General features: G+C 36.3%; 1 protein-coding gene across 1 annotated transcript; it reads left to right on the plus strand.

Annotated features, from left to right (window-relative positions):
* The first annotated feature begins 52219 nt into the window (after nt 1-52219).
* Nucleotides 52220-53643, plus strand: LOC149223433 (gamma-glutamyl peptidase 3-like). Its single transcript, XM_089383295.1, has 4 exons — nt 52220-52622; nt 52724-52879; nt 53008-53175; nt 53287-53643. Exons 1-4 carry the CDS (start codon nt 52317-52319, stop codon nt 53422-53424), a joined length of 768 nt encoding a protein of 255 aa, XP_089239421.1. The 5' UTR covers nt 52220-52316; the 3' UTR covers nt 53425-53643.
* The last annotated feature ends 90536 nt before the right edge of the window (nt 53644-144179 follow it).

A 144179-nucleotide genomic window follows, 5' to 3' on the forward strand; every position in this document is an offset into this window, starting at 1 on the left:
CCATTAGATCGAAAGAGTACATCAGGTGGACTTTTCAGTGTTGGGTCCGCAACAGTTTCCTGGTACAACATGAAAAAATATGTGTGGCTCTCAGCTTGGCAAAAACATAATACATGGATGTCATTTAAGAAACATGTGAGGCGATTTGGATGAGTAAGATACAATTTTTTGGTGAGATGATGGATCCAACTGTGTTCTATTGTGATAATCAGAGTTGCATCAAGCTCTCTTAGAATCTTGTTTTTCATGATCGATCCAAGCATATAGATATCTGGTATCACCATTTATGGGATTGTGTGCAGAGGCAGATAATGTTGTTCCAGTACATTCCGACAAAGGAACAAGATGTTAACAAAGGCCTTATCAAGAGGGAAGTTCGATTTCCACAGGTGCAGTATAGGTGTGGTTGATAATCCCGTTCTTGCTAAGAGGGAGTGTTGAAAAATGCAGCAATGAATTCTCATCTTGCTTTTGCCTTGATTAAATTGAGAAAATTTGAATTTCCACATCAACGGACAACTTGGATGATGTTCACTTATGTGACGTGGCTTGTGTCACCCAGTTTACTTAATAAATTTGAGTTGGAGGAGTTAGAGTTCAATTCTGCATGTGTGATTGCTAATTTATAGCAATCAAGGTTAGTTATCCCACGTTTTTTTCAATTAAACTAGTTCCAACTTTTAGAGGAACTAGTGGAAGGTCAATTAAGCAGTGGGACTTCAGTCAAACTGATTGATCATCTAGTTAAATGATCAATCAACCCAAAATAGCTAGTGCATGCAGAGAATTCGAGTTACCCAGTTGAGGTGGAGATTCTAAGGCAATGTAACATCAATTGTAGACTAGTCTTGAGTGTATAGGTGTTGAATGAAGTCCGATGATAAACCTCAGGAATTACACAATTCAATTAGAGGAATTTCCTAAATAATAGGGGCCTAATTCCTCAAGGAACAATCCAAGGAAATAGGAGCTCAAGTCGAGGAAATTTTTTACTAAGTCTAGGTCAGAGGCCTTCAGTGAGCAAAGAGATAGGTTATGCACTTGCATGGTGTGCTCAATTGAGCAAAGCAATTGTAATACATCTCTATTCATTTGATTAATGCAAGTAGGCATTGGGGTTTTTAGCAGATTTCTTTCCCTAGATAAAAATACTTATTGCATGTGTGTTATTTCTTCTTACATGCCTGATAATTTTTTTCCAAAGTGTGAATTAATGTCCACAATGAAGTAGAGTAGGTTTGTGTCTTTTGATTAAAACTTCATGAGTAGTTGCAAATCTGCAACCTAATTTATACAATAGTTTGGGACAAATAGTGATTTAATGGGAAAACACAAGTAATTTTCATGTGTTGATCTTATTAGTCTAACATAGGAGGAAAAACGACATTATTATTCACATAAACAAAATTTGGTGAAGTCTGGCCCTATTGTAAAGCAAACTCAAAATATTTTTGATAAGAAGGGATATTGGTCGACATCTATGTCCTTTCATATTCTACATGGGAATAAACCTTATCGAGGTAACAAGTCGAAGGTTGTCAAATTCTCTCCACATATTGAAGAATTGATTTTTTGCAAGGATGTTATGTTGAACAAAGTCTCTGGGCTTTTCAAATGTGCTCTAGTTGGTTGTTGGGAGTTTTGTGTTGGGAATCTGCATCAAATGGAGGAGTGTGTATCTAAGAATTGGGTTACAATATTGGAATATCAGCAACAGGTAAGTTTGTTACTTAATGTTTGGTTTTGTATCCAATTTTGGTATCTAGAGGATGTCAACCATATCCTTTCGTGTGTTTGGGTTCATGGTAGAGGTGCGCTGCCGCGACTTCAAATTTATCTAGATAAATCTATCCTAAATCTAACTACGACCCCCTTTCTGAGATCAACTCAATTTGATTAAGAAATTGTTGGGCCATAGAAGGGATTCAGGCATGTGCAATTCACCCAACTTAGAAATAGGATTTCATCCAGTTGCATAAGTTTCACAGCTCCAGACTCTCGCACTTCCGCAACAATGAATGGTCCAAACCAATGCATTTTTATCTTTCTAGGATGTTTCAAAAACTTACTATCATATAAGAGAACCTTGTCCCCAACTACAAATGACTTCCTTTTTATGTGTCGTCCATGTCATGCCTTCTATTGCTCCTTCTCAACAGTCTGGTGAATGTCTGCCAGGAACATGGCTTCATCCAACTCCTAGAGCTCGTCTCGGTTCGCATAACATATCTTGGTGAGGCCCTTCTCTAGGATTTTGTTAAAAACTTCATCAGTGTCATTTGCTTGAGGTTGGTAGCAGCTACTTTTATGGTGCTAGATCATGAAGTTCTGCAATAGCATGGTGACTGCCTCATTAATGAAGTGGGTCCCCTAGTCATTGGTGAGGCTTCGGGGCACCCAAATCAAGTGATAATATTTTTGAAGGTGAACAGGGAAGTGGTGTCTATAGTGCAAATTTAACAGGTACAACTTCAACCCATTTGGTGAGATAACTTTTGGAAATGGTAATGTACTTGCCATGTGAATGACCCGTCGGTGTATTAATAGGCCCCACAAATTCCACAACCCACGTTTCGAATGCTTGTAGAGTCCTTACAGGTTGTAAAGGAAGTTCATCCTAGTGCGATGGTTGGCCCACCTGTTGGCAAACATCATATTTCTGGACATACTTCTTCACATCTGAGAAAAGTGTGGGCCACCAGAGTCCTGCTTGTAGTACTCTTCTCATGATGACTTTCCTATCTATGTTTCCTCCCACAACTCCTGAATGGAATTCCCATAGCACATCTTACTTCTCATGGTTGAGGATGCATCGTCAGAATATTTGATCAAGGGCTATCTTGTATAATTAACTAGCAATCAACTGGAAATCTATAGCTCAAAGCACCATGTGCCTTCGCTGGGTTGTTGTGTACTTTTCTAGAAAATGTTTCTATGTGGTTATAAATAATGCAATGGCTTCTAAATAGGTGTGTATGGCCTCAACTTGAAAGAGATCAACATCTGGAAATTGATCATCTATTGACCCCCCATCTTTGCCTTAATCCAGTTGCGAGATATGATCAGGCCCCACATTCATCCTCCCTGGATTTACAATAACTTTGAATGTAAACTCTGAGAACAGTAGGAGCCATCTACAAATCCTCCCTTCCAGTACATACTTATTTACCATGTACTTCAGCGCAGAATGGTCAGTAAGAACTTGAATGGACCACCTAGAAGGTAGTGTCAAAAATTTTGCAATGTGTACACCATCATGAGGGCTTCCCCTTCAGTTGTGGTGTAAATCTTTTCCACAGCGGAAATTTTTCTACTGGTGAAGTAGATCAGGTGGTCAAGCCTTACTGTCTCCAAGCTAGCCCAAGACAGCTCCCAGAGTGATTCCTAATGCATCAATATGGACATTGAATTCTTTATTCCAATCTAGGTAAACTAGGATTGGTAAACTTTCTAGCTTCTCTTTTAGCACATTGAAGGCGGTGTCACATTCATCGGACCAAGAAAACCACTTAGATTTCTTTAACAACTTCTCTAGTTGTGCAGTAATCTAGGCATAGTTGCGAATGAACCTGCGGTAGTATCCTGTGTGGCCGAGAGTTGATCTTAGCTACTTGATGCTAGCCAGTGGAGGCATATTTAGAATTACAACATTCTTGAAGGATCGATGCAAGCTCCTTATTTACAAACTATATGCCCCAAGAGTGTTCCCATATCTATATGAAAATATCAAATAGTTTAGTCTCGGGAACATCAAAAAACACAAAAAAATCGTAAACTTTAAAAAATTTAATGGTCGAAGTATGTTACCTAAAGCATCCCATTACTCACCCTTAGGGAGCTCGAGCTCAGGATCATTTTGGAAATCCATCCCTGCATAGGGATAATCATCAATAATGATGAACTGTCTATGCAACCACCTAAAAAAGGTTGGTGAAAAGTTGATCATTGATGGGCCTGCATGTCGACTCATGTGGTCTATCCTCCTCCTCATTTGTGGGGTCCTCGGATCGATGGGATCAAGTAAAATTTGATAAGGCTGCAGTAACGGAACCCGCTCTAGAGAAAAAGAGACTAAGATCATCCCATAGCCAAAGTTATTTAACTTCCCCTCCTTTGCTTTAGTAAGTTGTTCCTTCAAATTGACCAAGACACCCTCACTCCAGTTGAATATTATCGACTCTAGACACTTTATCCCATACTGCATGTATGATTTCCTTGCTACATGTAGTGTTGAGCTACCTACCAATCTTGTAATAATGAACAAGATTGTTCTCAAATGTAATTGGGTCACATCTTTTGTGTTGATCTTTCCATCCCTAGTAGGAAGGGCTTGAGGTCTGTAATAGGTAGCGATATAGTCTTTTATCATCTGACTGCCACTTCTTCCACCGAGAAGAGAGATGGGGGCACCTTGCTTTGACATTCCCGTCAGAAAGTAAATATTCTCTACTTGTATCTTGAGTAGACTCTCCCCTAACTTGAACGCTTGTTCCTGAATATCCCATGACAGACAAGGTATTTCAACAATTCCATCGATTGCCTCATACCAGGAAGCTAGAAGAATTTCAATAACCCATAATTTTTTATCACCTGGATGATAGCAAGGTAATTTTCTGCATTCAAGTCTTGTTCCTAATGATCTCTTTCTCTCTAGATGAATGCCATTTTGTGCTGATTGGTACCTGAAACATCAACAAGGAATCCATTAAGCTCTTTCCCATGCAAAAAACTTGACAAAATTTGAGGCAAAACTGAAAGAAAACTTAGATAAATGCACCCAACGCACCCCAATAGTGTTTACCAAAGTGTTGCACCTCTTCCTAAGGTATTCCTATGCCTAGGTGCAATGCAGTTTTAGACACAGGGGGGGTGTGTTGATCCCTGAGAGTTTTTTATGAACCCTAGTGGCCTCAAAACCTTAAAAATTTTGCATGAAAACAGAAAAATGAATAGTGGAAAGATAGAGAAAGGTTTTAGTTCCTGCCTGGAAGTGATGACACTCGAAATGGTTCCTTGGATTGACCACAATCAGCTGCAGAAGATCGAGGGAAAAAGGGATCCAAATACCCACTATTGAAGGTAAAATGTGAAATGGTAAAAATGAGAAGTCATTTTGAATATCTATGGTCATTTTCTCATTATTTTGACCTAGATACGCTTCATTTTTCCTATGAAACATGTATGTTTAATCCTTCTTGTGGTGTTTTGAGCAGGTCGACAGTTGTTAGCAGGTTTTCATTATGTTTGAACAAGTTACTTTAACCACAGAGTATACTTTTGTCTCTTTTTCAGGCTCTTTAAAACTATGAAAAAGGAACCCCCTGGAGTCCTCTTTCAACCCTTTTCAGACTCCCAAAATATGAAAATATTGTCGAGCAGTTGTCTTTTCAAACTCGTAAAAGTAAATGAAAATACATCTACTCAGTATAAGTTTAACCCTTTTATGAATTGAGATAGACTAACTACGAAAAATGAATACCTTAGTCGAACATGGCTAAGAGTTTCTCTTGGGTATTGTTTTCTACCTTTTCAGACGTAAGGGATTGCCTACGAAAAGGGACATTTGGAGTTTTCTTTTTTGCCTCTTTTTCAAACTCTCTAAACATGAAAAAGATGTCAAGTTTAACCTTTGTTGGACTCGTAAAAACATCAAACAGCGATGGACTCGTCTATCATGACGAGGCCGAACCACTCCTTCTAAGGGTTAGTTAAATATACTCACAGGGATTCATCCAAAGGATGAACTTACATATCAAGCATATGTTATCCTCCTCAAGCTTGTTAAAAAATAAAGAGGTATTGACTAGTATGGTTGGGGAAATTGGGAAAACAAGGGATTCCATTTTGCTAATGGCAGTGATTCACTCTTGAACACGACACTCTTCCACTTCATCTTCGTGGTTGTTGGGTTAGGCAATCTACTTGTATTTTGGTTATCATACCATTTTCAGAGCCTTCATTTCGGTTTTGGGTCAATGCTCGCAACTTCATTCATTGTCGTCAGTGTGTTCAAGAGACGTCACTTAGTTGATCTATTCTATAATACTCTTAAGCCTTCATTTCATGTATTCCTTTCCTGATCTAGTTCCATGTTAGCATCATTATGATCATTCTATCTCAATCATGATACCCGTTTCGTGTCGTTGATGGGGGATACATCAAGGCCCTCCTATGATGGGTTGCTTCCTGTCGACATCAACAAGTCATCCAGGAAGTTGACTTAGAAACACACCTTTGTTACCTTGCTACTTGCATACATCAATGGTAAGTTTCCTTGTTCTTGATGACAGGTTTCCATCAATGGCCTTTGACCGAAATATTTTATGAAGTGTTCGACATCAACTCATTCATTCACACCATACATATTGTATTGTAGTACCTTGAGAGCCATTAACATCATCAATGGTTTCTCTCGTGTCTATTAATAGCTTACATCATTGGACGGTAATCAGATGGTGTCTACTATGTTTGACTCCAGCTCATTGATTCAAATGGTTAGACTTGTACATTGGTTGGTATTGTGAACGAGATAGAAGACCTCAGATCTAGTTTCATCCATCTGGGCGATGAATTCAGGTCTCATACAAAGATCACAATGTATGATGGTCATGATCATATAGACAATCATCCAAACATGGGTCCACCAGTTGCATCTGTCGGTGTGTATTTTGATCATTGTACATGTTATGTTAGCTTACGAGCTTAGTATGGGTATGCATCCCTTAAAAAACAAATATGTCATGTTTTAAATGTATTGTAACATGTGAATCTCATTGGTTATCCTTGATCCTGACTTGTCACAAGGTAAAGCACTTCAGTCATCGGTCATCATCTCTCACTTTGCACTTTTGGGGCATTATGTTATAGGCCATTTTTTCACATCCAATCATTGAGCCTCCTAATGGGATCAATCAACATCTTATTCCCCCTTCTCACCATCTTGCACAAATCCCTAAGTATGTTCCCTTCATCCCCCAGAGTTTCATCCCTAAACTACTTCATTTGAGCCAGTTTGAGGACCAACGCTCCCTATAAGCCTACTGGGATGCGTTCACCAGCAGGTTGCTCCATTATGGCCTACATTGGTCACCAATAGGTTGCTCCACTATGGCCTGCATTGGTCACCAGAAGTTTGCTCCCCTTTGCACCCGCATTGGTTCTATAAATCCAAGAGAATGATCGGGATTCCGGAAGCTTCCCCTTCTTGGAGTTTCCAGAAGTTGTTTCAACTACTTACCTTGGATAAAACATTCGGATCTTATCCTTCCCTACTTTGGAGATTTCACCACTTATCCTTTGATCCTATCCCTACATTAAAGGTGGATCTCTTACCCTATATTGGTAATTGGATCAGAACTTCCAACTTACCCTACTTCTCTATATATTCCCAACCTTTTATGTGGTTGGGGGTTGGCTTTTGGAGAGTGATTCCACCCTTATGCTGCTGCAATGAGTGGTTATCATCTCATGCATTTAGGGTGATTAGAGGTGAATATTGTGACAAGGAAAGTACAAGTCAACAACATGGAGGATCTCTTCTACAGGATCAACTTCTACTTATGGTTGTAATCTCCTTCCATTTATATTAATGCAAGAAATTCATTGTTTTCCTATATGTGATGTTGTTATTTCATTTATTTCAATACCATGTTAATCTATTGAATGAAGTACTTAGATTATATTACATAGATCTCGTAGTTTCTTGGCTTGTTTTATTTAACTATGCAGGTTCTAATTTTGGCATTCAGAGCTGGAATTGGAGCTTCCAAGCTAAAGGAACAAAGTGTGTGGAGGATTTCAAGTATTCCTCACTCCATCATTTATTTACTCCAAGGAAAAGCATTTTTTTCTTTGTCTCTCTATTGTTCTAGGTTAGCCACTAACCTAGGGGACATACTTTTGCTCTCAATCGTAAATCTTGTATAACAAAAAGTATTCATGTGGCTCCTCTTTCGAAATAAAGCAGAAAAATGAGACATACTACAAAATTGATCATGCAATGGACCAAGTAGATGCCCCTTATGCTAATCAGATGCAAAAATCATTGCTCATCATTTTATAACTTTGTCCCTTTGCACAAATTGTACAACATGAAATACAAGATTGTTAGGATATTCCGACACATAGGAAATAGTTAAGTATAACTTGGTCTAGTGTAGAGTTAGGTAAAGTGTGTTTCTTTACTATGTTTTTTTGTAACGTACAATCTGACAGTCACAATATGTAGTGCTTCGACGGTTCATTCTCTCCTCGATATTATTGACACTTGATCCGTGGCTTAACACCCGATTGGTCCATGATCTCTATTTAAAGAGCATGGAGGGTCATTTGTAGTGTAACCATTCATGAGATAAGCTTATGTAAATTTTCATTCTTTTATTAATAAATTGCCTGAAGTGGCCGCGTTGGCTCAGGCCGTGGACTGTTTCCCTCTTTGAGGGTTTTAACCATGTCAAGAATACTGGTGTATTGATCTGTGATCTATTTGTGAGCAGTGTCCTTTGGTGTTCTGTCAGAGGAACTTACCCTGTAAATTCCTACATGGTATTAGAGCCAGGTTGAGTGTCGTATTCGTTGGTGATCCAAATCTGAAGCCGGTAGAACTGCATCTGACTGCCGTTTCCTAGATCTATTGTTTCTGACTACTTTTGGGCCGGGAGGATTGCTCTATTGTGTTAGGAGCATCTTTTCTAGTGAGGAACCCCTTTCGTTTCATGCAAAAAGGTTTTCAGTAGCCCTAGCTATGTCATTTTTAAGATCTAGAGGTATACAATGTTTATTTGCAGTTTCTAGTTATTTTCTCTCTGTTTATTTCGGTTTATTTATCTCTTTGTTTTTTATCACCGAATCTACACCTTTCATTTCTGTGTATGCTCTTTGCCCCGTGACTCTGTGTAATCTGGGAAAATCAGAAACAGAAAGGAAGTTTTTTTTCTCATGCATATGCTCTTTTTTGCCGCGCCTTAGTGTGATCTCGGAAAATCAGAAACATTAAGGAAAATTGTTAGTTTCCGGGTAAAACTAACCTCAAACCATAAAGTTTTTTTTTTTTTTTTTTTGGTATGTTCATTTTGGGTTTTGTGGTTTTTGTTTTATAGGCAAAAAGAGCTTTCTCAAGTAAGCACGCACCCCAAAGCTTTGGTGACTAAAAAAAAAAACCCCCTTCCTCTTTTCCAAAAGTTATTAACCTTTTGAACTACCTCACTTGGTTCAAAGATACTTTATGAGAATAGAGGTCTTGAGTTCAAGTCTTTCTTTTTGTTGAGTTACTTTTTCAAAAAGCACAAAACTTATCTTTTAAAGTTACTTTATATAATAACGTTCTCACACATTATAAAAAGTGAGTCACTTATAATTCTAAAGTCTATTTATCTTTTATTTAAGTTACAATTTAGTGGGTAACTCATAGAGTACCATTGTAAAAGTGACTTTCACTTATTTATAAAAGTGAGTCATACATTTTTTTTTAAAGTGAGCTAATTAGATTAAGTTTGTAAAGGGGGTGGTTTTTTTTTTAAATATAACGTTATCATTCATTTCCGCACATTCACACACTTCGTCGGCATCTTCAACAACCTTTCTTCAAAAAGCTATAACTTCTTCATCCAGACGCCGTTTTCAGAGCCGTTTTTTTTTAATCAGCCTAATTTTTCGAGATCTTTCCATTGGAACACTTAGTTTCAGCATCTATAGCTTTAATTTCTGTTAAAATGGAAAGTCCATGCCAAGTTATTCTTGACAGCACCAACTACTTCCAATGGTGGTCCTACATTGTGGATTTACATAGAAATAAAGGTCTTTAAAGAATAACCTTAGGCCAAGAAACAAAATTGAAAGATGAAGATAAGGTAGGCAAATGGAAAAGTAGGTAAGATCAAGCACGTGGGTTGATAGGGATGTCTATATCTCCAGACCTTAGATTCCATATCGCGGAACTTGATACTCCTAATGAAGCAATGAAACAGATCACTAAAGTTTTTGGAATTAAAAATGAACTTAGAGCCCATCAACTCGAAAATTAGTTGCTTACATTGGACCCCAATAATTTTTCTTCCATTGAAGATTTTTTGTCCAAGTTCAATACCCTTAGACTTCCCTTGGAAGGTGTTAAGGTTAAGAAAGAAGATGGTAACCTTATCTATTCCATTCTTACTAAGTTGGGACCAGCCTACTATGTGTTTGTTTCCGCCTTCCATTCTACAAGAGAAGCCTTCATTTCTCAAGGACAAGACTACAAGTCCCCTTCCTTTGATGCCTTTTGTGATTCTTTAATAAGAGAACAAGAAAAAATCTTACAGTTTGGTCTTCTTAATCTTGGAAAATCTTTTAAGAAAGCCTTAGCCGCCCAACAACGACCAAATTTAAAGAATCCTAAGAAGTCGTATCCTAAAAAGAATGGTCGTAAACCAAACAAGGGTCCTAAGCAATTTCAATCTCAAAATGAAAAGTAATTTCAACAAAATGAAAAGGCAAATAAAATAAAAGGGAAGAAGATTGATAGACATTTCCACTTTTGTAATCGAGATGACCTCTTAGAATCCAAATGGTTTAAGAAGATGGAAGCCTTGGAAGCAGCAATGAAGAAGCATAACATCCATTTGGATCACTCTTCAACTTCAAATTCATCTTCAGGAATAGCACTTTCTGCATGTGGTTGTCAAACATCTCAGTGTGGATATGCACTAAATGTATCTTCTTCTTCTAATTTTCATGAGTGGCTCATTGATTCTAGAGCTTCTTATCACATGGCCAGAAACAAAGCCATGTTTTCTTCTTTAAATGATTGTAACACCAAAAATATATATGTTGGTGATGATAGATCTCTTAGTGTTGTAGGGACTAGAACTATTCATATAGACAATGGTCAATTTAATGATGTATTATGTGTTCCAACCTTATCCAGCAACCTTCTATCTATATATCAGATAACTCATTCAGGTGAAGGTAAAATCATTGAATTTTCACCTCACGATGTTGTAATTAAGGACCTAAGAGATCCTAGACAGATTTTAGCTACTGGGATTGCTGATGATTCTACAAGGTTGTATAAGTTTAACAACTTTGGGTCATCAAATCTTCCCTCAGTATTTGTTGCTCATAATGATGAAGTGAACAAACTTTGGCATGAGTGATTTGGTCACTTAAACTATCGCTCCCTTCAAAATCTATGTAAATAAAATATGGTGACAGGTCTTCCAATGGTATCTTGTAGAAATGGTGTTTGTTCTGGATGTGTACTCGGAAAACATCATCGGGATAATTTTGATAATGTGCCTCTTGGCACGCCTCAACCACTTTACAACTTGTGCATAGTGATTTATGTGGTCCAATTCCAATTGTTTCATTCTCTAGCTACAAGTATTTCTTAACTTTCATTGATGATTTCTCCAGACACACTTGGGTATACTTATTAAAACTCAAGAGTAAAGTATTTAACATGTTCTTGGCCTTTAAGGCCTTTGTCGAAAAATAATCTGGACATCAAATTCTTAATGGCGGAGAATATGTTAACAACAAATTCATTAACTTTTGCATTGAGAATGGAATTCAAATGCAACATATTATTCCATATACTCCACAACAAAATGGTGTAGCTGAAAGGAAGAATCACACCTTAAAGGAAATGGCTAATTGTATGATTCAATCTAAAGGACTTAGTCTTAATTTTTGGGTAGTAGCAATCAACTGTGAAAATTACATAATAAATCGCACTCCTACTAAGGTTTTAAAGAATATCACTCCAGAAGAAGCATGGAGCTCAATTAAACTAGATGTAAGTCACTTTCGTGTTTTTGGAAGTGAAGCATGGGCCCATATTCTAGATGAGAAACATAAAGCTTTAGAACCTAAGAGTGAAAAATGTATTTCTATTGGATATTCTAAAGATGTGAAAGGATACAGACTTATTCCACTTAAGTCCAAAAATTTTATCATTAGAAGAGATGTAAAGTTTGCTGAAAATATCTAGGCCTACGAGCCTAGTTCGGTAGATGTGCCACCTCTCTCTATCCCTTCTACTTCTGAAAATATTTCTTCTTCAAATGATGACAGCGAGGATGACAATCCTCCCCCACCTTCTCAGGATCCTCCTTCAGCTCCTTAGCTTCCAAAATGGGTCTATGCTACTTGGGATGCAGTAGGTGCTCTTACCGGTGATCCTATAGATCAGCGATGTACACGTTCTCAGTTCGATAGAACCTCTTCTTTACTAGCTCAAGCTTCAGCTAATTATGATCCTGGCACCTTTGCAGAAGCTTCAGGCCATCCAGATTGGGACGCAGCTATGAATGAAGAATATCGTTCATTATTGGCAAATGATACATGGGATCTTGTTCCCCTTCCAAAGGGACAAAAACTTGTTAGATGCAAATGGGTTTACAGAACCAAGTATGGACCAGATGGAAAAGTTGATAAACATAAAGCTCGTCTTGTTGCTAAGGGTTTTTCACAAGTTGAAGGCATTGACTATAATGAAACCTTCTCCCCTATTGCCAAAATGAACTCTATCCACCTTTTTCTTTCCCTTGCTGCCTCTTTCAAATGGGAAGTCCATTAGATGGATGTTAAATCTGCCTTCATGCTTGGGGACTTGCATGAAGAAATCTATATGGAACAACCTACTGGCTTTATACAAACAGACTCCAGCCTTGTATGTCGGCTTAAGAAATCCCTTTATGGTCTCAAGCAAGCCCCTCGGGCTTGGTATGCCAAAATGGATAGCTTTCTTTTAGAAACTATATTTTCTAGGTGTCATTCTAACAATACTATCTACAACAAGAAAGTGGGCAAGTCTCTTATCATTCTTGTTCTTTATGTTGATGATCTTATCCTTACTGGTAGTGATCCCAACCTTATAAACCATGTGAAGTCCAACCTTAAAAAGAAGTTTGAAATGATAGACTTAGGACACTTGCATTATTTTCTTGGTCTTCAAGTCTTGCAATCCAAGGAAGGTATTTCCCTTTCCTAGTCCTAGTATGCATGTGATATTCTATAACATTTTCACATGGAAGACTGTAAGCCAACCCCTTCTCCCTTTCAGTCTAGAGCCAAACTTTCAGTCACTTGTACTTCCCCTGAGGTTGATGCTATCTTATACCATCAACTTGTAGGAAAACTTTTGTATCTGACCCATACTTGTCCTCACCTTTCCTTTGTTGTTGGCCTCATTGCTCGGTTTATGCAAAACCCACATGAAAGTCATTGGAAAGCAACTAAAAGAATACTTCGTTATGTTCGAGGTACAGTTCAGTTTGGGATTCATTACAGTGCAGAAGCATCTCCTCTATTGGTTGGTTTCACTGATTCTGATTGGGCTGGTGACCCTGATGATCAGAAGTCTACTGCAGGTTATGTATTCACTCTTGGTTCAAGACCTATTACATGGGCTTGCAAGAAACAAAGTGCCATTTCTCTTTATTTAGCAAAAGCAAAGTATCAAGGTGTCGTAGAAGCTAGTAAGGAAATCCTGTGGCTTCGTCCGATCCTGTCAGAGTTTGGCTTTCAACAGCAGCATCCGACTACACTTTGGTGTGATAATCAAAGTGCCATTTAGCTATGCAAAGATCCAGACCAACATCAGTGTAGCAAACACATTGAACTACACATGCAGTTCATTAGAAAGCTCATTCATGACCGTTTTCTTGAAGTGCAATATTGTTCAACATATGATCAAGTTGCAGACATCTTTACAAAGGCTCTCACAGAGGCAAAGTTTACTAAACTTTGATTTATGGTTGGAGTTCAGGAAGTTGTCACTAAGGGGGGATAGTCTCTAATGCCTCCTTCCTTCTCCTATTGTGTCATATTTGTACATCCTTCAATCCTATCCCTAGTTGTTCTTAAGGGGGGATGTTAAGATATTCCGACACATAGGAAATAGTTAAGTATAACTTGGTCTAGTGTAGAGTTAGGTAAAGTGTGTTTCTTTACTATGTACTTTTGTAACTTACAATCCGACGGTCACGATATGTAGTGATTCGGTGGTTCATTCTCTCCTCGGTATTACTGACACTTGATCCGTGGCTTAACACCCGATTGGTCCATGATCTCTATTTAAAGAGCATGGAGGGTCATTTGTAGTGTAACCATTCATGAGAGAAGCTTATGTAAATTTTCATTCTTTTATTAATAAATTGCCTAAAGTGGCCGCGTTGGCTTAGGCCGTGAACTGTTTCCTTGTTTGAGGGTTTTAACCACGTCAAGAATACTGGTGTATTGATCTGTGATCTGTTTGTGATCAGTGTCCTTTGGTGTTTTGTCTGAAGAAGTTACCTTGTAAATTCCTATAAAGATCACTAAATACCATCATACACTTGGAAATGAGACACTAAAGAGGAATTTCTAAAATCCCAACAAGCTGCAAAGCACAAGTCACAACATGGATGTCTTCCCTTGGATGTAGCCTAGAGGATTTTTTTTGAAAGGAGCCAAACCACCCGCATTAAGGTCATTCCTTCTTAAAATTAGCACTAAAAAGTTTGGCTCTAGAAAATATCATGCCTTCTCCCCATTAGGCAGTAAATCTTGTTCGTACTTTAGACTATTTAATTCAAAGGGTTTCCCTTGGGTTTTTTTTTATGGCATAGAAAACCTCTCAACGTCCATGGGAGGGGTGGGAGGAGTCATGTACTTGTAGGAAAACTTCTTCACAAAATTTTGTTGCAACATAGGGCTAGTAACCAACAATTTTGCAAAACTCTTTAGTCTCAAGCTCCTCCTTAAAATTGTCACCCTTCAGAATATAAGCAAAATCCATATCAAAGGACACTCATAAGGGGTCATAAATTGGATGAAAGGGAAATATATGTTGGGGAACTACAGCCTTTTGTTTATCTTTCAACAAATCTTGCATTGGCTAACAATTTTCTCTTCTATTACATTCTACCATTTTTATAGGTCAAGAAACATTGATGCAGACACCATCTAAAAGGTCGGATTGGAAATGGACAAGGCATGTGGAAAATTGCAGAATACAAAGAATGTCAGTTCTTAGAATATTTTCTTGACCCTTGGGAATATCTAAATCCTATAAACTCTTTCTTTGCAGATTAAAGTAATATGCATAATTTTTTTTGCTATTTTTGTTATGTATATCTATGTTAGCACTTATAGGTGCCTAGTGGGTTATGTCATACAATTTTTTATTATTATTGGAGCACACAACTTAGGTTCTCATGAACAACACTATAAGTAAACTGACACTAAGAAGAATATGGTATTGTTGGTCCATGTTTCTAAAACAACCACAAACATGCTAAAACATCTGTAAGTGTAGTTTTTTCAATCAATTAATTAAATTGCAACTTTTTTTCCCTTGAAAAATATAAAAACATAAAAATGTATTATTATAATAATATAATATATAAAAATATATTAATTATGAGAAAATAATAAAGTATGTACAAAGATGATAAAATTGAATTGTTTACAACTAGCATAACCACATTAATAAATGTGGGTGATATATGTTGTAGGTATATAGGTAAATCTTTCACCAAGAGATATAAATTCAAATCTTAAAAATGTTATGCAATCAAAACCTTAACCCTAATAGGTAAGAGCTAAACCCTAATCTTTCAAATTTTCAAGTCACTATTATAACCAAGTATTATGGTAGGTATTGGAAGAATTTGAAAAGAATGAGTAAGATGTACCAAAACTTTCTTCCCATAGAATAGACTCCAATATTGTTTATATAAATATAAATATAAGTAACAAGGCGACTCCAAGCTTTTTTGCATAAATATTTTGACAGTACACACTCTTGGTTGATCGATAACATCAATCAGATATTCCATAACAACTTAATTGAGCTATTTGTTTAAAAATAACCTTTTCCAAATATTAAAAATAAAAGGAATACCACAAGTCAACGGGGATAGAGAGGGGGTAATTGAACCAATTGAACCAGTTGAAACCATTAAATCAAACGGAAAAATGCTTAGTTGGGGCCCTGACCAAGTGGTCTCCCTAACATGTTGATGAGGTCATTTTTATGCATCAACACCATCTTAGGCTTATGCTGATCATAAATCTATCTTATAAGTTTTCAAGTTCTTGTGAATGCGCTTAAAATTTAATAGATCTAATAAAGATGAAGTTATGTGAGGGGTACTTACTGTACCTAGTTGGTTGTACCAAATATTCCATATAACTATTTTTACTTCAAGGTCTCAAGTAAGAAGTGAACTTCTATTAAGAGTATCTATTGTACCAAGTGTGTCATTTATCTCCACTTGACGGTCTCAAGTAAAAGTGAGAAGTGAACCTCTATTAGGAGTACTCACTGTACCTAATTGGTTGTACCAACTCTGCCATATATCTTTACTTCAAGGTCTTGAGTGAGAAGTGAATTTGATCAAATACCATGTAAACTAGAGGTCCAAATAGAAGTTTGAGATGCTTGTCAAGGGTTAGCTCATTTTCATATTCATATAAGTTTTAGTCTATTCGAATCTCCTTTCTTGTTGTAATCAAGGAGGACATGGCATAACTGATGGCTTCTATTTTATTATTGCCATGACTGACTTTGGAACCATTATTGAAGAAGATCGGATATGATTGAATTTGTTTAAAAATAACCTTTTCCAAATATTAAAAATAAACTTTTTCCCATTTGGATCTAGAACCATCTTGAGTGAGCAAAAATCATGAATGATATTTTTAATAACTTGTACAAGGGAGAAGAAGAAAATCTTATTTAATTACTTAAATATTCTTGTAATTTTAGAAGACCCCATCGGTACATAATTTTCCTTCTACATTTAAATTGAAATCAAGATATATAAACTATAACACTTTTTTTCTTATATATTCATTTACATGGATGGGCATATTTACAGTGTTAGTATACTGAGGCTTCACCTATCATATTTACGGATCTATTCCAAGAGTACTCTCTTTCTTATATCCAATGGAACTCCATCTCCTATTGCTCTAAGGGTCTCTACTTCATTGTGGTATCTCCATGTTGTGCTTAGGTTTTTGTACCATTGCTCTAAGAGTATCACATACTTGGGTATTTGCCTAGGCAACCACGAAACTTTAGCACTTGCTATGAGGAGTTAAATACGAATGCCTGCACGAGAAAGTCCAAGTAATTTGTTAATAAATAGAAAAACAAATAATAAATTAATTTAATTTATTATTTTTATATTTTTAAAACAAATAATAAATTAATTTAATTTATTATTTTTATATTTTGAAATTGAAAATTTTATTTCTTAAACTCTCAATTTGATACATCTAATAGTGATTTAAAAGAAAAATATTTCAAGATTATTAAATCTGAATCATCCAGATAATTTTTCCCTTATAAAAAATTTAAAATTCCTCCAAACCAATTCCATTATAAACTATGCTTTAAAAATAATAAAATAATAAAATATATACACAGTTGTATGATTTAAATAGCATGAAAAACATTGAAGGCGGTAAATCGTTGGGCACGTACTCTAGGAGAAAGCCATTATGAATGATTAATTAATTAAATGTGTACTGCAATTTGATATAACAACAAAAAAAATTCGTTTCGTGTCATTACTTGTTCTTCTTGTGTGAGCTTTTTATATCGCAATTTTATTGCATTTTTTTTAATCTCATATATATAATCTAAGTGCAATAGTTGTGTTTGTGTGTTGAGAAAGTTATGGAAATTTCGGTCATATTTTGAAAAAATTCAGCAAGGATTTTTTAAAATCCAAGTAAAAACTATCAAAATTCATAATTTTAGGTGCTCTAGAAGTTTTAGATGGCGCTGAATCCATTTTCACCATCAAAAACATGATTGAAAATCCAAGTAAAAGCAGTGAAAATTCATAATTTTAGGTGCTCTAGAAGTTTTTGATAGTGCTGAATCCATTTACACCATCAAAAACATGATTCAAACACTGCCTCTATAAGATTTTTTGAATTTTTTTTTGCCTCGATTCCGACCACTTTTGGCACTTAGAGCAATTCCTCCGCCTCCATAGACCACTCCTATATACATCCATATCTTTTTCACTTAAGTCACGTGTGGAATCAAAAAGAGTGTGGAATCTCTTTATTAGAATGAAAACTAATTTAGAGAATATATGCTTCAAGTTGATTATTATTGTAATTCTTTTTATATTCAATATGGAATTGATACATATTATTGTAATTTTTTTTTTATATTTAATATGGAATTGATACATATCATTTAAACTAGTATAACAATATAAATTAAATGTCTGGTAAATATTCACAGGTATCAATTTATTATAAGCATTAAAACATCTTTTGTTTTCTTTGAAAAAACCCATTATATTTCAAAAGGAAATATACGTCATGAGGACTTGCAAGACTTTCTTGGGCTATAATAACTTCATATATCTATAAAAAAATAGATTAATAAAATGATTATCTAGATTTATCTTTGAACCCATGTAAAAGACTACCAGTGAATGTTGATGGCCTCTACGTCCTCACCTACCTTGAACTAATGTATCTCAAGTCTTCCCACTGCACCTTGGATAACATCTTTTGAAAGGCTATCTGCCAAGCTATTTACTCCCCTATAGATTTGTTTGGATGTGTACCATTCCAACTTTTGGATCTTCATTTTGAAAGCTTTGAGGAGATGGTACAAGTGGGTCACAAAGATGCCTATTTTTCACTAATCTAATCAACCATCTTTGAGTCACCCAAGATTTGCAATTTCTTTAAGTTGTAGTAGTTTGTTGTGTAAACCAAAACACATATGGATGAAAATTCAACCCTAGAGTTGGATCCCCTTCCTAGAGAATATCAGATATGCATGTAATGGAGTTAGCTGAAAAATAAAACCACACTGGCACTATAGACTGAAGGTTGTGCCTAGCTTGCTCCATCAAGAAATCCCTAAGGGATGTCAACCTCTAGAATAGGCATGATTGAGACTCTTACTTTCTTCCACTTTGTCACACATTTGAAAACTTTGCATGTTGAATCGATGACACCCATCACAATCTCTTCAAGAATGTATTTTTCGTGAAATAAAAATGATTTCTTGCCCATCAAATGGTGTGTACAAAAGCAGAAGGGAAGACAAGTAATTCATGAACTAGTGGGTCTGATACCCACTCCTTGACATAATCTTCCAATATGGTTTTATCCCAACTAGCCTACCTGAGATTAAAATAGGATTTTGCATATTACCAAACCTTCTATGAGTAGGGACATTCAACAAATAAATGAAAATTTGTTTCTACAATTTTGCAACATAGTGAGCATCAGCTTGGGCCCTACCATCCTCATCTCAATCCATTATCCGAAGTTAATAAACAGTTGTGCAGAGCTAGCCATAGTGCGATCTTGCTATTCAATGAACTATGGTGTTTTTAGATGAAGCACCACCACCAAATTGGATTGTCAGTGGTTTCCTCTTCCATTTGTGTCATGTATTCTAACTTTGTTATGAAATTACCAGAGTTGGTGTTTTTTGAATAGGAAATATTGTCTTTGTCCTCCTTACACATCTTGGTCACAGTGTTAACTAAAATATCAATAAAATATTTCCATTCATTGGACTCGACACCTAATATTTCAAGGAATACCGCTGATCGCCATCCTTGACCTCCCTAATTCAAGACCCGCTGCGAGAAAACATCTACTAGGTGGAATATGCCTTTTTAGTGTAAAGATATCAGTTTGTCTAATGATTTGTATCCATCACTTACATCGGACCAAGGGTCTTGGGCGATCTTGATGCTCCTATTGTCCCAAACCTTTAGACAATCTAATTACCGATCAATTAGAAAGCTAAGGATAGTGCTTTCCACACTATGGAGCAATTTGGAGCCTACTTCCTTGGATCCAAGATCCATTCTATGATTGTGTTTCCAGTGAAGTATTTATTTCTCATTGTGTGTCCCATATAGATGTGGAATTTAACATATGCAAGCATCAAAACACTTCATTATGCATCTAAATTTGCTAAAATTAAAAAAATCATAGGAATCAACTAAATTATCGGTATAGATTCATCTTAACCATGGATCTAACAAGCGCTGAGATAGGTCAAATCCCTTAAGGTGCAAACCTCTTTTAGAGTGAAAATTTTGACAAAACAATTCGCACACGACAAATTTGATTTCTGTGGAAGCCATATATATATATATATATATATATATATATATATATATATAAGGCTTCCACATAAATCAAATTTGTCGTGTGCGCACACACACACACACATTGGATGTAATTTTACATTGTTTAAATTACATTTTTAAATGTATAAAAGTGGTATAAAATGGATTCGATGTCTTCAAAATTTACTTGGCAAAAAATATACTAAAAATTTGACTAAAAAATATACTTAAAACAGGGCCACAATGAGACTAAAAATGTTTTAGCCATAAAAAATGATTTATTTCAATTACTTTATATAATGTATATATAGTTTTTTTAAATCGTATATAATATATAGACATTTAAATATTTTCCTAGAAATATTTTATTTATGAGTCACATTGATTTTATTATTAATAATAATATTTTTTGAATGCTATGTATTAATTTGATATTAAGAATTAAATGAATTACATATATATTTGATTTTTTTTACTTTTAATTACTTTTCTTTAAGCATTGAAATATTTTATTATGATCAACACTAAAATAATTTTTCGTTTACTTTCTCTCCATATACATATGCATGAAGGTGAGATTGAAATAAATTAGTCAACATGGCTATTTAAAATTTCAGCTATGTACTAAAATATTTTTAAAAAGTTTATTTAAGTCACGCATTGAAATATAAGTGTTTTTTTATTATTATAGCCGACATTTTTTATTTGAGGAATATATACATTTTTTTAAAGGACACTTGTCAACTCAAGGTTGAGTATATAGTAGAATGAGTCTCTCTCCTCACTAATTTTATTGAAAAAGGAATTAATGTATAAGTTAAACATATAACTCATTTCTTATGACACGTGTTCATATGACATTTTCTTTTAATTAAAAGGGTAAAAATGTCATAACTAATTTGGAAATAAATCTCGAGCTTTAACTTGTATATATTATTAATAATATTCTAGAATATCCTATGAAGGTTAAATCTCTTCTATCCACCTAACAATTATTAATGATTAAATTAAAATTGTGGAAGTCATATTCCAAAATACATATGCCTAAGAATATAATTAATAAAAAATATTTCAATCCCAACTATAAATACAATGTTTTAATTTTCATTTAAGTTAAATTATATAGACAAAGAAAATAATTGAAAGTACTTTTTTTTTTCAATGACGTGAACTTTCATCAATGCTTGATATGGGAGTTGATATGACAAGTTGACAAATGATAATTTAAAAAAATATTAATAAATAAATAAATAAAATATTTCAATATTAATCATAAAAAAATATTTGAATATCAACTTTATATATTTTTATACATATTAAAAGTAAATAAATTCATGAAGAGTAGATAGGTTGATTTGAGTGGAGTTTAGGTCCCACTAGCTCTTAGATTCTAATTTTATGGAAGGGATTGAGGATGGGACCAGTTGTGGGGGTTACACTATCCCAGGGTGTCCAAGATCAATTGAGTGATCAATTTCATCTTAACTTTGGATGGGCATATCATCACAATCGATCCATATTAATGTTAGATTTGGAGATCAATGTTAGATTTGGAGATCATCGTACTGGATTCATCTTCACCTTAGATATATCAATCATTGATCGAGATAAAATCTTATGACATGAAAACTTTTTTTAGAGTGTAAAACTTGAGAAAATGATTTAAGATGGATCTTAAATTTTAAAGTGATACATCCTGCGTTAGAATGGAAGATCATCATAATAAATGCATCTATAGGAATCATATTCTTTGACCTGAAAACCTTTTAAGAGTGTGAAACTTCAGGAAAAAATTTAAGATGGATCTTAAATGCTAAAATAAAAATGTAAAGTTAAAAATTTACATTTAAATATATTTTATGAATTGAACTTAAAACTAATCTACATATTTAGGTAAATATAATAATACATTGTGTTTTCATACGTAAATCTACATTTAAATATATTTTTTGAATTGAACGTAAAACTAATCTACATATTTAAGTACATATAATAATACATTGTGTTTTCATAAGTAAATATAATATCATTAGTTAGATTTATCTCGAGTTCTTGCCATGAATGATTTTTATCCTCCCCATCCACGTTCATTTCTTGTAAGTGATATGTTGACCTTATAAATGTAAAAATAAACATGGTGAAAAAAGTGAAATTTAAGTCCTAGAACTATTAAACTTGAAGAAGTATGGAGTGACAAGTGTGAGAAACTAATAAACTTGAAGAATTATGGATTAGCAAGTGTAAGAGGGGTTATCATGAGCCTCTAAGTAATGATTGAAATATTATATGCCTAGGGTCTTGGTATTTCTTCAAACAACCATGTAAATGTTTTAATTGCAAAAGAGAATATGATGAGATCCCAATGAACAATTGATATATTCTATGCCTACAGTCTTGGCATTTATTTAAACAATTATCGAGATGTTTAGACTTTCAAGGTATAAATATAGCCAACAACTCCCACATTTAAACATTGGTTGTGGTAGGGGATTCAAAGACAATAATTATAAGGTTGTAATGAATTATACCTTAAATGATTACCTTCTAATATCAATGACAATTTGGGTAAGGAAAGAAAAAAAAATCACTTCTGTTGGAATTTTGGCTAATTTGTTGTCCTTAATGTCAACCTCATGGTTTTGTCACACCCTCTTGTCACATTACATCACATTATGATTGGGTGCAGAACTGATGTGCCTAGCTAGATCTTGGATGGATAATGTGCTTCATGATTGTATAAGTGTTACAAGGTTCATGATTCTTACAAAGGAGCTACAGTGGCTTGTTGAAGTGTTGCATGTAATATGAATGTCTATATAGGTGATGTAGAATATGAGGAAGTGTATTGAAAGCTTAGTCATATGTTTCATTTGAGATTAGATTAAAGAATTTGTAGTTTGCAAAACCATACGCTACTCCTGTGAGAGAAATTCTTGTACACACGTAAGAATCAAGAACAAGAGTTGCGTACATAAGCCTATGTATGGAAAATAAATAAATAAATGAGTGTTTCCAATGGTAATATCCCAACGTTTTGATTCTTCAACGTCTATTTGATCTCGTCAACAATTACGAAAACAAATCCAAGGGATTTGTTTTGGCATTGGCAAGTCAAAGGATTTATAAAAGGAGAAGGAGATTGAGAAATTAGGTGTGCATTGGTAGTGTTGCTTGTGATTTATCTCATATAGGTATGCACCAGGGAGCAAGGAGGAGGCCTAGATCTCAAAGATCTTATGGAGATCTGATAGACATAATCATTACTTAGTCTGACCTCTAATGTGTGAAGTCATTTTCTTACAGGAGTCGATCTAATGGCCTGATTCTATAAAAGTATGGTTCAGTACACATCTGATTATGAGAATGCAGGGATTAGAGAGTTGATTATGTGTTGCAGATCAAGGAGGTTTTACATAAACTAACATTTGGTTGATTCATTGCATGTGTAATGTTGTCATTGATGTTTTTGTTGCAAAAATTAGTGTGTTGATTTGATAGTATATGCAAATACTTGTGAAACAAAGTAGAGTGAAGAATGTTGTGGTTGACATGGTTGTTTTACTAAGGTAGAGATTGTGTTTGCAGAGGGTTTAATAACTAATTTTTTAGATTTGTACGCTACTTGTATATGAAAATATGCTTCTTAATGGTCACATATATTATCTGAGTAATGAACCTTGATTTATATTGTTTCTTGTTATTGAATATATGGTCATTGTTGTTATTTGTTGATGAATGTTAGAGCTTTATGATGTCAATGTGATGTATGGTTTTCTACCAACATTTGAGAATAATGAATTGAGATTTGCACATTATTATTTTTCATAGTAAGCGTGTACATACATAAGTTTCTTTAATGATAGTCACATATATTTTCTTATGGACAAAGGTTGTTGTAGAGGATGTATGCAAGGCAGAGGATAGAATAATGTTTTTGTTTGTCTCTTATTGAAGCTAATGATATTGTGTTCATGGTTTCCTATTGATGATGTTACTTGGGTTTGTTGTTAATAGTGGTGGTTGCATAGATGAGTCTGAGGTTAGAATCTGGCAATGTTGATTAGCTAGAGTTTGGCTTGGAAATGATTGAGTAAGAGGGTATTTATTCATGAGCATTGTATGGAAAAGTCTTATATGGTTACTGATGTTATGGATCTATGAACGCATAATATCATGATGGTTGCATCGAGTTAATTGGTGAGATCTGGAGAGTTGAATGGCTTTATGATGATAGATTGGTTTGGCAAAGAATTTGACTTGGTACTAGAAAATGCTTGGCATAGTTGAGGAGAAAAGAGTTTGACTTAGTTAGTGTTTTGGCTTGGTATATTAGTGATTTGGTTGCATAGGGGTGATTGGTTTCTTAGTATTGAGTTATACAGTTTGAGCATATTTGTTTGATCAATATTTGGTTTTAGAGAGTTTTATTGGTATTCAGTGAGTGAGCATAATGGTTGATGTAGGTCCAGTTTGAAAATTGGATGAAATGTGGCATGAAGGTTTTGATGTGTGTTTGAGGATCCAATGTGAAATATTTTGAAATGTAGTCCATAATGCTACTGGGGATCGGAGCCTTTAGTGAGGGAGTAGGAGCTTCCTTTCGGTAAGAGCTGGTAAACTTGATCAGGGAGTAGAAGCTTCCTTCCAGTCAGAGATGGAGAATTTGTGGAGTTTGTAGCATCCTTTACGTAGGAGCTTGCGTACTGGTAAGAGTATGTGCCCATACAAGATTTAAAATGTTTTCTTTAAGAAAGAATACAAATATGAAAATAACGGTGGTTTTCTCCCAAATTGGATTTCCAACTGAAAATCTGGTGTCCTTATGTGTTGATGATGTGTTGTAATCTTATGATTTAAATGCTCTTATATTTAAGGATGTTGAACATGATTAAATCTACTGCATAATATTCAGTTAATAATTAATGGAATCTATGAAAAATAGTAACCTGCATATACATTTTTTGTGTTCTTTAAAAGTGCATATACACATGTGTTGCTTAAAGGAAAGTCACGTATAAATTTTTGAATGTGTAATTGAAGATAAATTGAAATGAAATATTGATTCACCCCCGACCCCCCCCCCTCAGTATTTCCAACACCTTCCATTAAGTTTTTTCACATTGTGCTAAGGGAAAATAATAATTTAGCATATGGCTTTGCTAATTAAAACATAAACATAAAAATTGGGGATATTGTCATCAATCGTAATGTGTATAAATATCCCATCCCTTGATTAGTAATGAAGAGAATAATGGGTTTCAATCATTTATGGAGTACCATGGCTCATCATAAGGAACTGTTTATGAAAAATAATGCGAGTAATGAAACTTGACTCCAACCACCATTTCACATGGCTTATGTGTAGGCTTGCACATTTTTGAACCAAAGGAATATTATTTACCTTAGCCTGGTGGGATAATGGCACATAGAGACATACATATGCAATCATGATGATAGTAGGATTTAGGATTATGCAACCATGGGGTTTTATTTCTTTTTTAGATATGCCTAACTCAATTAATTTTATCTCTTTCATGGATTCTTGGTAAGTATCTTCCTTAGATTTCTTTTAGATTGGAAAAGAAAATAATGGATGATTTAATGCTCAATATTTTTTTCTATGTTTATGATGTTGTTCTTGGGGGATTTATGCTCTCTTTGTTGGAAGAGAACTGCAAATATAATAGGTCTATATTTTTAAAGGTTATTATTCTCAATTCTATGGCTACTTTGGATTCTCGCTAGGTTAATTGGGAGTTGGAGACCACACCCTATCTATCTAGTCTAGGCTGCTTGTGCTTCTTCTTTTTCGAATTATTTTTCTTTCAAGTCTAAAATGTTTCTCCCCCATAATTTTTATTCTCTTCTAATCCTCTTGGTGAATCCTTCCATGGTATATGGGGATTTGGAGATTAATATAAAAAATAACAAGGATCATCCCTGGGCCTTGACGGGATAGTTAATAAATTTTAAACTCGGGTTTGAGGCAAACCATTAATGCTTATTATTGGAAGTCAGATTGGACTACCTTAACTTTTTAATGGATTATCATAAGTCACAAGAGATAAGAAACACATTAAGGGCTCACAAGGAGCCTATCCATGGAAACAAAACATAATTTTTCATTGCTACAACTAAAACACATGAACTGATCAACAAGTCGCCATTCATAATCCAAAAACAATGGGGACATTGGTTTAACTCAAGAGGAAAATATTTGTTTTGTAGGTTGATTGTAATATTCTCAAGAGCGTGGTTTTCAATTTTACCAAGGGAGAGAATTCTAGGGAAACCAATTAAGTACAATAAACTCCAATTATGAATGTTAGAAGGAAGAGGAAATAGTGCACCAACTATTAGAAGTGAAAGAAAGCATAATGCTAGACAAAAATGTTGAAAATGCAACAATAGAAAAAGAAACCAACCATCACACCTTTTTCTAGCTAAATATAATGTAAATGTATTAGGATACTAAGTCTTTTTTATACAATCTACACCACTAAGTACTAGGTTTTCTTACTTACGGTTTTAGATACGTATATGAAAGAAATTAGTATTTAATTTTAGGTTTTTGTTGGAGAATATTGAAGTAAACTATATCTTGACTATTGATGTACCTTCACTATGAGTTATGCTACAACTTTTAATAATACCAATTTCCCAATTATGGTTTTAAAAGAAAAATCCTGAAGAAGATTAAATTTCCCAAACTTAAAATTTATTTTATGATTTTATAGAAGAAAAAAATGTAAAATATAATATCAAACAAATTCAAATTAAAGAACATGGCATAAATTAAACTAATTCTTTCTTCTGGTAACAATTATGATAGGAAAACTTAAAACTAAATTGATTAAAAATTACTAAAAACTCTAGAATGTTTAAGAAAAAAATAGAAATACGTGAGGCTTAACTGTTGCACATGAGAATATTTGCAAACCGGAAAGGTAGTGGAAAAATAAGGGACTAGAGCCACCACTTAGTTTGTGAAGGCAATGAGGAGTTAAAGGGGTATGATGAAGGGAAGAAGGGAATCCACTAGAATAATTATTATTGGTATATTGTTCTACTAGGGTTGAAAAGTTCTAAAGAGTGCATTTCTTATGCTTATAAGCTTCCTAGCAATATAAGTTTTCAATGTACAAAAGGAAAACTAACTATGGGAACTAAAAAGAAAGAAAATACAAATAAAGGAGTGGGAGAAGAGTAATGAAGACATGTGAAATGAAAAGAATTTGTAACCTTTGATGAAGCCAACAAACATGATGAAACTCCCACGAAGCTCCAATTCACCATTGATATCCCTTCTTTGTAACTAAATTAGTCTCTAATGCAATGTAGTATCTGTACAAGATAACTCTAAGATTACTAGACAATAAAGGAATAATATGACCTATTATTATATAAATTTATATCTCAAGTGTGAAGTGCTCTTTTTTCAATGTGTTATTGGTAATTTCCCTTTTAAAGGCGATTGAGAGGATCTAGGAGAAACCTATAAGGACAAACCCTAGATCAGATCCCCACTAGGAGTACAAAGAAAATAATCCAAGATAAGGGTTAAGCACAATAGTAACGGAAAGTTCTTTTTTGATTTGAATAAATAAGAGGTTGTAAGATTGAGTACCTACAAGTGTAATTCAATGATTAATGTGTTTTAGCAGCAATGTAAAAGGCAATTCAAAGTAATGTAAAATAGGAATAAGGAGAAGAAAACATGAACTAATTAAAATAAAAGAACAGGAGAGAAAATACTGAAGAGTGGGAAATGAAAGGTCGTGTTTGTTAGACTTCTCATTATCCTAACCCTCCCCATTTTTTATTGAATTTTCACTCTCAAGGGGCCATTTTTCAAGGAGGAGGATGAAAACAGATTCATTAGCTACATTGTAACAAAATATTGCCTAAATAAGAGTATTAATTGTCATAAAATAACATGGAATATATTCCACTAGAAAGTTTATCATAATAAATATAATGAAATTATACTTCAAATTTGAAATCTAGACTATGAGCAGTAGTTTTACCTTAAATTTATAGATTTGTTAATTATTTTGTTATGGTTATGCATACAATAGATAAAATATGCACAAAATAGAGAGCAATGAATCACAAACCACAATTGACACAAGATATATCCTCAGAAACCCATTTGCGAGAAAACTCATCTATGAGGTGAGGTTGCTCTGCTCTCTTTCTCTGAATGGAAAATCGATGTGAGTACAAAGAGGTGAGATCTATGGTCCATGGACTTCTATAGTGCAAAAACCCTATATGTTCTCTTTCTCAATATCCACTCTTGGCTGCTTTATTCATCTATGGAACAAAATGCACTTGAATAAAATGGAACCCCTTTTACTCCTAGTGGCCTGATTATAACACAACTTGATAGCCTACTAGTGGTTAAGTTTGACACCTTCAACTCTTAACTAAAGTTACATTTTTTACTCTTCTAGAGTATTCTTTATAATTATCATATGGTTATCTCGGTTTTCATGAATAATGGGCGCTTATGTGGCGTTCTCTCAAATCATGGTGGTCAAAATAGGAAGGTCAATTTTCGGGTGGTATAACTTTTACATATAGACTTCTATTGAGATAATTCTTGCCCCATTGGGAAGGAATTTATTTATCTAATAGTGCTAAGGGGTGCTACACTTAAGCAACAAAGTTAAGACAGATCTAGGCTAGTATAGTATATATGTAGTTGATATTTAAGTATTTTATTTATAATTCAAGTTCTCCACCTTTAAATGTTAAAATATGTCCCCTCATATTTTTTTTCCTTTATGAATACATTTAATTTTTTTATTATTAATATTTTCTAAAATATTACATATCAAATCCATATTAAGCATTGAAATACTTACAAATATCCCTCAATCTAGAAAGCAAAATATTTTTTTCTTATTAATATATTTTTGTCTTGAGATGAACCAAATCCTAATAATGTGATTAATCCGAAAGACATTTATCTATAATATATTTTTGTTTTAAATATCACATGTAAACTAAACGTAGAATGAAGTACACATGATATAATTTCAATAATGTTATTTCCTGTCATCTCCATATTAAATAGTGAAGAAATTACATTTCTTGCTCGTAGTAAAATGTAAATTACTTTTTTTACTCATTTCCATATTAAGTAGTGATACTAAAAGGTAAATTAAATTTTATTACTTTTAGTTGGTTAGTTTATATCTCTATATAAAGTTATGTAAAATTAAGGTGAAAATTGAAGTATTTTAATTATGGCACGCATTAGTTTCTTTTCTTAAATTACTATTTTTAATTATCTAATTTAAATAATTATTTTACTATTTTTAAATGTAACGTTACGTTCCAACATCTCTCCAATACTGGTAAAAAAATTTGCACCTCAAGAAAAAATTGTATCCCTCTCACCACTTAGTAAATGTAGAGTTAATATAAATCTATGTTAATTCATAATAATGTTATTTAAATTTATATAAAATTTTACATCTCTATATATAAATGTATTCTTATTTTAAATTTTATTAAAACTCCACACACAAAATATTTTCTTTAACATGTTTCATAATTTTTATAATTTAACTTTTTAATATGATATAAAATTATAAAACATTTGGCTTGTAATATTTTTAACTATTAATTTCAGAGGGGAGAGGAGGGGAGAAACTAGGGTTGGAGTTGAAGACAAGGTTTTGGATTCAGGGTACCATGGCGGGGAGTGCAGGGGGGAGTGCTGCTCCCTCCTACAGCCAAGCAGTCACAGGAGGAAGTCAGAACGCGGGAAAGAAACATTTCAAAAAACCACTGGACAAGATCTTAGAAACCAGAAGTCAGGGGGCATCTAGAAGAAGCGAATATCGGGATCAGGAAGGGAATCAATAGGAAACGAGAAAAGAAAAGGAGATTGGAGGTAGTAGTGAAAAATCAGCTTCCAGAAAGACCACAGGAGTCTGCAAGCCCAAGTCAGGCATTATTCCTCGGGTCGTATTAAGCGACCGAGCGATACAAGCTCATAGATATCATATGACGGAGCATGCAATTATATGTAATTTCATGGGGCTATGGCCAACAGAAAGGGCTTTACATGTCTGGATAAGGAGCCATTGGAAGCCAAAGGGGGAAATACATTTACATCTGGTTTCTAAGGGTTTTTTGATAGTATTGTTCGCAAGCCTAGAAGACAAAGACAGAGTGTTTGAAGGGGGGCCCTATTTCTATGCTGCGGCAGGACTCTACATACGACCATGGATGATGAAATTTGTCCTGAAACATGAAAAATTCACTTCAGTATCGGTTTGGATTAGACTATATTCCCTTCCTTTGGATTATTGGTTGCCAGAATCTTTGAAAACCATAGGCAACAAGTTGGGACATTTTCTAAAAATCTCAGAGGCAACTCTGAAAGGGAGATATACCTCCTTTGCCCGAATATGTGTGGAAATGGATCTATCTGGAGCCCTACTGGAAGCGATCATTTTAGAAGTATATGATGAAGAATGGGTGCAGATAGTGGACTATGAGCACATACCATTCAGATGCCGCAAATGCCATGAACATGGGCATCTATATAGAGATTACCCTACAATCAGCAGGGAAGATAATAAAAGAACCATTGTCGAAAGAGACCACGAGGGTTTCACCAAAGTTGGGAGTAAAGGAAAAGGAGGAAAGTGTCCACACAAGAAGGCAAATGAGGACAAACACACAAGACAAAACAACTTCAAGATCCTGGAGGAAGAAGAGGGGAACAAGGAGACAGTCCAGGACATGGAGAATGTAACAAAAGAACAGGATAGGGTAGTTGACATGGAGGATATAACAGTAGACAACCAGCAAAAGGATGATCTACCAAGCCTGATGGAGATCAGTAGGGACCAGGAGATGACTCCAAGTGAAGCAGGAACAGAGGACCATGACTTACAGGAGATTCTGGATAGGGAAAATCTAGATCTAGAGAAATTTCTAGAACAAGGTAAAAAAATAGGGGTGGACTCCTTGCCAAAAGAGGACTATGATAGAGTACAACAGCTCTTTCTCTGGAGGTCACAAGCGAAGGGAGCGGGAGTCAAAAGAAATCATGAAAGCCAGGAGCCAAGTGGGGTCAAGATGATGGAGAATCCTCAGGCACAATCTCCAAAGAACTCAGGTAGGAAAAGAGGAAGAAAGAGGCAGAATGAACTGCTGAACGAATGTGGAAAACTGTTGATCAACTCAGGTAAGATGAAAGATCTTACCAGTTATTCCTTTACTAATCTTTCTTAATGAAGTTCACAACCTGGAACATTAGAGGAATAGGTAATAGAAGGAAACAAAGAAATCTTAGTAACAGAATGAAAGAAGAAAAACCAAACATGGTTTTCATACAGGAAACAAAATGTTCGATGGAAAAGATAAGGGATATTCATAATAAGTGGTTATTCAATTATGAGCATTTAGAGGTCAAGGTAGATCATTCTACGGGGGGGGATTCTCACTTTATGGAACCCACAAAAATTGGGAATTATGGATGCTGAAGCATCCAGGAACTACCTTTCCCTGATATGTCAACCTGTAGGGGACAAGGAGATATACATGATTACGAATGTTTATGGACCTCAAAAGCTAGTAGATAAGCTCAAGCTTCTCACTTCCCTAGAGGAACTTAGAGAGAGACATCCCACTCTGCCTTGGATCATTGCAGGAGATTTCAATATGATAAGATCTCTTTTGGAAAAAAAAGGAGGCACTAGACAGCTAGGCAGAGACTCCATGGCCTTCCAGAACTTCATTAGGAACATGAGGCTGGTGGACACTGAAACATTAAATGGAACCTTCATTTGGAACAACAAAAGGGGAGGGGCCCATCAAGTTGCTTCCAAACTTGATAGATTCATGATTTCAGAGGACCTCTTTCTCTCAGGACCTACCATGACAGCCTCCATTCTGCTCTTTGGAGGATCAGATCATTGGCTTGTACAGCTGAAAGCCACCTTTATGGGCACTTCGAGAAATAGACCTTTCAAGTTTGAAAATGCTTGGCTCTCACATCCTAATTTCACTAATAATGTTGAGACATGGTGGAGAGAGGAGTTGAATATTCAAGGTTAAAAAATGTATATACTCCAGCAGAAACTTAAACATACAAAATCCCGTCTTAAAGTTTGGAACAAAAATGAATTTGGATATATCTTCAAAGCCAAAAGAGAAACTGAACTAAAGCTCTAGGAGATCAATCAGATCATCATCACAGATAGCTTCACTGAAAAGAGGCAAAAATTAACTGACTCTTTGTAGGAAGAATCGGAGAATCGATGCTTACAAAAAGAAATTTTCTGGAGGCAAAAATCAAGAATACAATGTATTAAAGAGGGAGAAAGAAACACAAAATTCTTCCACAAAACCACCATAGCTCACAGGGCACACAACAGAATCACAAAGATCAAAGATTCTCAAGGCATTGATCTAGTTTCTCACAGTGATATGGAATCGGTCCTTGTTCAGCACTTCTACAACATTGCAAAGGAGCCTCTGGAGGAGAGATCTAGGTTCATTGAACATTTCACTCAATATATCCCTCAGCTGGTTACTAGAGAGGACAACCACAATCTCAACAGGCTAGTTTCGGAAGAGGAGGTCAGTGAAGTGATTAATGAAATGTAGAGTGTAAAAGCATTAGGCCTAGATGGATTCAATGTAGATTTCTTCAAGGCTTGTTGGGAAACTGTCAGACCTGATATCCTCGAGGTGGTGGAAGACTCAAGAAGATCCAAAAAGGTACTAAAGGCTCTGAATACATCCTTCATAGTTGTTATCCCAAAGCAGGAAAATGCCATGACTCTGGATGGTTTTCGGCCCATAGCCTTATGTAATGTGGTGTATAAAACTATCTCCAAAGTAATAGCCAATCGACTCAAACCACTTCTAACCTCTCTCATTTCGGAGGAAAAAACGGGATATGTGGAAGGAAGACAAATCCTCAACAATATCATCCAAGCTCATGAGGTGGTACACTCTCTCAAAAACAACAAACAAGCTGGCATGATCATTCAGTTGGATCGTGCGAAAGCCTATGACAAATTGAGCTTGGCTTACATAAGAGCAATTCTAAAAGCCTATGGTTTTGATCAGAACTGGGTAAGATGGGTCATGGCATTAGTTACCTTAGCCAATTTTTCCATACTGCTTAATGGAGCTCCTTCATGGACCTTCACTTCCTCCAGAGGGCTCAAACAAGGAGATCCACTCTCACCGTTCCTTTTCGTCCTCATGATGGAAGGGATAGGTAGAGCGATTAAGATGGAAAATGTTGAAGGAAGAATTCAAGGTATCAAACTTACCGCAGATGGGGAGGCAAACACTCATCAACAATTTGTAGATGATACTATGTTGCAGGGCATACCTATAGTCAGGGAGGCCAAAGCAATCAAAAATATCTTAAATGACTTTGCTATTGCAGCAGGCACTGAGGTAAGCCTTAACAAGTCCAAAGTTTTTTTCTTTAACACTAATATTGCTATATAGAGAAATATTACCAGAATTCTTGGATTTCAAAGAGAACAGCTACCTTCCAAATATCTTGGCATTCCTCTTACTGAAAACCCGCTAAGCAAGAAAGCGTGGGAACCCATTTTAAATAAACTTTAGGACAATATCAAAAAATGGACATGTAGATCACCAAATCTGGCAGGATGCCTTGTGCTCACACAGGCGGACCTGCAGGCCATTCCCATTTTTATGTTTTCAGCTCTTCTTGCTCCTCAAGGTATCAAACAGCTAATAAGAAGCATTCAAAGGGACTTTCTGTGGGGCAGAGGGGAAGAGAAAAAGAAGTGGGCTTTAGTAGCCTGGGACAAGCTTTGTAAGCCCAAGAGCCATGGTGGTTTGGGGCTTCATGATCCTGAGACCCTCAGCAAAGTCTCAAGAGCCAAGCTTTGGTGGAGATGGATTAAGGAACCGAATGCCCCCTGGGCTAAGCTTTGGAAACAAAAATATGCCAAGCACTGGCAGGAAAAGGATCATATTAGAATGTCAGGGAAAATCAGGGGCTCCCATATTTTGAACCTTGCTTGGGATAATAAAAACATTATTCAGCACCATTGTTTTTGGGAAATTCAGGCAGGCCATCTTGCTCAATTTTGGGAGGATAACTTGCAACAGGAACCCAACCTTTATAGGGATGAATTTGCAGATCTCAAAAATGACACAGACAGCAAAGGTATGGTTCTGGTAAAAGACTTTTGGGATCAGGAAAGGAACAATGGAAAATGGAGGGAGTGGAAGGATCTAGGATATAGTGATGAAAACTAGATGAAAACCAAGGCAGAAGCCCTCACCCAGGAGCTTGAACATAGAAGGATTCTTGTCTCTTCCTCAATGGATCAATTAAGATGGGGAAAGAACACTGAAGGCAACTTTAACCTCAAAGAGGCCAAACGGGAAGTCACAGGATTTAACTTTGTGAATCCTGATCAGATCTGGAAGAAACTCTGGCAAAGTCTGCATTGGATGAAAATAAAGCTTTTCATCTGGCTAGTGCATCAAAGGAAGATCTTAACTTGGGACAATCTCCTCAAGAAAGGCTTCATTGGTCCTTCCAGGTGTTACCTTTGTGGTGCGCATGAGGAGACAATTGAACATCTTCTCAACCTCTGTCCTTTCACTTCAAAGGTGTGGGACTAGGTGGTTGCTATCTTTAGACAAACTGATAGGGACAGTCTCAGCATATCCAACACTCTAAAGAACTAGAGGAAGAACTTCTCAGGGAATGAGATAGTTAATAAAGCCTGGATTCTGGTTCCAGGTTTTGTCATCTGGCATGTGTGGAAAGAACGCAACAGTCGAATCTTCAAAAACAAAACTCACAGGCCCCAACACATAATTGAGCAAATTCTAAGGCAACTCAAAGACACAGTTAGAAGCTTGCTGAGGACCCTTCCTAAAGATCCTCCCCTGCCCCATGAGGAGAGAATTTTACTTCACTTGGGGCTCCAGTCTATTAATCCTTTGGGAATAATGAAGACAGTGAACCTTCTAAACACATGTGCTACCATCTGGAAGCCTCCTCCTTATGGTTTCTTAAAAATCAATATTGATGGAGTAGTTAAGGGCAACCCAGGATTAGTGGGCTTTGGGGGTGCCATAAGAGACGATTAGGGACAAATACAGATGATCTTCCATGGCCACTTGGGGAAGGCTACAAACAACATGGTTGAGCTCATGGCATTAGAGCAATGCTTGGAAATCCTGGTGAATTCAGGTTCACACAATGTTATAATTGAAGTGGATTCAGAATTAATTATTAGAGCGGCTAAGAAGATTAGTAATGGCACCTCTCCAGATAAAGTGTCGAAGCACTGGAAGCTCTTGCAGGTTTTTTACTACATCTATTCTCACCTGTGAACCCTCAAAACTGTCAGATTTGCTCATGTGAAAAGGAAGGCTAATATGTTAGCGGATCGGTTGGCGAATGAAGGAGTCACAAATAGGGATAGGGATTCTAGGTATGCTTGGGATTCGCTTCCCCCAGGTAAATTGCAAGAGGATTGTCTATGTAACGCTACCCAGGATATGGAACTATGGACTAACAGGGAGGATTAGAGGAACCCTGAAGACCAGCGGGAGGTTGGAGGACTCCATACAGTCCAACCCGTCATGGTTTGGTGATTTTCCAAGGTCAGGTTTCCCTTTGATTGAATGAAGAATGGTTTGACTCAGACTATTCCACAGGGCGGGGTAGCCCTCGTCATTTGGCTTATGTGGTGGTTGACAGAGAATCCAGGTGAACAGGATTGGCTCAAGTACTGCCCGCTAGAAGGAATTAAGGGACAACACGTGGCGAAAGGTCGGGTGGGTTTTTACGCGAGTCAACCGGTCCAATACCACAAGCAGTATATCGGGCAGGGTCTGAACGGTTTTCGGTTTTTCTGTGTTTGGCTCCGATTCCACTCTTTGAGTGACACATTGCGGAACGAGGAGAGAGAAAACTGCCCTCATCGGGCGGTTAACTCTCGCGTTTCTTGGCCTTCCGATATCCATGATGACCATTGGATCTTAATCAGTGGATCAACGGTGGCGATTGTGTATGCGCGTTGGTCGGACCCGAAAAATATTTAGAGTGTTATGCTTTAACTTCCTTCGGGTTCATTTGTTTGTTTGTCAATTTGTCAATTTGTCAGTTTTCAGTGTGACTTGTGGTGGGACCTCTTGTGGTTCCATGGCGGGTTTTGGACTTGCCCTCCAAGGTTTACTATGCTCCTTGTGCTTTGTTTGGCAGTTCTCCTAGTTTTCCGGTTTAGGTTCTCTTAGTTTTGGGAGATTGGATTGGTTTGGCCTGCCTGGTTGACTGTTGAACTCTCGTAGAGCGGGTGTGGCTCCTTGTAAATTATGTATATTTGACTAAGTTTAATAGAAGGTCCTACTCTTACTTGATAAAAAAAATTATAAAACACCTCTCAATATAAAAAATAAAAAATAAAAAATAAAAATATATTTTAACTTTTTATAAAAAATAAAAGATGTAGTAATTATAAAAATGACAAAATTGAATTATTTATATAACATATATGTAATTGTGGATGGAAAAAACCATTTTTTTCCTAGTATATATATATATATATATATATATATATATATATATATATATATATATATATATATATATATATATATATATATATATATATATAACTTTTTTACATGTTTTATAAGTTATTTTTTTATATGAGATAAAAGTATTAACACTGAAATATAAACCATTTTTATATATTTTGTCATCGAGAATAATCATAATAATATTATTTGAAATATATATACATACATATATATATATATATATATAGAGAGAGAGAGAGAGAGAGAGAGAGTAATGAGAAAGTTCTTCTTCTTTTTTGTCTTGTAGCTTAGTCAAAGAGATCATAAACATTTTTTTTTAGTATTCACAAGTTTGTATAAGTTAGGAACCAATTCCTCTAAGGTAAGAGTTAATTCCTAAAAATTAAGATGAATTTCTAAAAGCACTTTGACTTATGAGTGGAAATATAAGGCTTAGTTTGTTGTCTTTGACTTATGAGTAGAAATATAAGGCTTAGTTTGTTGTCTTCTAGTGCAAGTTACTTTTTGGAAAAGACAAATGAGTGAGTCTCAACTTTTCGAGGCAAGACGAGTTGCATGAATTAGTCAACTCATCAATCACTAGTTTGAGTTCAAAAAATAAAAATTTACAAAATTAGCTAATTCGAAGTGTTGGTGAGACAAAGCAAAGAGAGCACAAGTTTGTGTGTGTGAGCTTGTAAGAGGAAAAATGTGCAAGAGAAGCTTGTGCAAATATTGGTAGAGACTATTTAGGAAGTAGAAGCAGATCAGGTCTTGCAAAGGTGTTTCATCTTATTGGTTTCAAGTGAAACAATATTGTATTTGTATTGTAAGAGATTCATTGCTCATTCTTGTATCAGTAAAATTCCCGATCAAGCAAAGAGGTTCCCTATAAAAATTGTGTATTGTATTGTAAGAGATTCATTGCTAATTCTTCTATCAATATAATTCTCAGTCAAACAAAGAAGTTCCCTACAAAAATTATGTGTTGTATTGTAAAAGGTTCTTTGTTCATTCTTCTTCTATCAATAAAATTTGCAATCAAGCAAAGAGGTTCCCTACAAAAATTTTGTTATTGAATTGTATATTTATTTATATTCATATTCCATTGCAAATTAAGTAAAGAAATTTTGTGTCTCTATGAAAAAATTAGATTTCAGTTTGTTCGTATTAAGAATTACAAAAAATTTTAACATATTTTTTTCATATATTTATAAGATATTGAATATAAAACACCTCTCCATGTAATAAAATTGTATAAAATTATTCTAAACTTTAATAAAAAATAAAACATATAATAATTATAAACCTCAAAAATTGAATTATTTATAACACAAAATATATATATATATATGAAGTGAATGGTGCGTGAAAAAAACCATTTTGACCTACCAGCAAAAGATGGAAGTGAAAATGCCATGAAAGTGTATAACAGATCGTCTACGGTCCGACAAAGATTACGCACCATTTTTAGTCCACACGTGACTTATGAATGTATACAATATACATAGTTGCACTATAAATAGTTGCGTGAAAAATAAATATATATATATATATATATATATATATATATATATATATATATATATATATATATCCGTCTTCAGGAAAAATGCCATATATAGTTAATATAGACCTCTCACACTTAACCAATTTTGGTTTCTGTATCAAATTGCAATACATGTAGCTGTTGAGATATTAGAAAATGAGTTATTTTTTGGAAGTTTTTTTAGTGGGTTTGTTCAGTCTAATTTTTTGAAAATCAGACCGGAATTTATTGAAATCATAAATTTGATGGGTAACCAGATATGCAAACTTATTACACTTTGAAATATGCTGTCTTAACTATTGTCTTCCACATTCCCCCATTCCTATAGGAACCAAGGTTGGAATTTCAAAAAAGACTAACTTGTCAAATTTGACGTCTTTCAGGGTTTCCAACCTGTTTTCATAGTTTCCATACATATTTTTGACAGTTTTGTAATTTTTTAACCTATATTTGAAGGGCAAATCACCCCATGACGGGCGGGCAATTTGCCCATCAAATTCCAACCCTGATAGGCACGATAGGAAGATTGGGGGAATGTGGAAAACAATAGTGTGTGTGTATCTATATCTATATATATATATATATATATATATATATATATATATATATATATATATATATATATTTCATAACATAATTATATAACTATTTATCATAATATAAAGTTATTTGACATAATACACACATATAAATATCGTGTAACATAACATAACATAGTTTAACATGTACATTGTGCATAACTATAATATCATACAACTATAACTATAACATTTAACTTAGCATAATTATTACACACACACACACATATATATTAGTTCATGTTTCAACCATGCATCATTGATAGACAAATTAAATCCATCATGAAAGTGCATTTGTTTTAGCGAATAAAAGCATTTAGACTATTTTCTAATTTGTACAATATTGTTTTATTATGTAGTGTGTTGTACAAGAAACATTGTCTTCATGTGCTTGTACCTAGTACATGTCATGTGTTGATGTCAAACATTAAGAACCTAAAGTCTACCGTAGTCTAACTAGCCTTCGAATTTGCCCTTAAAATCATAGAAATTCCAGCAAGATTTTGATAAAATCCAGCAGAATTTTTTGTAAATCCAAGTTACAACTATCAAAATTCAAGATTTTTGGTGCCCCAGAGATTTTTGATCCCACTGACTCCATTTCCACCATAAAAAACATGATTCAAACATTGCTATTACAAGATATTTTGAATTTTTTTTGGTCGGATTCCAACCACTTTTGACTGTCCGGGCAATTCCTCCGCCTTGGTAGACGATGACCTATTGTAGTACTTGGTTGGCATAATTTTTTTTTTTGTTTTTTAAATAAGTTTATTTTAATTTTTTACATATATGTTTACATATTTATGCGTTATGAATAAAATTCATTATTTAGAAATCTGAAAAAGTGTGAGGGTAGATTTAATCGCTTCTTTCCGTTGTGTTTACATGGAAATCAATGTACTTTGGTTGATAAATTATCAAAATATGGACTCTAAAATTTAGGACTTCGGGCTAGATTATTCTACTTGAGTTTAGAAATGGTTTTTTTGTCAACATTTTTTTCTCGAATTAGTTTATATGTATTGTATTTAATATGCCGAGGCATGTCATATAAGTGCCCCAACTGTAGGCCATCATAGTGCGAGAGGGTTTGTTATACGTGTTCGGGATCATGATAGATAACGTAGCCCACAAAGATTTTGTGTTCCCCTAGTAAATCTCGTCTCCGACACCAGTCAGAGTGTCAGAGGTAATGTTTATGTCTTTATTGATGACCATGCTTATACATCCAGTGGACCTTCTTCGCCAATTTCAGGTACACCTCCTACATTTTTAAAATCCTCTTTAAATTTTATGTGTTTATGTCTTAAAATTGTCTTTAATTTTAAAATTTTCTTCAATTGATGTGTTTGAATTTAATGTATATGTTATTATGCTTCTAGTTTGTTAATTATATTTATGTTAAATTATATTTATGATTTACAGGTCCTTAGCAAGTTGAAGTTGAGGATCAGAGAGCAACATCAATCCCTCTGTGGGATGATGCTACAACTTAGATCACATTAGAGGATGTTACGACTCGTCATGGATGAATCACAATAGAGATAAAGAAGATCTCTTCCAATTCACCGACCCATTTTGCATTGTCTTTGATGTTGGATAGCATGACTAGGTTGATCGATACACACCGAAGGTGGGTCCCACATAGTCACATATTATAGTTCATACATAGGGTCAGAAGGCATGAGGTTAGACGCCCAAATTCTTGGGAAGTGGTGAAAGAGTCCACCAAGGACATTAATGTTCATGGGGAGTTGTTTGACATCCCTTTGGATCTCCTTGCTAGACATAAAGGTTTGATCCCACTGAAATATTTTAGTAATTTTTATGCAGCCCCCTTTGTGTATGATAGATTTATTGCAGCTTGGGGAAAGTTCCTCAACCATGACCAAGTGGTCATTTATTTAGCTAAGAATTTATATGCATAGTTTGTGTTACATATGAGGTTAGATTACACTGATACCAGATCTCATTTTTATGATACCGGTAGGGGATGTGCCTATAAATGTGAGGGAGCTCATAGGGAAGCTGGAAATGTACCACCGCCTCTAAGATTCTTGCCACTACCATCTCGGAGCTGGTATTACTGACAGAGCAAGAGGAGTTGTTGCAACTTGGTGGTGAGACGTGGGAGACTATTGCAAACAAGATGTGGGTGTCATTGGCTAGTGCATGTGTTGCATTCAGTAGGGAGATTACGAACCACCACCACTGCCTCGTGACCCACTAGTGCCCTTATATGATGACGTGTTTCTCATGATTTTACCCTTTGATTAGATTTTGACACATACATGTATGTATTGTGATGCCATTCATGAAACTTGGAGGATGCATGGCCTGCATGACCCAAACCAAGTACATATATATATAAGAAACTTTTTACTCTTATTGTCAAATCATGCATAGTTATTTATATTAAAATGTCTAGTTCATATTATATTGCATTTATATTAATAATTTCATGATAACATGTAGACACATCCCAGCTACATGGATGACCTTATGAGGTCATCCGAGGGGGCAGTTGATCAACCAGGGCATCCTCGACCAGAGCATGTTTCTATCGATTCTCTTCCACCTCTAGTTCCACCTTATATGTTCATTAATGTGGAGGAGAGTCTGTATGTACAACCACATGGACCAATAGTTGAGGTAAACTTTTTTATTCCTAAGATTTCAACATTTTATTTTTTTAAGTTACATAAATATGATAATTAATTTGTAAACGAATTATAATTTTTCCTTGTCATTGTGTACACATGCTCATATGAAGAATGTTGTTTATGCCACTTTTGTGTGGAGACATGATTGGGTTGTTGATTTTAGAGGCACTGATGATGCAGGTCCATCAATGCAAGCCTCAATCATCAAGCCACGGGTAGGGGAGCACCAAACATAGATTCATGATCATACCCCCATCCTATCTGACTTGCATTTGGACTTGACTAAGATCAGTAGGTTCATGTATATGTAATTAAAAATGTGGTTCAAGATCATTTATTTCCATATTGTATATTTTATACAAATAATGATCTAATTAGTTTGAATTTGAATGTGGTATATTGCATTACTAGCTTATAGATGCTTATTTTGTGTGACATAACTCACATAGGAGTTCTGGACGTACTTAAAGTGTCATAGTTTGTACATTTTTCAGGCTCATTTCATCTTTGGCATATTCACATGTGTGATACAAACTTTGTATATTTTCATCCATTGATAGTTTTTGGATGTACAACATGGACATTATTTTAGTTTATGTGTGCTTATTATTTCAGTTTATGGATGTTCATATGATATTTGTAATTTGTATATACTTTAATGTGGATAGTTTATTGATACATGTATTCACTATTGCATTTTATGGATAGTTTATTTATACATGTATTAATCTTGTTTATGGATGTGTTTAAATTTTTTCACTAATTTAATAATTTTTCTATATACTATAACTTTTATTAGTAAAATATATGTTCAATTTTGATTTCCAGTTTCATAGACTAAGAAAATAAGTACAATCTTAAGTTATGATGCAAGTCACTTTGATACTTAAAATGAACTAAAATATATCATGTATCAATTTAATATTGAACATGGAAAGAATTCCAATCATGCTTCATATTGGCTTGTAGAAAGTGTCTTTTAGTGCAATCAACATGTATGTTATTACAATTCAATTTTAAAAATAAATTATTTGAATTATAAAGTCATCCATATATATATATGAAAATAAATTGACCCACACATATACCATTGCATGGACAACTTTTTTAAGTATTTCAATCAATTTCTTATCTCAAGGTTCAATTAAAAAACACAAATATGATTGAAATAAGTTTTATTCAATTTTAATATTAAAATATGTCATGTAAACAACAAATAAGTTTTATTCAACATTATTTATTTTGATATTATCTACAAGAGCTTAGTCATAACATGATATAAGTCAATCGTATTGAAATTTAATATATAGGTCAAACAACAATATATGGCAACATTTCTATAATTTTATATAATGTTATCAACTTTCCTAAATTTACAAGTAGTTATCCAAGTATTTCAATCAATTCCTTATGATGGAAATTTAAGTTTTATTCAATTTTTAAAAACTCAAATATGATTGAAATAAGTTATATATTCAATTTTAAAAGATGTGGAGATGTAAAAGTTACAAATACAAGTTTTATTCGATTTTATTTTGTTTGAGGTTATCTACAAAAGCTTAGTCATAATGCACGCCATCAATAAATTTTTTTATGCTTACACTAAAATCAGTGCACAGTGTTAAAACAATTACCTTGAAATTAATGTACACCATATATCTAGTTACATCATTTATCAGAAATCAACATCTTCGCTGAAATCAATGCATTTAACGGAAGCAATCAAATGGGATGAGAAATCAGCATCTACACTAAAATCAATGTATCTAATGCAAACAATCAAATAGGATTAGAATCCAACATCTACACTGAAATCAATGCATATAATGCTGCAACAAATAAAATAGGACTAGAAATCAACATCTACACTGAAATTAATGCATCTAGTGCTAGTAATCAAATAGGATTAGAAATCAACATCTACACTGAAATCACTGCATCTAATGCAAGTTCAATCAAACAAGATTATAAATTAACATCTTTCATGATTTGAATGCATCTAATGCAAACAATTAAATAGAATTAGAACTCAACATCTACATAGAAATAAATGCATTTAATTTGCAAGAAATCAAATAGGATTAGAAATCAACATTTGTACACTAAAATCAATGTATCTAGTGAAAGCAATTTTCTTCCCTTTCTCTCCCCCCTCCATCTATATTGATCTCTCTCCCGTCTCTCCTTTTTTGTCTCTCTATCTCACCCTCTAGAAACACACACTCTCTCTCTCCCTCCCTCCCTCTATCTCTCCCTTCTCCCCTCTCTCCCCTTCCATTGATATTTCTATCTCCCGTTGTCTTTCCTTCTTCATATCTCTATATCACCCTGCAAACATACACATTGTTTCTCCATATCTATCTATATCTCCCTCCCTCTCCCTCTCTCTCTCTCTCTCTTCCCCTTTTGTTCCTTTGTCTCCCCTTCTATCTCTCTTCCCTTCTACTCTCCTCTCTCCCTCTCTATCCATCTCCCTTGCCACTCTCTCTCTCTCTCTCCATCTCCCTTGCCACTCACTCTCTCTCTCCACCTTTCTCTCTATATATGTATTTATTCTTACCTCCCTCTCTCTCCCACTCCAACTCCATCCCTCTCAAGTCCCTTCTCTCTTCCTTTCTCTCTGACCTTCCTCTATCTCTCCCCCACGTCACTCTCTCTCTCTCTCTCTCTCTCTCTCTCTCTCTCGAGCTTCGTCCTACAACTCTGTTGACTATATCCCTCCCTATGTCATGTTCCCTCCCACTTATCTCCATCTCTCTTTATTTGTCTTTCTATCTCACCCCAAAACATACACACTCTCTCTCCATCCCTCCCTTGTCACTCTCTCTCTCTCGACCTTTCTCTCTCTATATGTCTTGAACTTCTTCCTTACTTATCATTTCCTCCAACTCCATCTCTTGAGCTCCCTCTCTTTCTCGGAGACTCTCTCCTCATCTCCCTCTCTCCATCTTTGTGTCCCCCTCTCTCTTTTACCCTTCTCTCCCACTCTCTCACACTCTATATTTCAAAATTTTCAAAATATTTTAACAATTAAAATATTATGTTTAAATAACCTTTTTAGTTTTATTTTGATGTCGTACAACAATTTAATTTTTTTATATAATACATATTTAAAATGTAATATTTCAAATGTGTGTTGTACATTCACTTGGAAGGAAAATTATTATTTTCCATGAAAATATTATCTAAAATTTTCCAAAATATTAATGTTCCAGCTACCTCCATCAAAGATGCATAGAGCGCTTCATATCTTCCAATTCAAACTGTTTAGGTTTTTTTTTTCTTTAAAGGTAGCTTTAGGTTATCATTACTTCATATCTTAAAAATATTATATATTTTATTATGTTAGATTTATAAAAATATTAGGTTAAATAAAATTAACATATATATTGAGTCAGCGTGTATGACTCTTTTTGTGTTAATGGTCAACTCTTTTGTTAACGTCTATGGTGTATAACAACCACATTTATTAATGTGGTTGTGCTAGTATATATTATAATATAAGAAATTTTGTATCATATTAAAGTTAATAATATTATATTAATACAAAAGTAATAAATTTAATTACAACATTAAAATATATAAATATTATTTTTTATATTAATATCATTTCATCCTTTAATTTAATAATAATAATAATAATAATGTTTTAATATTAATATTAATATTAATAAGGTTTTTACATCACATTATGAGAAACATTCTAGTAAGATTTGGAATTTTAAAATGAGGTAAAAGTTTAATTTTAGATCATTCAAAAAATTTCTATAAAGGCTCAATCGAGCCCATGTTAACCATGTATATGGCTCGATCGAGGGTTTACAAAACCCTCGATTGAGTTATTTAAATTTGAAATTTAGGCGCTTGATTGAGCCTCTGAAGTTCTAAAATCAACAATTTCAACATCTCTTCTACAAAATTTCCTGCAACTCCATTTTGTACCCTAGTGGATTTAGGGCTAATTTGTCCTTAGGTGGTGGAGTTGATCACGTTGGATTCATGAAGGAATCCTCTATCTAATGGCATATGAGTTTGACATTTTTGAATTCATATGATATTTTTCATCTAATTTCTTTTAAACATAATGCTTGAATTTTTTTTGAACTATTTTAAAGAGGTTGAATAAAAAATTAATATCATAAAATATACACAACCCAAAATTTCAAAAAATACCACTATATTTGTTTACAAGTTCTCTTCAAAAGGGTACTTTTGGTTTTTCAATTTATTTAAATAGTTGGAAAAAAACTTATGTGAACACGTGTTTGCAAAATGTAATTGAAATATTACTTCGCCAACTTTGAAAAATAATAAAATATATATTTTGTATAAAAAAATAAATTTTAATATGAAAAACTTAGCTCTCTCCTTGTAGATCATGCTCATATATATATATATATATATATATATATATATATATATATATATATATATATATATATATATATATATACAAACACACACACACATTTTAGACTAAGTTATTCTATGTGAAAACACACATAGCTCTTAAGATGCGTGAAAATTTGCAAGGACAAACATTTCATTTAATGGAAAATTGACATATTATACGACACTAAATATTTTTGCAAAAAATATCATCAGGACAGTGACATAATTCTCCACAATTTGTCTTTTTGCTCTCAATCAAAATTCATAGTGCTTATATGAATTTTGAGATTTTCAATTTGATAAAAGAGGAAAAACTTGAAATTTCATCACCACATTTGGCCCAAAAGTGTAACCCATATTCATGCTTTCACCCACGGAAATATTTTAATGGAATTGAATGATGTCCAATTTTTTTACTTAAAAACCCTAGGAATTCTCCATGAGATTCCTAGATTGTCAAATTCATGTCCTTATACTTGTATATTTTTCATGGTATCTGTCTAGTAAATGTTGCAGGTACCTAAAGAAAATACTGATACTTCAAGGTAATAAGTTTCCCTTCAAGAGGAAGTTATACAATCTTTGTTAAAGAAGTAACTCAAGGTATGTATAAATACTTATAGGAGGTCTTCATCATATATGAAGATTTAATTTTTTTATCTTTAAATACTCTATATTACTAACTCTCTCATGTTTAGGGTTTGCAATGGAATCATTAAAGATTCTATATTGTTAGGGTGATTAATCTCTAGATTGAATCTACCCTTGTCATACTATATTTTTCTATTTGTTTATTTTGATAAAACCCTATCCGATTAGGGTTTGTTAATATCTAGAACATATGACAAAGCCCTAGCTCTTTAGGGATGGATGAATTAGGGTTTATGGAAAAACCCTTATAATAATTAAATCCTAGAAATGAAACCCTAGGAGTATATGATTTCGTTTGATTGAAACCCTAGCTTGGTCAAGCTGTTGTATATCTAATATTAAAGTTTTGATGTTTGTAATGTTTACGACAAAACCCTAGTGGAGATTGATATACATTTCTAAGGCATGATAATGAAACCCTGGATATAATAATTCTTTCAATGTGAATTAATTTAATTATTGATATCTAAGGCTTTAGTCTTGATGATGGAGTCTAGGGTTTGTGTCAAAAACCCTAGCAAAAAATGATTGTGAAAGTCTAGGGCATGCAAGGTGTAACCCTTGTTGATTGTGAACCTAACTAGGTTTAGGTTTTGGATATCTAAAAGTTTGATTTCTTAATTAAAGCTTTGATAACCCTAGATGCTCCCATTGTGATGACATCCTAACCCCATATTAATAAATTTAACTTCATGCTCTTGTATATTTGTGATTGGTTGTACTTGTCATCAAAATATTTGCAGGTACATAGTCTTCAAGTTGTTGAAGATGCTTACCTTCCTCATACTTGATGATGATTTGATGATTAGGTTGAGCATGATGGAAAGAGGGAGTTGTAAGAATCTTGATGACATTGAATTATACATCACCGATTAATAGATGATCTTGTTGTCATGTAAAGAAAGAAGGAATGATGTTCCGGAAGGTTGAAGTTCTTTGATGATACGATAGAAAAATTATGTGTGGTTGAGTTGTTGATGGATTTTTCCCCTAGTAAAGAAGAAGCTTGAATAAAGAAAATGTATATCTCCCCAATTGAGAGGGAGGGCATATTGTGACAACTATAATGAAGACATTGAAGAAAGAATGAGATTAGAGAATGGCTAAAGCACTACAGATGGTTATTCATGCTTAATGAATTTGCAAATAATACTTGGATGTGTTGAGAAGTGCTAAGGCTAAGTTTGATGTTGCTGAAGAAATTAAAGAAGGAAACTTCCGTCAAAATGTGTTTGGATATTGTGATGACTTAAGCAACGTCAGAATAGTTGAAGACCTTGGAGTTTCGTGCTAGCATACAAGAGCATATACTTTGGAATTTTGATACTGGTTGGGGTTGTGAAGCTAATAGATGTTCTAATGGTTAAATAGCTAGCTGATGTGTGGATCTCTCCCTAAATTTTTTTTAATATTTGACAAACATGCTTGGAATGATGATTGAGAGGGAGAGATGAAGTACCATAAATTACCTTGTATGATCGTACTTGGGAGGACATCTTGGTCAGCCATTGATGATGTCTAGATCTCGGTAAGGGAGGGTGTCATTAGTCTTATGGAGATACAACCTTAGAGATGATACCTATATCCTTGAGGGTTGGTGTTGGGGTTGAAGCCTTCTGATACCTACAGTGGTAGATTCTTAGATAACACCTTAGTCCCTGTTAATATCTTAGATACTTGCATGAATGTATGACAATAATGTCGTGGCACTTGGATCTTTGATGTGTTGGATACCTTGGCAGTTAGGGTATCCCTAACATTACATATGTTGATACTCTTTTTATGAGAAATTTTCAAAGAATGTATTATCCATGTATCAGTTAGTCAATTATGAATACCTCCCTAGTTAAGCGTGAGTGTTGAAAGTTTTAACTAGTGTTGGTCTTCATAATTGTATTTGGCTCGTGACATGATTTAATCATTATTGTACTTGTTAAAATAAGAAAAGAAAATGTTTTCTTAAAATAAAATTATTATTTGAAAAATGGGTTTCTTGCCCATGGTCATTGGTCCTAGGTCCAACACCCATTGTGTGCTCTAGGGTTTTATCTTGAGTCAAAGTCAAAGTCAAGATTTAAAAGACCCATTGGGGATCATGTAACAAGAAATTTTTTTTTATGTAAATAAACCACCAATATCAGGTCGGCCAACTCTTCTTGTCAACCTACTGGAGGCCCATCCAACATTCAAATAAGCCTATATAAAGGGATGAAATCAACCCCCATTTGACATACACTTGGCATATAATCTCTTAGATCTATTCTATGACTAGAAAAGAAAAAGGAGAAGTGTGAAATATTTGGGAGAAGGGATAAAGACCAGTGAAGAAGTGGAGGACGTCATACATCTTGTTTTTACTCTCTTATGTGAATTTTCTGTGGAAAATAGGGTTTCCACAGGTCTGAATCTTGTAGAAACTAGCAACAAACTTTGTTGAAGGAGAAAATATCTTCGTTGGGTGGTTGACCTGGTCTTGGTGTGTTGGTGTTGGGTGTATGGTATTGTAAGTCTTCCTTGAATTGATTCTATAAGAAGTATTTCTCTGGGTTTTCCCATATTGAGGAGTTTTTCCCTAGCTTGGAGCCTATCTCTAGTGCCCTATTGTTGCATTTGTGATCTTCTTGTTTGGAATTTGTCTTGATGATGAATAGACATAATAATAATGATGAAAAAATAGTATAATAATCACAAGAACTTGTCAAAGTATAAGAGAAATCAAGTTAAGAAACCTAAACTATATGTTTCCCTAGATTTCTCAACATGGGTCACTATCTCCTTTCTTTAATCCTAAAAGGTGATTAAGGTAAGTTTTCCTCATTTCTCCTCGTCTCTTCCTTCTAGTCACTTAAGGCCTTAGTCACCTCATTTCTCATGCAAAAGAACACTTCATGCGGAGAGGTATAACACTCTCACCTTATTGCACACTTTCCCACCTTCTTTATGTTGATGGTGTCCTAATTTTCTTGGAGGGGGACCTAACTCAAATTTCACCCTCAAAGAGATATTGGATATTTTCTCCTTGGCCACTAGTATGACCATAAACTTAAACAAGTGCTCTCATTACAAAAATGGTCTTTTGGAAGAAGACAAAGAGCATATTTCAAGAAATGTACCCATCCAACCAGAAGACCTTGGAGGGGATCTAAATTATTTAGGTTTCCTCTGGAGACTAAACAATTACAACAAAGCTTATTAGAATTGGATGCTAGAAAAAATAGAAAAAAATTCAAATCTTGTAGAAAGAAATGGCTATCTATATCAAGGAGATTGACACTCTGCAAATTAGTAATAGAAGTGATCCCAGTATACTAAGTCTCCCTCTCTTGTATCTCGATTGGCATCCATCTTCCTTTGTTTTTTATGGGCAAGGAGTTGTGAAAAAATTGCATTGACAACTTGTACATCCATCATCTTCGCCAAATCACTTGTGGGGTCTAAAAAACCTTCAATGGTTCTCAAAATTTGTAGTGGTCAAAAGTGTCTAGAAACATATTCATGGATAAGGTCTTTGGTCTTAGGTCATGCACCTCAAATATATTTTCCTCTATTGATCCAATATTGGATGTGATCACTGATAAAAACAACAAAGAATGGATCAATAATTTGGAAAGAAAGTGTTCATGCTTTCCCTCTCATTGCTATAGGACTTAGATGGAAGGTTGGAAATGGAACTAATATTCTCATTGGGAATGACCTCTAGATAGGGAGTCAAAATTCCAATCTACTGCCATCTACTTTAATTCAAAAACTCAATGCTAAAGGATATTTATGTTTAAATCAAGTATCAAATGAAATTTCTATTAGAGGGCCCTAAATGTGGCTCTCCCTAGATGAACTATCATTGGAGGAGCCTCTTTCCTCAGAATGGATTGCATTTACCTCATTATTAAAGACATCAATGTTGAATATCACTATGGAAGAAAATATTCTAATTTGGGCCCAAATCCCTCATTAAGATTACACCCCTAAATTCAAATTTATCTTTGAAGCACAAAATCCTATCCCCCATTGAATCTTTTTTGTGGGGGAAGGCATTATGGAAGCTCATCAACCCTCGAAAACAAAATTATTCATGTGGCATCTCCTTCGAAACAAAGTGCCAACACAAGACATACTACAAAAGTGGTCACATAATGGACAAAGTGGATGCCCCTTATGTGCATAAGAAGCAAAAAACATTGCTCATCTTTTTATAACTTTTCCCTTTGCACAAATTGTATATTAAAGACAAGATCACTACGGACCATCATACAATTGGAAAGAAGACACTATAGAGGAATGCTTAAAATCCTAACTAGTTGCAAAACACAAGTCACAACATAGAGGTCTTCCCCTGGCTGTAGCCTAGGGTATTTGGATTGAAAGGAACCAAGCCATGTTCAATAACCAAGGTCATTCCTTCTTAATATTTAGCACTAAATAGTTTGGATCTACAAAATATCATGCCTTCTACCCCTCAAACAGTCAATCTTATTCGTACTTCATACTATTTCATTCAAAAGGATATCTTCTAGGCTTTTTTGATGGCGTAGAAAATCTCTCACTTGCAGGAAAACTTCCTCATAAAATTCTCTTGCAACATAGAGCTAGTAACCAACAATTTCACTAAACTCTTTGCTCTCAAGCTCCTCCTTAAAATTGTATCCCTTCAAAGTATAAGCCAAATCCTTATCCGGAGACACTCATAGAGGGTCATAAACTGGATTAAAGGGAAATCTATGTTGGGGAACTATACTCTTTTGTTTATCATTCAACAAATCTTGCACCGGTTAAAAACTCTATGTTCTATTACATTTTACCATATTTACAGATCTAGAAAGTTTGAAGTTGACACCCTCTCAAAGGCTAGATTGAAAATCGACTGAGGCATTTGGAAAATTGTACAAAGAAAATAAGTTCTCAGAATATTTTCTTGACTCTTAGGAATAACTAAATCTTATAAACTCTTTCTTTGTAGATTGAATCAATAAACATAATGACATCAAGGTTTTTTTTAGCTATTTCTATATATATATATATATATATACCTCATGAGTTATATCATACAATACTTTTTGTTGGAACACACAATTTAAGTTTTTATGAATAACACTAAAATTAAGTTGACATTGAGAAAAATATAGTATTGCTCATCTATATTTAGATGATAATTTTGCAATTTTAAAACAATCTTTTGACTTGAAAGCAACCACAAATATGCTAAAACATTGTTTTTTTCAATCAATTAATAAAATTATTTTTTTCCAAAAAATATAAAACATAAAAAAATATGCGAAAATAATGACGTATGTACAAAGATGATAAAATCTAATTGTTTATAATAACTATAAAGGATTATAAAAATATTAAAAATAAATAAATATATAAATAGTTGTATGATTTAAATATATTTAAATAAAGTCCCTCCAGGCCATCCTGGCTAAACTGAAAATGAGCATGAAAAACATTGAGGATGGCCAGATTGTTGGGCACATAATGGAGGTTGATCTACCAGAAACGATGAAGGTGAAAAAGCCATCATTAATGATTATCCCCACAGTCATCTAACCGCGTGTACTGCATTTGTTATTATCCCCACAGTCATCTAACCGCGTGTACTGCATTTGATCTAACAGCCAAAATTCGTGACGTGTGAGGTGTGTATATTGCAACTACCTTTATATATGTACAATCATCTTTTCCATGGTGGTGTCCACACAGACAGGTAGACGCCTATATCTTGCGCCGCCCCGCCCCATCATCCATCGCTACTCAATGCTCATCTCCGCGCTTACTCCTCCGTTCCCCCGGAACAAATCGAGTACATTCGGAACTGAGAATGGCCAAGAGATTCGGCGTTCTGTTGTGTGCGCCTGATGAGGGCTATTTGAAGAATAAATACGGTGGATATTTCAGTCTCTTTGCCAACATGTTGAGCGAACCAGAGGAAATTTGGGATTTATTTAGGGTTGTTGATGACCAATTTCCTGCAACAGAAGATCTGTGCAACTATCATGGCTTTGTGGTCACCGGGAGTCGTTATGATGCCCACGGAAACGATGCATGGATCTTGAAACTCTGCAATTTGTTGCAGACACTGTATACAATGGGCATTAAACTCCTCGTTATCTGCTTCGGCCACCAGGTAGTATTCTTATCCCCTTCGCCCTTTCTTGATTTCTTTATATATAATGCCTTCAACGCCATATTTAATTACTTACAGGTTTCTTGTTCTCTGTCAAGCAGGTTCTGTGTCGAGCTTTGGGAGGAAAAATTGGAAGAAATTTAGGTGGATGGGATATTGGAGTGAGGAAAATTAGAGTCTCTGATAAACTCTCAGCAAAGTATCCTGCTTTAAAGATCCCTTCTGTGATTACTATAATTGAGTGCCATCAAGATGAGGTATTCTTCCTTCACACAGATTTCTTTTTGCATTTGCAATAATATGTGATCTTTGGCCTTCTAAAGTCTAAAGTTTATAGTTGATTTAGTTGCTGTCACACTCTGACAGAAACAAAATTGTTGAACAGGTGTATAAAGTTCCGGTAGGCGCAGAGGTAGTGGGTTCCTCGGTGAAAACAAACATTGAAATGTTTTGTTTGGGTGACAACATAATGGGCATCCAAGGCCATCCAGAGTATACCACTGACATCTTGTTTCATCTCGTCGATAGCATTTTGGATAAGAATCTTACGGAAGTAAGTATAGAGCAAGTCCTTCATCTTTCAGTTTTTGTTTAATTTCTCGTGAACAGGTACGCCTTTGAAAATGAAACATGGAAGCTAAATTAGCTGTCAATTCATGAACAGGTATGCCTTTTTCTGAATTTTGAGGAGAAGATGAAGGATGATGCCTTACAAAAGAAGCAACCTGACAGAGACATCTGGCAAAACATATGCAAATCATTCTTGAAGTCTGACTCTACAGTAATGAAGTGCAATGTTTAGCAACATGTAAGAGTTGGGACTTGCCCCACCTGTGGGAGTGTTTAATTTAGTGAAACCTTGGAATTTGAATCCTCAATTCAAAGCCCACAAGCAACCCAAATTACCAAGGATTCAAACCATAAATTTTGTTGTACTTGACAAGGTTATTTCCATACATTAAGTACTTGGTGGGAACTTCAACAAACATTGTTGGCACTAATTAATGGTATTATTTAATTTAAATGGATTTAATCATTGTATTAATAAATTTAAGCATGGTTTTTTTTTTTTAATGTGTTATTGGGTTGAGAAATGTTTAAGGCACTGCAGTTTTCTTTTATGTTCAATAGGGAATTGATACATATCATATAAACTAGTATAATCATGTAAATTAAATGGTTAATAAATGTCAATAAGTATCAAAACACTTTTTTTTCTTGGAAAAAATCATTTATTTCAAAAGGGAATATACATCCTAATGATCTATAGGTTTGCCTTGAGTTGTAACAATTTAGTATATTGACAAAAAAAAATTAAAAAATAAAGAGGGATTACCAAAATGGTTATCTAGATTTATCTTCTCACATGTACCCTCTCATTTTCTTTTATCCCATGCAAAAGACTACAAGTTAATCATGATGGCCGAGGCGTTGGTCTTCCTTAAACTCATGTATCTCAAGTCTGGTCTACCCACGGGACCTTGGATAGCATATTTTGTAAGGTTATCTGCGAATTTATTTTGTTCCCTTTAGATGTGTTTGCATGTGTATCATTCTAACTTTTGGATCTCCCTTTTGACAACTTGGAGATGGTACACGTTGGGCATGAAGATGCCTATTTTTTCACCAATCCAATCAACCACCATCTTTGAGACACCTAAGATTTGAAATTTCTTTAAGTTGTGGTAGTTTGTTGTGTAAACCAACGCCCATATGGATGAAAATTCAATCTTGGAGTTAGATCCCCTTCCCGAAGAATATTAGATGTGCATGTAATGGAGTTCACTGAAAAATAAAATTGCATTGACACCTCAGATGGAATGTTGTCCCTAGCTTGCTCCGTTGAAAAATCCCTAGGGGATCTTGACCTCTAGAATAGGCATAATTAAAGACTCTTGTTTTCTTCTGCTTTGTCTCACATTTGAAAGCTTTTCATGTTGAATCGATGGAACCCATCAAAATCTCTTTAGGAATGTATTTTTCTTAGAATAACGCAAGATTTCCAATTGGTGTGGAAAAAGAAGTAAAGAAGACAAGCATTTCATGCACTCATGGGTTTGATACCCACTCCAGAATATTGTCCTCCAATATCGTTTTATCCTAACTAGTATGCACAAGATTAAAAGAGGCTTTGGCAAGAGACTAATCCTTCTATTCAAGTAGGGACATTCAACAAATAAATAAAAATTGTTTCTACATTTTTGCAACACAACAAGCATTGAATCGAGCCTTGCCATCCCCGTCTCAATCCTTTATACCATGTTAATAAATATGTGTGCAGACTTAGCCATAATGCAATATTGCACTTCAATGCGCTATGGTGTTTCCCGACAAAGCACCACCACCAAATTGGATTGTGAGTGAGTTCCTCTTCCATATGTGTTGTATATCCTAACTTTGCTGTGAAAATACCAAAGTTGGTGTTTTTTGGAAAGGACATGCAACCTTTGCCCTCCTCGGATAGCCTAATCATTGTAACAACCCATCTCTAAATACATATACTATATGCTCCATAATTAAAAAATAAAAAATAACAAAAAATTATATTAATAAAATAGAATAAAGATTAAGTATTGTATCAATAATTAATTAATCTAAAGTTCTAAAGTTTATATTAAAAACAAACATAAATAAAGTTTGTATTAAAAACAAACATAAATAAAGTTTATATTTATATTATAAACAAAGATAAATAAAATAAAAGTATACATGAATATCATAAAGTCAAAAGACAAACAAATATGATAAAGTACATATAAATGTTATAAAGTTATAAAGGATACGTTATATGGTTATATGGAGGCGTGATAGTGTTATAATAACAATAACACATATATAAAGTTTAAACATTATAATACCTTAACGCTACATATGAACACCATCATATTTAAAATTACACTGAACCCTAAGTAAGGCAGAAACACCTGTAGTGGGAGGGTGACTCACAGTGATGGGCAAGCTATCACCGCAGGAGAAAGCGGTGGAGTCGCTGGTGTACAGGGCGGCCACTGCTAAGCCCAAGCTATAAACCGCAGATAATGGGCTGAGAAGGGGGAGAGGAGAAAGGAGGAGAAAACCAAGGGGACAAATGAGAGGAAGAAAATTGACCATTGGAAGAGCTTTAATCAGTCTGAGGTTCTGGGCATGGGGGACAGTGAGCTTCTGTTGAGAATCTTACTGGATTGAGCAGCCAGGCTCTGCTCAGGCTGGCTGGGTGGAATTGGTTTCCCGGTAATTGGATTAGAGTAGCCGCAGCATCATCAATTACACCAAAACAGGCCACAGTTCAGGTAGGTATTCAAAATCCTTTACGGTTTTTGTATTTCAATTTATTGGTCCTTACACATGGTATCAGAGCTGTCGTTCAAACCCTTCGGGACCTCACAGGCCCTACGCTCATGTAAATTTTGTGGTTAAATTCTGTTGCGTAAAAACTTTTAAGAAATTCTCGGTTACATTTCTGCGGTTTGAATCTAAGACCCCATGTTTACAAGCGCTGTGTGTTACCACTAAACCCTAGACGCGTGAGTTCTCTATGGCGTTTTACAGTGGTAATGAGAAAAGGGCAGTTGAAATGGATGCTAATGGGTTTATGAAGAGCAGATGGGTACATGAAATCGATAATTCTGATTTCTTAACTGTTGTGTTGTCCCTGTACATTGAATATCCGTACCGAATTTCAAATTGGCGTATTAATACATATTTTCGATTTACATATTTTCGTTAGAGAGTTGAAATGCCCCATGTGGTCCATGGCCTTGAGGTTTTGTTAGAACATCTCCAAATTTACATCTGGCCGTCTTGAATTACGCTTGGCATGGTTTACAGCATATTAGGTTTTCTTCGAATTCACTCTACTTTTCCTCTCAATAGGGTAACTTTGTTCCTTTGCTTAGGGGGTTGAGTTGGGCTTCAATCTTCTTCAAAAAATGACATCGCTTCTTGAAAGGCTTTGCTTTGCGAGCTCCTCGTGGTATTTAGTTAACATTTCGCAGTAAGCCCCATAAATTGATCTAGTTTGGGTCGGATCCGGATTTGAACACATAACCTATGCGTTCCATCAACCACGCCTTACCAATCTCGTTCTGGGTCCATTCCGATGCTCAGACTCGACTGATGTTGTTGGTTTTCGTATTCATGGCTAAGCGCATCTAGACGCAACGCAACTCGGGAGGAGTCCCACCCTTTTGACAGTCGATGTAAGCTCCCATCAAGTTCGGATACGGTGGATGGGCTAATATTTTGGATTTTATTGCATCCGCCTCACTGAAATGGGGACTATCCACCCCAAAGACGTTATTATCCGCGCTGCACGTGGTCATTCTATTTTGGGCATGGCACGGGATAGATTTGACCATGTGTCTCCGCTGGAAGCAAATCCTAACTCCAACGATGGTTCTTACATATGGTTACCTTTAGACAGCGCCGAGGTTGCTGCTGTTCCTGAGATTTTCTTACAGATTAATTTTACTGGATTAAATTTACATTTTAATGAATATAGCAGAGTTTTTAAATTTAATTAAATTCATATCGGAGCTTTTACTCTTGCACATGGTCATTCTATTTTGGACATTCATGGTATCTATTTGATCTAAAACAGGTTAAATTTACATATACGGTTGTGGTTCATAACCATTTTCAACCATTCTATCCAAAAACTCCAGAGAATAGATATAGTTTCCCTGTTTAAAGCACCCATTAATAAGAGTTGCATAAATTGCTTCATTGGGACAGAGCTCTCTCGCTAGCATATTTTTATCAGCTAGTCTGCCTCAAGGAGTCTGCCTGCCTTGCATAATCCTGCAATTAAGGCACTATAAGTATCTATAGTAGGCTGTCAATGCTTCTCCATCATTTTTTCAAGAAGCTTAAATGTGAGATCACTGCTTATTTCAAGTGGCATTCCATCCAGGTCATGAATTCCATCTAAGTTATCAGGATCTGAACTACCTACTGCATCCTCATCAGTAATCAAGTGTTCCTTCTGTATCTTGTTTTCTTGAACTATACCATGCATAAGCACTCAATAAGTTCGATAATTAGGTTGGCGTCCTAAATTTATCATCCTACTTAAATAGATTAAAAGCATGATCCATCCTGCCTGATTTGACGTTGCCATCCATCAATGATGTGCATGTTACTTGCTTGGGTTGTAAACCTTTCTCCTTCATTTCACCAATGAACATTTCAATCTCTTCCAGTTTGCCTTCCCTGCAAAGTCCATAGATCAGTGCACTATAAGTATAGACATTGGACCTCACACACTCTACAAGACTATGACTCGCACTATAGTATCCTTATGACTATATCACACTTGCACAAATGCAGGACCTTGGTTTAGCATTGACATTCAGCTCTCTTATATTGATCACATCACTATGCCAGGTATGAAATCAGTATTCACATGTCTCGGCATTATTATAACAACAATATGGCATGATTGCTCACAATTATGATTGTACTGATTGTCATCTTAGCATGTGTGACATCAAGTTTCTTTAGCCATGTACTGACATAATCATCGCATAGTAAGGAACAAAAGCCTTATGGCAATGTATGTCTTTGAGCATTTCTGAATCATATACATTCACTCAGAATCAGTTGGGTACAGTTCTGCCCAAAATCTCGAGTCCTGTTGGAACCAAATAAGTTGAGATGGAGCCAAGTCTTCTTATAGTTGTAAATTTATCCATATGACTGAAGGGCCATCATAAACCTATGTCGTGTCTTAAGGAATGAAAGGATGTCTCTGTCTTCAACAGGCCTGCATCAATTATAGTAGAGTTTCGTCTCTTACCGCTCCATTTACACCTTAACACGAGATGGCAGGATAAATCAAAACTATCTTTATATGTGCACAAATGTGACGGACACCTTTTTCTAGACTCTGTTTATGAAAGAAAATCTACAGAACTCTTCGAGAGTAATTTTATGCGATTAACACATTAAAACAGAAATACCCACCCTCAGTCAGATATATGTCAAAATTTTCCATAGGATTCGACTTCAAGCCATCTCCTCCACAAAGAGCGTGCCTTAACCAATGTGTTGAGTATTTTTATATTCGTATTTCGATTTGATATCTACTCTATACCGAGGATGTATAGGCTTTGGAATTATAGTGCATGTGTTGCATTTTGGATGTAAGGTTGAAGCATTTTTTAGAATCATAATGTTTATATTTGCCTAGGTCTCTGTTGTCGAGTTCTTCCTGTATGTGCTTACAGGTGCTTCCTGGCAAGATCTCTCTCTCTTTACATACACATGCGATTAACTTCTTTAGTCATACTATCATGATTCCTTTATGCAAAAGCCTTTGGTTGGAGGAAGCTTCGCATTGGTCGTTAATTAGCTGAGAAGTATCTCACTCATAGGTCTAAGTTTTTATCACTTTGATTTAGTTAAGAGTAAGATTAGATTCTATTGTCAGATGGACTCCTGTATCCTATGATGTCGTCTAAAGTTAAACTCTTTTGACCCTTTTTGTCATTAATTCTGCATCCATCCTAATTGCTTCCAGTTGTTTCTCATCCTTGTTATGGTTTATTCCTAGTAGCTGGTTGATTTGAATATGTTTTTTTCATGAATCTGTTTTCAGACTGTACCTTGTAGTGTTGGGATTATCCAACTTAAAAAAAAAAAAAAAAAAATTGTTGTGAACTTGATTTCTATTTTTGTAAAAAATCTATTCCTTAAAATTAGTTAATGGATTTTAACTTAAGTATCCATGTATTTTCATATCATAAATGGCATTGTATCAAATAATGTTCTAGATTTTGTATAAACCCATGATCAGATTGCTCATCAGACTGTAAACAGTTAAAGGGACACCACTTTACTACCAACACCTTGTCTGGTGCAGTTGACTCAATCATGGATTCTTCGCAATCCTCATTTTCGTTTTTGTCAAAGGTGCTTTAGCACTCTCTGTTTCTTGCTCACAGCCACTTGATTGTGCAATAAAACATCAACAGTTTGCTTGCTTTCATTAGATTGTTTCTTAGACTTAGTAGAGTTTTTCCCAAAAACCGGTAGTTTGTCCGCAGTATCTGCTACCTATAATATTTATTTAAGCTTTGAATTACAACTTGGTTTGCCTTCAGATTCATTGCCTTGAATATATAGTCGGTCTGAAGACTGCTCTTCACACCTTCCATTGATGTTGCCTGCAAGAAGCACGCAACTAAGAGGCTATTTTGGCCTGTTTCTATAAATATAAAAACAATAGTAATTTATTGCAATGGGCACTTTTGTAACCATAAGGAAATCATCAAGACCTTGCTATTGCATCAATTCCTTTAATTAGGAATCGAGAAAAGGCAGCGTTATCAGTTTAAAATAGTGCAAAGATTTGGAAAGAGGTCAACCATTTTCTTGGATTAATTGCTCCATCATCATGAATTTTGCAACATCTGTGCAATCTTTAGAAGTGACAAGTAAAAAGTTTAATCCATACTAGTTATCATCAATATTGCTTCAATAATTGTTCAAAACTAAGTTCCATGCTAAAATTTATGAAGGTTCTACAATAATGATTAAACTCAACAAGCTAGTATTTTCCAAGACCTTTAACATCAAAACTAGATATTTCTTCAACCACCAAATGGAATGGTCCAAATTTCTCATAGATTATTCTTGTTTATGCTCTCTTATAAAAATCTTTTAATCACCTTATATGGATACCAGTCGAATTTTATGCCAGATTTAAGTTCACTTATGTTTTCTTATCCTTCTTTGGGCCCAGTCTACACACTAAACTTTCTCAGATAATATCTATGCAAGTTTTCTGCCAAATATTGTGAAATTTGAACGTATGATAGCACAAAATTTTCTATAAATCCAATTGCAGCTAATTTTCATCAACCATTAAAGTGTTATGTGCAATTTATAAAAACTACTTCTCAAAGCATCCTTCAGAGAACAAAATTGTACTAATTGCATTCTTTGACAAAGTCATTCTTAAACAAAATTGGTTCTAAACAATCATAATCACATTTTATCCTAATTTATTTCCTCCGTTTAAATCTACCTTTATGATATACTGCTGAACTGTATCTCTTCTAGATTTTAATCATGACATGTCTATGGTAAATTTCCCGGCTAAAAGTCAAACTGATTTGGAACCAGAACAATCCTTCATATATATATATATATATATATATATATATATATATATATATATAAGTTTTATCCATGTCTAAGTAATTTATTCAAAAATATAAATATGTATGTCTTTCTTTAAAAATAATAACTAGATTGAGGTGTGACGGGTATGTTGTCGATATTCATTAAAACAAGGCATTTAACATCTTCATTTCGTGAATGTTATTTAGTAATAAATTTTCGATGATCTACCTTAGGAGCTAATGACCATACACTACTGCATTATTCATATTAGGATAGAATACCCTGCATTAGGACAAGGAGGTCGCGAGACCACCCTCCTTGACCTCAATACCAGTAAGATTCGCCTAGCGGATAAAAATAGCAAAACTATACCCATTTATGAATGTGAAGTTGCAAAAGAAATTATATGTTAAAATTCAATTGTCTACCTCAAAATTTTTATAAAATTTTATGATATGTTCAGGAACCATTACAATGGTAAGGACTTATGAGCGACGACGACGTGATTGGGCAGCATCACCACCATTAATGCCGCCATCGTCGCCATCATCGTCCCCATCGCCACCACCATCACCATCGTCACCACCAAGACCATTGTCAACATCAACAGCCCCAGCGCCGGAGTTGACTGTGATAATGAACTCTTTGGAAGCCTTACTGGAGACATTAAAAGAATCAACTAAGGCCAAAACCAAAGAGGAATTTCAACATTTAGCCACCAGTTCAGCGGAACCAAATAATTTTGAGCCCAGAAGAACGAAAGAAGACATTTCTAGGAAGGTTCAGAAAATTAGACTCCCAGAATTCTCAGGAGGTCGAGCTGGTGAACACGTTGAAGCATGGTTGGAAGGAATGAATGGATGCTTTAGGTTAAGAGAATATTCTTCTTCGGCAAAAACAAAAATTGTCGTGTTTCAATTAAAGGAAAGTGCCTTGATTTGGTGGGGAAATCTGGAAAAACAGTTGCACCTTACATCGGATAATGTCCCTTGGGAACTATTTGAGGAAAGGTTCCGCGCAAAGTATTTACCTCCATACTTTCAACAACAGCAAGCCAGAGCCTTTCATACATTAATTCAAGGAAACAAAACAATGGAAGAGTACAAGATAAGGTTTATGGAGCTTGTAAAATACATTCACTACTTAGATTCTGATGAACGTCAAGCTGAACGCTTCATATTTGGGTTAAATCCTCGCATTAGAGCCTTGGTAAGCATGTGGAAACCATCATCTGTAGCCGAGGCAGTTGAATGTGGTCGTTATGCAGAAGAGCACCTAGGAATCAAAAAAGATATGGCGACAGCCGAACCTTTACAATCAGGATTTCCAGGAAAGACTCCTTGAAATTAATTTAGCAGAGGTAGCTTGAGGCCACCTTACGGTGACAGGTTTACCCCGAGAAATATAGGGACAAGAGCTCCCATGACAGTAAACACTATAGCCACGGAATCATCAAACACCAGTCCATGGTCATCTCGAGAGACTGCCAGTAGAGGAGGAAATTCGAGAGGAAACTGCCAGTAGAGGAGGAAATTCGAGAGGAATCAACATGAGAGGACGAAGCTCCTTCTCTAGAAATTCATGTCCTGCTTCAAGAGGATCAATGCAGCTTAATCGTTGGGGATGTGGGGGACCTCATTTTCAATGTGATTGCCCAGAAGCTTCGTCGAATATGTTGCATAGGACTGAAGAGGGACCAATATCAAACAATCAAGGTAATCATAGAATTCATGCAGTACTCAGCAACGATCAAGCAGCGCATCAACCCACTATAGCAGGATCTTCAGGTATGGGACAAGGGAATCGTAACGGTCGAACCATTACGTATACTGGAGCGTAGGGTTCGACAGCTGAGGAACCACCTGGTGGAACAAGTTAAGGTCCAATGGGACAAGTATAGTCCTGGATCAGCAACTTGGGAAAATACAGAGGACATATGTCAAAGATACCCTAATCTATGTCAATTTTGAAGAACTTTAAACTATGTTTAGTATATATTTACTTCACTGCAATCAGAGACTCAGAAACATTTTGAATGATTATAGGTAAACGTGAAATTTTGTGACATAATATATGTTTAACTTCTGCTAGTACATGGATACCAAAACAATATATGTGGTTCATTTTATTAAATTATAGTTGTCAAAGGAAAGTTAAGACAGTTAAAGGATTTTACTTCTAATAGAAATTAAGCTATTGTAAATCTATTTTATTTATACATGTCAATATGATCAATGGAATAGAAATCAGGAAGTGAATACATTTTAGATGGAAGTCAAAAGGCATGCATAGAATATGGTAAAATATGTTATACTGTAGTATCATATGTGAATAATACATGAGTTATTTTGAAGATGCTGATGCACATTTTACGAATGCATGGGTAAGTGTATGATTGCAGATAATAAACAGTTACCGGGATGACCACACGATGACAGAACTTCAAAACAATTAAAGCTCCAAGTGATTCTATGATAGGGTGTTAGCCCTAAGTTCTACTGGGAGGGGTGGAGGTGTTGCCCACCGTTTACCCTCCGAACCCTGGAGTCATAGGAGGACTGTGCGAATCACGCTCCCCTAGACGTGTGATGATGACTACTGGATGCCTACTGGGAATCAGGTCGGTATAACTGACGCTGTCACCTTAGAGTTTATGAATGGTTAGGTCAGTAAAACTAACGCCATAGCATACTCCAGTAGAGGACGGATAGGATGGGAGCAGAAGAGATTAGGAAGGATAGGATGATTTTAGAATAGCTTGGGAACTTGGATAGGGAAAGACATGTCCATTAAAACCTTAAACCTAAAACTCTAACTTCGAGACGAAGTTTTCTGAAAGGGGAGTGTATGTAACGACCTATTTCTAAATACATATATTATATGCTCCAGAATTAAAAAAAATAAAAAATAAAAAATAAAAAATAAAATAAAATAAAAAATAAAAATAAAAAATGATATTAATAAAATAGAATAAAGATTAAGTATTGTATCAATAATTAATTAATCTAAAGTTCTAAAGTTTATATTAAAAATAAACATAAATAAAGTTTGTATTAAAAACAAACATAAATAAAGTTTATATTTATATTATAAACACAGATAAATAAAATAAAAGTATACATGAATATCATAAAGTCAAAAGACAAACAAATATGATAAAGTACATATAAATGTTATAAAGTTATAAAGGATACGTTATATGGTTATATGGAGGCGTGATAGTGTTATAATAACAATAACACATATATAAAGTTTAAACCTTATAATACCTTAACGCTACATATGAACACCATCATATTTAAAATTAAACTGAACCCTAAGTAAGGCAGAAACACCTGTAGCGGGAGGGTGACTCACACTGATGGGCAAGTTGTCATCGCGGGAGAAAGCGGTGGAGTCGTTGGTGTACAGGGCGGCCACCGCTAAGCCCAGGCTATTAACCGCAGATAATGGGTTGAGAAGGGGGAGAGGAGAAAGGAGGAGAAAACCAGGAGGACAAACGAGAGGAAGAAAATTGACCATTGGAAGAGCTTTAATCAGTCTGAGGTTCTGGGCACGGGGGACAGTGAGATTCTGTTGAGAAGCTTACTGGATTGAGCAACCAGGCTCTGCTCAGGCTGGCTGGGTGGAATTGGTTTCCCGGTAATTGGATTAGAGTAGCCGCAACATCATCAACTACACCAGAGCAGGCAGCAGTTCAAGTAGGTATTCAAAATCCTTTACGGTTCCTGTATTTTAGTTTATTGGTCCTTACAATCATAGTGTTAACTAAAAGATGAATAAACTATTTATGTTCATTGGAATCGACACCTTATAGTTCAAGGGATTCCATAAACTGCCATCCTTGACTTCCCCAAACTGATGCGAGATGCAAGTGAATGTCTTCTAGGTGGAAGATGTCTTCCGGGTGTAAAGATATTATCAAGTTTTCTAATAACTTGTATCATCCACTTCCATGGGTCTAAGGATCTTGGCCAATCCTGATGCTCCTACTACCCCTAACCTTCAAGACAATCCAATTACGGATCAACAAGAAAGTTCAGGATAATGTTTTCCACACTATGGAGGAATTTAGAACCTACTTCCGTGGATTTGTGATCCATTCTATTATTGTTTTTCCATTGAAGTATTTATTTATCATGGTGTGTCCCGAGGTAGATATGGAATTTAACATATGAAAGCATCAAAACAATTACTTCATCACAAATCTCAATTTACTAAAATTAAAAAAACAAAGGAATTAACTAAATTGTAATTTTATTTAAAAAATAATTAGAATACCAACACAGATCCATCTTAACTCTCGATCTATCAGAGGTATCAAATTTCTCGAGGTGCAAACCTTTCCTCAAGTTTTTTACTCAAAAAGGAGGTTTCCACCTTGAGAGATTTGATCCCTCTGGGTGCTCCACAAATTTGGAGTTAAGATATATCTACCTTGGCTCCCCACCACAGACACACAGTTAGGCTTTGGTTGAATCTCAATTTATTGGCATTCTCTAAGGTTATTTACATTAGCTAGTGGTACATTTTGTCATTTATAACTTGATAAGACCAAAAAAAACATTATTAATCAAAGATGTCAAACTATTAAAACTAAAGTATTATTAAAATATATGACTTTTATATTTTACTTCTTTATAATTAGTATATATATAATATTTAATAATAATAATAATACAGTTACATATTCATCTCATTAAACCATTTTTTTTAATTTTCTAAGATGCTTATAAAATTTTAGTCTTGGTACTAAACATTGTTAAAAGAGTGATCATGCTCATCTAAGTATTTTTCTCAATAATCCAAAAAGGAAAGGTACCCCAGAGAAAATAACTCTTCTTTCTATTTTAAATTGAAAGGTATTGGAGAGGTCTATGGGGTAGCTCAATTGGTGATTGAAGTAATATGAATATGTGAAAACTAAGTGATCCAATATTCAAATCCGTTGTTTGTAACCTGGTTTACATAGAGGAGGTTTACTATTAGCTAGTGTCAGGCGGGTTTATCATGGTCTTCCCTTCAAAATTTTATTGATCAAAAGAGTTTTTATCAATTGGCTATGTTATTTCTAGGATTAGAAACAATCAAACATATTTTATGGGAATGTTCCTTTTCAAAATCTTCTTGAACTCTGGTTAAATCTCAATTCAATAGAATTCTCTAAGGCTATTTACATTGACTAGTGATACTTGATGAAAAAAAAAAAAATTATTAAATTATTAAAACTAAATTCTTACTAAAAACATATATTTTTCATCTCTACTTTATTATATTTATTATATATACAATATTAAAAACAAAAAACATTTATTTCATATACTACATAAAAATAAATATGATACTCCAAAAACCATTAAATTCTTATTAAAATATATATTTTTTATCTTTTATTTTATTATAATTATTATATATGCAATATTACAATTATTTGAAAAGACTAAATAGCCATATTCTTAAACCACTATTTATATATATTTTTATCTTTTACTTTAATCTAATTACTATATATACAATATTATAATCATTTGAAAAGACTAAATAGGCATATTCTTCAACCACTATTTATTGATGTTCTTATTGTTGATTGGTTTGAAGGGGCAATATGTTTGCCTTATGGCTAGTTTTTTATCAATGCCTTTAATGTTGTCTGTGTTGGAATTTGTTGAGAAGGGGTACGACAAATTGAAGTATTTTAGCCGAGAAGGGTCTCTAGGGTTATATCTAGTGGAAAAGAAACCCGGAGCACGCACTTTAACCAAATTTTTAAACAACATTGACCTTAAAATGTTTGAAAAAAAACATATTTCATGAAAAAGGAAAAAAAAGCCCCCATTAATTATTTTAAAGTTAATAGAAATATTTTCAGTTTTCATATCTCATTTGAGGTATTGAATGAAACGAGAAAAATACAATACATAATAGTCTTTTTATTTTTTTTGGTGTTAACTTGCTATAAAAGAAATGTACATGAAATGAAAATAAAAGATTTAAGTATTTTTTGTTTATTTAATATCGACATTTATAATCTTTAAATCAATTACAAATGATGTATACATCATCGGTCAAGTGATTAAAATACAAATATAAGTTATAAACCTGATACACTTGTAATTAATATTTATTATGGCCATTCATAACTATTTAGAGCAAACACGATTAACATGGAATCACACCATGTATAACTTGTGTTTTTGTTGTTGTGTAGATAAGACTTACTTTTACCAATATCTATAAGTGAAAGTTCTAATCCCTATAACAGAGTTGCTCTGTGAATCTTCTATATTGCTATATAGCTCTCACATAAAAGAATCAAATCTCAACTTTGGCACAACAAATTTGGTTATTTTTATCTATGAAAAATTCATTTGAATTTTATTACATTAAATAGGTTATATTAGACTAATACCATGGGAAAACCATGGGTTTTCAACTAAAGTCAAAATATTTATCTATCACAAAATGTTAAATTGATTCTTTTACCACCAAAGGTAAATTGACTAATTTACCATTACCTCAATTTTATTTTAATTAATATTATTATTTTTAATTCTTTTCAATGACGTGGGTTTTGATAAACCTAAAGCTCAAAAATCACTTAACTTGAGCAAATCATATTTACCTTAACTACCCAAGAAAATAATAATAATAATAGAAATAGATTATTTTAATTTTAAATTTTACAATGGGTGAATGCATCAAGATGAGTTACACTTTTGGGCCAAATGTGGTGATAAAATTTTAAAATTTTCCTCCTTTATTGAATTGAAGCCCTCAAAATTCATATAAGCATTATGAATTTTGATTCGGAGTAAAAAGACAATATGTTGTTGTCCTAATGATATTTTTTCCAAAATAAATTAGTGTTGTATAATCTCTTAAATTTCCATTAAATGCCATACTAGTCCATTAAATGAAATACTTGTCCTTGCAAATTTTCACACATCTTAACTCTAAACTGCGTAATTTTTAATATATATATATATATATATATATATATATGTAAAATTATATTTTTATTTCGCCAAGTAATATTTCAATTCTATTTTTCAGACACTAGTTATTGAAAAACAAGAGTACCCTTTTGAAGAGGACAGGTAAAGGAAGATATTAGTATATTTTGAAAAAAAAGAAGTTGTGTATATTTTATGATATTGATTTTTTATTCAGCCCCTTTGAAAATGTCCAAAAAAATTTCAAGTACTATGTTTAAAAGAAATTATGAAAAAAATCATATGGATTCCAAAGTGTCAAACTCATATGTCATTAGATACATGATTCTTTCACAAATTCAACATGATTAACTCCGTGAAATTCTGCCCTAAGTCCGCTAGGATACAAAATGAGGTTTCAGAGATATATCTATCTCTGGAGAAGGGGTGCTAAAATTGTAGTTTTAGGATCTCAGTGAAATATGCAGAAGGAGTGCTAAAATTGAAAGCTAGATTGAACACTTAATTTTTAAATTCAAATAGCTCAATGGAGGGTTTCCTAAACCATCGTTTGAGCCATTTGCGTGGTTAACAATCAGCCTCTGTAAAAAAATTCAAATCCCATAATCCCATAATTTAGATTTTATAATCAATAAAGATCTAAAATTTAATCCATTAATAATTTAACCAAACTAATATGATATTATTTTACTAAAAATGAAAATTCAACCGGGTCTAGGTTATGAACAACATTAGAAATTTGTTATGTTATGTTATTGCTCTAAGAGGCACATTTCACACCCCAGTCTAAGGGCACTCCACACCCCAGTCTGAGGGCACTGTGTAAGTTGCTCAAAATATACCTTGAATTTGAATGGAGCATAAATTTACCTTTTACAAAAAAAAAATGACCACATTAAAATTAAAATTTTTACAAGATTAAAATTTCAAAATTTGTTATAATTTTTGTTATCATGTCATGTTGATGCCTCGAAAATCGCTGCAACAACATTGGGGGATAACCCCCTGGTCCGGACCTTAAAGAAGCTCCTTTTCCGTTTGGTGTGGTGGTTCCGACTGTTCAACTAGGTCCAGTTACTTTCTCCCTATTGCTATTGGTTTATAATGTATCTTTAACTACCAATAGACAGGGACATCAGATCACTTCTTCTTGCTGATCAGGCAAGAGAATGACCCTTAAGCTGATTTGGGTTCAGCCAAGCCACAACTAAAGTTTTGCCTCTTTGAGGAGAGGACTTAAAAGGATGTAGAATTTACTCTAAATGCAAGCTTATTCTATGATGCAAGCAAAAGAAACTAATCTAAATCCTATCTTAATTAGGCAGATATAGATCTAACCCAACTAAGAACAAGATAATTAAAGTATTGGGATTTAGATATGTCTTGTTTATAATGAATATCAAGTTAATGAAGTAGTTCAATTAACTCATATTATGGATATCAAAACACATCCTATTGAGACCTTTTAACTGAAATAATAAACCAACAACACTCAGGAAGTAGTTCACATAAATGATATTGATTATCAAATCAGCAAATCCAATAACTAAACAATAATATGTGGAAATAGTTCACAACATATTACCACTCAATAAATCAGTTTTAATAAGGCAGATTTATGAATAAATAGTTACTCAGAAATGAGAAATTGATTCATAAGAACAGAGATACATGATAACAACATTGAGACAAACTACCCATATTGACAATAATGCACAAACATGAATAAAATGACACATTCCTATTACCATAAAAATGAAACTAATATTTAAAACAGTAGTATTAAAAATACCAATTTATTGCATCCATTTCTCTGATCTTGGTCTCCAACAGTCCTTTACATTACTTGAACTTCTGCCTTCAAAGCTAAAGCCACAATAGTGAAAACTCTGCCCCTCATACATAATTCAAGATACAAAGGAAAAATCCTCAATAATCCCCAGATCTGAGATTTTTTCTCCTCTCTCCTACAACTCAAAATTTCTATTACAGTAGTGCTTTTAGAAGTCTAGCATTGCAGAGGAGAGCAGCCCCTTATTCCATTTTGCAATCTATTACTTATACTATCTGTGAAGGAATTCTTGAGAAGAAAGTTTGGTGAAGAGAAATCTGCTAAATCCAATTGCTGGAGCATTCTCATTTATTGAGATCATTTTCTCCATATTTCTTCCACTGTTTTCCTGCAAAAAGAAATCAAAATAAATTAAAATGCAACAATAAAATCAACATGGTATTGCTGTCATTTAAATCAAATCCAATCAAATTCTATAAAATATAAATTATCTATTGATGCCTGGGATGATTTAATTGGCCAAGAATATCATTGACGAGTGAATCTGCAATTAGAAGAGGCCTGGACCAATGAAAATAAAACTCAGAAAAATGATTTTGTTTTCAAAATTCAGAGCTTGATCTTCTGCCTGATTTTTGACCCAATAAATGACCAAATCTGTCAATGAAATCTCCTCAGAAATATTCTCCTTGATTTTCTCTTTCCAATGAGTCATCCTGGGCCTCATTTGGCCAAGTAAAACTCATTCTATGAGCTTCCAAAGTTGATGAGTCAAATCTGGCATGAATCTGGAAATTATGTTGCTGGGCTAAAAAAATGTAATTAAAAACTAATCCTAAAATAGTCTCTAATTTAATTGCTAATTATAAACTAAACTAATTATTAGTAAACTATTTATTAATTTAACTAACTAATATTTAATTAACTATTTATAAACGAATTTAATAAAAAAAACTAATTAATATTAATCTAAATGATATTTAAATTTAAATTAATCAAATTAATTAACTGTTATAAATTAATTAATATGATTAATTTAAAATTTATTAATTAAATAATACATATTAATTAATTTTAAAATATTAAATATTTACTTTAATATATTATACTAATATAACAACCTAACTCATTTTAATACACTTCACTCATACGTGAGTGATTTCAAAAACAAATATCAAAACGTATGATAAAAAAACAAATATCAAACCTTTTAATGAGACTTAGGGTTAAACCATCATGTCCTATCGCATCGGCAAATCCAGAGTTTGGTGTCGGGCTTTTAATACAATGCGAAATCCCGATGCGATATCGCATCGGGGGGTGGCTTATGAGATTTTAAAATATGCCGCCAACCAAACTTGCGACCCGATATTGCATCGGGGGTTTTGAAAATGTGTTGCGAATAAGACTTGCGATGCGATAAAAAGTCCGCGATCAAACAATTTTATTATATGTTTTTTTTGTTTTAAATTTTAATTTAATTAAATTAATTATAATTAATATATTAATTAATTTAATTAATTTAAAATTTAATTTTAAACATAAATTTTATTTTGGTTTTATTTCTATGAATTTAAGTTTCTAAACTACCGCCATTTTTAATAAAAGTAAAAATATAAACTACAGCCACTCTAATAAAACTACAACCACTCTTACGTTTGGGTTTTCGAGATTAGGATTTGATTAAGAAATTAGAGTGAATTTCTTAAAATCCCGATAATTACTGATTTGGCTGCATAATGAAAAATGTTAGTAAAACTCTCTACGAGTTAATATTTAAACTGAATGCATTATTGAACTAATTTATTTACAAAATGCGATATTGTACATTTTATGCATTTTTAACCCAGGCGAGATAAATGATGGGACTTCAAAGGAGTGCCATTTTCAAACTAGTTGACCAAATGAGGCGAAACAAGCGTCAATGGGAAGCTTGTAAAAAATTGATTCTAACAAAGCAATCAAAACAAGAATCCAAAGAAAATGTAAAATTAACAAAAGCGTAGGGCAATCAACTAAATAAAAATCCGAAAAGGTGTTTAGCAAAAATTTTTATAGAAAGGGTCCCCATTATTTGAGTTGAGCAAGTCAAAAATGGGGGGGTATTGTTTTTACCACAACAATAGCAACACACGGGAGAAGAACCAGTTATCTCTCTTTGATATGAATAAGATTTTCCTAAAATTAAAGTAAAAATAATTAAAGAAGAGAAAATTATGCTTGAAATGATTGACTAAGTTCATTAGTTTGAATAAAAGCAAGAATCATCTCATTATAATTTTTCTTAAAATTCCTCATTCATTAAAATATTTCAAAACTCTTCATCAGTCCTTAATTAGTTGTAGAAATAAAGCAGGGGTCACTTTACAGCTTAGCTTTTAAAATATACTCCTTTGTCATAGGTAGAGCCACTGCTGCCAGCAAACATCTATAGTTTCGACAGGGTTACCTTTTAATCATAAATGATTCAGAATCCCATCTATTTAAGAATTATTGATCTAGAGATAAATCCATTTATATATGTTTATTTTTTTTGAATTTTATTTTTTATTTTTCTTAAAAGCCATTGTCCTGGTTTGGTGGCCAGATAGTTGACAATGCCATTCACTGGTTAAAATTGGACTGAACAAGCTGGCTCGTGATGAGACCCCTTGTCTTATAATTGTTTGCAATCATAAGCCATTACCCTGGTTTGTTCAGCAGTGTTGGTAATGTCAGCCTATTTTTCCCCTATGATTATGGTAAGCAGGCTCATGATGAGACCTCTTATCTTTTAAGTTTAGATATACTTCTGGATTATACTCTAGAAAAACAAGACTCTTTGGGATAGGGAGAATCATTGACTCCTTAAGAGTTAAGAATGACAATTTTAGAGTTAAAGGTGCTTTGCTGTAAAGTGTCTTTATTTGGTTAAAAATCATTTTTCTTGACTGATAATAGAACTCTGAAAGATCCTAATGAAATTTTGAAATCTCAAAATGATTATAATTTGATGAAGAAGAAATTTTCAGATTTTATGATACTTTGCCAACTTCTCTTGATTGGTAATCTCTTCCTTAAATATGTTTACCTTTATAATAAGAAAATCAAACTCTGCTAAGAGATTTAAGAAAAAGCTAATAGATGACTATTAACAATTTTTCTCCATGTATCCTGACCATTTTTAGGTAACAAATAGGCCTTCCATATAAATAATGACAAAGTCACCAAAATCAAAACTGAAAACCAAAAGAAAAGAAGTCTTATGCTAAAGTGAGAAAAGAAATCAGCAATAAAAATAAAAACAAAGAAATCTCTAAAAATGGGAAGGAAAATCCAAGTCTCGCATGATAAACTCAAACAAGAATGTTTATACCAATGTCTCCAACAATATGAAGAAAAAGAAAATAAGCATGTAATCGTTCCTTCTTATGTTGAGATCTAGAAACATACCTTGCAGAGTTGTAAGTGTTTTAGGCTTTTTTGGATAGCAGTGACGATAAAATTCAGCCATCATGAAAACTTTCTGTCTGATATTAATTTTCTTGTTTCAAAGCATCATCTTAATTGTTTTCCAATGAAAGGAATGCTAAAGAAACAAACTAAAGGTTCAGAAACTTCCTGGTGTAGCTGGAAGATCATCGCTGCTTCATGAAATTAAGCCAAGAAAAGAGTATGGACTTCGAAAATATGATTTGGCAAAGGATTGAAAGCTTTAAATGGAGAGCTGCAAAACAGAGTTTTATATCAGCATAATTTAAAAACAAAAATGAAACGAGAATGATGAAATGGAAATTAATGAAAATGGACACATGAATTTTACCGTTGGATAATTTCTTTTGATCTTACCTGAAAGGTATCAATTTCCCCAAACTAACTGACTTCTTATTTTAATTATCATTAAAAACATGAAGAAATCCCACTAACCAAAATTCTATAACTCAAAATCATTATTTATTTTATTTAAACTAAAGCAAGCAGTAAAATGTAAAAATAGAATGCTTAGTGCTCAGGGGAATTGAAATAAAAGAAATGCATCAGAGATGAGAATGAGAATTTGCAGTAATGACTATTCCTCAAAATATTATAAGTTTAATATAAACTCCATGATTTGATAAATTGTCCAAAATCAAGACCAAATCGAAGATAATAGAATTCAAATAAGAAGATAGAGAGGTCTTGAATTCCATTTTTAATTATGGATTTATATATTTAAAACTAAAATGTATGAGAAATTGAAATGATTTTTTGTATCCTGCAAATTTGTCATCAATTGCCTTTTTTCCAATAGTGGTCACCCAAGCTCGCTTTAACACATCGCCTCATCGGATGATCCACACAACATGTTTCTTCACCATGCTTGAATTTGCAAAACTTCACTTTTATTGCTATGCCATATATTGATTAAATGTTAACGGCTTAGAGGCATGTATTGGAAGTTCTTGCATCAAAGGTTGCAATGGCGAATCGCCGATATGAAAATATGCGAAGAGAAGTTGTGCTATGAGATGGAGCGATCGCATCATTAAAGAAATATTATATCGGGGGTCGGGGCATATTTACACTGTGCTTCCCACATCGCGCATCGCACATCGCAGAATCAGAGATTTGATGTAAGCATAAATAACAATGCGACGAAGCGATTGCGATATCGGCGATTGGAAAACTTTTGGTACCCGATACAACACGATATGATTCTTGCGATGCCGATATGCGATAAATGACGTGGCTAATCGACGATCGGCAATTTTAAGCACATGGTGTAACAATATTTGATATGCCGATATGCGATGAAGAGCGGACCCGATAAATTTTTTTATGATGGGATTTTAATAACATATCGGATTCGAGACATAGGCCCCTTTTTAAAGTTATGCTCCTACCATTATTGCGATTAAGCGGACGCGATATTTTATGAATTTGATTTGAATTTTATAGCGGGTCCGGGATTATGTGTTCATCGCAATATCGGTAAAGTTGATTATCGGAGATCGGCGATTCATGTTCATGGAAGTATACTTCACTTGGAAAGCTCCGATATGCGAAATGCAATATGGCATATGAGTAAGATAATACATCAGAGGTCTTTGATGAACAATTTGTTATCAAAAGAAATATTAAGAACTTCTTCCGATGAAATCTTGTGATGCGAATGGTCTTATGATATTTCTTGAAATTTCAATTGGGTTTTCTAATGAATGAAAGCAAAGCTAAAAAATGCTTAAATTCTAATGCATCACAAATAAAATTTCCCTGAGCCTGTTGCAAATTTGAAATGGGTTTACTGCTTATTTTATGTTTTGAAGATAAATAAAAACCTGCAAATAAAACAGAACATGAATAAAAAATAAACTAAGGAGAAGAGAAACTAATAAGAGATGAGAACGAACTTGCAAATGCGTACCTGGAAGGAAATTGTTTGCGAATTTTACCTTACAAATCTTCAAATTCTTCCTTTGATTTATCAAAATTTTGACTTTGTTAAAAATCATCTCATTATTTATTCTAAATCTAAGTGTGCAATCAGCCTAAATGAAATCAATCATTCATGTTCATGGAATATAAAATTTACCAGAAATGAATATGAAACTATGCTCCCCTTTCGAAGTGAAACAACAATTTATTACCTTTGCTCATTCCGAATTAATCTTGAGAAAAATCTGTATTGTTATAGTGTCTGTTCAATAATGCCTTTAGTAAATAAACATGATGTGTTTTATAGCATCAGATGATAAACTAAAGATTAGAATGAGATTAAGCCACTAATTGTAAAAAAATATCAAAACAGATTTGAATGTGTGCACTTGGCAAAATGGACATCCTTAAAATCAGCTTTTGGCAAATTCCGAGGAAGATAATATGAACTTCATATGATTACCGTGAAAGGTTAGACTGACTAATAATGATTGAATTAGAATTAAGCTTATCATAGTCAATCATACATTTCAAGGGATAATGGGATCATGAAGCTTTCATATCCTCAACCTTTATCATATAAATTCCAAAAGAAAATCTTAGAAGGAAATCTAGAAATGAAGAAAAGTGGCTTTGAGGCAATTGATACCAAGTGCAACTATAATTGAATTTAATTAAGAGATTACTCAGAATAGGTAGAGTAGAGGTATTGTTGTAAGAAATTAGAAAAATGAAAGCAAGAATTAAAATTTTCTGATAGAGAAAAATGTTTTCATTGAACATGTGTGAGAATGGCTGATTGCTTTGTTTTATTTTTAATTTACAGAACCGTTGAAAATAAATTAACTACATAAAACAAACTAACTAAATTAATTCTACTCCTATTCTAACCATATACATGAAAATGACTAGGTATAGTCATATTTCCAGTGTAGCCATTTTCTCATTTTTATTCCTGCATATATGTACAGTTCAAATGTTAGTAATAAAAATACAGATTTGACTAAACTAAGGGAAATAAATATGAAATGAGAATGTACAGTTATTGTTAGGAACTTAATTAAAATCTCTCTCTCCTGAAATTTCCTTTCCAATTGACTACTAATTGGATCATAAAAATTTGGATGGATTTCTATTAAGGATTGAGAAATGTTCAAAGGAAGAGATAACAAGCCAGATTGTGAAGATGAGCTTTTGGATTCTTTGACCTGAAAAAATTTGTTAGTGTTATGTACAAATGTTAAATCATTGACAATTTTCCTTGAAGGAAAAATTTCCAAACAATTTTCAAATGAGTTAATGAAAAATGGATGGAAGCCTTTCAAATAAAATGGCAATTTATTAATTGAATTGAATTGCTAGCCAGATTGCAAAAATACCTTCTCTTGTTGACATTGCCTTTGAAAAGATAGAAGCTTTTGATGAAACATTAGTATTGATTGAAATTGAAATATTGATATCTTATGATGCTCATGATTATAATATGAAACTTGAATTTCCCAATTGGGCAATGCATCAATTGAGTGTTTGATAGTAAGGTGTTCAATATGCCAGCGAAAAGTGTGAAAATTTTGCAAAATAAAATCAGAAAATAAATCTAAGTTTAAACAAAATAGCTGTAAAAGAAAAACTAAAATGAAATCACTATTTGTACAACTAATGTTACAGCACATTTGGGATCGTTTTGAAATGATTTCATTTTCACAAGGAATGACCAGAATTATGGAATTTGAATAATTTTGAATTCCAACTTGTGAAATAGAAAACGAATTATGATTATGAATATGAATGGGAGTTTGATCCTCATATGAATCATAAATTGGAATGTTTTCTTGAATGGTGAAATTATGAAGATAATTTGCTGCTCTAAAATGAGGATTAGATGGGATAATTTCTAAATTGAAGCGTTCCTCATCCTCAGATGTTATTTGAATTTTATCATGAGGATTCTCTTGAGAATAATAGAAATCAACATCCTCAATGTCAGAGTAATCATCATAAATGACCTCACAAGATTGTCTGGAATTCCCTTCGATTTCATCCAATATACCAAAACAAGGAGGAACAAAAATCTCATGTTCATTAGTGGCAAAAGAATGATCAATTATTGTTTCTTTATCTTGATAAAAATTTAATGGTAATTCATTTAAACCATCCTCTTTAATTTCTGAAATATCATTGATACTAAGAGAAGAAAAATTACTATCATTAAAAATATCAGGATAAAGGGAAAAATGTGAACCTGAAACAATGCATTTAAAACTGTCTCTGTTTGAGAGCTCTTGTGCATTATGCTCATTGTAAATTTCAGATTGCAGATCATTCCTTTGCATGCATATGCTTTCTTGAAGAACGCTGCTTTGCTTCTCTGATTTTGGCATTTGCTCATCATGGAGAAATTCAGAAATTTGTACAGCAGTTTGCATTTTGTATACTTTGATTGCTGCTTGTACTTGCTGATTTGCGATTTGATTTTCTGAATTGTTCGCAGAGTAATTTTCAGATTCCAAGGCAGCTCTTTCTCCAAAATTGTTGTTGTTGTCTTCTTGCATTTGAATAGAAATATTTTTCAAGCTTTGTGAAACCACTTCATCACCATTTCTTTGCACATCCATGTTGGGATTTTCATTTATATTGTAATGGGATGGAACAAAGCTTGAATTAATTTCATATGGATTGGGAATGGTTGGAAGAGAACAAATATATTCAAACCAATCTAATGATTCTTCTTCCGTAGGTTTATCTTCGTCTTTAAATCTTAAGCAATTCAAGTGAAATCGCATATTAAAATCATTAACAGACTCATTTTCAAACCTACGTAGATATTCAATTTCTTCACATACCTGTTCATAATCGTAGCCGTCAAATTTACAAATGAAAATTGTAACAAATTGATCCCAGCTATGGATTGAGGCAACTGGAAGAGTTTTGCACCAGTTTTTGGCTTTTGCCGCAAATGTGAGAGTAAAAATTCTGCATAAAATGCCTTCATCAATTCCTTGAAAATCATAATTTGAAATGTTTTGAATAAATTGAAAGACATGGTTAAAAGCAGAAGAATTTCTCTTACCATTGAATTTTACCTGAGACAATAGTCTTACCACTTCGGGTGGAGTATTGGAAGATGCACGTCCATGGATACAACTCCAAATTGGAAGGTTAAGAGGATCCATCAAAATAAAATATTAAAATTGAAAAGACTCCAATAGACAAATTTCTCAGGCCCTCCTTCTAGCGCTAAAAATGTTGATGCCTCGAAAATCACTGCAACAACATTGGGGGATAACCACCCGATCCGGACCTTAAAGCAGCTCCTTTTCCGTTTGGTGTGGTGGTTCCGACTGTTCAACTAGGTCCAGTTACCTTCTCCCTATTGCTATTGGTTTATAATGGATCTTTAACTACCAATAGACAGGGACATCAGATCACTTCTTCTTGCTGATCAGGCAAGAGAATGACCCTTAAGCTGATTTGGGTTCAGCCAAGCCACAACTAAAGTTTTGCCTCTTTGAGGAGAGGACTTAAAAGGATGTAGAATTTACTCTAAATGCAAGCTTATTCTATGATGCAAGCAAAAGAAACTAATCTAAATCCTATCTTAATTAGGCAGATATAGATCTAACCCAACTAAGAGCAAAATAATTAAAGTATTGGGATTTAGATATGTCTTGTTTATAATGAATATCAAGTTAATGAAGTAGTTCAATTAACTGATATTATGGATATCAAAACACATCCTATTGAGACCTTTTAACTAAAATAATAAACCAACAACACTCAGGAAGTAGTTCACATAAATGATATTGATTATCAAATCAACAAATCCAATAACTAAACAATAATATGTGGAAATAGTTCACAACATATTACCACTCAATAAATCAGTTTTAATAAGGCAGATTTCTGAATAAATAGTTACTCAGAAATGAGAAATTGATTCATAAGAACAGAGATACATGATAACAACATTGAGACAAACTACCCATATTGACAATAATGCACAAACATGAATAAAATGACACATTCCTATTACCATAAAAATGAAACTGATATTTAAAACAGTAGTATTAAAAATACCAATTTATTGCATCCATTTCTCTGATCTTGGTCTCCAACATTCCTTTACATTGCTTGAACTTCTGCCTTCAAAGCTAAAGCCACAATAGTGAAAACTCTGCCCCTCATACATAATTCAAGATACAAAGGAAAAATCCTCAATAATCCCCAGATCTGAGATTTTTTCTCCTCTCTCCTACAACTCTAAATTTCTATTACAGTAGTGCTTTTAGAAGTCTAGCATTGCAGAGGAGAGCAGCCCCTTATTCCATTTTGCAATCTATTACTTATACTATCTGTGAAGGAATTCTTGAGAGGAAAGTTTGGTGAAGAGAAATCTGCTAAATCCAATTGCTGGAGCATTCTCATTGATTGAGATCATTTTCTCCATATTTCTTCCACTGTTTTCCTGCAAAAAGAAATCAAAATAAATTAAAATGCAACAATAAAATCAACATGGTATTGCTGTCATTTAAATCAAATCCAATCAAATTCTATAAAATATAAATTATCTATTGATGCCTGGGATGATTTAATTGGCCAAGAATATCATTGACGAGTGAATCTGCAATTAGAAGAGGCCTGGACCAATGAAAATAAAACTCAGAAAAATGATTTTGTTTTCAAAATTCGGAGCTTGATCTTCTGCCTGATTTTTGACCCAATAAATGACCAAATCTGTCAATGAAATCTCCTCAGAAATATTCTCCTTGATTTTCTCTTTCCAATGAGCCGTCCTGGGCCTCATTTGGCCAAGTAAAACTCATTCTATGAGCTTCCAAAGTTGATGAGTCAAATCTGACATGAATCTGGAAATTCAGTTGCTGGGCTAAAAAAATGTAATTAAAAACTAATCCTAAATTAGTCTCTAATTTAATTGCTAATTATAAACTAAACTAATTGTTAGTAAACTATTTATTAATTTAACTAACTAATATTTAATTAACTATTTATAAACGAATTTAATTAAAAAAAACTAATTAATATTAATCTAAATGATATTTAAATTTAAATTAATCAAATTAATTAACTGTTATAAATTAATTAATATGATTAATTTAAAATTTATTAATTAAATAATACATATTAATTAATTTTAAAATATTAAATATTTACTTTAATATATTATACTAATATAACAACCTAACTCATCTTACATTTCACTCATACGTGAGTGATTTCAAAAACAAATATCGAACCTTTTGATGAGACTTAGGGTTAAATCATCATGCTCCATCGCATCGAGGAATCGGAGTTTGGTGTCGGGCCCTTTAATACAATGCGAAATATCGCATCGGGGGGTGGCTTATGAGATTTTAAAACATGCTGCCAACCAAACTTGCGTCCCGATATCGCATCGGGGGTTTTGAAAATGTGTTGCGAATAAGACTTGCGATGCGATAAAAAGTCCGCGATCAAACAATTTTATTATATGTTTTTTTTGTTTTAAATTTTAATTTAATTAAATTAATTATATTTAATATATTAATTAATTTAAAATTTAATTTTAAACATAAATTTTATTTTGGTTTTATTTCTATGAATTTAAGTTTCTAAACTACCGCCATTTTTAATAAAAGTAAAAATATAAACTACAGCCACTCTAATAAAACTACAGCCACTCTTACGTTTGGGTTTTCGAGATTAGGATTTGATTAAGAAATTAGAGTGAATTTCTTAAAATCCCGATAATTACTAATTTGGCTGCATAATGAAAAATCTTAGTAAAACTCTCTACGAGTTAATATTTAAACTGAATGCATTATTGAACTAATTTATTTACAAAATGCGATATTGTACATTTTATGCATTTTTAACCCAGCCTAGACAAATGATGGGACTTCAAAGGAGTGCCATTTTCAAACCAGTTGACCAAATGAGGTGAAACAAGCGTCAATGGGAAGCTTATAAAAAATTGATTCTATCAAAGCAATCAAAACAAGAATCCAAAGAAAATGTAAAATTAACAAAAGCGTAGGGCAATCAACTAAATAAAAATCCGAAAAGGTGTTAGCAAAATTTTTTATAGAAAGGGTCCCCATTATTTGAGTTGAGCAAGTCAAAAATGGGGGGGTTGTGTTTTTACCACAACATGTCATGTAGAAAATTCATTAAATCTAATATTAATATTAAAAAATTATTATTATTATTACTACTATTATTACGAAATTTATATTAATATTAAAAATTAATATTAATATTAATATTATTAAATTGATTAATTTTGGATGAATATAATATTAATCTAATGCAAATCTCCAGTGCCATACTCCATGCTTTAATCGATTACATTAAATAGGCATTTCTATTATAAATCATTATTTATTTTTATTTTGTTTTATTTTAATTGAATGGAATTAAAAATTTTACATTATACATCTCTGGAGCACCTCTCGGTTAATAGAAGATTTCAAGAAAAAGGAAATAAGTAACACTGGATCATCCTAGAAGATACTCCATGCTTTAATCGAAGATACTCCATGCTTTAATCGATTACATTAAATAGGCATCTCTATTATAAATCATTATTTTTTTTTTTTTTTTTTTTTTTATCTTAATGGAATTAAAAATTTTACATTATACATCTCTGAAGAGCACCTCTCGGTTAATAGAAGATTTCAAGAAAAAGGAAATAAGTAACGATGGATCATCCTGAGTCTAATAGAAGTCTTTGGAGATGTCATTCAAGGCATTGAATGAAGCAAGGAAAATAGAATGTATATATGCCAACTTGCAATAAAAGAACTATACTTAGGAATGAAAATAAAAGATTTAAGTATTGTGACTCTGTTTAATATTTTCACTTACATCGCTTATATTAAAACATATGATGAAAACATATACATCATCACACTTGAAATGGTTTCAGGTGATTAAAACACAAATAAGTTATAAACCTCACACATTGTTGCAACTCATATCTATTATTTCCATCTAGAACTATTTATAGTAAAAAAATATTAGATTTGAAATGTATTTAGAAAAATAAGATTAACATGAAATTGTGCAATGTATAACCCGTGTTTTTGGTGTTGTGTAGGGAAAGCTTACCTTTACCAATATTCACAAGTGAAAGTCCTAATCCTTTTGACATAGTCGCTCTATCAATTTTTTATGTCAATATATAGCTCCCATAATAAAATATTCAAATTATTTTTATGTGAAGAAAATTCATTGGAATTTTATTACTCTAAATAGGCTACATTAGAGAACAATATCATCGGAAACATGGGCTTTCACCTAGAGTCTGAATGTTTACCTATCACAAAATGATAAATTGATTAATTTACCACCAAGGATAAATTGACTAATTTACCATTACCTTAATATTATTTTAATTAATAATATATTTTAGTTTTTCAATACCTTGGGTTCTCATAGACAATTGATGAGAAGATTTATGGAGAAAACTCTAAATAGGATATAATCGTCCAACCTTTTGAGTGGACACTCCACCCATCATCTCATGAAGTATAAATATTATTCACAATTTTCTCCATAATTCTTCTCACACAATAAACAACTCTTGAAATCTTCAATCTCTCAAAAATAATTTATTATTTTAATTTTATTTTTTACATTACATTACACATCTATCTCTACCATAAATAATTAATTATTTTTATTTTATTTTGACAGAGTCCAAATGTTTACATTATGTTACATTAGTTTCACATCTCTACCATACTGGGCTAGAGAGTGCCTCTAGTCACAATAAATTAAATATATATACATTTTAAAAAACATGCATCCAGATTATTAATCATGGAGATTCACCCCACTTTTTCATAAAGATGGTTAATTTGTAAATAGACTTTGTTACGATACCATGGGTCAATACCATGGTTCATCAATAACACATGCTCAAAAAACCATAACTCATTTCATATGACACAAGTTCATGTGACATTTTTTAATTAATGAATTTAATTAAAAGGACAAAAAGGTCATAACTATTTGGAAATAAATCTCAACTTTTGAGTTTTATATATTACTAAGAATATTATAGAGCATTCTATGAAGGTTAAATCCCTACCATACACCTAAAAATCATTGATAATTAAATTAAAATTGTAGAATCCCTATTACAAAATAGCTATGCTTATCGATATAATTAATAACAAAAAAATATTTCAATACCAACTATAAAGACAATGTTTTAATTTCCATTTAAGTTAAATTATATAGATAAAAGAAAATAATGGAAAGTAAACAATAACTTAATTTGTAAATAAGTGCTTTTGAAATCGGGGATGTGTAATTTCATCATTGTTTGATATGGAGTTGATATGACAAGTTCACAAATGATAATTTAAAAAGTTATATATATATATATATATATAAAGAAAGTAAATATATTCATGAGGTGTAGACAAGTTGGTTTAAGTGGAGTTTAACTTCCACTAGGTCTTAGGTTCTAATTTTATGGGAGGGCTTCACGATGAGAACTAGTTAGTTGTGGGGGTTACTCTGTCCTACGGTCTCCAAGACCAAAATTTACATGGGCATATCATCATAATTGATTCATCATACTGGATCCATCTTAACTTTGGATCTATCAATCATTTATTGAGATAAAATCTTTTGACATGAAAACATTTTTTTAGAGTGCAAAACTTGAGGAAATGATTTAACATGGATCATAAATACTAAAGTGATCCATCTTAAGTTTAAATGGAAAATCATCACAATAGATGCATCTATAGGGATCAAATTCTTTGACATGAAAACCTCATTTATTGAGATAAAATCTTTTGACATGAAAACCTTTTAACAGTACACAACTTGATTAAAAGATTTAAGATGGATCTTAAATGTGAAAATGCTTCATCTTAAGTTCGAATGGGTAGATCGTTGCAGTAAATCCATCTTCATTGATAGGGATCAAATCCTTTGACATTATTTTTTTTTAAAGTGCAAAACTTGAGGAAATAATTTAAGATGGATCTTAAATACTAAAATAAAAATGTAAAGTTAAAACTCTACATTTAAATATACCTTATGAATTGTAAGTAAAACTAATTTTAATATTTAAGCAATTATAATAATCTCCCATCATCTTTCATAGTTATTGGCTTCTTTGTTATTTCACTTAATGTTAGAAAATTATTTTCCTCGATATAGATAATATTCCATTTGCATATTCCATAGCCGATAGTTTTGGCCATTAAACTTCTTTCATCATTGCTCCCACTCAAACCCGAAATATTCCTATAATATACCCTTAGATAATTCAATACATTCACGGCAGCAAATATAACATACATATGAAAATGATCTAAATATTATAAGGCGTCACTAGAATGTTTGTTTTGATTTATGTATTTATTATGTGTAACCATTACAAATTTAAAACTATGTGCATATTGTATGGGGTATTTATTACATTGATCATCATCGATGATTTGACTACACATGGGAGTTCATACATTATTTTAGAGATTCATAAGGTGGTGGAAACCTCTAGAAGTATAGCTGGCTCTGTCCACTTGGAACCTACTGCTTGGGATCTGCATCCCAATCTACGAATCTCGATTGCAGGTTTGATCCAATGGCTAGGAGCCAACTAGGCAGTTGACCGAGGAACTAACTTTCCCCCACTCCTCGCGCTTCAACATCATTTGGTCATTTCTCTTTTATTGTCGAAGCCTCCAGAGACAGTAGGATTTGAGGCCTTAGGGTTTTGAAACTCAGCAACCCCCATGGTGTTTCTTGAAGCCTTCAGAGATCACCTGGGTCAAACACACCCACTACTTGCTTCAAAATCTAACTGGTAAGCTGGGTCGTTTTTCCTAGCTGCAGTCTTGCTTTAGATTTCTTTGCAGTTATAGTTTTTATTCGTTTGCTTACAATGTTGAATGTTGATCCAAGGTTTTGTAGACTTGTGGTGAGGGTGTGCTTGACTTTGGCTCTAAGAGATTCTTCTTGGTATCTCTCTACTGGCATGGCTCGCCCCTTTTTCCAACAGGTGAGTCGGTTGTTTCTTTTTATATTTTCTTGGTTTTCCATGGATACAAGGTTGCCTTGGCGACTCTGAGGGTTTTCTTATGGGTTTTTTGATACCCCAGGTTGTGGAGCAAGGTTCCCACTTGACCTTTTTTCTCCTACAAGTAACTACTTTCTTGCGTAGTTGTATGACTTCTTTCTGTGGGTTACTAAAGTTCAATTCTCATCAACTCTATTTTCATTTGCCTTGTTTTTAGGTGTGCCCATCTCCTTTGGAGCCCGCACTTGCTGGGTTCAAACTCTACTTATTTTAACCAGGTTTCTTTCTTTTTTAGTCTCTAGGTGTGTAATCTTGATTAGGTTTTCGACCCTTATAAGGGTTCTCCAAAAAGTACAGGGTTTATGTGTCTTTTTCCATTGGAATATTATCCTTCGTATGAAACCCTCAAGACTGTCGAATGGTTTAAAGTGTTTATTTGATACTGTTAACATTTGGGACTGCTTCATCAACACAATCGATTTTACTTTAATTACTACTTATATTTATATTGGTTTTGTGTCGTTCTACGACTTTTTTGGTTGTTTGGTAAATGCACCTAACTTGTCTGGACATAATGGATTGTTCTAAACCCGTGTCACCATTCTGCAATTAATACAATTTGGTTTATTGTTGAGAACATCATTCTCTCTACTTAATGATTATATTTACAGTTAGCTATCGAATTTCAACTTGATTACAATTTTCCTCTTGCTTGTAATTCACAAACAAATGTTGTTATTAGTATCAGATATTTGTTAATAATGGAAGGACTAGAACTATTAAAAAAAAATGGAATATATGTTAAAATAAGGTATGTGAAGTGATTGTAGCTTTTGTGTTATTTTATGCAAAAAAAAATAAAGAATGACAGTGCATTGTATCAATATCAATTTATTTTGAAATTGAATTCATTTCCTACTTGTTATTATTACGCTTGAGACTATGCTAGAATCCTTGAGGGCTGCTCTAGGTTGGCTAGTTCCCTGGCCCCTAGAGCTAACCCTCTTATTGGATCTTTATCTCTATATCCTAGATTTAATAAGAATCTTAATCCACAGACTTAAGCATTACCCAAATGTTGTTGAACTATCCATGCATTTTGTTGTTTTAATTTGTGTTATCTTTCCCAGACCTTACCGAGTTCCAGAACTTTGTTTACCTATATTTTCTTCAGTTCTGCCTTTTTCTATTTATCACAGAATCTAAATATACTGTAACTTTAACACATTTTTCCCACTATCTTACCACAATAAATACACAGAAATAAGGACATACTTTTCACACTATCTTGCCAAATTAAATGCACAGAAATGGGATTTTATTACAGAACAAAAACTTCATATTCCTAATTACCTCTTTTCTTCAGTGGAAATTAAAACCACAGGGAAGAGCAATACTCCACCCAACCGTGAGGCCAGTGCTCACTACACCTTCCCCTCGAGCTTGTTTCCCTAGGCAACTTCTTTTTTCAGGACCAACCTTTTAGACTTTCTTTTAGGCCATATGGTTATTACCAGACTTAGCAATGGATCAACAGTCTGATTCATAGCTCCATAGAGACTCTACTGGCCAACAAACTTTTGAGCTTCTCTACCTATGCACTTCCATTTCCTCATTTTCGCCTCAGGTTCATCATACACCATTGGCCCTTTTTTTTTGGAGGTTTTTATTTCCAAGAAGGAATTTGAGTAGGTAACTACCCATAACTATCCAACTGCCTAGGGTATGATTACTCTATCATTTCTCCCCAACCATAGTTCATAAAAAAATAACAATGTTATATTATAAAAAAATCAAAACATATATTTTATGAATATTATCCTTGTCATTAGCCATATTGGCTAGTAACTTTCAAGACCAGTTATTTAACTAAAGTAACTTAATAAGTCACATCCAAAATTACCAGGGCTCAACACAATTCCTTTCCTATGAGTTTTATCAACCAAATAAACCTTCAACACTACACCACTTGTTAGAAATAAAATCAAAACGAATGTGGAATAAAAACATAGAATTAAATAATGAAAAGGAGACTCCAAAATATGTGGTTCGCTCAATTTTGGACACACCCACAAGGAAATATCCAATCCTTCATTTTCTTTCATCGAGAAAAATGAAGGGAAATTACAACCTATAACACATTTGTTGTAACCTCCTCTTTTATCTCTCACAGTCTCCTCTCTCAATATTACAATGTTATTTCAATAATACATAACCGCAATACAATTCCCTCATAAAAGAGGGTTTCCTTCTAGGGAAAATAATATAACATAACATCTACCATTAGATTTGTGACCTAATGATGAATGGTATAGATTAATTGTGAAATTATAATATTTTATAAGGCAAAATTTCTAAAATATCTCTTTAGGGGCACTACTCCCAAACCCCTGTTTGGTTAGGCGATCCAAAGAGTTGTTTCTACACCCTATGGACCCCTTAGAGACATTTATAAGGGGGAAATACCATCAACATCCCCCATTAGGAAGTGGTGTCCAAATGAAACTAAAAACAAGACCTCTAAATCAAGAATATAATCAAGCTCCACAACCATCAGGATGAATACTACCAACGCTAGATTCTCAAAGTATTTGGATGAATGTCCAACTTCATATGCTATGGTGATTACATGTTCTTCATTCAAATCCTAATAGATGCAAATTAAGATTGGAAATATTCATTAGAAACATCAAAATATACAGAAGAGGTTGTTTAAAGCACATCACTTCAAGTGACGATGTTCAATTATTATTAATAGAGAGTAGTGATGATGACAATAGCCTTCAACATTTTAAGGAATCCCACACTTTAAAGATAGGAATGGATGTAGTGGAAGACATTAAGATGTTCAACAGTCCAATATGCTTGTCGATTATAGAAACCATAACTCATTAGGGTTATAATACATGTATGTCGGGAATGTTTTCCAATAGTTCAAGGGAGATCTAGGATATGGAATTTTGACATCATACCACTATGACGGTTACAAGCAATTTCAAGTGCTAATAATGTCCAATGATTCTAGGAAACTTAGATCATAGCTAGGAGACTATACCTTTCAAAGGAATATGCAATTACTAGAAGGAATCTTATTGTTCCAAGCAATAGTTTCAAAGAAAAAGTCTCTAAAAAAGAGGAAGGTTTGGTTCTATTTTTAGTTGTGTCAATATGTGTTTGCTTTCAAAAGTTTTGTCTTCAATTGAGTAAGCCTATGTTGGATTATAAGGATTACCTATAAAGATGTTAGGGATTGAGTTATTGTTGGATGATGGTTGGGGCAATTACTCAGCCACTTCCTATCGAATAAGTAGTAGTTATATCTTACAATAAACTCCATTTTAAAAAGAGAGAAACATTATTGCATTAAGTGAACTTGAGCTAATATTGAATATACTCTTCAAGTTCCTCTAGTTCATATTTCATTGTGTTATTATCATGCCTCCCATTGACATAGGTCTTATTTTATAAGAACAAATTTTTAAATACAAATCATTAGCCACCTCACACATGAAAAAATACGAAGATAATAAATTTGCATGTAGAACTTGCTTTGAAATTAATCTCACCTTCTTCATCTCCACTAATATGTGGTGAATCTCACAAGTCATTTGAATATGCGGTGAATCCCACAATTCATTATCTATATATATATATATATATATATATATATATATATATATATATATATATATATATATATATATGTGTGTGTGTTTATTTGTTGGAGTATAGGCATATTAGGGGAAACATAATTGTAATACCCCTCCACTCATAATGTAATTAAATATTATTAATTAGGTTGCTAAGCCAAAATGATATTATAAGGCTTGCATGCACATGTAATGAAACTAAATATATTGTGGGGCTAGTGTGCCCATATATTTATAAGCTTGTAAAGGTCGTGAGGCCTTAGAGCCTTAACTTTAATTAATGTAATAAAATTTTATTAAAAAAAAAAAGCCTAGTTGTGAAGCCCACTCCACTAAAAGAGTATGGGGGGCATAACTCTGAAACAATTGTGATCTTTGGGTGAAAGGTCCACCTTGGAGCCCACAAGGCTCTAGTGAGTGTCATGTGGCTAGTTAAGGCCATGTAGTTATAAAAAGGGATTTTTACTCATTATTCAATTATTATTCAACCAATGATGGCAGGAGGGGGATTAGTCAGTGAGTCCGGAGGTGGACTCTGAGAATAACTGAGGGCCAGTGAGTCCTTTGGTTAGGCTCTGGACTGGTCAAGGCACAATTATTAATTTAACCATGGCGTATGGAAGCATCTTATATGACGTGAGCCCCTATGTTGGCTTTGGGGATCTTGGTGCCTTGAGAGTTTGTTGGCCCTATTATGGCCTAGTGCGATGGAGTTCTGGTGGGAACTTGACGTCAGTTTGTTGGCCCTGGAGGGTGCCTGGAGCACTGGAGCAGCATGTTTGTTGGGTTGGCACCTTGGAAATTAGCCTGGAGGGTGCTTGGAGCCCTGAAGTAGCATGGTTGTTGGGTTGGCACCTTGGACCCAGGAATTTGTATTGCTTTTACACTTGTTGCCTTTGGAGTTGTTGTCCTAGCTCAGGGGTGACACGATGTTTGATCTTATGAACCACTAGGATTATAGTTGGGTGGAATGTGGAGGGCTTGTGGCTAGTTGACTCTGTTAATACAGATAAGTACCTTGTTCTTTGGTATCTTTCTATGTTTTTTTATGCAAATTTATGGTTTTGGTCATAAACCTTGATTTGTGTATTTGATTTGGTTGTTGAGTATCACGTGCCATGTTTATTTACTATTTTTACTATTAAACCATAGTTATTAGGTTCAGGCTTGATGGCTGTTAATGTTCTTTTATTTTCGTTGATTAAGCTTAGTACAATTTATGTGTGAAATGGCCATAAACCCTGGCTCCCAGGTCATGTAATTATCCACTTTTATTTCTATTAATGTTGGATTTCCAATAATTCTTCTCTCGAGTACAATTATGAATTCCATATGATAAATAATGGTGTTCTGTGTAAAAGTGTTTGTTATTTTTAAACTGTACAATAATTGATGATTATGTGTTGTTAGAGATATAATTATGTGCATGAAGGCTACCAATAATTTTGTGGATAAATAAGATTCCGTGAAAATGTTGATGAATTGTGGACGGAGTTTGGGTTGAAGTAACATAATTTTGCTCAACCGGAGGTCGTGGACACTACAAAGTGGTATTAGGGCCCAGTTTCAACACTGGGTTTGAATTGAACTAGAGCTCGATCAGGCTAGGGAAAAAATGTATAATTATAGGTTGTCCACCATTTGTTTGACGAAAGTCACAATGGAAAAAACAACAAGAATTCCATGAATTTGATAATAGATAACCCCAAGAAGATATCTAGCAAGAACAATGAAATTAATTCACCATCTTATTGGGTTTTGGGGCTCGACTAGAGTAAATTTGAGTAAGAAGTGAGGAATCATAGGTTTTCTATCAAGTGTTTGACGAAAGCCCTAATGGCCAGAATGGAACTTAAAGATGGTTAATCCAATTTAAATTACAAGGTCAATTTGAAAAATTATTTGATCTTTAGCCTCGGAACACTGAAATTCAAGTGTGAGGCATCTCTTCCATAGAAATAAAGACTTGTTTTTTTTTATAATTATCAAAACATATATATATTACATTCCCTCCCTATTATTAAAAAAAATGTGTGAATGAGTTCTTAAAAAAAGAGCACCATCTACTAGTACTTATATCTAGAGGAATTAACATACAAAAAAATTAGTTGCTTCATTTATTGAAAATGCTAAATATATGATAATGTTGGATTACATTTCTCTTTTTGTTATTTAGCTTGAAAAAACTTTATTTTGAGTTGTGCTGTTTCATGATTATAATTTCTTTAATGGAAATTATTCCCATGAATTCTCTATCCTATATTGTGGCTTGGGTGCTTGCATTTGCTAGTTTTCATAGTATATTGGTTTAAGACACAACAACTTATGAAGTATTTACAAGAAGGAATATTTTTTTAGTGTAAAACGTGATTTAGTATTACTCAGCAGAGTATATTATCTCTCAACCATTTGTTTTTTCTTCTTCTTCCAGTAAGTTCTCTTAAAAAGGAATGCAATGTTACAAAAATGTGCATATATATGTTGGGTATAATGGTTGTTAAATATTAATTTCCATGTATGCTGAAATTTGCCTTGGTAAAAAAGAAAAAATGTTGCCAAAAAAATTGCAGCATATGAATCTATCTCAACTTGATCTATTATATATCTATATATATCCATCTTTGACTCAAATGTTAGTTCAAGAAAGATTAAAGAGTGGAAGCTTGAAGCAATTAGCGACACTTCTTTCCATAGTTGATGTGATTTGGAAACAAATGAATTAGACCATGACTAATTAAGCCGATAGGAATTTTATGGTGAGGTTCTTCCTCACGACACTTTAGCAGATTCGTCGGCCTTCAAGGAATATACCATTTTGACGATGTGATGTTCACAAGTTTCGATTGCCAATCTTCGATAGGATGAGCTCTTTGGTGCTTAGTCCTTGCTGCATTTCTCTCCATACCACACAACCCTTTCCACTTGTCACTTCCTTATGGGGCCGTTGCTATAATAATTAAACCTTCTTTTAATGGTTTTGCAGGAAGTTCACCCTATGCATGTAGCTTATCACTTTTCAACACTTGTCCTTTATCAGAACCAACCTTTATCTGCCATGTGTCCCTCTGAGGAGAGAGAAAAGACCTCGTCCTTCTCTGGTTTTGCCGAGATTTTCTTTGTTAACTATAATCAGCCCTCCATGCCACTTTAACACATGTAGCTTTGACAATATTGCATATTGCAATGGGCATTATTTTCCTTTATTAAATGCTTTAAGCCCAAGGTTATTTGAGTCTTAATAACCACACACCAGCTCAATATCAAAGCCCCTCTATCGGAACTTTTGAAATGGCACATGTTGCAAAATGTCGATATGTGATCGGTGATTGCGATCACCCTTGGTTCTCAGTCTCGTGTCTTTCCTTCTTTGTAACTATGGGCCAGCCCCCATATCGGAGCCCCTTAATTAGAGGATTTCAATCCAAGATTTTACTTTGATGCAACAACATGCCTCAACCTTTGAACCCCGATCTTCGGTCTATTATGTCATTCACTACCACGTGGTACTTTGTAATTGGTGACACGTGTCAACTTGTTTTCCCTCCTTGGGGCCCTGAAAATGTCGAAATTTCTTGCCATGTGTCCATCGTCCTGCCATGCCATGCTGACGTCATATGCCATGTGGCTTTATTGGAACTAATCTCTGTCCACCACGTGTCCCTTATCGGAACCAATCATATTGCGCCACACGTCCATTTGGAAGAGAGAGAAAAAACATGTCCATGTATGGTTTTGCAATGAAAATCCTTCATTAGCTTGTTTCGCCATTTCCTCGGCGGTTTAATATTCTCAGTACTTTAATATCACAACTTCACAATATTGCAAAATTTGAAAGTTTTCACCCATCTGATTCATTGATTTCTGATATGCGATATGGACCTCTGACTACACGTAGGGCAATCAAAATATCGCATCCATTGTCATATAAAAAATTGAAATGCCATATATGTTAAATCGCTGATATTGCTTAATCCTTCAATTGCCGATTTGGTTCCGGACCTGATATAGTAATAAAAAATAATTTAATGGAATAGCGAATCTGCTAGAGTAATCGAAGTTATATGCTATGGACCTCCAACCACAGATATGCTCTGACAATATCACATATCACAACGAGCATTGTTTTCCTTTCTTAAATGCTTTAAGCCCAAGGTTCTATGAGTCTTAATAACTGCACGCCAAGCCAATATCAGAGCCCCTCTATTAGAACTTTTGAAATGTCAGATGTTTCAAAAATGTCGATATGCGATTGGCGATTGTGATCGCCCTTGGTTCTCAACCTCGTGTCTTTCCTTCTTTGTGACCGTGGGCCAACCCCCCATATCAGAGCCCCTTAATCAAAGGATTTCAATCCAAGATTTTACTTTGATGCAACAACATGCCTCAACCTCTGAACGTTAATCTCTGGTCCATTACATCATTGACTGCCATGTGGCACCTTGTATTTGGTTACACGTGTCACCCTATTTTTCCCCCCTTGGGGCCCTGAAAATGTTGAAACCGTCTGCCGTGTGTCTACCGTCCTGCCACGCCATGCTGACGTCATATGCGATGTGGCTTTATTGGAACCAATATTTATCCACCATGCGTCCTTTATAGGTACCAATCATATTGCACCACATGTCCATTTGGAAGAGAGAGAAAAGGCATGTCCATGTTGGTTTTGTAATGAAAATCCTTCGTTATTTTGTTTCGTCGTTTCCCCGACGGTATAAAATTATTGGTACTTTATATCGCAACTTCGCAATATCGCAAAATTTGAAAGTTGTCACCTCTCTGATTCACTGATATGTGATATGTACATCCGACTACACGCAGGGCAATCGAAATATCACATCCATTGTCATATCGAAAATTTTGAAATGCCACATATGTTAAATCGCTAATATGGCTTCATCCTCCAATTGCCGATTTGGTTCGAACCCAATATAGTAACCAAAAATAATTTAATGGAATGACGAATCTGCTAGAGTTATATCGAAGAATATGCAGACCCGATTATTTTATCATATCAAACTTAAATGTAAAACCACATCTGCCCCTTATCGTAACTCTTGCAATACGAGCTCTGATAAGATCCACTGTCTATGCACGTATCTTACTTTTGCTCTCTATTTTATTCATTAATTAAGTGTGATTAGCAGACTATATGCATTTATTGTCGTTTTATTCTCCCTCGTACGAAGATCATATGTTTTATGCCCTTGTGCGAAACCACATTAATAGGATGAATCAGAATTTTGCTTTCGGAGATTTCCAAAATATTTATTTTGATGTCAAGGTTTCAATACACGAAAAATCTGATATATGTTTAATCAATATGTTGCATTGTTTAACAATTCTAACTTAAAACCTATACATGCATCTTGGTCTCGGTGGCTATTCTATTCATTAATCTAATTAATGGACCAACTATCTCCATTTATTTTTGCTTTGTTCTCGCTCACACAAAGTTGATATGTATAATGCCCTGGCCACTTTATGATATGCGTTTATTGAAATGAACCACATTGATATGCTAGAGCAGACTTTGCTCTTGCAAGATATCCAAAAGGATTCTTCTCGTGTCAAAGCCCAGAAACTCCCATATATACTTAATCAATATGTCACATTTTCCTTCGATTAAGGTTTCAAACCTATCCACACATCTTGGCGTCAAGGCGTCTTCTATTCAATAATCTAATTAATGACTCGACTATGTGAATTTATTCTCACTTTACTCTCGCTCAAACGAGCATCTATCTCATTTTCTTTATCATTGGTAGCCCGAAATCTCTGTGACGTATCCTAACTCTCATTTATTACTCCCTATGAATACTTGATAGATGGACGTGTACTCTGTTTAGCCCATTCACTTGACATTATGCTTCTCTGCTATTGCTGGTCTCTTGCCATTTCTCTTGTTGTTGGTGTTGCACATCATGTTGCTTCCTTCAATTAGATAAATGTCTCGGAATTTCATTCACAAGTAGGTGAGAATCGAAAACCTGCTAACCATATCGCCTTGTACACTCAAATGGAAAGTATCAATGTTTTCATACTGCATATATAGCTTAAAATAATATTTGCATTGTCACGACGTGCAAAACACCCCCCTGTAGAGTTTTTGAAACGTCATATATAGAGAGCCAACTTTATATGCTTAGACATTTCAAATTTTCTTCTCCATTACCTTTCACTATTAGCAACACTCTGGATTATGAATCATTCTTCTTTCATTTGTGCTTGCTGCTTTATTTCCGTTTCTTTTCCAATGTTGACAACATTTCACGTGCTTTCACCTTTCAGAACACCTCCTTTGCTCCTCATCATGGAAGTTACCTTAACAACAAATGCCATCACTTTGTTACTAGCTGGCTCTATAGGGATCCAACCATCACTCCAAATAGTTGAACTCTCCCTTCTTGCTTCCACAAAGACAACATCCCAACACTACTGAATTTTCCTCTCCGAGGGTACCTCTCAGTGCAAAACTTTGGTTCCATCTTCTTATAATGGCCATGTCGTCTCTGGTGCCCTCGAGTTGGGGTCAGTTGTCATTATCAAAGAATTTACTTTCACCTTTTGGAAAAACTATGCGTATGTTCACTCTTCACCATATCCATCATGTTTTTCTGTTCCTTCCCTCTCTGCGCCACTATCACATCGACTAATGTCGCATTGCTTTTCTCTTTCTTTCCTTCTTTTCAGGACTCTTAAGGTTTTGGATTTCAGAGATCTGTGGTTTGTGTTATTTGAATTTCTGATCGGAGAACCCACAGTAATGGAGTTTTTACACCAACGTTTCGAATCCCAAATGGGATCCATCATCAGGGAAAAGAGAAAGATGAAGAGAAAGATGATAAAAAGAAGAGCCAGATGGAGGGAAATGTAGATCTGAAGCTCTTCTTTTTATTCTAACCCTAACACTTTCAAGTGCAAGGATTTCACTCCAAGTATCCCCTCCGTACCGGGATAAGATATTGGATTTCAGAGATCTGTGGTTTGTGTTATTTGAATTTCTGATCGGAGAACCCACAGTAATGGAGTTTTTACACCAACGTTTCGAATCCCAAATGGGATCCATCATCAGGGAAAAGAGAAAGATGAAGAGAAAGATGATAAAAAGAAGAGCCAGATGGAGGGAAATGTAGATCTGAAGCTCTTCTTTTTATTCTAACCCTAACACTTTCAAGTGCAAGGATTTCACTCCAAGTATCCCCTCCGTACCGGGATAAGATATTGGATTTCAGAGATCTGTGGTTTGTGTTATTTGAATTTCTGATCGGAGAACCCACAGTAATGGAGTTTTTACACCAACGTTTCGAATCCCAAATGGGATCCATCATCAGGGAAAAGAGAAAGATGAAGAGAAAGATGATAAAAAGAAGATCCAGATGGAGGGAAATGTAGATCTGAAGCTCTTCTTTTTATTCTAACCCTAACTCTTAAGGTTATTGAACTCAAAGTTCTTGAACGTCATGTGCCTTTGATTGGGGACCCCACCCTTCTCCAAATTGTACAACCATCAACATACCAACCAGGCTCTTCAACGTCACATGACCCCGCCTCATATACTGATCCTTCGACACAGGTTTCTTCTTCATCATCAACTCAATTTTCCTCTGCTCTGCCTATTGCCATTCCATTCATGGCGCTAAGCCCCTACCATAAACAATGGTTAATCCAAGTGTTGACATGGTGAATTTTCGCTATACCAACAAGGGAAACTAACCCAATCACAGATCCCAATTAGATCTGCTTTCGTTTGGGATGGCTAGCTCCAACGGGTTTTAGAGGATCCCGTAAACTGCTATATGTTTTGAAACATTGCCTCTTGGAGGAAGACTTCAATTATATCAACAAACAAAACAGCTAACCTATATGTATCAAGTCCTATCTACACTACTTCTAACTACTCTAATCTAGTCCTAACTATCCTAATCTATCCCGTAGGAGCAAAATAAAGGAGGTTAAACATCATATATAAATCCCAAGTCCAAATGAATCAATCACTGGTCCACACAAGAACAAGGCTATATTAAATCCTAATTGCAATCCAATTACTTATATAAGAATATACATTGCTTTACATACAAATAACACTTGCAACTGATGTTTAACAAAGTCTGGAATCAGCAACCTTTCATGAATTATCAATGCTATTGAATTACATTCAAATAAACAGGAATAACCATGAACTGCTAGTTATCAATATGCACAAAGAAAATCACATTTGTCTTTATACCAGCACCAACACACTGATCCTAAACATATGAGAGAAAAGGGAAATTAATCTGAAACAACAGGCTCCTTCTTGAACCAAACAGTCTTCTTTATTCACAATAAATCAAAGCTATTTTCTCCAAACAAAAAGCCCCTCTCTCCTATCCGGAGGTAATATTTATGCCTTAGGTCCATGACCCTTTGTCTTCCCTTGTTCTTTTCAATATACCGATCGGAATACACGGATGTAGAGCCATCGGTGTCACTGCTGACATGTAGAAGGCATTTCCTGTCATTGGAGCGCTTCATTTCTTGGGGAAATGAATAGATGTTGATTAGAAGAGGATGATTGTGTGTCATCTCTTCATGATGAAACTTGGGGCAATTTCACTTTCGGAATACACAGGCAACACCTGGAAACAAGACCGCCAATGCCTAAAGCCAAATCTTTAAATAGAACATATCCGCATAGATAAATCTTCGTATTCGCTCATGCATCTTTTATCTAGAGTCATACTTGAAGCTTATGCATCCATTCTTCGACCTCACTTGCCTTCTCTCGGTCCTCGCCTACAAAGATAACCAACATCAGTCATACTTATACAAATATGATAAAAATGCTAAAAAACACAAATCTTGCCTTCATGAAGCATTTATAACATCAAAAGGGACAAGTGTGAAAGAATCGCCCCCTGGTTTTTAACCCATGAATTGATCAATTCCCGCAAGAAAAAATACGATTTACACTGAAAATGATTGCATAACACTGAACCGGATTCAAAATCCAGACTTGAAAGATTATAGATGGGAACCTATACCCTATTGGGTCTGCCATATGGGATTTTCCATTAAAAATCGCGAACACAACATTTTATCGAATACACAGGAATATACGTGAAAACCACAGCCGGGCCGTATATCCGGACTTTAAAATTATATACCGAAGCCTATAATTATCAACAGGTCCGCCGTATCGCAAATCGCTTTATATATGAACAATGAACTCTACCGATTGCGATAAGCGATTGGTGAGGTGGACCCGAAATACATATGAGCTGGGTTAATAATCCTAATAGGTCCGCAGTATAACACTCTCCTTTGAAAATCGGGTTTGGAACGTTTTATCGAAAATACAAAGGAATACATGGAAAACCCGCAGTCGGGCCGTATAGCCAGACTTCAAAATCTATGCACCCGAATTAATAGTTATCGGCGGGTCCGGTACATAGTGGTGTGCCTTAAATATAAGCCCCAGAGAGCATTTGTTAGAGCATTGTTCACTTCCTCTGGTTGTCGACGACAGATGCATGGATTATGCGGATGAGGTTTTTATTTGAGGATTCTGCAACTCCATTTCCCTAGGGGTAATAGCTTGATGGATGCCTTATGTGAATTAATTTATCGATAGAAAATTTGGTCAACTTTAGTGATGAAAAATAAGAAGTGTTATCAAACATGAGAACGTCAGGGATGCCAAACCTGTCGATGGTAAATTTCTCCATGAAAGATATTACCTCATCTTCATTCTCATTCACAAGCCTATCATGCTCTTTTTCATCAATGAGTGCATTTTTTAATGTCTTCTCGCAAGGCAGGAGCTCAAGGATCTGCTTGTCACCTTCGAACACCTGCCAATTTGAGATGTTATCAGGTACGGAAGGTCTGAAAATCAATCCAAAATAATATTTATTCTTGTTTAATCTAAGATCAGGCAAAAGTTTTGCAGCCATATTAGTCATCAGATCGACATCTTGGTTTTTCCATCGAGGTATATGTATGTTATGAAAAGCATCAAAACTGTTAGTTAAGCTCCATACCTCATGTTGGTATCTCACCAGATGTGGCGAATTGAAATGTATCCTTTCCCTTACTTGGTCCACAATTATCTGTGAGTCTCCAGAAGCTTTAAGATTTCTCACCTTCATATCAATGGATTTTTTCAAGCCTTGTAACAAGCCTCTGTATTTTACCGTGTTGTTGGTGCACACGAACTCCAACCAGTTGGCCACTGAATGTTGGTCCCTTTGCGGGTTAATGAGCATGTTCCCAGCACCTGCACCTTCTAGGCAGTTAGAGCTATCATAATAGAGTGTCCAAAATATAGAGTCTAATGTTACATCAATTGAATTGCTTTCTACAAAATTAGTCCTATCATCTACTATATCACAGGGTAGCTCATCGGTCGGACTACGGGGGCGAGCTTCCAACCATGTGTTTATTGCAGTTTCTTTAATTGTTTCTGCATGGAATTCCCCAAGACAGGTTTTTGTGGCACAAACATTGAAACTATAATTCCCAAGGATCGAGTTGGTAAACATTACAGGTTCATTGGGGCTATTTAATTCTGTCACCACATACTTCGTTTATCTTTCTCGGTCGACTCTCAGCATATCACCTTTCCCCTTCTGGGGCAGCAAAAGATGGGACCAATCAGTTGAGAAATATCCATTTAGTTTTGCTGACCAGTCCCTACTAAGCAGCATTCCATAAGCCTCGGGCATATCGACTACCACTATATCAATGACTTGTGTATATTGTGGTTTAGTAGCCATCCGAATCAACACATCTTTCAATTCTCCAATTACTTTCACATTTGTCCTATCCAATTGCATAATTCGAGTCCCAATTTTCTTGGGTATCGCATGCAGTCTTTTAGCAACATCATAAGGCATCACAGTGGACGAGGCACCTAAATCTACCAAGCAATTGTGTACGTTCATGTTGAGGATTTAAAATGTGATAAGGAAAGGTGGAGTCATGGATTTTGATTTTCTCCCTATCATGGCTGCACTAACATCTTGGGGGTTTCGATTCATTTTGGACAGAGTGGCTTCCATAGCTAATGTCATTTGGGCTGTAATGGAGGTGTTGACAGGTCTGGATAATGACTTCTTGGTTTGGCTACTTGGGATGGTGGGCACTTTGCAGTTCTGCTCATTCATAGCTTTCAAGAGCAGATCTCTTTGTTGCATTAATTTTAGCAAATAAAAGTATGTGATATTAGCCCTAGATTTTTTAAGATCATCCACAATATTGTAATCAATGTTATAAACAAGATAGGGCAGAGTAAACATACCAGTTTTGCTGTTCTTAGGTGGGAGTTTACCATTTTGAGTCACCTTTGTTGCAGTGGGAGCTGTATTATCTTTCTCTGGATGGTTTGCCACTGGGGTATTCTTGGACTAACCACTTGGTCTACCCTTCTCAACAGGAACTTTGGGAGCAGGTGCCTTCAAAGGGTGGACATCTTTCTTTGTTTGGTCTACAGGCTTCATCACACCTGCAAGTGGCCCCTTACTTCGTGTGTGGATTTCATTAGTGTGGATTTTTTCCATACTATCTCCTTCGTCATCATCATTCTCATTTGTATAGAAATCCCACAGTACATTGATTTGAGATTCTTCGTCCAAGGGCTCTTCTACTTGATATTCTTCCTCATTTTCTTGTTCTCGCTCCAGTGCCACTATAGGTTCTTCTTTGTTAAGGAGAGATCCGATAAGAGCCAACTCTTCCATATTTAAATTCCCTTCATTGGGTGGAGCAGGTAATGCAAGTTGACCTTGACCACCTACTGTCTTCTTACGATAGAAAGGTTTGAAGGGTTTTTTATTGTAATACTCTCCTCCATTCCCACTAGTACTCTATTCATAATTCCTTTTCATATTGATGACTGTGTTTGTTAGTTTCTTAATGATCTGATGCAAACCTTCCACGTTTGTGGTGTCTGTTGAGTCCCAAACTTGCATCTTCCCTATACACCTTTTCAGCCTTCTTTTCCATTTACTTGACCCACCAGGCTATCAAATCATTACATATTAGTTTAAAAAGAGCTTATAAAATGGTTTCCTAACTATGTATTGTGACTGATGTTTGATTTAGATTTTTGTTCAATCAGCTGCGGAAACTTGTCACTTTCCGCAACGAGCTCAAGTTTCCGCAGCCATTTTGTTGAAGTCCATGTTATAGGTGTCTACTGGAGAATTCGACCACATGGGCAAGCTGCAAATGACGTGTACATGGAGCGTGTCCCCTTGGTTCAACCGAATCACTCACAAACAGCCATGGTCAAGGACAGTGAAAGCAGTGGTCAACCTAAGAGTTTTGCGGTGGCACGATTTGCATGGCAAGTTCCTCAATCTCTGGAGGTGTGCTAACACCTGTGGATCGATCCGTGAACCAAATCGAATAGCCACCACTCCTTAGATTTAATTGTCACTGCTACCATACTGCTAGATCTAAGGACGTGGTTATTCACGTGTCTGTTTGGCAGCACAGAATTTAGGAATTAGTTGTAGCATCCTCAGTTATAAATAATGCGTTATCATACGCTTGATAGTTAGCTTTATATATGTAATCTTGATTGTTTTTACAAGCCCACTGTGCCGTGCTATATCTTTATCTTATGACTGCATTTTAATATATGAGAAGACAACGTTCTTAAGTTCAATTCGTGACTGAGTATTGATTGGCCGAGGTTGCAGAGGGCCCCTCTACACCAACGCTCTGTACTACTGTATAGTTTCTTGCTTTCTTTCATTATGTTACTGCTTCCATAATCATTTGCTTGTATATATTACACTGTTCTGATATTCATGTTAACTGTTGTCCATATTTTCTTTTATGCTTTCTCATGATTGTTAACTGATCAGTATTTTCTTTCAGGTTCTTGTAGACAGCCTGGGCAATTTCACATAGTTTTTAATGACTAATGACATGAAATCATCTTGTTCTTCTGCTGATTTATGTTCTGAGTTTTAATTCTAGCATTGTCATTCCTTTCCATTCTGTTTTACTTATTTACTTTCATGCAATTTAGATCTCATATTACTCCATTTGTTTATGATTACTTCCTACAGCCAGAGCGACTCAAATAGTGAGGAATCAGAATATTAGTTGATGTAGTATGATTTAGTTTACTTTTCTGCAAGTTAGTGATTAGATTACTCATGTCATTTTCAGGGATTGAAATATGAATGCGTAGTTTAATCTTAGTTTCATTCTATGCAATTTCATTTCCTGCAATTTAGATATCAGATTACTCAATTTGTTTATGATTACCTCCTATAGCCAGAGCGAGTTGAATGGTGAGAGGTCAAAATATGAGTTGAAGTAGTGTGATTTAGTTTGCTTTGCTTATAGTCTTTGAATTGCTTTGAGTTCAATTTTTTTCTCTTTTTATACAGTAGCAAGGACACTGGGCTTCATTGTCACTAGCTCACTATTTTGGTACATTTTTATTTTCTCTTAGGAATTGATTTCATCACAGCAAGTTTTAAAACCTTTTTGAGAACTTTAAAAGTTTGGAAAATCATTGTAGAAGTCACCATTGCCATCCATACTTGAATTTCAATTCTGCCATCTCACATTAGGGAATCAATAGAAGATAAACCCAAAAACAAACCAAAAACTCAAAAACGACAAAGAAATAAGAAATCGGTTATCTTGCATATACAGTGCACTTCACTTCAGCAGTTTATGACTCTCGGATTGACATTTTAAATAGCAATTTAGGACACACTAAATTGACCAAACATTTTGGCGTCGTTGCCGGGGAAGTGAAACTAGGTAGCCAATTTGTTAAAAAAAAAAACAAGAAAATTTCAAGGAAGGTAAAAATTGATAACTTCTCAAAGTATGCTCTCCTCTTGCACCTAGTGTGATCTGGAGGATCAGAAAAGAGAGTTATTGGTTTAATAATTTCTTGAGTATGCTCTCTTCTTGCACCTAGAGTGACCTGGAAGATCAGAAAGAGAATTATTAGCCCGACTTGAAGAAAAAAAAAAAAAAATGGCATGCATAGAGCAAGAGATTCTAGGGGAAGGTTTTTAGCTAGGGTCAAGAGTTCGATTTTTACAACTCCATCTACTTCAAGGAATAGACAAGAAACACCTCCATCATCTCCAACTCACACTCCTAGCCTTAGGATTCCTGGAATTCAAGAGGCAGTAGTTGAATTAGGAGACTCTCCCACACTATCCACCGAATCTGAGTTAGGAAAAGACCCTTTCTTTACTTCTACAGGAAAACACATTGTAATTGAGGAAGTAGAATCACCTGAAGAAGAAGAGGGAGAAATTCCTCCTCGTTCGCCATTAGTAGAGGAACCAGAGGACTTTGAAGTCGCTGAGGAAACTATCATGACAAAGGAAGTAGTAAACGGATTTGGTAGAGGTAGAGGTAGAGGAGGAGGAGGAAACAATGGAGGAGGTAGAGGTAACAATGGGGGAAATAGGGATGGAGATAACTCATTCAGATTTCCTATAGTTGATGAGGATTCTTGAGCAACAATGAAAAACATATCACCATCTGTCCTCCCAAACTTTCATGGGTTACGAAATGAGGATCCTGAAACATTTCTATTTGAGTTCGAAGTCGTGTGTCGAACTTATGATTATCTGGAAGACTCTCAAAAACTCAAATTGTTTCCTTCAACATTGAAGGGAGTTGCTTTGAAATGGTTCATGGGATTAGTCACTCAATCCATTAGGACTTGGAATGATATGAAACAAACATTTTTGGATAGATACCTGGACTATTGTATGCCCACCAATCACAAGGATGAGGTATTCAAAATGGTGCAAAAAGAATATGAAAACTTGGAGGACTTACTTGAAAGATTTCAATACAACCTGAAAAGAGCAAAAATGAATAACTTAGATGAGGAAACCTTGAAAGCCCTTCTATTAAAAGCCATTAGAGATGAATGGATAGATATTTTGAACATGATGGGAAAAGGAGATATATCTCAACTTCCACTTCATGATATAGCAGAGCTATGTGTCCATCTCTCAAGGGGAAAATCTAAAACTGGAAAAGGGCCTAGAGATCCTTCTCTCATTAGAGCAAACAAATCTGCAACTGGATCAGTAAGTAGGGCTGAGATTGGCAACATGCTTGATGAATTCAAAACTGATATTTTAGGGAGTCTTAGTGAGCAACTAGACACCCTTAAGATACAAAACAAGCAGAAAGCGGAAACTGAAGCTTTGGCCATCTTTTGTCCAAAATGTAGGAAGAAACATGCTCTGAGGGAATGTCCCTTGGATGCAAAATTTGTAGAAACGTGTGTGATTTGTTCATAAAACCATGAGACCAAGGATTTTCCTTCAATTCTTGGGCTCAAAGATGTCTTTCAAGAAGATCCAAATTCAATTGAGTCTCTCTGTTTTGTTTCAAGAAGACCTTGGCAGGGGCAACAAAATCAAGGGTTTAACAACTCTATGAAATTTCAACCCCCACCAAATTAGAATCCTTGTCAACAACCTTGGTCCCAACCTCAAAATCCTTTTCAATCATGGGTACAAGGTATGCAAAATCCTTATGGGAGATTTTCTCAATTTTATCAATATCCTCCATCTTTTCAAAATCAACAAGCTCCACAACTATCATTGCCATTTCCACAACAACAACAACCTTCTCAACAGAATCCAAATTCTCAACTCTTGCTTCCATTCCAACAGAAGACAAATCAGCTACCTTCCCAGCCATTGCCGAACCCCAACAATAAAAACCCTCAAAATGCTTACATGGTAGAAGGACAACAATTTCCTACCTATATGATTGTTCCTCTTAATGATGTACAACTCAGATCTGGTAGAGTTTTAGACAAGCCTTCTATAGATACTCAAAAGCAAAGCATTTCTGAGGAAGATTCTCTTGAAGCCAATAAAGGTTCTGAAGCACCTCTTCAAAACCCAAGCACTCAAAAAGAAAAAGAAAAAGAGTCAACCCCCACAACTCCTATAGTTGAGCAACCTGCATCTTCATCTACACCTCATTTTCCTGAAAGATTACAAATTGACAAAGGGGTAGAAAAACAAATCTTGTTGCGTGATTATGATTTTCTAGATGAATTAAAGAATGTCTGTATCAAGATTCCCTTGTTACAAGCCATTAGAAAGATTCCTATTCTAGCAAAAACAATAAAGGAGTTGAGTCTCAAAAGACCAGGAAGGAAACCAAGAGATACAAGAAGAATCCACCTGGTAGGAAAAATTGCAGATATCATGATGGGAAAAATTACCATGCAGAAGTATGTAGATCCCGGTAGTCCAATTGTCAAAACACATATCAATGGGGTAGAAATTCCAAATACTTTGATTGATTTAGGGGCTGCTATCAACATTATGAGTAGACAGACTATGGAACAGCTAAAACTTCCTAATCTTCTTTTTACACCTACTTTACTGCAACTTGCAGATCAATCAATTATCAAACTAGATGGTGTATTAGAAGACATTTCGGTCTCCTTAGATTCTTGGGAATATCCAGTAGATTTCACGATTTTAACTCCCAAGAGTAATCTAGGAGGACACCCTCTCATCTTAGGAAGACCTTGGCTAGCCACAGCTGATGCTTTTATCAGTTGTAGATCTGGGGATATGTATATTTCTGATGGTAGTTCGACAAAGAAATTCAATCTGTATCCTCCAGCAAAAGCAATTACAGAAGTAGGGGATAATGAATGGGTTGATGATGAGGATACTATACACCCTGTCTTTACCATTTCTGAAATCAGTGAAGATAGTCAAATTCTGAACACATTAGAAAACTTTGAAACATATTTAGAATATGACCACGCACAATTTCAGTTAGATTTTGACATTGAGTATCTATCATCTAGACAAATGTCTCTTTACTCTATGGAAGAGTTTGGTAGTTCCGCCATTGAGATCTTTCCAGGTAAAACATTGAATATCAACAAAAACTTGGAGAAATCACAACAAGGAGAGCTAACCAAAATCTTACAAAAACATTCTACTGCATTTGCATGGGAGTATACTGATATGAAAGGTATTGACCCTAAGACTTGCATTCATCACATCTACATTGAGGAAAACAGTAGACCAATCAGACAACCTCAGAGAAGGATGAATCCAAACCTTAGGGAGATAGTGAAAGAAGAGCTCCAAAAACTACTCAATGTAAACTTCATTTATCCAATTTCAGATGGCCGATGGGTTTCTCCTTGGGTTATAGTACCTAAAAAGAATGGTAAATGGAGGGTATGCATTGATTGCAGGGAATTGAACAAAGCAACTTTGAAGGATCACTTTCCTTTGCCCTTTATCGACAGATATTAGATACTCTAGTAGGCAAAAAGTACTTTTCATTTTTGGATGGTTTTAGTGGCTATAATTAGATTCAGGTAGCACCTGAAGATCAAGATAAGACCACATTTACCTGTCCATGGGGAACTTTTGCCTACCGAGTGCTTCCTTTTGGATTATGTATTGCACCCACAACATTTCAAAGGGCAGTACTAGGAATCTTTTCTGATCTAATCCATGATTGTGTAGAGGTTTATATGGATGATTTTATAGTTTATGGTAATTCATTTTGAAGAGGCATTAGAGAATTTGGAAAAAGTCCTTATAAGATGTAAAGAAACAAACCTTTCATTGAGTCATGAAAAATGCTTTATGATGTTTACTGAAGGTATTGTTTTAGGACATCATATTTTAGGGGATGGGATTAAAGTTGATAGATCAAAAGTTGAAGTCATCTCCAAGTTTCATATTCCAAATTGTCAAAAAGATGTTAGAAGTTTTCTAGGATTTACTGGGTACTATAGAAGATTTATAGAAAACTTTACCAAAATAGCATCTCCCCTCTTCAAATTACTTACAAAAGACTATGAATTCAAATGGGATCCTGATTGTCAATCAGCATTTGAAACTTTGAAAACAAGAATATCTGAAGCACCCATTTTGAGAGGACCAAATTGGAAACTTCCTTTCCATATTTCTACAGATGCTTCAGATACAGCTCTAGGAGCTATGTTGGGTCACAAGGATTTAGTTCCTTATGCCATTTATTATACCAGTAAAAATTTGACTCCCACTGAGTTGAACTATACTGTGACTGAAAAAGAGTTCTTCGCTGTTGTTCATGCAATCAATAAGTTTAGACATTATATAACAGGCTATGAAGCTTTTGTCCATACTGATCATTCTGCAATTAGATATCTAATGAATAAACCTATTACTAATGGCAGAGTTACAAGATGGCTCTCACTTTTACAAGAATTCAATATTATTTTGTTGGATAGACCAGGGAAACAAAATACAGTAGCTGATTTCTTGTCTAGGATCCAAAATACTAATGAAGATTCTCCTGTAGAGGATAAGTGTCCAGATGAATATTTATTTGCAATAACTACTAAGACTCCTTGGTATGCAGATATTGCTAACTATTTGGTTACAGGGAAGCTACCTCAACATTTATTTCCTAGTGAAAAAAGAAGAATTATTCAGGAGAGTTCAAATTATTCATGGATTTCTAACGAATTGTTTAAAATAGGGCTAGATTGTGTGATCAGAAGATGTGTTCGGGAAGATGAAATGCCTGACATCCTCAAGGCATGTCATGATGAACCATGCAGTGGACACTTTGCTAACAAAAGGATGGCCTATAAAATCCTTTCTTTAGGATATTATTTGCCTTCCCTCTTCAAAGATACAAAACAATATGTCAGAAGGTGTGACAGCTGCTAAAGAGTAGGGAAATCGACACTTTCAAATGAAATGCCATTACAACCACAGGTACTCATCGAACCCTTTGAAAAATGGGCTTTAGATTTCATTGGACCCATTAATCCACCATCTAAACAAAAGAAGTATATATTGGTATGCACTGATTATGTCACTAAATGGGTGGAAGCCAAAGCATTACTTTCTGCTACTGAAAATTCAGTTGTTAATTTTCTTTATGAGGATATTTTTACTCGTTTTGGTGTCCCAAGATAAATTGTGATAGATCAGGGAAGCCAATTTACATCCAACATGATGGAGAAGCTGATGGAAGAATACAAGATCAAGCACAGAAAATCTACTCCTTACCATCCACAAGCAAATGGTCAAGTGGAGTCTACAAACAAGGTTATTGAAAGCATCATCACCAAAATTGTTCATCTACACAGAAGAGATTGGGCAGAAAGGCTTCCTGAAGCCTTGTGGGCCTACAGAACTACATGGAGGAATACAACATGACATTCTCCCTATGAACTCATTTATGGAAAAGAAGAGCAGCTGAATGAGCTAGATGAGATCAGACAAGAAGTAATTTTAAGAACTGATCTAGTTCAACATCAAAGAGCTAAGTGGCATGACAGATACATCAAAGAGAAAAAGTTTCAAGAGGGAGATTGGGCACTACTGTTTGATTCCAAGTTTAAAGACTTCAAAGGTAAATTTCAGACCCATTGGCTTGGGCCATATGAGATTGACAAAGTCTTTAGCAATGGAGCGGTAAGAATCAAGACCATTGATGAATTTCAAACTCCTCTTATTGTGAATGGCCACAGATTGAAAATTTATCATAAGCCACTCTCAAAAGAGGAATTTGTTAAAATATTTCAAGAGAATTCTACAATAATGCTGGTGAAGAAGAATCCTTCTTCCCCACCAGCCTAGCCTTTGTTTCTTTCAGTTCAAAAAAAAAAAAAAAAAAAAAAAAAAAAAAAAAAAAAAATTTGTATAAGCCTGAAAACCAATCACTGATTGGCGGTCTTATACAGAAAATGTAGAGTGAAAATCAGGGACACCTGACACTCTATATTTTCCAAAAAAAAATTCTCTCCTTCCTTTTCCATCTTCACTTTACTTCATTTGCCATTCCACTCCATCTCCACTTCATTTTCATTTCACTTTACTCCACTTCATTTCATTCATTTCATTCCATTTCATCAATAAATGTCTCTTTCAGGACCATTTCCACTCAGTTAGTTATTATCTATCTTTGTTCAGCCAAGTGGGTGCTGTGTCAGTTTTCGCAGCTGGAAGCAGTTTCCGCAGCCATAAGCAGTTTCCGTAGCCACCACTCTGTTTTTCAAATTTACAGTCAAAATGTTAGTGCAATAATCATGAAAATGCAGGGGCGACTGAGCATATGCTATGAAGACATGGAGCATCTCCAGACATCAATAAAGAGCAGTTGGTTAAAGGCTAATGGACAACAAATGACAAGGATTCCAAAGGTATGAGCAAAAATTTCTTTCAAATAGCAATTAAAGGCACAATTTTGCATAGTTGTCAAACCATGAAAGCTCTACTATGTGCAATGATTATCATGATAGCTCCATTACCCATTACCATCCCACGACATTATTCCGCACACCATGCATTTATTCCTTAACGGTCTCATGATTGATTTTTGGGTTTAACTCATAGTCGACTGCACTTTCATACCCCACTTGTAATCATGAGATGTGACCTATTTCATTACGGCTCCTCTCCACCGCATTTTCCACAGCCATTCATTAAACGTGTAACATTTCGCACGCAGCCGTTTAATTGAAAATCCCAACTTCAAGTTCCATTTCCTTACCATTATGTTAAAACCATCTTCTTCACATATGTCTACACTTCATTTTGTGAACTCACGTTGGCTGCTCATCCTCTGTTTCCACTTGCAATTCCGGAACACTCCCGTTACCTGTTATCCTCCAATTGTAGCCACTGTATTTTTGCCATAAACCCTGCAACCGAGCCATCCTACCTCTGCTAAACCCTCACACGCAATTGAATTTTCAGTTGAATTTCAAAACAGAGGAAAGGATGGAACGATTACTAAGGGCAGAACCGGAAGGACCTAAATATTTAGAAGGTTACCCTCAAGCAAAAGATTTGCTGAGGAAAGAAAAATGGTTACGCTTCATCCAAAAATTTAAGGGCCATAACAAGGAGGTAATGAAAGCCTTTGCACGGTCTTTCAATGGCCAGATGGTGGAAATTGGAGACTTAAAGCTCACGGTCACTGAAGCCTCAGTAGCAGCTGCCATAGACTTGCCCCGGGAAGGTGAGCATTGGTTTAAAAACAAAAGTGTGGACGAGTAGGCATGGAGAATCATGTTACGTAACCCAGGTATGGACGTTACTGTATTTACAAAAGGAATTCTTGTTCATGCATTGAAAGAAGAATGGGCCAGCCTACTGTTAATCATCCGAAAGTTTATCACTTGCGAAGGACGCTTTGGTTCAATGTACATGTATCATGGTAGGTTATTGATGAACTTCTTAGAGAGTCAAACTCTTAATCTGCCTTATTTCTTACTGCTAAGTTTGAAAAATATGAGTACCATAGTCCAAAAGAACATAGGAAATATAAAACCTCACTTATATCATCATGGACTTATAAGGATTCTCATTGAAGACCAACTGAAGAAAAACAAAGATACCTGGGAACGGTTCTTAGTAAGAAATTACTTTCAAGAGCCATCTGAGGCTCCTGAAAGCAGTACACCTAAGACACCAAGAAGGAAGGGGAGAAAAGAAAAGAGTGCCATAATCCAAGACTCTCCTATTATCAAAACTCAAGAAGTTGGTCAAAAAGAAAAGGAGAAAAGAACTAAGGACAGAAAACAGAGAAAATTGAAAGGAAAAAGGAACATAGAAGAAGTCTACCAATCACCAGAGCCATCTATAGAGGAGGACTATCAAACATTGTCTGAGAGATTAGTGCATCTTCAAAAACAAGCTGCTACAGCAAAGAAGAAGGAAAAAGGAAAACAGAGCATAGAAGAAGGGAGTACTAGTCCACCGTATTTAAGAAGAAGCAACAGGCTTAGAGGAAGGGGGAGTAAAACACAAGTAAAACGACCCCACTTCATCGACTTGGGTGGGGAAACACCCGAGAAACCTCCAGCTGGCCATAGTCCATCTCATCCTCAGCTAACTATTGAAACTAGTCCTCCACATGTTGATGAAAACCCTTCTCGGCCAGAGCTAGAAAGCAGTCCTCCTCTTCAACAAGACTTTGCAGGTAGTCCAAGAAAAACACCCGAAATAGATCCAAATCAACAGGAGGTGTATGATTACCTCGAATCTTTAGAAAAGACAGCTGCATGCCCGACTACCACTCTGCCCCACATGACACAAGATGCACAAGTCCAATCCTTAAAGCAAGAAGTGTTTGAATTAGAGGTTCTAAACAGGTATATTAAGCAAGAAAATGAAGCACTTAAGGAGCAGAGCAAAGTGGAAAAAATTATTCATGATAATACTATGCTTCATTTGGGACTATGGAAAAAGAAGAACAAGAAACTAAAGAAAAAGTGCAGAAAGTTGAGTAGAGAATTAATCAATCTCAAATTCAGATGTCTGATAAGGAAACCATGGATGGTGGTAGCACCAAGAAAGAAGAGAAAAGGACTGGATGTACTAGTAGAGGCTTCAGAACATATGGATTAAAGGGGAATGACTAAAATTTTGGTTGCATGAGGACATGCAACACCTTCACAGTGGGGGTATGTTGAGTCCCAAACTTGCATCTTCCCTATACACCTTTTCAGCCTTCTTTTCCATTTACTTGACCCACCAAGTTGTCAAATCATTGCATATTAGTTTAAAAGAGCTTATAAAATGGTTTCCTAACTATGTCTTGTGACTGTTGTTTGATTTAGATTTTTGTTCAATCAGTTGCGGAAACTTGTCACTTTCCGCAGCCAGCTCAAGTTTCCGCAGCCATTTTGTTGAAGTCCATGTTACAGGTGTCTACTGGAGAATCCGACCACATGGGCAAGCTGAAAATGACGTGTACATGGAGCGTGTCCGCTTGGTTCAGCTGAATCACTCACAAACAACCATGGTCAAGGACAGTCAAAGCAGTGGTCAACCTAAGAGTTTTGCGGTGGCACGACTCTGTTTTTACCACGTCAAGATTTGCGTGGCAAGTTCCTCAATCTCCGGAGGTGTGCTAACACCTGTGGATCGATCCGTGAACGAAATCGAACAGCCACCACTCAGATTTAATTGTCACTGCTACCATACTGCTAGATCTCAGGACGTGGTTATTCACGTGTCTATCTGGCAGCGTAGAATTTAGGAATTAGTTGTAGCATCCTTAGTTATAAAAAATGCGTTATCATACGCTTGATAGTTAGCTTTATATATGTAATCTTGACTGTTTTTACAAGCCCACTATGCCGTGCTATATCTTTATCTTATGACTGCATTTTAATATATGAGAAGACAACATTCTTAAGTTCAATTCATGACTGAGTATTGATTGGCCGAGGTTGCAGAGGGACCCTCTACACCAAGGCTCTGTACTACTGTATAGTTTCTTGCTTTCTTTCATTATGTTACTGCTTCCATAATCATTTGCTTGTATATATTACACTGTTCTGATATTCATGTTAACTGCTGTCCATAATTTCTTTTATGCTTTCTCATGATTGTTAACTGATCAGTATTTTCTTTCAGGTTCTTGTAGACAGCTCGGGCAATTTCACATAGTTTTTAATGACTAATGACATGAAATCATCTTGTCCTTTTGCTAATTTATGTTCTGAGTTTTAATTCCAGCATTGTCATTCCTTTTAGTTCTGTTTTACTTATTTACTTTCATGCAATTTAGATCACATATTACTCCATTTGTTTATGATTACCTCCTATAGCCAGAGCGACTCAAATAGTGAGGAATCAGAATATTAGTTGATGTAGTATGATTTAGTTTACTTTTTTGCAAGTTAGTGATTAGATTACTCATGTCATTTTCAGGGAGTGAAATATGAATGCGTAGTTTAATCTTAGTTTCATTTTATGCAATTTCATTTCCTGCAATTTAGATATCAGATTACTCAATTTGTTTATGATTACCTCCTATAGCCAGAGCGAGTCGAATGGTGAGAGGTCAGAATATGAGTTGAAGTAGTGTGATTTAGTTTGCTTTGCTTACAGTCTTTGAATTGCTTTGAGTTCAGTTTTTTTCTCTTTTTATACAGCAGCAAGGATACTAGGCTTCATTGTCACTAGCTCACTGTTTTGGTACATTTTTATTTTCTCTTAGGAATTGATTTCATCAAAGCAAGTTTTAAAACCTTTTTGAGAACTTTAAAATTTTGGAAAATCATTGTAGAAGTCACCATTGCCATCCATACTTGACTTTCAATTTTTCCATCTCACATTAGGGAATCAACAAAAGATAAACCCAAAAACAAACCAAAAACTCAAAAACGACAAAGAAATAAGAAATCGGTTATCTTGCATATACAGTGCACTTCACTTCAGCAGTTTATGACTCTCGGATTGACATTTTAAATAGCAATTTAGGACACATTAAATTGACCAAACAGTGTCCCTTTCTTTGCCCTCAGCCACTTTGTTATCACTCCCATTATTCTTCTTGGATGACTGAGAGGCTTTCTTCCCTTTGGTTGTCTGATGAAATGTTGTGAGACTGATCATTTCATTCTCGACTTTTATTGCTTCATCGATAGCACCTTGTGTCATGCGGAAAGAGTCAATTTTGCGGACAAAACCGACCTCCCTAGAAAACAAGGCTTTTCTAGTGACAAACAAAACAATCAAGCACTATCTTTCCCTAAATATGCATTTAAAATAAAAGTAACCAGGTGCTTAAGGCTTACCTCTAGTCCAACGCTGTTTGTAGCAGCCAAGCCTCTCCGATCCAGATGAGCTCCTTCTCCTTGAAGCCTGCATTCACTAACAAGCAAACGATTACATAGCACCTGAATAACTCATATAATAAAACATATTCATCCTAAAGACCAAGGAGTATATGAAACAAATTATATATAACAACTTGTTGAGAAAAATGAACTTAATTGTATTAATTGGAAACAAAAGAAACCATTACAACCAGTGCCTTGGTGTTGTGCAGGTCCCTCCCAGGGTCCAGCAAGAGTGCTCCTCTACTTTGATCAGCTCACTCACTTCCAAATGAAGCTAAGAAAGGAATGGAATCTATCCTCTCAAGCTCTATAAGGGAGTCCTAATTTCAGCAGCATCTACCCTTAGGAATGTTCAGCTTTCAACCTCCTTTGCCTCTGGCCCAATGCCTGTATTTATAATGCTTTGGAGGAAGTTAAACAGGTCCACCATCAATGGGATAAGCCCCTCTTCATAGGGATAGCTCCCCTCTTCATGGGATAAGTTCCTCTTTCATTGGGATGCATGAACCATCTGGAGGTGCTCAATCCACGTCAAACCATCTTCTAGAATGCTCTAGAATCGATCGCAAGTAAGTTTTTTGAAGTAAAACTTGCGCCTTTTGACTTTTACAGGGGTACGCACCCACCCCTTTACAGACAGAGCGTACAAGTACGCACGTATTATGTACTTGAGGTGCGTGCACGTAGGTAAGAATAAGAGAAAGTGCGGAACCAGAGTTATATTGATTTTTTAAAGGCTTTCTCTCTTTTTTGGAGTTTGACATGAGGAGCAGAGGTATAAGACTTTCCAAGGACGACAGTATGGTTGTTGATGGAGCCATACTGACTGCAAATAGTCATGGTGACAAATTTTAGTGTAACAGATTGCCCCCTAAAGTGCGAGGTCTATAGTAGATCAGGGTTTTATATCATCTAGGAAAGGTGAAGCACTTTATCATTTCGAGGATTATCTTGTGGAGATCCCAGTCGGAACCTGCAAATATTCAACACAAAATACATATATGAGATCATATCATCGTTGAGGTAGGCATTCCCATACTCAGATCAAAAACTTAACTAACAAACTAACTACTGCCCTGATATAGGAATGATTTCGCAATACATCATAATCATAGACATATGTAGACACAATATGGACGCAGCCATCTGTTTATAATTAGTCTACTATATAATGAATACAAAACTGCTCGCAGCCTGGATGGCGGAAACTAGATCCAAGGTCTTCATTTCTGCTTCCCAAAATAGTACGATTCTATCCATGCGAATAAATGAGTTGATGTCGAACATGGTAGAAACCACTTGATTACCAGTCAATGATGTAAACTGTTAACAAGTGTGAGAGAAACCACCAGTGATGTCAATGGTTCTCAAAGTACCCAGTACAATCCGTGAGATGTGAATGAATGTGTTGATGTCGAACATGTCACGGAATCCTTCGATCGAAAGTCAATGATGTAAACCGTCGTCAAAGGCGAGAAACCTGCCATTGAGGCATGCAGATTTCAAGGTACTGACGATTTCTAGATCATCTTTCTAGATAATGCGTTGATGTCGATAGAAAGCAATCCGTTGCAGGCAAGCCCACAACATGAAATCATAGATCAAGTTGAAGAAATGTAGCTGTAAGGACTGACTCAGGGATGGTCAAGATGGATGACAGATATTTTGTAGATGAATGGTTTATTTGCAAGACTCCTCTTGAACACATAACGACACTACAGATGGTTTGGTGACAATTGTCCCAAAGTTAATACCCGGAAACCGGCTGAAGACTTTCAATGTGGTTTGATCAACTATTAGGCAAAGGATTTCCCAACCCAGGTGAATGAAAAGTGTCGTGTTCAAGAGTGGTGATAAGGTTTTTCCGAGACAAAGTATAACAAATAGGCTCATTTTCCTCTCTTTTCCCCCACCATTTCTGGCAAGTACCTCTTTATTTTTTACAAGCTTGAGGAGGATAACATTTGCTTGATTATAAGCTCATCCTTCGGATGAGTCCAGCTTAGTTTAGATTCGAACCCTAAGAAGGAGTGGTTCGTTCCTGTTTGTAATCGAATAGGTCCTTTACTGTGAAATTTTAACGAGTCCATTATAGGAGAAACTCGACGTTTTTCAATTTTAGAGAGTCTGAAAAAACTTAAGAAGACTCCAGGGTTGACCTTTTTCGTAAATTTGTGTCTCCCAAGCCCGAAAAAGTGTAAAATAATACTTGAGAGAACCGCTTGATCTTTACGACCAAGGAGTACTTTCATGATTAGTGTCTCTGATCTGAAAAGTAGAAAGCGATCAAGGACACATCGTTTTATTTCCAATATCGAATTTGAAACGACAAAAATCCGGCAATCTTTTCATGTTTTTACGGTCAGAAAAGGGCTGTAAGAGGACCGTCTTTTTAATTCCGTTTTAACGAGTTTAAAAAGAAAAACTCGGCAATCTTTTCATATTTTGAGAGTCTGAAAAGGGCTTAAAAGAGAACTCCAAGGATTCATTTTTTCGTAAGTTTTAACGAGTTCGAAAAAATGACAAAAATGTACTCATGGTTTTCACTTTTTCGTAAGTTTTAATGAGTTCGAAAAAATGATAAAAATGTACTCATATGGCCGACTTTCAATTTAATTTACGAGCAGGAAAAGACGGAAAGAACTCGGCATTTTCATTTGTTTTATGAGAATGAAAGATAGCAAAATAATCTCGGTATTTTCATGAGTTTAACGAGTCTTGAAAATAACTGAAATTGACTCGAAATAGGTTTCATTTTTACAAAAGCTTGAAACAGAGAAAAACTATGCTTCAGAGTAGTTTCATTTTTACACAAGCTTGAAACAGAGAGAAAACTGTGCTTGATGCCCCCTAAGCGTAACTGCTAGAGCGCATGCCCCCCAGCTTCATTTCATTCAACTAAGTACAAGCTGGATGGAATGAAGGTTCATGTACGAGATCATTTGAAAGACTCGACCTAAAACTGTAAGAAAATTATGCAAAAACTAAAATAACTAACCTAAATATACAACTTAACATTTATGAGATCTAGTCAAACTCTCGACTCAATTAGAGGAGGATTTGTTTCATTTTTTAACGAGCTTGACACAGGAAAATAACTATGCTCGGATTCAGTTTCATGTTTACGCAAGCTTGAAACGAAAAACTATGCTTGTTATAAGTTCGCATGCCCCCAGCATAATGACGCAAATCAAGGTACATGCCCCCCAAGCTTCATTGCATTCAACCAGGTGGATGAAATGAAGGTTTACTTTCAAAATATTGGAAAGACTAGTGGGAGTTGTTTCATTTTTAGTGAGGTTGACACAGGAAAAGAACTATCCTCAAAACCCTTGTTTCATTTTTTAAATGAGCTTGACACAAGATAAGGAACTATGCTCATAACTACTCTCTACAACCTACCTACATAACCTAACCTTGTTTCATCTTTTAACGAGGTTGACACAAGACAAGGAACTATCCTCGAACCTGATTCATTTTTTAACGAGGTTGACTCAGTAACAGGAACTTTCCTCGAAACATCCAATTTCATTTTTTAACGAGGTTGAGAGAGGAACAAACTATCCTCGCTTCTACTCTCTACAATCTACCTAACAAAAACTCTACTCTAAAAACCTTGATTCATTTTTTAACGAGCTTGACACAAGACAAGGAACTATGCTCATGACGCCTTGTTTCTTTTTTTAATGAGCTTGACACAAGACAAGGAACTATGCTCTAAAATCCTTGTTTCATTTTTTAATGAGCTTGACACAAGACAAGGAACTATGCTCAAGACTCCTTGTTTCATTTTTTAATGAGCTTGACACAAGACAAGGAACTATGCTCCAGAAGTTCGCATGCCCCCAGCATAATGATGCAGAGCGAGGTACATGCTCCCCAAGCTTCATTGCATTCAACCAGGTGGATGGAATGAAGGTTTACTTTCAAGATTTAACTTGAAAAGGGAGTTGTTTCGTTTTTTAAGGAGGTCGACACAAGAAAAGAACTATCCTCATACCTGATTCATTTTTTACCGAGGTTGACTCAGTAACAAGAACTATCCTTGCCAACTACTTTCTACAATCTACCTATATAACCTAAAACCTACCTGATTCATTTTTTAATGAGGTTGACTCAGTAAAAGGAACTGTCCTCATACCAACTGATTCATTTTTTAATGAGGTTGACACAGGAAAAGAACTGTCCTCATACTAGTCTGTTTCATTTTTTAACGAGGTTGATACAGGAAAAAACTATCCTCGCAGACACCTGTTTCATTTTTTAACGAGGTTGGCACAGGAAAAGGAACTATCCTCGCAGACACCTGTTTCATTTTTTAACGAGGTTGGCACAGGAAAAGGAACTATCCTCACAGACACCTGTTTCATTTTTTAACGAGGTTGGCACAGGAAAAGGAACTATCCTCGCAGACACCTGTTTCATTTTTTAACGAGGTTGGCACAGGAAAAGGAACTATCCTCGCACTACTGATCATGGCTTCCAACTGGAAGAAAGACATGTCAATGGACACACCTTGATCATGGCTTCCAAGAGGTCTTCATCAGAAGGAAGAATACTTCTCTGGAAGGAACACATGTCAAGGGACTCAAAAGGGATAAGAACATCGTGTTCAAGTAATCCCATAGAGTTTTCCATGTCAATTACTGGATCTAAATCAAAGGAAGATGAGCAAACAGTGAGAGGCTCACTTACATCGGTAACTGAAAACATGGGACCAGTTGCCACATAATTAACCCGTGGCAGGGTAGATACCACTTTAGAATCAAGAACATTTAGGGGTGTCATATTATTGGTAGTTGAAACAAGACTAGGGAATGAAAGCTGGTCTACAGTCACAATACTGCCATTGTGAGGGAAAGACATCACGCGAAAGAGTGTCGATACGACAGCTTTCATTGCATAAACATAGTCTCACCCAAGGAGTAAATTGAAATCCAAGGGACCTCGAACTACCATAAGATCAATACAGACAGTTTTACCTTCCAAGGTAATAGAAAACTTAGGAAGGATCCCTAAAGGTTCACTAATGGTTCTGTTAAAAGCTTTCATATTCTGCGTAATAGGCGCAAGCTGAGGGGAACCCAAAGCTTTCCAAGCAGTTGAGGATAAAATACTAACAGAAGCACCCTCATCTACCTGTGTGCGGTGCATGTCCCTACCATCAGCCTTGACAATGATTTGGAAAGGGATGGAGGAAGGAAGACGAGGTTCTGTTAGTCTATTCCAATCAAAGGAAAAGACCTCAGTACTTGGAGGGGGTTCTTTAGAAACAGGTGAAATGCCCCCCGGCATAGAAGAATCTGATGTAACAAGAAGAACATGAGCGGTATGAAATTCACTCTCGAAAGGGAGAGTGCGATCGACCGAATGTGAAATTGAATCGACCACTTGATCAACTAAAGGATAATCAACCTGAGTGATATGAGTTTCACTCTCCAATGGAAGAGTGGGATTGACCGTACTTGAAATTAGATCAATCACTTCGTCAGTTGACGGTAGGTTGGGAGAAAGTTTACGGTAACCAGTTGGAAATTCTTGTTGTGGAACAGTAAGGTTTTCCAACAATTTTGAGGCTTCATCCATGTGAGGGCAAATGTGAGTTTGATGACTCCCTTTGCATAACTTACAAGTAAACCTAACTTTACCCTTTTTCCCAGGAACCTGACTATCACTGGTTGATGTATCAACGGAAAGTTGATGATATTTTTCTGACCATACTTCCAAGACCTTTGGAATACCAGGACAATTGACAAGGAAGTGGTCACCCTTACAAAGCCTGCAAGGGTATTTTGGTTTACGATGCATTTTGGAGGTTTCCTCAACACAACTAACACTTACAACCATAGTTGGTTGGTTGACTTATTTCTTATCTTGCTTCTTCTTCTTCTTCTTCTTCTTCCCTTTCTTCTTCTTCTTAGCCACCTGGTTACTAGCATCGAGGCTTTTACCAAGCGAAGAGGAAGAAATGGAGGAAGAAAAATTAGGTGAAGAAGGTAAAGGGTCAACAGAAGGTTGGTGATGTTGAGATGGTGAACTCTGTTGAGGTGAAGCATTCGGTTGAGGTTGAACAATTGGAGTATTTGGGGCCAACGAAGTTGAAAATAACCATATCGGTAAACCTATTGTAAATCCAAGTAATGACAAAGTAGCCATATAAGGAGGACCAACATTTCCAAAGAAAGGAAAAGTACTAGGATCCTCGTTAAGAGGGGTCCCTAGGTTGGTAAATTCCGGAACAGTTGCCATTATATTCAACTTCAGTGAATTTTATTAACAATTTAAAACTAAAATTAACAATTCGCAATTCACACCTAACAATTAAAATTCACAATTCACACCTATGGTCTCTAAAAGTAAAAACAAACAAATTAACATGCACTATCAAATCTAGGAGTCAAACCACACGCAAACAGTAACTTTCCGGACCGAAAACACTAGTTGGTGATGAAATCCAATGTCGCAGAGTTCAGTACAGAAATGGCGGTTGGAACAATTACCCCGGTAACCTGCTTAATGAATAGACTGGCACAAGTTCCTCCACTTAACCGTCTCGAGTGAAGTGAACCCCCCAGAAAATCCAAGTGAGTCTAGCCGACGTCTGCTCCAGGTACAGTGGGATCTTCCCACCACTGTCACCTCAGGAAGAGTCCTAAAGAATATGGCCACTAAGGTTACCAACTGAAACAAATATACCTGGGGGAACACTCTACGATCCGATACGCACGCAAGGGCAGAGTAGCAAGCTCAATCCCCTTGAAGGCTCCTTGACATAATCCAAGGTTTACCAACAAGTGACCCCAGGCTCCTCGACAATGGTTAATCCGAGGTTTACCGTTTTTAATACGTGAATATCTGGCGTCGTTCCCAATGAGGAAGGATTGATTCCCACACTGGTTCGGACATGATCTCGTGCTTCTCCTTTAAGAGGAGCTTTCCCAGAGCATAAATGCAACAATTGGATTTCTTCCTACCACAAGATACAGCTACTTGTTTGTTTTTACTGTCTTGGAGAGTTAACTAAAACCTATTCCAAGACACTAGCCTAAGCTAGATTGGTGGAAAGAGCCCTAAAAATGTAAAAATCACTAGATAAATTTTAATTAAGCGCTGTGTTATTAAGGCTGTTATTACTCAAATGGGTAAATGGATATGAAACCAATGGTGTTATGACCCGACTCAAAACTGAATGCAATCGAATATGATAATGTCATCCTTTCAATTCGATGAATCCTAACTAAAGTAAGGAGAGAGTTTCCATTCACTTCCAACAATGCAAAAAATTGATCACTAAGAGAAAATATAACAAATTCTCTAATGCACTAATTTCATCAAGAAAAACTAATGCAAATCAATTCGAAAATAGTTTTTTGTTATTTTTTATGTGTTAAAAACAAGCATAAAAATATGTAAATTCAAATCACAGAAAGCTGATCTAAATCTACGATTGATTTTTCAGAATGTGAACTATGCAATTGTAATCTATGCACAATTCATTTGAAAAGTATGCAAATGTAATCTATGCACGTTTTTCATTCATATTCTGAAAATGAGAATTCTAATTATGCAAATGTGATCTATGCAAGAGAATTCTCAAACACAAGATGATTCTAATGTAATCTAAGAACCAATCAAGTGCAAGTCGAGAAAATTGGGCGAGAGTTCCAAAGATCAAAAATAAAAACACTCAAAGGCGATTAACACTCATACACAATTTAGCCCCCCAAGCTTCATTGCAAAAACAAAAGCAAAAAGATGCAAAATTGTGAAAAGACTGAGAGAAACCTCCAAGTAATGACCAAAGGAAATCAAATTAAGAATTTCTCAAAAAGAGACTCAAAACACCCAATTGATAAAAGCTTAAAGTAGGATTGCCAATGAAATTAACCAAGGAAAGTTTTTTGACAGGGAATAAGCAGGTCTGGGCAATGGCTAAAACCTATAAAAAAATTCTAAACTGATAAAAAAGAGAAAAATTTAAAAATTTCAAATTTTTGACGGGGTATGCAGGCAACCTGTTTACACAGGTGCATCCACGCTCTGTGCACAAAGCAAAAGTGCGTACAGGTACGCACTGTGCTTAACTCAGAGGGTGCGTACCTCTCCCAAAACTATGAAAAATAAAAACTAACTCAAAATTAACTAAATTCACCCAATCCCACAATCATCAAGTCAAAAAAGAAACAGAAAATACAGTTTCTCTGGCCAAAGTATCAATCAAAAGAGAAATCAATCAAATCCATGGATTCCCCAGTGGAGTTGCCATTTTGTCATGCGGAAAGAGTCAATTTTGCGGACAAAACCGACCTCCCTAGAAAACAAGGCTTTTCTAGTGACAAACAAAACAATCAAGCACTGTCTTTCCCTAAATATGCATTTAAAATAAAAGCAACCAGGTGTTTAAGGCTTACCTCTAGTCCAACGTTGTTTGTAGTAGCCAAGCCTCTCCGATCCAGATGAGCTCCTTCTCCTTGAAGCTTGCATTCACTAACAAGCAAACGATTACATAGCACCTGAATAACTCATATAATAAAACATATTCATCATAAAGACCAAGGAGTATATGAAACAAATTATATATAACAACTTGTTGAGAAAAATGAACTTAATTGTATTAATTGGAAACAAAAGAAACCATTACAACCAGTGCCTTGTTGTTGTGCAGGTCCCTCCCAGGGTCCAGCAAGAGGTCTCCTCTACTTTGATCAGCTCACTCACTTCCAAATGAAGCTAAGAAAGGAATGGAATCTATCCTCTCAAGCTCTATAAGGGAGTCCTAATTTCAGCAGCATCTACCCTTAGGAATGTTCAGCTTTCAACCTCCTTTGCCTCTGGCCCAATGCCTGTATTTATAATGTTTTGGAGGAAGTTAAACAGGTCCACCATCAATTGGATAAGCCCCTCTTCATAGGGATAGCTCCCCTCTTCATGGGATAAGTTCCTCTTTCATTGGGATGCATGAACCATCTGGAGGCGCTCAATCCACGTCAAACCATCTTCTAGAATGCTCTAGAATCGATCGCAAGTAAGTTTTTTGAAGTAAAACTTGCGCCTTTTGACTTTTACAGGGGTACGCACCCACCCCTTTACAGACAGAGCGTACAAGTATGTAGGTATTATGTACTTGAGGTGTGTGCACGCAGGTAAGAGTAAGAGAAAGTGCGGAACCAGAGTTATATTGATTTTTTAAAGGCTTTCTCTCTTTTTTGGAGTTTGACATGAGGAGCAGAGGTATACGACTTGCCAAGGAGGACAGTATGGTTGTTGATGGAGCCATAATGACTGCAAATAGTCATGGTGACAAATTTTAGTGTAACACCTTGTAAGGTTTGTGCATTACTTCTCTTCACCCACATCGCAGTAGGGACAAGGAGAGCGGTGATGTAGAATTCCATGAGCACCTCATCAGCAGGTTTAGCATTAGCCGAGATTCTATTGAACAAAGTGTTGAACTGAATGTTGAAATCCTTGACCTTTTCTTTGGCTTCCATTTTTAAACGGGATAGTTCTAAAACTAAGGCCGTAGGTGTTTTGTCATCGCCAAACTTGTCTAAGTAGGCCTACTAAAAGGCAGCCCATGAGGTGATCGATCCTATTCTCAAGCTAAAGTACCAAGTGGAGGTTGCACCAATTAGAGTGAACAAGAATAAGCGACATACCACATCCTCATCCGCTACCCCTAACATGCGCATGGCTAGGAAGAAAGAGTGAATATGGTTATCAGCAATGTCTTTCCACTAAGGGTCGAATTTAGGCAATACTCTTTCTGCATTCTTGTGTAAGGCATGCTGCTTCCCAGCTACTGCTACGACATCCTGTGCAGGCCAGGGAGGGAGTGCTCCTGGAGGAGGTGGAGGTTGATTCCCACCCGGAGGAGGTGGTGGAGGCTGATTCCCACCTGGAGGGGGAAGTAGAGGTTGATTCCCACCCGGAGGAGGAACATTAGCCATGTTATGGATATGGAGGTTCTGGTCGAGGGTTTCTTCGTGGCGTTCTTTGCTAGGATTTCCCAAATCAAACCAGGGGTTACCTTTAGAAGGGGAATCCTCAGTAATTTCTTCCCAAGGAGTGTCGATACTTTGCAAAGATTCTGGCACAATATCTTCAAGAGAAGGGGCTGCAGATGTCTCTTCGCTTATAGGAAGGATCCTTGGCTTTCTTTTAGCTGTCAAAGGTAAGGAATGGAAGATGGGAAGCTGAGATAGGGAGCGAGCATAGGCACGATTAAGCACTCTGACTGGTTTGTTCTTGAGTGATAGGATACTCCCATAGTCTATCTTCTTGGGGTGACCCAAACACGGGACTGAGATTTCTTTCCTCTGCTTCTTCGAAATGAGGCTTTTCCAAATGGGAGGAGGGATGTTTTAGACCTTTATGACCCATGTATTAATCCTTTTGAATCCATGTGTGGCATTTACAGATGAAATCTTGAAAAGATGTGGACGACGGTTCAGGCCCTCCTTCTAGCGCCAACTTGTTGACATGGTGAATTTTCGCTATACCAACAAGGGGAACTAACCCGATCACAAATCCCAATTGAATCTGCTTTCATTTGGGATGGCTAGCTCCAAAGAGTTTTAGAGGATCCCGTAAACTGCTATATGTGTTGAAAGATTGCCTCTTGGAGGAAGACTTCAATTATGTCAACAAACAAAATAGATAACCTATATGTATCAAGTCCTATCTACACTACTTCTAACTACTCTAATATAGTCCTAACTATCCTAATCTATCCTGCAGGAGAAAAACAAAGGAGGTTAAACATCATATATATCCCAAGTCCAAATGAATCAATTACTGGTCCACATAAGAACAAGGCTATATTAAATCCTAATCGCAATCCAATTACTTATACAGGAATATACATTCATTTCCATACAAATAACCTTGTAGCTGATGTTTAACAAAGTCTAGAATCAACAACCTTTCATGAATTATCAATGCTATTGAATTACATTCAAATAACCAGGAATAACCATGAACTGCTATCTATCAGTATGCACAAAGCAAATGACATTTGTCTTTATACCAGCAACAACACACTGATCCTAAACATATGAGAGAAAATGGAAATTAATCTGAAACAACAGGCTCCTTCTTGAACCAAACAGTCTTCTTTATTCACAATAAATCAAAGTTGTTTTTAAGCCCCTCTCTCCTATTTGGAGGTAATATTTATGCCTCAGGTCCATGACCCTTCGTCTTCCCTTGTTCTTTTCAATATACTGATCGGAATACATAGATGTAGAGCCATCGGTGTCACTGCCGACACATAGAAGGCATTTCCTGTCACTGGAGTGCTTAATTTCCTAGGGAAATGAATAGATGTTGATTACAAGAGGATGACTGTGTGTCATCTCTTCATGATGAAACTTGGGGCAATTTCACCTTCAGAATACACAAGCAACACCTGGAAACGTGACCACCAACACCTGAAGCCAAATCTTTAAATAGAACATATCCGCATAGATAACTCTTCGTATTCACTCATGCATCTTTTATCTAGAGTCATACTTGAAGCTTATGCATCCATTCTTCGACCTTGCCTGCCTTCTCTTGGTCCTCGCTTGTAGAGATAACCAACATCAGTCATACTTATACAAATATGATAAAAATGCTTAAAAAACACAAATCTTGCCTTCATGAAGCGTTTATAACATCAAAAGGGACAAGCGTGAAAGAATCACCCCCTGGTTTTTAACCCATGCATTGATCAAGTCTCGCAAGAGAAAATCCGATTTACACTGAAAATCATTGCATAACACCGAACCGGATCGAAAATCCAGACTTGGAAGATTATAGATGGGAACCTATACCCTATCGGGTCCGCAATATGGGATTTTCCATTAAAAATCGCGACCAAAACATTTTATCGAATACATAGGAATATACGTGAAAACTACAACCGGGCCGTATAGCCAGTCTTCAAAAATTATATACCGGAGCCTATAATTATCGGCGGGTCCGCCGTATCGCAAATCACTTTATATATGAACCATGAACTCTGCCGATTGTGATAAGCGATTGGGGAGGCAAACCCGAAATACATATGAGCTGGGTTAATAATCCTTTCTGGTCCGCAGTATAACACTTTCCTCTGAAAATCGGGTCTGGAACGTTTTATCGAAAATATAAAGGAATACATGGGAAAACCCGCGGCCGGGCCGTACAGCCAGACTTCAAAATTTATGCACCCGAATTGATAGTTATCAGCAGGTCCGATATATAGTGGTGTGCCTTATATATAAGCCCCGGAACCCGCCGATTGCGATACGCGATAGGGCTCCGGACCCAACGTATATATATATATATGTTAATACCGCCGGCGGGTCCGCAATGTTAGACTTCCCTTTGAAAAACTCCAACTTCAATAGTTTTCGGAAAACACAGGAATATACGGGAAAGCCCACGTCCAGCCATAAGGCCAGACTTGAAATAATATGTATCCTGGTCTATAATCATCGTCGGGTCCGGGTGGTAGCAGTGTGTCTTATGTAAAGGCCCCAGATCCCACTGATTGCGATATGCAATGGGGCTTCGGACCCAAAATATATACATTTTGGTTCATAAAACTGTCGGGTCCGGAAGCCAGGTGTGCCTTATGTATATATATAGCCTGGGAATCCCGTCGATTTCGATATGCGATGGGGCTCCGGACATGAAATATGCATTTTGGTTAATCAAACTGTTAGGTCTGGAAGCCAGGTAAGCATTGTGTTTTAATGTTGATTGCGGTTAAGGGTAAGTTGGGCATTTTTTCGAGTATGTCTATTACAAAGAGTTATAATGGGAATGAAGATGCGATAGAAGTTTTTGGGGGTTGAAAAAGCCCCGATGAAGGATATGAATGAAGAACCTAGAAAGGGTTATAGATGAACCATGCAGGAGAGGTTTATTAAAGGGGCTTACCCATTATGAATTGAAGATTTGACTCCCCAGAGAGTTAAAATTTCTGGGATAAAATAGATCATTCGGAGAGATGCAAGATCAACTTCTAGGGGAACCATTCAAAATTGCTACTAGGGAAAATTTTAATAGGGTGGTGGTTGTGGCCACAACACCAAGGTAGGGTCCTTGGAAAATTAGTCGTTCACTCGTACAATAATGCTCGAGCCTCCGGAAATGTATTTGGATTTTACCTCATTGATTCTGCCAATGATGTAATCCATCTCTTTGTCTTCGGTGATCTAGCATATTCCTTGCATGCCCTTGTCCAAATTGGGAAGATTTACGTGGTTTGAAATGGCCCTGTGAAACCAACAAACACAAATTACAACCGTCTCAATAGAAAATGGGAAGTCTCGCTCTCTGCAACTTCCACTGTTGAACCTCCCCTAGATGATGTTCTGACAATTCCTTTCCACCATTTCCATTTTAAATCTATAAATGAAATCAGATTTGCAAACCTCATCTTAATTATCGACATCATCAGCATTGTCAGGTCCACTTCTCCAACTTCCACCATTCGTTGAAGAGATGGCTTTGAAACACCTAGAAAAAAATATCATCTTGGAAGACATATCTAGGTACAGTATCGACGTCACCCTATAGGGGGATCATTGCAACATTGTAGGCAAGAAACTTGTTGAACTTGCCTCTTCTGGTGCTTCGATCGTTCTTGCAATCAAAGGCGGCCGCATAGCCAAATTTCATGGAAGAACTATCGGGACTATCTCGACCACTAGCCTTGTGCTAGATCCCGACATTCCATAGGCCGAGAAGCTCCAGTCATGGTTTGATCAAAGAGTCCACTTGGCCTCTTCACCATCTTTAAGTAGAAAATTCTCGGGGTCTTCTAAGAGTCGCCAACCACTACGTACAATTGTCGACCTCATAGACTCTCATCCCGCCGGAAAAGCAACATGGTTCTCTATTCATGGAATCACCACCTCTATTCACATGCAATATTTCTACTTTCTTGCATTGCCTCTCTAATCTGATGGCATGCAATGCATGAAAAAAGTTGTCAACTTCTCAAATGGAATGTGGCACTGCACAAAATGTGGTGGGGACTTCCCGGAATGTCAATACTATTATGTGCTGAAATTTGAAATTCATGACCACACAAGCGTAATAGAAAATGTTACTTCTTTTGATGATGTTGCAATTGAACTCATGGGTGTCCAAGAAAAACACTTTTTCATACGCTCCAGTGATCCTAATGCTATCCACAAGCTTCGTGCAAGGTTTTCATGTCGTCCTTTCCTCTTTACACTATCAATGAAAACATATAGCTTCAATGGTGTCGATCGTTTGAAGTTTTTGCTAATCAATTTAGAGGAAATCAACTATGGCTCTACATGTTCTGTAATCCTCCAAGATATCGAAAGAATTTCTACTACTTCAGTTGTTCACCACCTTTGAAACTCGTTTTCTTTTCCCCATGCCACGCTAAAGTGTAAACAACAACTTCTATATGCTTTTTCATTTATTATCATTTTGTCCCCTTCCACCCTCTTCTTCTCTTCACTTCATCGTTGTACTTCTCATTTATGTGTATACACCTATCTTACATGTTTCACCTTCCACCTTTGCATAACTCTCCATCTTTTACCTTTACATGGAGTATATATGTTTTCTTCTTCTTCCTTCTAAACAAAATAGAATGTTTGCATCCTTTCAAAGTGTGCTTTGTGCACCACCGATCAGGGTTCATGCTCGAGGGAGGAAGGGACATTGGACAAATATGGTAGTTATGAAGTATAATGGCAGGGTACCACCCACCGCCGCCCACACGCTCATGGCGATGGGTGCGGTGGACTCCCGCATGTAGCCTGACAGAGGAGATGGGAGAAGTGGCAAGTATGTCCACGACGAAGGAGGAAGTGAGGCAGCTAAGGCAAGACAAGTGAAGTGACAGGGTTAAGATAGAGTAAGAATTTGAAGGAATTCGAGACAAGGAGAATAGTATTGTTGCGATCGTAGGTGGAGGGATTTGCCAGCGACAGTATCAGCGGAGCGTTCTCGTTTATGTTTCTTGGTCTTTCAAGTCCTGTACTATGGCTACTTTGTTGGTTTATGGTTGGGGGTTTCAGGAGATGACTGAGGAGGGAAATTGGGGGGATGGAGAACGAGACCAACGCAGGATGGGGGTGATGGTGGTCTGGCTTCGAGGGCATGCTATGAGATCCATGAGTGTTGACCGGGTATGGGAATGAGAAGTTCCTCCTAGGCGCGGTCGAGAAAGTCTGTATTTCAATGTGGGTGGTGAGGCAGAGGTTATGCATGAGCGACGACAGAGCGAGTGGCAAAGGAGTGAGGCAACTTTACAGGGTAGAGGAGTGGCACAACAACACTGGGCAATGGGGCGAGGGAAGGCACCTCGACTGGGGGTGACTGTGGTCTGGCTCGATGGACTGGCTACGAGAGCCATGAGTGTTAACTGGTGTTATCACAAAATCAGACCCCTGATACGTTGCTGATCAGGAAGACTTTGAGTAACTATTTCAAGCCAACTTTTGGCTGAGGCTTAGCCTCCTCAACCTGAGAGGGCTCTCTCAAAGGGTTAATGATATTGATTTAAGATATGGATAGATGGCTAACTCTATGGTTTGGGATTTTATATGTTTATAGGTTGAAAGATGGAGACTTGCTACCATTGGGCTATGGAGTCAGTGACAGAGATAAGGACAACAAATAGCTCTTCTTATAAAACTGAGGCTTGTATATACTTCAATGAAAGAGTGACACATTCAGGAAAGTCTCAATAACTTGAAGTTCATTGGAGTCAGAGCATGTGGGCATGAATTCTGAGTAATGATACATCAAGGTATTCAAAAGGAAAGAACTTAAAGTGATTGATTAGATTTTAATACCTAAAGGAAGTCAGAGCACGAGTAACCATGAATTCTGAGTAATAGGTATTAAAACATTGAAGAAAAACATCCAAAGATAGGACCCAAGAACTCAATTCACCATAGTTTAACACTTAAAGGAAGTCAGAGCATGTTCCTCCATGAATTCTGAGTAATAAGCATTAAGACTATGGAAGTAAAATATATCAAAGATAAAAGATAAAGCTCACTGAAGTACACTAAGAATCTTAACTTCAGAAAAGTCCAACTACTTCTGTATGTATCAGTCCCTGCACAGCATTTACAAAAGTAGTCTTTCTCTATAAAATTTTCCAACCCTTGTTACATTAGATTTTCTCCAATATATAGAGTTCATTACAGGACTTATATTCCTCCTCCAGCATGAGGGGAATTAAAATTCCTTCTAATTTGACACCTATTGACACTTAAAACAAACTATTAATTACAACTAGCTGTTAACTAGCAGTCCTAGTGACCTAATACAACTAGGAGTGTAACTCCTTATTATGACTAAACCGCCTAAACTAAACATTAAATGCATTCTTTGAAAATTTTAACCTCACAAAGTATAATTTGATGAAGCCTCCCACGTTATCACCTGACTGCTGATGACAAACCCTAGAAATTAGGGAACGTGTTTCCCTGTTTTTAGGTTTAGGATCCTTGAAAGTTGGCACGTGGGACAAAGCCTTTATATCCTCATCTGTGACACATTTTATAAAGCTTAAGGCGGTTTTTGTAGTCCCTGTTGTCTTGAACAAAAACCTCTCCTGGTTTCTTAAAACACTTCTCCAGCTGTCCAGAATCTGTCCTTGAAAAACACGTGTAAAACAGGAAAAATCCGTTCTCTGAAATTAAGGTTTCAAAGAAAGCTTAGTATCTACCAACTGAAAACACTTATGAATAAAGTGAGATAGGTTATTGTAGCTAGAGATTTTATGAAGAAAAACCTCCTTCAAAATTCTAAAATACCTTTTTCTGTGACCACAAAATGTCTTTGAATATCAGGTGCAAACTGGAAAATTCTGGTTTGTGAAAAACTGCACCTACAATAGTTTCGTAGCACAAGTTTAACCATAAATTCCTCCCACCTCAGAATGAATTTTAAGAAACTGAAAGAGGTTTTTGTAGTCTAGTATGTTAGGAAGAAAAGCCTCTTTCAGTTTTTGAAATTGAGTTCTCAGTTGCTCAGGAGACTTTTTGGAAGTTGACTAGTAAAAGCAGAAAACAAAGATTTTTATGTTGAAACAGGCTGCTTCAGGGGTTTCGTAGCACGCTACAAAAACTCCTAGTTCAAAATCCCTGATTTCATAGCGCAGCCAGTGCAAATTCTGGGTTTTGTGCTACGAAAACACCTAGAGTGAGTTTTTCACTACGAAAACCTTGACACAAGTTTGACACATGGAATTTTAGGTGATGTGGGACCAGTGATGGGAAAGAACGGAGTGTTGACCCTATTTGACCATACCAACAAGACTCTTTTCTAAATATTAGACACTAAAGCGACCATGGAAAGACTAGACCAAGACTAACACCAATCCTTTGGAATCTTAGTGATGTCAAAACACATGGTGAGGCTTTTAGGACATGGAATGAGGCTGTGAAATTTTTTTTTGGAAAAGAGAATGACACTTATTGAGATGAGATGACTCAAAACCTATAAGACTATGACTAGAAACAAGGCAAACTTTCCAAAGCTTAGAAACAAAAATTTTAGGGTGATAACACTGGGTATGGAAATGTGAAGCCCCTCTTGTGCGTAGTCGAGAGAATCTATACTACAATGCGGGTGGTGAGGCAAAAAAAATGTATGAGTGATGTCAAAGCGAGTGGCAGAGGAGTGGCACAGCATTACGGGGCAGAGGGGCACAGGAAGACTCAACCTCTCAGGAAAACTGAGGAAATGAAGACACACCCAGACAAAGGCAATTGCGCTTGGTTGCATGAGGGGTGGGTCACCCGAATTAAGCCAGGGGCATGAGACAACGCACTGAGAGCTAATCCATTTTTCTTGTGAATAGGCAGGGGATAGAGGAGATATGGCTCGACTGACAAGAGGAAGAGGATGCAACAGAAGGGGGAGGGAGTCGATTCGAGAAACTGATCGAAGCACTTCGAAACCAAGCCATGGGAGGAAACTTGTAGAACGCTTTGTTAGTGAAGCGGTGGCAACCTATAGGGAGGGAACAAATGCTGGCATCGCAAGCTGTTGGAAGATTGGAAGGGGGAAATAAAATAGGAAGTCGAATCCAAGGAGGAGATGGAGAATTGGAGAGCTGTAATTCTGAATCCCAGAAATACTAGAGGCGGAATCACCCAATTTAAACAAACCCTCTATCTATATTGGCTCATGAAGAGCCTTATGGAGAAGGCAATGGAGAAAATTTCAGTGGGGATGGCATTGACTCTCTAGGACATGCCTAATTATAAAAAATACTTGCAGACGATCCAATTCCAGCTACACAAGCAGGACATCCACCTAGACAGAATCCAAAGGCACATCCCATGCATCATCGAGCTATCTGAGATGCCTGATGATTCTGCCAAGGACCCGACACTGATTGAATCAGCCTCAGAATACCAACAAGATTAGGCAGTTTCTTGGGGGATTTTTTGGTTCTTGTGGATAGCATTTACTTTTAAATATGCATGCCTATGTTAGATAGACATATAGACTCTTATCATGAAACTGATACATATATGGCTTGGTTAGAATGACTGGTACTATATTGTTTTTGGATGGCTTATAACAAGGATAGGTGGCCAACAAACTGGGTTTCCCATTGGGCAAGTTGAGGCCACCTATCTCATATATGTGGTGTAAACTTGCTTTTTATTAATAGAAAAAGAAGGTCCTGCCAAGTGGTGAGCTCCAGTATTGCAGCGATAATGCTGCAACTCCTGGGACTCCCTTCTTTACTTTTATCAACCCGGTAGTTCGTAACAAACTTGGAAGCGACGGTGCTGTATGCACAAGTACTAGCTCTTGCCGCAGCTGTCACTTGATCAGCTGGCACAAGTCCATTAGGAGCTTAAGCCAAATTATATGAGCTCTTAGAAGAAGCTTTTTAACTGATGGATGAAATCTAACTCAAAGAAGGCTAATCTACTTGCAGAAAGAAACTGGAAAGCTGAAAGGAAACGCAAACCCTAGCAAACCCTAATTTTACTGGCTAGCCCTACTGATGCAAGAAAGGGGATGCAAGCTATTGAAAGAGATGCCATTGACTTCTAAGAAGGTAAAATGCATGTGTCTAAGCTACTTCTACAGTAACATCTAAAAAAAAACATCTTTTTGTATTTTTGAATAAGTTGTCAGAATTATCATGCATGCGATTTAACTGTTTTTGTCTGTGCAGAGGTGGATTGGTGAGAGGAAATGCTTGGATGAGGTCGGCAAGGTTCAGAGAGGGCCTAAGTGGTCCCTAACACCCTTCCAGAGATTTTCACAGAGTTTGGCTATCAAGAAACCTCATTCGTGAGCTTCTACAGGAAGTCTACAAGGGTTCTATAGGATGTCTGTGATTTTCTACAGGATGTCTAGAATTTTTCTACAGGATGTTCAGAAATGGGATTTTGGAGGATGGATGGATGGAGAAAGATGAAGGAATGGGTATGGAGGTAGGATAAGGGTTGGAGGTGGACCAGGACTTGGTGGATGGAGTTGAAGACAGATGTAGATGGTTGGATTTGTTCAAGGAGGACTGAAGCAATGATGCACAAAAAACTAGGGTTATGTGAGCAAATGGAAAATGTAAGGCTAGAAGCTGAGCTGAGGGATGGAGCATATGGGTGTGATGGAGTATGGGCAGGTAGAGAAGTGGCACAGGTGCTTTGCAAGTCATTTTTCCAATTGAACCAACGAAAACTTGAAAAAATCAAAGACCTAGTTACGTTGACCTAATCTGATCTAGCTGTCAGTAAAGTGAATGAATAGAAGTTTGAACGGCAATGAAACCATGTATACTAACTCATGCAACTAAGCAAGCAAAAGTCTGAACTTGTAACCAAATTCTACACATGAAAATCAAACACTAGTGATTGCATGGCAAAGCAAAATCAGTGTTTTTGTGGGCAGCAAGGTCACCCTGATCCCAGCTCCTGATCCCACTGAGGGAGAGGTGAAACCAGAGATGTTTTATGGCCCTTTTTTGAAGCTTTTCCCTGTAACAACCCATCAATGAAATCTGAGCATCAAAAAGTCTTTTTAACCATTAACAATGACCTAGTTAATCAACGAGATTTAATCTACTTAACAGAAATGATTTTGCAAATGCATAAAGAACAAATATCAATACATAAAGGAGGCCTTAGCACTCGGGTTGGGCCCAACCCCAAGAGATGCAGGCTCCTATAAAGAACTTAGATCTGATGCCAAGTAAAGCTGCTTCTCATTACTGCAAAATAATCATCACAAGAAAGTTGTACAACAGTAGATAAGAAAACCGAGCTGAAAAAGGACAGCACTATAGTGCAAATACCAACAGTTCCAAAAGTAAACTATGAGGGCTGAGGCCTTCTTATTTACACAATACGAGGGGGCTAGCAGCCCTCCTAGATTCAAGGGACTTGGCTGTTCCAACTGCTAGTAAACAGTCACTCTTCCCAAAGCTACTTGGCTGCCTTTAGAACTCGTTTTGGTGGCCTGTTGAGCTCGGAGTTGAGGGTGGATATTTCGAGGAAGGGCCATTTAATGCCACAGACAACCTCCCTATGAATCCTCACCTCAAGCTTGGCTGTCACCTGGGCCATAATTGCTTGGTTTTTCTCCAAAATTTGTCCAAAAAACCCGAAATGACCACGTATTAGCCTCCTTGGTAGAGTGACCACCCTTATTCGTTCAAATAACATAAACATACTAGAAAAAATGCATAATCTATGAAAAATGGAGGATTGAACAAGGAAAGTTAGGCAAAATGAGCCCAATAAGTTACCCAATTCAGGGCTCATCATCACCCCCCTACTAAATGGGTTGCTCATCCTCTGAGCAACTAGTCTAGCTCATCATCCTTTATGGCTTTGATCGCCTCCCTCACGTCCCAAGCCTCTGCTATGATATCCTCTTCTCGGTCGTGGAATCCTGCCTTCCTTTCCACTTCCTCCCATTGTCTACCTTCCTCCTCTTCCTTCACTCCTAGCAGTCCCAAAAGTAAAGGAGGACTGAATTTCAACCCAATCCAATTGGCCTGCAAATTCTGCATCAACTGTTTGTAGAGAGGTACCCTTGCCAAGGCTTCCCTCATCCTGGTGGGAGAGTGGTATTCTTTTATCTTCAGGCTGTGAGGCAGTGTGTTCCACCGCCTTGTGCAGGCATGCATGTAGTTTTCTCCCAACAGTCTCTCCATGTCCTCAAAGTGGGCAATGGCTTGAGCCTGTTGCTCAATGTACTCCGATAGCTCCTGAGGACTGTTGGCCAAGTGCTGGTGGGCGCTTATCACTGCTGATGGGTCATCCGGCTCTGCTCTAATCATGAGAGGCTCACTGAGCTCTCTGACTATGATACTGCAGACCTCTGCTGCTCTCTTCTCCTCATGGCTCATCCAAGAGGCCATGGCCATAAGCCGGACATCTCCTATCACTGTGTTGGGATCCCATGCATTCATGTTCGGAAGGATGAAGTTGTGGAAGTAGAACTTTGATAATTTGGCCCTATCCTCAAATGAACTACTGCCACATAGAGCTACAAACTGATGATAATTTTGGAATGGGGTGATGCCCCTTTGAGCCAAGGTATTGATCTGAAACTGTAACCACTGATCCTTGAGGTATAGGGCATAGGATTTGGCAGGTTTCCTACACTGCAGGGCTTCCATTACCCAGCTGGCCATGCAGGCAAGTTGGGCCTCCTTTTCTTGTACCTGCTGTTTCAGAGACTGTGTCTCCAATTCTTTTTCCTGTAGCTGTCGATTCAGTGTCTCAATTTCAGTCTGCATCCCTTCCTTTCTCTGTTGTTCATCAGGGGTATCTTTGGTTGTTGTGGGCTCCTCCTGTTGCTGTTGTTCTCCCAAGATATGAGGCCTGTCTTCCTTCCTCTGTCCCTGTAATTGTAGTTGCTGTCTAAGCAGCTCATTTTCTTCCTGTAGCTTGACCCGCTGGCTGCTCTCCACATGTCGTACCATAGCCAATTCCCTCCTTGCCTCTTTGAGTTGTTCCTCCAGAGGACCTATATCCGCCACACCCTTGGACTTAGCGATTTTCATCCAAGTGTGGGTCCTCACTCTCTCTTCTTCTAGTGCAAGGAAAAGTGGCACTGTGAACTTTTGAGGAATGATCTTTCCGGCCTCTAAGAAGTTATAATAGGAGCCCAAGCTAGGTTGGGGGCTAGGTTCCACAATGTTCTCCACCTTTTCTTCCTCCTGTGGTGATTTAGCTGCCTCACCTTCCATTGCTTCGGTCTCCTTCAACCTAGCTAGTGTTTCCTGTAGAATAGTCTCAGCATCCTGTAGAGAGGCCTTTGTGTCCAACATTTTCATTCTCTCCCTCCAGGTGGATGTCTTCGGGCTTCCCCGTTCATAAGTGATGGATGCCTTGGAGGGGGACCTCTCCATTTGTGTGGTAGGGGTGTCTAGAATTATGATTGGTTCTTCTGACGGTGGCTGGGGTCTGCCAGTATTAATCCTCACACTCCTTCTTGCTTTAAAATACAGGGGAGGCTCCCTCTTCCACTTCCCCTTCTGCTTGGGAGATGTGCTTAGGGTGGCCAGCACAGCTGCTGCCTCCCTAGCTAAAATTTCCGGTGATTTTTCCCTTTGTTGCTTTGTCTTCAAACTTCCTGTAGAAAGTCCTATGCTGACTGTTTTCTGTCTTCCTATAGAAGCAGTTTTCGGGCTTCCTGTAGAAACAGTTTTCACTTTTTTGGCCTGCTTGGCTGGGGGTGCCTTCTCCTTCAATTTTGCTGTGGTTTCCTTGGATGTGCCCTCACTTGCTTGGACGTTTTCAGTCCTTTCTGCCCTGATTTGCAACCGTTTCTCCCTTGGCGTTTGTGCTTTTATTCCACCCACAGCTTTGGCCTCAGTAGCTTGGCCTTTTTCTCATTTCTCTTCTTGCTCTCCCTGTGGTGGTCTGTCCTGGGTTTCTTTACCCTTAGTTTCCTTACCCTTAGTTTTCTTCTCTGCCTCAATATGCTCCCTTTCCTCACTGCTGGATGAAGTGAGTTCTTCGGCCAGAATTCAGATATCATCATCCTTGGACATATTACGAAAAATCTCCCAGGAGAGAGGGACAGTATAAGTGTGGAGGGAATCTGCTACTAGAAGCTTGATAAGCCCATGATGGACCAGCTGGTCTGGTGTCCCTTCCTTCAGTTTTGTGCCACACTCAATCAATGACTGTAGGAGGAAGTAGGGGATGCTTAGCTTTTGTTCTGTGGGTAAATCCATCTTATGTCTGAGTTCAGTTAGCAGCCGGAAGTGATAACCATATACAATACTGAATCGCCCCTCACAGGTAATGTATTTCATAATCTGAAGGCTGACCTCGCTCCAAAATGGCTGAAGGCTGGCTCTCCGGACCCCATTCTTATCCTCTGAAAACTGTTCTTCTGGTAGGAAGAATTCCTTTTTGGCCTTCTGGCCCAATTTCCTTTCCTCTTTATCCCAGGGTATCCCCAATGGAAAATCAGTGACCCGACTAATGAGTTGTGGGGTGAGTTTTAAGGTCAATCCTTGGAAATTTACAGTGGCCAGTGTCTTTGATTTAGGCTGCAGGGACCTTAGGAACTCCTCTGTTATCTCATCATCGTGACCTTGAATTCTGTCACAGAAGGTCATCCAATTTGCACGGGTAAATAGGTCTACCACCTCAGGAGTTTCTCTCAACTTCTTGGAATCCGAGGGTTCCTTTCTGATAAACCCTCCTGGCATGGTGAAAAATACTCTGTTTTGGCTTGTGCTCTGATCAGAAAGGGAATTCTGCTTATGGTTTCCTCCTTTGATTCTCAGGACAGGGTTTCTCAGATGTCTGTATCTCCCTTTTCACCAATTCCCTAGTTATAATGTTGTTGCTGCCCCAAAACTTGACTGTCAAAAGGAAATTAGGCTCTCACAGACAGAGTGTAGAGCATAATTAGCACACCAATCACATACAAGTCACATTTTTTATGCACAGGTCAATCCTTACAGAGGTTTATCGTTTCTACAGAAGGAATTCGTTAACAGGAACTGTGGAGGAGAATGTGACGTAGCATCATTTGAAAGAAATTTCGTGTATCATACAAGAAAACCACCATCCTTGACCCACAGGCAGACTTGTTTTAACTTTCCCTACTCCAAATAGTTTAATTTACCACCTTTCGAAATATCATGCACGGGTATGGCGTTTTTTGAGCCTACCTCTCTTCAAAACTCCAATTCTGACGCAGAAGATCCGGATTTCTCTGCTCCGGGAGGCTATGCTGTGCTTCCTATAGAGCTCCTTCTTGTAGAGAGCTTTGTCGGCTTTTGGAGGACGTCACGACACTGCAGAGGAGGAGGACGCGTACGTCGCTGAAAACCGGTTGCAATAGTAAATGACAGTGGTTAATGTGAGTGTTATGGCCGAATGATTTTAAATTACGGCACAATTCATGGCGCGGGGGTGAGGTGTCCAAGCCGATCCGTTGGCCAACGTCACGGCCATCATTCTCCGTTGTGTCTCTGACCGCCATTTTTCTATCTCTGCCATTACCCGCCGTCATCACTGCCCATCCGTCGATTTCACTGCAAATCCGCCGATTTTGCTTGATTGGACACTTCCCACGTGTCGGCTCCACGTCCCTTTGGCAGATTCGAGCGTAACCAAGCTCGTTCGGATCCCATGAGGCCATTCGACTAACTGTGGGTGGCCAGTTGACTGGCCACCAAATTTGTTCAATTCGCACCATTCACAGACATGCAATTTTCATAGTATAGTCTATGCAATTTGACGAAATAAGTTTAGGCACTTACCTGTGTGGCCGTGGACATGCTCTGCAGGTTTCCGGATGTGGAAGGATGGCTTTGATCATTACTGCTTCGTGCACAGGCGCTGGAATTCCTTCGTTCATTCTCTGATGCTGCATGCAAGGCTTCGGGACTCGATCCACTGGTGGTGAACGTTGCATGCACGGCTCTGCCTTTTCTCAGCTGTCGAGGAGGTGTTCACATTCAAGCATGCCTCCTGCGTTGATTTCAACTGCTATTGACTCCATAGTGTGTATTCCAGGCGGATCAGCCGCTACAGGATTCCTGTAGGAAATCCTGTAGTTGTTTCTCCTCCTGGCATGCATGCTGAAACGAGCAGGGTTGTATTCACTATTGAAGGGTCTTGATGAACCTTTAACAGGTAGAGTGTGTGGGCCTTCATGTACTTGATTTGTCCCTTGGAAAAAAATTGCAATCTGAGGAAAACAGGACTTTTTGCATGACTGTGCAGGAATACAGGACCAGATTGTGGTAATGGCGGTGGAAAGAGATGAAACAGGTGATGGATGGAAGAAAGGGGTGGCTGCATGCCTCATCAACAGATTTCAAGCTTTAAATCCCTCTCTAGAGTCAATTTTGGCCTGCCCAAAGGTTCTACAGGATGTTTCCTGTAGAAATGCAGAACTTCCTGTAGAAAGCCCTGAAACTTCCTGTAGGAGGTTGAATCTTGACCTGAATGTGTCCAAATCCTGGAAAAAGTGAGTGGCCATGGAGGGAGTGTCTGTGAGGATGTCTGGTAACTTGGTACAGACCCCTGTCCTTGTTTTGCGCGACCTTCTTCATCTGCACTGTATTCCCTGCAACCTGCAATAATTCCAGAGATTAGACCTGCTTCTTTTTATTTTTTTATTTTTTCTTTTTAAGAGACAGCAGGGGCGCCTCCATGAGGTTTTCACCCCCACTATCTGCCCTGGGCGCCTCAGAGAGGTTTTCGCCCAAGGATCTTTTTTATTCCATTTCTTTATTTCCTGAGAGATAGCTGGGGCGCCTCCATGAAGTTTTCACCCTCACTGTCTGCCCTAGCCGCCTCAGAGAGGTTTTCGTCCAAGGATCTTTTTATTCCTCTTTTTCTTTTTCTTTTTTTCTTTTTTTTGATGATCAAGGTGTGGCTGGAACAAGAGGCAGAACCCTGCTCTATTACCAGCACTGATTTTTCCACAGTTTCAATGAACTCCTGCCTTGAAAGGGATTTCTTGTAGATTTTCAATTGATGCCCATTGACAAGCATGGGGATGGCTTCTTCATCAATGGTCCTGATAAGGACTGAACCATTGTCATTGCATTTCTCCACTGTATATGGTCCTAACCATCTTGTCCTCATCTTTCCTTTGAAATCCTTGTATCTTGAGTCATACAGCAACACCCAATCTCCCGGCTGGAATTCTTTTCATTAAGGTGCCGATCATGCCATATCTTCCTCTGGAGTTGAACTACTTCTGAGTGGAGGAGGGCCTGCATTCTTTGTTCATCTAATCCATTCAGTTGCAATAATCTTTCACGTTGAGCATGGCTGAGATCTAGGTCCAGCTGAGCTGCCACCCTTAATGTATTGTACTCGAACTCTATGGACAACAAAGCTTTCTTCCCATAGACCAGCTCATAAGGTGTGAAACTGGTTGTAGTCTTCCAAGTGGTTTTGTAGGCCTAGGTGGCCTCAACCAGGCGATCTACCCAATCCTTTCTGCTGCTGCTCACAACCTTAGTCAAAATCCCTTCCAATGCTCTATTAGTGACTTCCACCTGCCCATTTGCTTGAGGATGATAGGGGGTGGAAGTCTTGTGCTTGATCTTGTGATGAGCGAGCAAATCTCCAATCAAGTTGGAGGTGAACTGGCTTCCTTGATCTGTGACTAACTCTCTTGGGTTGACTAACTCTCTTGGGTAGCCATACTTGTAGAAGATATTTTCCCTTAGAAACTCAGCCACCTTTTCTTCTGTTGCTGCTTTGATTGCCTTCGTTTCTGCCCACTTGGTCAGATAGTCAGTGCACACAATGATGTAAGACCGTTGCTTTGAAGGAGGGTTGATAGGACCCACAAAATCCATGCCCCACTTCTAAAATGGCTCGAAGGTCACTTGAGGTTGGAGAGGCATTTCATCCCTTGGAGTCGGTTTCCCCATCCTCTGACATCGGTCACACTGGCTGATGTATCTTCTGACATCTTGATGAAGAGTAGGCCAATAGTAGCCTGCCTGTAGAATTTTGAAGGCAGTCCTTTTTGCTGCGAAGTGGCCTCCACAAGGTCCATCATGACAGGTTAGGAGGATGTCAAAGACTTCCTCCTCCCTAACACAACGTCTCAAAATCTGATCTGGGGCAAGTTTAAACAGGTTGCCCCCGATCCAAGTGAACGGGGCACTCTTCCTTACAATTCTGCTCTTCTCCTTTGAGGATAGATGCGGAGGGAACTGTGCTGAGACCAAGTAATTTGCTATATCAGAAAACCATGGAGAGAGCACTGAGATGGCAAACAGATGTTCATCTGGCATCTGGTCATCCACTTTTCCTTCTTCACCTGCAGGCAAGTCCAATCTAGACAAGAAGTCATCAACAACATTTTCCTTACTTGGCTTGTCAACAATTGTCAAATCAAATTGTTGCAACAAAAGTAACCATCTAATGATACGAGCATTGACATCAGGCTTATTCATTAAATATCTAATCGCAGCATATGGGAGTTTCTCCTCAACTTGTCCTAAGGCTGCCCCTATGGCTTTGTTCGAGGCATCTATGTGGATGTCGAAAGGTAGGGCCCAGTTTGGACATCTCAAGATCGGGGCGGACATCAGCTTATCTTTCAACTCATCCAGTGCCCCTTGACAGTTGTCAGTCCATTTAAACTCAACATCTTTCCCTAAGAGTCCAAACAAAGGTGAGGCTAGCTTATTGAAGTCTTTAATGAATCTTCGATAATATCCTGCTAAGCCTAGGAAACTCCGAACATCTCTTACCTTTTGAGGAGGTGGGACCTTTTGGATGATAGCAATCTTATTGGGGTCCACCTATAATCCTTGCTGAGAAATGGAATGACTTAGCACGGTCCCTTCGGTCATTAGGAATTCAAATTTTTCGGGACTAAGGGACAGGTTCATCTCAATGCACTTGGTTAGAACTTTTCCCAGATTATTCAATTCTTCTTGGAAGTTGGACCCATAAGGAGTAAAGTCATCCGTATAGATTTCTACCGAATCATGGACCAACTCAGAAAAGATGCTCAATACTGCTCTCTAGAAAGTGGCAGGAGCGTTGCATAGCCCAAAGGGAAGAACTTGGTAGGCAAAGGTACCCCAAGGACAGGTGAAGGTGGTTATATCTCGGTCTTCCGGGCTGATTTGGATCTGGTTATACCCGCTGAACCCATCTAGGAAAGAGAAGAACTTCTTCCCTGCCAGTCCATCCAACACCTGATCTATGAAAGGCAAAGGGAAATGGTCTTTCTTGGTGGCTTTGTTAAGTTCTCGATAATCTACACAGATTCTCCACTTCCCTTTCTTTTTGGGCACAAGCACTAGAGGCGAGACCCACTCACTATCGGAGATAGGGTAGATGAATCCTGCATCCAATAATTTTTGCAATTCTTCTTTGACAATGTCTTTAAGGGCTGGATTCATTCTCCTCTGAGGATGCCTGACTGGTTTACAATATTCTTTAATGTAGATGTGATGGATACAGACCGAAGGATGGACTCCTTTCATCTCCTTATAGCTCCAAGCGAAAGCATCTAAATGATTGTTCAGTAAGCTACGCAGCTCCTTCTCCTGGGAAGGAGATATGGAAGAGCTGATCTTTAAAGTTCTTTCGAGACCAAACTCCACATTCTTAACTCTGGGAGAGGTTGGATCAGTCACACAGAGGTCCACTGAGGTGCTGGCTTGGGTATCTTCCACCAATTCCTCTAAGGACAGTGCACTGGGAGGTGGATTTTGAATCAAAGTCTCAATCAAATCATCCTCGGTTTGAGGACCTCCCCTAGTGGTTTCTACTGTGCACAATGGTGTAGAGTAGACCTCATCCTCATCTCCTTCTTCCAACCAGAGTGGTAAGTCATGTTCTAGCAGAGGTTGGGCAGGAGGATATAGGACTAGCTGCTTGGACATAGGCCCATTCTTGATGGTCATGCTTCCAGCTCGGCAACTGATGTAAGCATCCGCAGTGGCTAACCAAGGCCTTCCCAAAATGAGGGGGTATCCAGTGAGCTTTGCCTTTGGCTGAAGGACCAAGAAGTTTGCAGGGTACTCCCAAGAGTCAACAGAGACCAAGACATCTTCCACAATCCCTTCGGGAGTCACGGTGGAGCGATCTGCCAACTGCAGGATTGTCGAGGTCTTCCTTAAGGAATTCTGAAGGTTGAGTTTAAGCATGGTGTCCCTGGTCATCACATTAATGGCAGCCCCTAGATCAATTAAGGTATGGGGAATTATGATGCCATTGATGTGGACATCAACTACAGGACTCCCAGGGTCCAAATACTTTGGACAGATTACTTGCCCCAACATTAGATCGGACAGTTGTCCGATAACATTGATAGTTGAGGCATCTCTCTTTCTCCTGCCTAGGTGCCTGAAACACTTCTCCTTAATCAATTTTTTGTATATCGATACATCTTTGATGGCCTGGAGAAGTGGTATTTTCACACACAACTGTTTCAGTTCTCCCAGAAGTTCAGTCTCCTCTGGGTTTGGTTGCGTGGTTACTGTTAGTCGCTCAGGAAAGGGTGGAATGGCTTTGGGTTCACTTTCCTGTTTCTCTTCCTCGCCCTCTGGGGGAGGAGGTTGGAGATCTGGAAGGGTCTTCCCGGATCGCAGGTTGATCTCCTGGATCTCCACAGCATAGGTAGGACATGTTGTCTCCCCAGTGTATACCTGCTGGGCCTGTCGGTTGTTGGGGTTCGGGTTCAGTTGAGCAGGCATCTGGGGTTGTCTTGGAGGAGCAGGAGGTAATGGTTGTGGTTGAGCAGGAGGTAATGGTTGTGGCTGAGCTGGTGGTGGAGGCAGAATGGCGGGAGGAGAGTTGTATTGGGGCCTCCTCCCCAGTTGAGGTGCATTCCACTGAGGCTGTGGCTGGACATGTGAGTGAAACGAATGAGCAATGGGTTGAGTATGGTATTGAGGTGGATAGGACCACGGAGGAGGTGCAGACCAGGAAGGATGAGCAGGGGGACCCCAAGAAGGAATGTGAGCAGATTGGTTGGGGCTATAATAAGCTTGGGATGTCCCTTGCATCCCCTGCTGGTAAGGTTTGGGTCCATGCGGCCTCCTTTGGTTGAGGAAGTAGAGAGTTTCAATGGGTACCTCAGTCCCTTGGTACATGGCTTTGAATCCGGGCAAGGTTGGGCATTGGTTTTTGGGGTGGTTCTCCTCACAAACAAAACATACCTCTACTGAGTGCAATGGACACTCTTTCTTAAGGTGCTTCCTCGTACATCTGGGACAGAAAATGGCCAAAGCCCTCTCAGCTTCCTCTTTCTTTTGTTGGATTTAGAAAGTATCAAGTTGCATGGAAATGATCTGTCTCATCTCACTTTTGAGGTCTTCCATCTGATTAGCAAACTCATGCTTGGAGAAGGTAGTACTAGTTGAAAGTGGATTCCCCTACCTCTTTTCCGGGCTGCCCTAGAGTGGTTTCTAAACACAGTCTCTATGTCCTCATAAGGTAGTTGGTAAATGTCTCCTCCAGTTAGCATGTGAAGGGTATCTAGGATATCTTCAGGGACTCCTCAGAGCAGAACCAGCTTTAGAGATTCAGGGTCAAGTGTGCACCTGGCCCGTTTATAGCTAAGTTGGAACCTTTCCTCATAGTCTTCTAAAGACTCATCATTTCCCATGGTCATCCGAAAGATTTCTCCCTTGGTTTCCTTTGACCTACAGTAATCCTGGTATTTGTTGTTAAAGGCTTGCTGCATCTGAGCCCAAGTAGTGATACTGTTTCCAGGTAACCCCATGAACCAGCGTAATGCTGCATCCTTGAGGGTAGAGGGAAAGAGTTTCAACTTTTGCTCATCTTCTGTATAGTCATAAGTTCGACAAAGGACAACAAACTCAAACAGGAAGGTATCAGGGTCTTCAGTGGTCAATCCATGGAAATGCGGTAAGGCTGAGGGACTTATGTTCTTCATTTTCATGTCCCCGTTGGTCTCTCGGATGGGGAAGGTACCTTCTATTCTCTCGTCATCGTTTCTACCATTTCTGTTGTCAGCCATTGTCTCAAAAGGAATGTTTTCTTTCT

The sequence above is a fragment of the Pinus tabuliformis genome, chromosome Q, assembly GCF_031772625.1.
Source record: "Pinus tabuliformis cultivar Carrire ecotype Pingquan chromosome Q, CPIR1, whole genome shotgun sequence".
In the NCBI taxonomy this organism is placed as follows: Eukaryota; Viridiplantae; Streptophyta; class Pinopsida; order Pinales; family Pinaceae; genus Pinus; species Pinus tabuliformis.

Excerpts from the sequence above, each read along its gene's own strand:
- LOC149223433 (XM_089383295.1), top strand. The coding sequence starts at position 52,317 with ATGGCCAAGAGATTCGGCGTTCTGTTGTGTGCGCCTGATGAGGGCTAT. Across the intron at positions 52,623-52,723 it reads TTATCTGCTTCGGCCACCAG|GTTCTGTGTCGAGCTTTGGG; the intron begins GTAGTATTCTTA and ends TCTGTCAAGCAG. Across the intron at positions 52,880-53,007 it reads TTGAGTGCCATCAAGATGAG|GTGTATAAAGTTCCGGTAGG; the intron begins GTATTCTTCCTT and ends ATTGTTGAACAG.